The sequence below is a fragment of the Taudactylus pleione genome, unplaced genomic scaffold (genome assembly GCF_031769625.1).
Source record: "Taudactylus pleione unplaced genomic scaffold, aTauple2 ptg000217l, whole genome shotgun sequence".
Classification (NCBI taxonomy): Eukaryota; Metazoa; Chordata; class Amphibia; order Anura; family Myobatrachidae; genus Taudactylus; species Taudactylus pleione.
The window spans coordinates 5,467,995-5,604,395 of NW_028284619.1; the positions used below are offsets into that span (position 1 = coordinate 5,467,995).

Below are 136,401 nucleotides of genomic sequence, written 5' to 3' on the forward strand. Positions count from 1 at the left end.
ACCAGCAGGATGTAAACAGCATGATGTGATCACTGCTGGTGGAGGAGGAGCAATAACGTATGATCATCATGGTGGAGGAGGAGGAGCATATGGTCACCAGTGGTGAAGGAGGAACAGGAAAGTAATCACATGCTGGTGGAAGAATATCAGTGATCAGAGGGAGGTCAGGGGGCACAGCAAATGCATAGGAACTTAGAACTGTGCCTCCTATGGCAAGGCAGAATGTGACCCTCATTATTATTGCTCTTTCCCCAGGGAAGTCTTATTGCCACCTATTCCAAGCAGTCTTATTAATAACAAAAGGTGGGGTGTACTAATGATCCCCAGCTGGAACCCTAGCTGGTGCTGGCACCCTGGTCAAGAGCTCCACCTTCTCCACCCAAGCTTACATCCCTGGTCACTAGCATAGACTGTTTTGTACAGATCTCACTAGAACATTCTCAGGTGCCAGTACTCTATAGATAATTCCATAAAATATATCAAAACAATATTTTGAAGCTTTATTTCAAACGAAAGAGATCAATTTAGCACACTGTATAATTGCAAGTTAAACTGGTCGAAACTTCATTTCTGTTGTTTTATAGGAATAATACTTTCCCTTGCCACTTCCCCAATTAATTCCATCTGCGTAGCTGGCATGTTTCCCTCTCAGATACAATCCATTCAGATTGGAATCATGGCATTGTTCATACCACCAAGCTCCTTTAAAAGCAATTGCACAGTTGCTTCCGTACATATCATTGTCCCTGTCTTTCGTCGTGAAGGGTTGGTTGTTATGAATCCTAAGAGAGTCACCTGCATACAATAAAAAAAATCATCCGAATTTAACACATCTATTATATTTTTTATATTGCGTAAGCGTCTTTGCCCTGTTTTACAGCCAATAACGTGGCAAGCTGAGTCCCTGTCTCCAACACCACGTTTTAGGGGGCAACAAAATGTGGTGATTTTTATAAGTGTTTCTTTTATTATTCAGAGTCTGCATTAGTGGTTTCTACTTGTTGGCAGGTGATAATATCAGCATTTTATACTCCTGTGAGAATCTGACATGCGAAAGAAATGTCTTTTATCTATTAACATACAATGATCATACATTTGAACAGTATACAAAGATCGATATAAGGGGTATATTTACTAAAGTGAGAGTTTTTAGGTGGAGATGTTGCCCATTGCAAATTTTACTTAGCATTTAACTAGCACCTTCTAGAAGGGGTTGTGTATGGATTGTCGGTGGTTGGGGTGCCGCTGGTCAGAATACCAACAGCGTCATCACGACAATCAGAATCCCGACACCCATTAGAATATAAGGTAAGTCTAACCCCTACCCTAACCCTCACTCCCTGGTGCCTAATCCTAACCCTCCCTCCCCCTCCCCGGTGCCTAACCCTAACCCCGGTGCCTAACCCTCACCTTACCCCCGCTACTCACCTTCGGGATGCCGGCAGTCGGGATACTGGGGCCAGGATCCCAGCCTGTTGGGATTTCAGCGCCGGTATTTAGACTATTGGCATCCTGCATCCCACACGCCAGGATGCCGACTACATTCACCCAGAAGATAATAGCTAGAATCTGATGTTTTGCTAAAAGCAACATCTCCACTTCTAAAAACTCTCACTTTAGTAAGTTTACCCCTAAAAATCTCTGAAGTGGACATTTGCACAATGGGACTCTGCGCATGTTGGGTCTGATTCACAACCGTTCGCTAGATGCGTATGCTCGCTTCCAGCGTATGCAAATTCTGAACACACCCAGCAAGGCAGGCGATCGCACGGCAAGGCATAAGCATGCCCACCATGTCTTGGCGTGCGTTCACTTTGGGTATGCAGACGCCCCCCAGCCTGTCTTAAGATGCCCACTTGCACACGTCATCTCCAGGAAGTGTATGCAACCATCTGTACATCGGGTACCATCGTGAGCATTCGCAGCGCTTGCGTTGGACTATACCCTACCACAAGAACTGCGAGCATCTCAGTGTAAAAACCAGCCAGGTGATGTGTTCTTTGACGCTGCCAGTTAATTATGCACGCCTCTGAAACGCCTCTGAAACGGCGTGCATAATTAATATTTCGGTCAGGCACGCCTGCGTTCACATTTACACTCCCCCGTTTCTAGTGGCCTGCCCCTGTTACCACCCATAAATGGCTTGACCTGTCGCTCAATCAGCTGGGCAGTCTCTGCTGGATGATCAATTGCTTTTCCATCACTCGTACTAGTTTACGGAATCGGTATGAAATACCGCTGGCCGCATGGTTCGATTCCCGGCAGCGGCAGCCCGACATCAGCAGAGTTCCGAGCAGCGGAAGCCCGACAGCGCTGGAAATCCCGATCGTGGATAGGTAAGTATTGTCTAACCTTACCCCCCTAACCCTCCTTAGGGGTGCCTAACCCTAACCTCCCCCCCAAGTGCCTAACCCTAATCCCCCCTCTAAGTGCCTAAGCCTAACCACCCCCTTCCCCGCTGCCTAAACCTAAGTCCCCTGGGGGGGTGCCTAACCCTAAGTCCCTCCCCAGGGTGCCTAACCCTAACCCTCCCTCCCCCTAGCCTAACCCTAACCTACCCGGGGGGGGGCCTAGCCCTAAGTCCCCCCCCCCGGGAGCCCTAAACCTAACCCTCCCCCCCGCGGCTGTCCGCTCGCGGCGCCCGGCATCACTACGATCGGGATGCCGGGCGCCGGTCTCCTGGCGTCGGGGAAATGCCGGGCGTCTACATCTAGACGCCCGGCATTTCACCCTTGCCGGGATATGACAGTCGGGAAGCCGGCTGCTGGTATTTAGGCAGTCGGCTTCCTGATTGCATACCCTAGTTTACACATGCGCACTTTGCAAAGCCCCGAGCGATCGCTTACTAGCGAACAGGTCTGAATCAGGCCTGTTATTCCATCTTGACTGACGCATATTTTACACTTACAACCACTTAGCTAAAGGGGACAGGACTGAGGAAGGAGGAGGCGTGTAAAGTGTCTTGCTGAAAACAGTGCAGCTGCTTGGAGTCAGATACTTGTGGGTGCTCGACAACTGATGATGATGATGATGATGATGATGATGATGATGAATAGCGCTTCTTATTGTATGTGAGTCTTTCCCACTGTATAGTAGTTAGAGATGTTTGGGGTTATGAGTTGAACCAAGTCCAAGTTCGGAATCACTTCGGGGTATTGAGTCAAACAGAGTCCCAGTTCGGATCTTCCCTCGGATCAGAACTCGGATTTAAAAAACGTACTCTGGTTTTGGATTTCATGCTAATAGATCAAAATGATGCAATTTTAGCTGTTTTTTCTATTTTGCTTAAAAAATACGTGAGAGTGGTTTTGCAAACCCAAAAGCAAAACATGAAGGTGAATCCGAATCCAAAACCAAAACACGGGGGTCGGCGCACATCTCTAATAGTAATATGGCTGCTGTGATCTACTTGCATTATTATAGTATATGTATATATTATTAAAAAAAAAAACATTCAAAAGGTGTTCTGATCATCTTAATTATTTCCTTGTATATATAATTATACAAACCACTCTTATGCCTGTGCCTATACAGAGAAGTAAACCTAGCAGCTGCTCATTCAGAGTACCCTGTTAGTGGGACTGGATAATAGAAATGGGAACAGTGTATGGAACATAATAATAAAAAAAAAGGTAAGAATTGTGCTTATCTTTTAAAATGGTACCCAGTCCTCTTACGTAAGTGTCCAAAGAATAGAGAGCCTGGGCCATACACTGTCTCCCTTTACTGTTGTACCCAATAAAACCTGTGTTTGAATGTAATGACGAGGGATCATTTGCATCTAGCTCACGTATATTGATTACATATGTTCCAGAGAGGGACTGAAAAAGGGTACTAGGAGATATGTGGAATAAGACATACTACAGGCTATTAATTTAGCATTATCTGGTACGCAGCCTCTATTTATAATTATATTATCGATTTAAGAAAATACTACACTATATATATATCTTCTCCCTCATGAGCTCTTTATAAGGTGAACCAGCCGACGACATCCCATTTATTCCATCCAGTGTGGACCACTCACTTCTGGATTCCAGATAAGCTTAAAAGATTTTCCTTTTGGTACGCACATTCATTTTTGAGCACCGGTAACTAATTTACACAAAATATTACACTATCAGGCGCATGTCTTCTTCACCCTCTTTACAGAACCACCCCACCCGTTGGCCAAACGGACCCCAAGAAGACTACTGCTGCCTTTAAATCAAGGATCAGTGACTTTCTGACTATATTACACCCATGATCACTCATTGCACTAGATGCATTTTATTTATGTATTGACAATTCATTACCAATGTATTTAATTCAGATTGAGGGAATCACTATTTATTGTACACTGTCCCTATACACTCTCTCACACACACACACATATATATATATTAGGGATGTGCAGGCTCGGATAGGTTTGAGTTTGCACGTGGAGTTCGGATTTTTCCCTCCAAAAAAACGGAACTCAGAACGAGGCAAAACGTCATCTTACATGGACGAACATCATCATTCCTGGTCTTTTGTCCAGGAATGATGATGTTCGTCCATGTAAGATGACGTTTTGCCTCGTTCTGAGTTCCATTTTTTTGGAGGGAAAAATCCGAACTCCACGTGCAAACTCGAACCTATCCGAGCCTGCACATCCCTAATATATATACACATATATATATATATATATATATATATATATTGTGACACAGTTAGGTTAGGGGGTCCCTCTCCTGGGTAGAGGACTCCTTCCTTACACACACACACAGCAGCATGGAAGCAGCACACCAGTCTGGATGCAAGTACAAGCTGGTCGGCGCCAGTCTTTATTGTACAATGTCAGAAACACAAAGAAAACATAAACGTAAATCCTAGCCCTGTCGGGGCACTAACTTCACAGGTAGTTCCCTCACTACCAGAACCTGGCAGGGCCTAATGCCCTCGCCAGCAACAAAGCACAGTACAGTACTCACAGATAGGTTTTCCAAGTGTCTCTGAGCAAACTCCCTGTCTGCTCTCCCAGGTGAGACAATCAGCCCTCAACACACTAGGCTTATATTGGCCACTCTCAGGTGGAAACCTTAACAAGCCTGTTACCAGGCTAAGAGAACCAAAACCTGGAGTGGCCGTGGGTGGAGCCCTCCCTCTCCTCTCAGCCACAACCCACAGGTCCCAAACCGGATTTTCAAAAAGCCGAAACTCAAGCCTGCTACACTGCAGACTTTCTCCTGGGGATTTTAAACACATAGGACAGGAATCTGGGATAAATGTCCCTGCCACAGACCACTTTACCAGTGATCCTATCACAATATATATAATATGGAATAAAAAACACATTTACTGTACCTGCACTGCCTCCTGTAAAAGCTCCAATGTTCAGCTTATAATTGACTTCAACCCCTAACAAGGAGAAGGAAGCATAAGCTGCAAAACTATAGTTGTTTTCATAATCTGTCAGATCAACTCGAAGCTCATGGGTTCCTGAAGAGTTAAACACATACAAATGAAAACACGGTTGCTATATAGGACACTGGTGGATAATCATAATTTTAATATTACATTAGGCCAGAGGTAGGCAACCTAACAAGTTCTTGAAGGCATTGCCAACTGAAACTTGTAGCACCCATATACTGGCAATGCATGCTGAGACTTGTTTTTTGCACAGTAGCTTGTGAGCCATCAACACTATTCCATATGTACAAACCAATAAATACAGCAGTATGGTAATGAGTCAGTTACCTGAAGATGTCAGACTGTGAATGTTATCATTTCCTAGCCAGAACTCGCTCAGTTGGCTGCCAAAGCCTCGCTTGTAGTCATCCCAATCTCTGTAAAAATTTACAGTGCCGTCGTATCGTCTCTGGAAAACCTAAAGTTTAACGCAGTTTTACTGTAGGAGCCTTGGAAAATCCCAGAGAATAAAATAAGGCATACCCACCAGCTCTCCCAGAACTTGCATGAGGCACCCAATCTTTTGGGATTTCCCCAAGGCCAGGTTACCCTTCCACATCCTACCCATTTCCAAGCGTAGCACTGGGGGAAGGACTATGATGATGCATTTTGTCCCGTGCCTCATGCTGGCCACCTGCAATTCTCTCCTGCAGAAATTCCGGGGGGGAAGGCAGGGTGAAGTAAATTAAGTTTTAAATAAGGATGGTGGCATTTTCCAACTTCATTTCAGGGTAACTATGTTGTGTGATTTGAGGCTTTCTAGTCTGAAGATGAGAACAGACTAACTGGCACTTTGGTGAATGGACATGCACAGTACAATTTCTCTTCTTTCACATACTGGATGAATTTTCATTTCAGTTCTGGAGGCTTTAAATATGGAATACTGAACTCACTACTATAATCTGTATAGACCTTCTGTATGGAAGTCAGAGAGGAGTTTTGTGGCAATACAAGAGTGTGGTACAAAATGTCAATATTCCGTATATCGACATTCAGAATGTAGACACCAGAATGTTGGCATGGTCTAATTGTTGACATACACAACATATGTTAACATTGTGTATGTTGACAGTCGGCATGTCAACATAGCATTTTCAACTGATTGTAACGGTAAGCCTACTCTAGAGTAGAGATGAGCAGTCCGGATCACCTTGAATGAGGACCACTCTGAACTTTTTAATCCGAGTCCTGGCTCCAGGTTTCCCGCCACTCGCCAGGCTTGGATGTCATCTTCTAGGGCATCAGATTCCATGTAAGGAGCAACGGCCGGGACTGCACAATTTCACTCCAGTCCAGTCACGCTTCTGCATGCTGCACTCTTCTCTGCGGTGTCCAAGTGGGGCTGTGTCCATCTCTAAGAGGCTGTGCTGCTGGGGCTGTGTCCATCTCTAAGGGGCTGTGCTGCTGGTGCTGTGTCCATCTTTAAGGGACTGTGCTGCTGGGGCTGTGTCCATCTCTAAGGGGCTGTACTGCTGGGGCTGTGTCCATCTCAAAGTGGCTGTACTGCTGGGGCTGTGTCCATCTCTAAGGGCTGTGCTGCTGGGGCTGTGTCCATCTCTAAGGGGCTTTACTGCTGGGGCTGTGTCCATCTCTAAGAGGCTGTTCTGCTGGTGCTGTGTCCATCTCTAAGGGGCTGTGCTGCTGGGGCTGTGTCCATCTTTAAGGGACTGTGCTGCTGGGGCTGTGTCCATCTCTAAGGGGCTGTACTGCTGGGGCTGTGTCAATCTCTAAAGGGCGGTGCTGCTGGGGCTGTGTCCATCTCTAAGGGGCTGTACTGCTGGGGCTGTGTCAATCTCTAAAGGGCGGTGCTGCTGGGGCTGTGTCCATCTCTAAGGGGCTGTGCTGCTGGGGCTGTGTCCATCTCTAAGGGGCTGTGCTGCTGTGTGTCCATCTCTAAGGGGCTGTGCTGCTGGTGCTGTGTCCATCTTTAAGGGGCTGTGCTGCTGGAGCTGTGTCCCTCTCTAAGGGGCTGTGCTGTTGGAGCTGTGTCCATCTCTAAGGGGCTGTGCTGCTGGGGCTGTGTCCATCTCTAAGGGGCTGTGCTGCTGGGGCTGTGTCCATCTCTAAGGGGCTGTGCTGCTGGGGCTGTGTCAATCTCTAAGGGGCTGTGCTGCTGGAGCTGTGTCCATCTCTAAGGGGCTGTGCTGCTGGGGCTGTGTCCATCTCTAAGAGGCTATGCTGCTGGGGCTGTGTCCATTTCTAAGAGGCTGTGCTGCTGGGGCTGTGTCCATCTCTAAGAGGCTGTGCTGCTGGGGCTGTGTCCATCTCTAAGGGGCTGTACTGCTGGGGCTGTGTCCATCTCTAAGAGGCTGTGCTGCTGGGGCTGTGTCCATCTCTAAGGGGCTGTGCTGCTAGGGCTGTGTCCATCTCTAAGGGGCTGTGCTGCTGGGGCTGTGTCCATCTCTAAGGGGCTGTGCTGCTGGAGCTGTGTCCATCTTCTAGGGCATCAGATTCCATGTAAGGAGCAACGGCTGGGACTGCGCCATTTCACTCCAGTCCAGTCACGCTTCTGCATGCTGCACTTTTCTCTGCGGTGTTCAAGTGGGGCTGTGTCAATCTCTAAGGGGCTGTGCTGCTGGTGCTGTGTCCATCTTTAAGGGGCTGTGCTGCTGGGGCTGTGTCCATCTCTAAGGGGCTGTGCTGCTGGGGCTGTGTCCATCTCTAAGGGGCTGTGCTGCTGGTGCTGTGTCCATCTTTAAGGGGCTGTGCTGCTGGGGCTGTGTCAATCTCTAAGGGGCTGTGCTGCTGGTACTGTGTCCATCTCTAAGGGGCTGTGCTGCTGGGGCTGTGTCCATCTCTAAGGGGGCTGTGTCCATCTCTAAGGGCTGTACTGCTGTTGCTGTGTCCATCTCTAAGGGGCTGTGTTGTCACTGTGTCCATCTCTAAGGGGTTGTGGTGCTGTCACTGTGTCCATCTAAGTGGCTGTACTGTGTCCATCCACAAGCCGTATCCAGTCTCCTTAGTATAATTAGTCTAAATCTATCACAGAGGTGCTCCACTGATTCCGCAGTTCCCACCAACTGCGTTCACTGTGTGACTCCATATTTGTCAGCAAAAAAAGTTTAAAAAAAATAAAAATAAAATGTTGTATTTGTACTGTCCTGCGTACACCCCAGTACACTGTAGAACCCCAGACCATGTGCGTAAAAGCACTCACAACTGTGAGGTGGCCATAATGGAAATTATTGGAAATTAATGTTATTGGGGTTAATAATACTCTAGGACAGTGGTTCTCAAACTCGGTCCTCAGGACCCCAAACAGTGCATGTTTTCCAGGTCTCCTCACAGAATCACAAGTGAAATAATTACAGTACCTCCACCTATGGAACTTTTAAAATGTGTCAGTGAGTAATGAATATACCTGTGCACCTGCTGGGTGACCTGCAAAACGTGACCTGTGTGGAGTCCTGAGTACCGAGTTTGAGAACCTGTGCTCTAGGAACAAAATAAGGCCCAAATTATGTGATTTTAGCTTTTTTGTGTCACGGCGTTTGGCCAGGGCCGCCATCAGGGGGGGACTGCCGGGAATGTAGTGTCGGGCCCGGAGAGAGAGGGGGCCCGGGTGGCAGCCTTGCAGGGTGTGGGTTTGCTCTGGGCAGTGTGGGCACTTCACATGGGTATGGAAATCCTGTGCTGGCAGCATTTATAATATGGTGACGACCGCGAGCCAATAGAAGCTCTCTAAATGGAAGGCAATGAGGAGGGGCCTCGCAACTTGTCTTACCGCCCGGCTCCAAGGTAGTCACATGTATCCCGCTCCGCTGTAGGCAGGCATGACCACCTGCTCTGAGAGGGAGGCACAGAAGAAACATAAGGAGCAGCATGAGGCTATCCTGGCTATCCCACATGCTGCGGGACGATGACAAGTACTGTGCTGACTGCAAGGCTACGGGTAAGAGCGCTGCTTGTCACTACTACTGTAACCCACATCTTCTTGCTGTAATGTAACGTATGCTGCGATGTGTAGTGATCTGGCTCTCTGGTGCAGCTGCTATGGCAGTTCTGTGTATGCACCCTGGTCTGGCTGCATCCTGTCATTTTCACACATTTGGTTATTCGGCTTCTCCTGATGTCCCTGGCCTGTTATCCTCATATAATGCTTGGCCTCCCCTCTCTCTGTATATCCCTTGCAGTGACATGCTGCAGTGCTGGGGCTGGTTACTTGAAGGTTGGCAGTAGGTGATCTCTTGGTATCAGACCCACCCCACCTCCTCTCAAGAAGGGTTTTCTTTTATCCGGTAAACATTCTTAATGCTGCCTATTGTGCCCACATCCCCATTAATATTCAGCCATGTGCCCCCCATTAATGTCCATTCTTCTCAACCTGTACCCCCAGGTCCAGCCTTCCATGCCCGGTGCCCCCCATTAATGTCCAGCCTTCTCAGCCCTGTGCCCCCTCCCATTAAGGTCCAGCCTTCCCAGCCCTGTACCTCCCCAGGTCAAAGCCTTCCCAGCCCTGTACCTCCCCAATTCCAGCCTTCACAGATGTGTGCCTCCCCAGGTCCAGCCTTCCATGCCCTGTGCCCCTATTAATGTTCAGCCCTGTGGCCCCCCCGATTAAGGTCCAGCCTTCCCAGCCCTGTACCTCCCCATTGAGGTCCAGCCTTTCCTGCCCTATGCCACCCCCCACCACCATGTTTAGTCATCCCTGTGCCCCCAATAGGACCAGTCCTCCCCTCCCTGCCCTGTGCTGCCAAGGTCCAGCACTCCCTGCCCTGCATCCCCACTTGGTCCTCCCTGTGACCCTCCAGTTACAGCCCTTCTATCCAGACATCACTGGTCTCCCATATATTGCCCCCACCTCCCACCTTTCCTCTTGCCCTGCCCCTGATCCCACCACCCCCTTTTATCTTCCACTTCTCTCTTCTTTATCTTCTGACATCCTCCTCCTATGCTGAAGGCGATGGAGAACTGCTGTCCGACATTCAGAAACGACTGGTTTCCGCACCAATTGATGCTCCACCTCTGCTGTCGCTCCATTCACATTATCTACAGCTCCACACCACCTCCACCCCCATCCTCCCAAGGGGGGGTCCTGTCTATTTTGTCAGTACCGGGCCCCACAATTCTGATCGCAGCCCTGGGTTTGGTTATTCCAAATCCTAAACCGGACGACGAATCAGAGCCAAATCCAAATCCAGCAAAAATGCTCCAACGCTTATCTCTATTCCTAAAGTTATGTAGACATGAATATCATCATTTTGGCTGTCGACATTTTGTCCATGTTGATATTCTGGTGTCAACATTCTGAATGTAGACATGACCCCTTACACATATCTATAAGTATTCCTTATATTAAAACATAAAATGGTGATGCGTTAATCAAAAGGGTAATGTTCCCAATATGGCAGAAACAGAAATTCAGGACACCATCTGTTTAAATCAATACATTTTGTATTATAAAAACGTATACATCAATATCTAAAAGCTAAACACATCAAGTTTCTCATTAAAAGTATATATAACGCTGCTGACAGAATTTGGCAGAGTAAGAATATGATATGGACAGTGTTAGGAAAATTAAGGTATTTACAAGGATTAGTCCCGCAACAGCCTTGAGGGCTGAAACACTTGGCAAGCTGCGGCCATAAAACAGCCTTGAGGGCTGGTGAGGTGAAACACAATGTGGCCTTTGGGCCATTTAGCTGCCTTGAGGATTGATAACCCTTGGCAAGATGTGGCCTTTGGGTCATGAAGCAAGATGCGGCCTATGGCCGTGTAGCAGCCTTGAGGGCTGATAAATCTTGTCAGGATGTCACTGTCGTGTGACTTGTGCCGCCGGGTTGACACAAGCGCAGTGCACTGGATTGTATATGCTGGACGCTGGTCTGCGACTTGTGCCACCGGGTTGACACAAGTGGCAGTACACTTGATTGCGTACGTTGGACGCTGATGTGCGACTTGAGCCGCTGGGTTAGCACAAGCGTCAGTATGCTTGATTGCGTACACTGGATGCTGGAGTGCGGTCCGTGCCGCCTGGATGACACAAATGGCAGAAAGCTGGTATGCGGACTGTGCCGCCTAGATGACACAAACGGCAGGAGCAATACATAGCAGGAAGGGAAACTGGATAATGGACTGAAACAGGAGACTACTCCAGAACCAGAAACACGTGAAAACGCTATAACCAGCATCTGAGCAGCCAGAAGGAAATAGCCACAGGAGCCAATCCAGATCTGACCAAGGATGATGGACATCCAGTAGGAGGAGTTCAGCGAACGGTCGCCTGGCGTTCACATCGGTGGCTTGTGACAGCCTCAAACACGGAAAGAAAAATATTAATTGCAATCAGTAGCAGACTGTTTCAAAATAATATCAACATGTCAGTGATCTCACCACACAAAAAAACATATTACGGAGTCCCGATAATTATGTGCTGGATGGATGAATAAGTCCTCCTATTACGCACATCTTGGGTTTTTACTCCTAGTTATTTGGTAGAAGTATTTGAGCCTTCAGATAATTGGAACCTATATGCACGTTCCTGTTGGTGTATGGAGCGTCTGACATCTACAGCCCCTTAGGCTGGACGTCACTGATGATCCTCCGAGTCTCCACCTAGACCAAAAGTGGGACCAGCACTGATAAGTGATTATGGCTCCAATCTCCGAATGGCTTTATGATGTCACTCACCACTGGTAAAAGGTGCTCTTGGGGGTAAATTTACTAAAGTGAGAGTTTTTAGAAGTGAGTTTTAAAAGTGATGTTGCCCATAGCAACCAATCAGATTCTAGCTATTATCTTCTAGAAGGTGTTAGCTAAATGTTAAGTAGAATCTGATTGGTTGCTATGGGCAACATCACTTCTAAAACTCACTTCTAAAAACTCTCACTTTAGTAAATTACCCCTTGGTCTCTATAACAGCTGTAACAGGAGACCAATAGTGTCCTTTCAAGGCTCAATTCTCAGTATAATACAAACTTTACTGAACAGCGGCAACTGCTACAAGTTCCAGAAAACAAGGCAATGTCACTCTGCAGTTTGTCAGCACTGGCAGGTATATCTCAGACTAGTTTTGCTCCTTTAATGGGAGCTTTATCAGAGAGCTCTTTGATAATACTGAGAACTGAGCCTTGAAAAGGACACTATTGGTCTCCTGTTACAGCTGTTATAGAGACCAAGAGCTCCTTTTATCAGCAGTGAGTGACATCATAAAGCCATTCGGAGATTGGAGCCATAATCACTTATCAGTGCTGGTCCCGCTTTTGGTCTAGGCGGAGACTCGGAGGATCATCAGTGACATCCAGCCTGAGGGACTGTAGATGTCAGACGCTCCATACACCAACAGGAACGTGCATGGGCGCCGAGAGGGGGGGGGGGGCGGGTACAGTTTGCACGGCCTTGCTAGGGGGGACCGGCGTCGCCACCCCCCTCCCTCACAGCAGCCCAGCACACAGCTTGTACTGGGCTGCTGTGTGAGACTGCTCGCGGCTGCTGCAGCAGCCAGAGCAGTCTCCTATGGCTGTGGGGGGGAGCGATCACACTGATCGTGCCCCCCCCCTGCTTAGCGCCGGGCTGGGGGTCTTACAGAGCCCCTTTCCCCGGCGCGCAACTGATCGGTTTTTTTTCTGAGGGGGCGTGGCCACGCCTCCCACAATTAGGCCACGCCCCCTCCATTACCCGGGCCTGGCCAGTCTCTCAACGGCCCTGGGAACGTGCATGTAGGTTCCAATTATCTGAAGGCTAAAATACTTCCACCAAACAACTAGGAGTAAAACCCAAGATGTGAGTAACAGGAAGACTTATTCATCCATCCAGCACATAATTATCGGGACTCCGTAATATGTTATTTTGTGTGGTGAGATCACTGACAAATTGATATTATTTTGAAACAGTCTGTTACTGATTGTAATTAATATTTTTCTTTCTGTGTTTGAGGCTGTCCATATCATATTCTCACTCTGCAAAGTTCTGTCAGCAGCGTTATATACTTTTAATGAGAAACCTTGTGTTTCATTTTTAGATATTGATGTATACGTATTTATAACATAAAATGTATTGATTTAAACAGATGGTGTCCTGAATTCTTGTTTCTGCCATATTGAGAACATTACCCTTTTGATTAGCGCATCACCATTTTGTTGTTTTAATTTATTGTTGTAGATGTGAGCCCTCACAAGCTCTCTGGGTGTATTGCTGCTTTAATAATTTAATTATTATTAGTGCCAGGTATTGGGGGATAGTGGTTATTCCTTATATTACTCCGGTTTTCCTAATGTATGCTGAAGTAATGACTTCAATGAAATCACCGATTACAAAAGTGACTAGTGACACCCCTTTACATTACCTTTGCTTGAGGTTTTTCAAATCTCACATCAAAATTTAGATCTATTCTCACTTACAATCCATCCTCCGCCATCTGTGTCCATGTCACACAAGACTGTAAGAGGATTAACACCATCCGGATATATTTTGTACCATCCGCTGAGGACAGACCCCAGGTTCCGCAGATCCTTGCAGTTTCGAGCAGCTGGAAGAGAGCGTTCAGTAAATGGTTAGACAGACAAGACTAATGTTTGAGTTGAAAGACCAGACTGGATGATCGCATATAGTAAAGAGCAAGATTCCTTAATGCCACTTTTATATCTCCCCCATCGCCAGCATTGCCACAGAAAAAGGCTGTGGTTGCTATTGTAGACTGTGGCTTGGGCTTAATCAGAGTTCTGGCGAGTAAATCAAATCTGCAGGACTGTAATGCTAAACTAGACCTCAGACTTGGCGCAGTGGCATCCCTCGTGGATAGCTCAAATCAGTGACCTAAATTAGAAATTAAAAGCCCGGGTGCTGCGAGCAGATTTGGTGGCAGAGGTAAGCAGGAAGGACATGGATGATTATTATGCTAGATAATTCCCCTGATGAAGCTGTTTGGTACAGGGAAACGCATTAGGATAATGTTCCATTGGGCTTGGATATATATATATATATACTTATGAGGCTGTGACTACTCTTTTACTGCAGGATCACTGGAATATTGGTATATCCACAAATAACTTTTCTGGCTCCAATAAGGTCCTAATCACAAGTACTCCACTATTTGGCTGGGGATTTCTCAACATCCGCATGCAGTGGCACCAAAAGGAGGGGGGAGTGGTACGGATTACCCAGGCCCAGGCTTGGTGAAGGGCCCCGACGGGTGGCCGGGTCTGCGACTCCCCCCTCACCACCCTGTGGCAACGCCCAGCACACATTGCTGTGTGTGGAGCTGCAGTGAGTACAGGGAGGTTGCTCTCCTCTGCCTTCACCTGATAGAAGGAGGAAGAGAGATTGCAGTGATTGCGACCTGCCCCCCCTGGATCTGCTGGGCCGGATTAATGGGGGGCAATAGGGGTAGTCGTCTCTGGGCCCCCACACGTAAAGGGCCCCCACACCCATCGGGGTTAAAGTGGGCCAGAGGAGACGAAACCAATTGCGTCTCCTCCGGCCCACCTTAGCCCGGCACCACAGGGAGGCTTTATTTGCCGGGCACCCGGCTGCAGCCGGAGCGCACTCTTGAGCTCCGGCCTCCGGCTCCCGCAGTGCACTATGGGAGATACGACATGATGTCTCTCCCATAGTGCAGAAGAGCTGCCGAGCGGACCAGAGTTGGACGGCAGCAGAGGCGGGAGAGGGCTTAAGGTAAGTATTCAGGGTTTTTTTTGTGCAAGCGGCTTTACTACTGGGGGCAATACTCGAGGGACATCACCACTGGAAAATACTCAGGGGACATTACTACTGGGGCCAATACTTGGGGGGCAATACTCGGGGGACATTACTACTGGGGGCATTTATAAAGGAGCATTACTACTGGAGCATTACTATTGGGGGATTACTATTGGGGGCACTACAACAGGGGGCATAACTACTGTGGACTAGGGGTGTGCACCGGCCACTTTTTGTGTTTTGGTTTTGGATCTGGATCTTTCTTCGTGTTTTGGATCTGGATTGGTTTTGCCAAAACCACCCTTCTGTGTTTTGGGTTCTGGGTTTTGTGTTTTGGATCTGTATTTGTTTGGAAAAAAGCATAAAAACAGCTAAAATCACAGAATTTGGGGGTTTTTTTGTTCCTACGCTATTATTAACTTCAATAACCTTCATTTCCACTCATTCCCAGTCTATTCTGAACACCTCATACCTCACAATATTGTTTTTAGTTCAAAAGGTTGCACCGAGGTAGCTGGATGACTATGCTAAGCGACACAAGTGGGCGGCACAAACACGTGGCCCATCTAGGAGTGATACTGCAGTGGCAGACAGGATGGCAGTTTGAAAAACTAGACCCCAAAGAGAACATACTTGGCGCTGCTACTTTGCTGATGCACATGCGGCGAACGCGCACACAAACACAGAAAAAGAAACACTTTTTAAATGTTTTAATTTTGGGGGGCACTTTGGGGGTTACACCACCCTACAACAGACCAGCCGTCCCTTGACTTATGACACAGGCGCATGCTTGACGCCGCTACTTTGTTGATGCACGTGTGGCTAACGCGCACACAAACACGGGAAAAAAAATATTTTTTTTTTGCACTTACACCCCCTGGACAACACTACATTGTTGCTAAATCTTAACCTTGAATGCTCTGAATGCAGTTACAAAAGATAACCATCAAGACTGCAGAAAGAGATTTCTAATGCTAATATAGCAATAATTTTTAGAGACCCCCTGCAGATCAGGACATTGATGTGGATCAGTGTAGGAACTATGGCCCTCATTCAGACCCACTCGCAAGCGGGCGCACGTACGTTAGGCGTACGTACAAAAATATTTAAATTCAATGGCTCGCTCGTATTTTCGTTCGCATCTAAAATTCCTCCCAAAACTCTGACGACCCCTCCTCTAACTAACGAGCGTACGAAATAGCGAGCGTACATCCCCGAAATGGCTTGAAAGGAACGCACGCACAAGTATAAACAGGAAGTGGCCTTGTCAGATGTCGATTACCTGCTCCTTTATTCTGCTTACCTCCATCAATCGTATCATGCCAATCAATGTATCAATTAGCTTAATTGTTTGTTTTTTTCAACACAATGCAAGAAACTTTACTCTTGTCCGTGTTTGTGTTTACCCGCAGAATACGTACGGATGAAACATTCGCTTTTATTGTTCAAAAAACATGTGAACCACAATTAAACAATTGTACTATTGCTGTGGATCCCCGCATATTTCCCTGGGTTCATTTCTTTATTTAAATTTGCTTACGCATGTCACTGCATCAAGCCTATCCTAACTCTCCAGAGATTTCTGGCCCTGTCGAACACATGACTCATACACTAACCAATAAAATTGCTCCTGTTAATTTCCAAAATACATTAGCCAATCAGAAAATTTTTACACACTTTATCAAAAATGATTTTTAAGAAAAACACCATTGCCATCATGAGAGCCTCCGCATTCACCAGGCGCGAGCTGCTGGTGCTTACGGAGGTCATGGATCGCCGGATCACCAGCCAGCCTCAACCCATGACCAACCGGCAGAAGCGCTCCGCGTATGCGGAGGCACGGTCCCGCCTGCGGTCCTTCGGCTCACGCCGCAACATCGGGCAGCTGGAGCGCAGGTGGTCCGACCTGCAACGGCGAACGCCCCGCTTGCTGGCATGCTTTCGCATGCAGATCCTGGCAAGTAAGTGTTATGTATTGTGGTTTTAATGTTTGTGTTTGTGGGGCAAACTGCGTGTGCATGTTTTCCTGTCTGTTCAATTTATTATTTGTACTCATATCTGCGTGTGCATGTTTTCCTGTCTGTTCTATTTATTATTTGTACTCATATCTGCGTGTGCATGTTTTCCTGTCTGTTCTATTTATTATTTGTACTCATATCTGCGTGTGCATGTTTTCCTGTCTGTTCTATTTATTATTTGTACTCATATCTGCGTGTGCATGTTTTCCTGTCTGTTCTATTTATTATTTGTACTCATATCTGCGTGTGCATGTTTTCCTGTCTGTTCTATTTATTATTTGTACTCATATCTGCGTGTGCATGTTTTCCTGTCTGTTCTATTTATTATTTGTACTCATATCTGCGTGTGCATGTTTCCCCTCTATTTCTGATTTATTAATTCTACTGCTATTTGGCTTTTTTTTTTTTTTTTTTTTTTTTTTTTTAGTTTGGTTGCCCGGATTTGTCCATAAACTAAACGCAATTTCTTTGACATATTTTAGGGGGACAGCCAAGACTCCGCCGTCACCGTCCGTCCAGACGGCGTTCCCGGCCACTATCCCCAACCCCCAGCCAACACTCCACCCCAAATCTTTTCCCTATTCCCCACTCCTCCCCATCCTTCCCAGACCCTCTCCCGGAAATGTCGGGCCTCCTTCCCCTCCGTCCCACTTCCCCCTCTCCTCCACCCACCCCTCTTCCAATTACCCCCTCCCCGGAGTCCATCATAACTCCGCCCCATTCTTTGGGTAATGACGGATCCTCCGAGGAGATCATGAAGGTTTGCCCGGAGCTCCCGTTTTGTCTCCCGGTATGTTTTTTTTTTTTTTTTTTTTAAAGCACAAACTGTTTGTATGTAATCATGTGTCGTGCCTTTCTTCGTGTTTTTGTGGCTTGACTTTTGGTGATTGTGAAGGTTTGCCTTTACCTCTTCCTGGTGATTTAAACATACACATATCATACCTGTGGGAATTTGTACCTAGGCCTTGTATTTTTGCCAGCCCCCCCTTTTTTTTTTTGGGTTTGGGTTTAGGAGTGATTTGGTTGTGTTTTTTTTTTTTTATGTGGATTCCCTATTGTTGTATTAACCCACACACTTTTCTCACCCACAGAGGAACAGAGGCGTCGGCAAGAGGTGGCGGATGTTGTGGGGCAGATGCGCCAACATGTCATCGGCATTCTGGTGGCCCTCGACCGGCTGTCTGGCCTCCTTCGGCAGTAGTTTTTTTATTTTTGTTATATTTTCCAATTAAATTTATTAAGACAAATATACGTTGTGGCTCATTTTTAAAAACCCAAACCAAGATAGTTTAGCATGACATAAGTAGACTGTTCCTGCAAGGATTTCCCTTTTTTAAAAGTTAGATTGTGTTTTGTCTTTGTATGTCAAACAGACACAAGAAACACATAACAGTAACAATGTCATTTCCCTTTTTGGGTGTAGTGTCAATTACATATTTCTACATTTTCCAGGTTCCTACTTGGTGCGCAAGCTGCTTAGGCCAATCTTACAAATCCCAAGGTTGGGCCAGGCTTCCTTTTGGTGTGGATTGGGAAGCTGAAAACATATTTCAGTTTAGCTCAACTGGCGTCAGTACTGGTTTACCCCTTAGTCAAATGTAACTTGTGTTAACCTGGTTACACTTGCTGTTAACGTCCCAAAAAAGGAAGACCATTTCACTCTCCAAACATTTATTCACAACATAACAGAGAAAACAAAGTGGTCACTCCCAAAAAAAAAACACAGTGATAAATTCAAATACAACACATACCAAGAAATAATTAAATAAAAACACAAAATCAAGAACTGGTTGACGAAGGACCATGCCAACATGATTCCACAAACATGGCGTTGCGATATGGGTTCCAGAATATATGCCCAAAAGGACCAGATCCAGGTTTGGTAAGGGTAGCAGGAAGTAGTGAGCGTTGGAGTGCCAAAGATTATGTGAACAAACAGAAGATGGTGAGAAAAATAAAAATAAATTAGATGTTCGCAAACAAACACAAACACATTAGGTATAAACACTGGAGTTTTGTTCAAACTTACCTAAAAAATCTGGCCACCACATCATTGCGTATGGCCCCCCCACATACTGACCTTCGACCAACCTCGGGGGGGCCATCCTCAGGTAAGGCATCCTCTGGCTGCATTGGGACACCACTCCTTATGGCAATGTTGTGAAATATCCCACACAGGACCACAATTTTAGACACCATATCCGGCACATACATGAGCTCGCCACCAGAGCGGTGGAGGCATCTGAATCGGCCTTTTAAAAGGCCGATACAGCGCTCCACCACTTGCCTGGTGGCTGTAAGTGCGGAATTATACGCACTTTGTGGCCCTGGTGTGGGAGCCAAATAAGGAGTGAGCAGCCAGGACATGCAAGGGTATCCACTGTCTCCTGTGAACAAAAATAGACCACATCAGGAACACTGTGTATCAAGCTTAACATTGTTATGTACTAAAGGTCTCCACTTACCCAGAAGCCACGCATCACCAGCTTGTAGGTTGGTTAATTTCTGCCATATCCCTGATTGCCGGATGACGAAGGAGTCATGAGCACTTCCGGGTAATTTAGCATTCAGGGACAGGATCTGGAGGGAGGCATCACATACCACCATTACATTCAGGGAGTGATAGTGTTTCCTGTTTCTAAATATTGCCTCCAGCCGTGCTGGAGGCTGAAGTGATATGTGAGTACCATCCACAACCCCTATGATGTGTGGGAAGCCAGCTATTTGGTAAAAATTGGCCTTGGCCACACTAAGGGCACCCATATCCAAAGGCATTTTAATAAAATGATGGAGGTGCTTGAAAAGTGCCTCCATCACTGCCCTCAGGATCCTGGAAAAGGAGGATTGGGAGATGCCCGCCACTATTCCCACCGTTGTTTGAAACGATCCTGAGGCACAGAAATGTAACACCGCCATAAATTGCGTCAGTGGTGGTATTGCTGTTGGACTGTCAATTTGCCGCTCAAGATCACTTTCTATTAATGAGAGAGTGTCTATGATGATTTTGGGAGGTAGACGGTAGCGTCTTAAAACCTCATCATCGGGCATTCCAAAAAGGGTGACACGTGTTCGAAATATCTGGGGCCTTGCATGCCTACGATGCCTACGCCTGGGACGAGTTTGAGGTTGGTCGTCTTCCGGGAGCAGGGCCAGAACAATTCGCCCTAGATCTACCTGAAATTCAAAGTTTACAATGTAAGGCTTTTGAGCCACCCCAAAAGTAAGAAAAAACAACTTAGCTTTCTGATACCATCCATAGCTGCTTACATGCCGGGGTATTGTCATGATACGTATAAACTGTAAAAAAGCCAAAAATGAGACTTCAAAAATTTAGAGGGTGAATTTTTTTTTTTCAAATTGTTGCAAGCCAACACAGAAAATAGCCGAAACACACATTTGGCCATCGATGAAAACGACATTGCACACCGTACGTCAAATAGGGTTCAAATGGACCCCAAAAATGGAAAAGGGAAAAGCAAAACTGGTTTACATGATGAATAAGCCGCCAAAAATGCGTTAATTAGTTCGCAAATGCAAGTCACTACACCAACAGTCAAAAATGCGGTAATTAATTCGCAAATGCAAGTCACTACACCAACAGTCAAAAATGCGGTAATTAATTCGCAAATGCAAGTCACTACACCAACAGTCAAAAATGCGTTAATTAATTCGCAAATGCAAGTCACTACACCAACTGTCAAAAATGCGGTAATTAGTTCGCAAATGCAAGACAAAAAATGGACTTACCCAACTCGAATATATAAGATTTCCAAAAAAAAGGTCTTTGGGTCCGAAAGCCAAAAAAAACTAAAAAAGATGAAATTAGTGTTAAAAAAATTAGCTAACCAAAAAACAGAAGTAGACACCAATTGGCCACAAATTTGACTGCACAAAACTTACCAAATCAGGAAAGGATGTGGAAAAAAGGAAAAAAATGCGAACGGAAAAACAAAAGAACTGTAGCAAAAACAAACAAAAAACCAACTCTGCCAAATCCTCCAACCGCAAACAACCAAATCCAAACAACTTAACCGCCAACAATCCAACAACCCCACCTCGACTCCACACACACCAAGCCATAAATAGTGTTTATTTTCCCGCACAAATTAAGGATGAATCATAGGGACGCACAATCAATGATGCGGCCGCAAACAAAGGACGCATGTATAAATACGTCACGAAATCACATTGAATTTCTGGTTGATTTCATTCTGGAAGCAGAAACATGGCTTCAGACCAGGGAAACAATGGCCAAAAATCCGGCGGTAAGGCCTTCATGCATTTTGTCTCCATGATTATTTTAAAACAAATATATTGGTCAAGTTGTGAAGTGGCTAAATCTGCATATTTACCCAAATAGGTGAGGAGGATGACATGGAAGAGACTGCTGGCCCCAGTCAACCCGCCAAAGCTGCCAAAAAAAAAAGGCAGCCACATTTCACAAGCAAGGAGATGGAGGTTTTGATCCAGAAGTGCGTTGACATCCTGCCCCAGGCAGCCAGGAATATGAGCCAAAGCCAGAAGTGGAGAATGTGGGAGGAGGTCGCCGTTGCTGTCAATAGGGTGGGTGATTATGTCCGTCTAGCCCGGGATGTCAAACGGCGGTAAGTAAACACTTTCCCATCCTATAAACAAACCCCATTGTAAAAAAAAGGATAATGGTTCCAATTTCATTCCACAGATGGGCAGACTTCAAATATCGTCTCAAGCAAAAACTTGCCGACAGGGCTAGGCATGCAAGGGGGACAGGTGGGGGTCCCACCCCTGTGTCATTGGAGTTGACAGACTTAGAAGAGATGGTACAGGGGTGTGTGCAGGCTGTGGAGGTGTTTGGCGTGTCCAACATGGATACGGACATGCCAGACTTTGCGGCTCCTCATGTTGGCCAAGGTAAGTCTTGTGATGTCACCAACTCTGAAATGCTATTGTGCCAATATGTAGATTCTAATGTGAGTCTTTTCGCAAATTTCCTAACAGAGACAGAGGCGGATGAGTCTGCTCCAGAGGGGAGCCTTGGCCGCAGAATTTCTGCTGGCTCTGCAGGGGAGGAACCAGTACATCCGGCTGAGGACCCTGCAGAAGCCAGTCCAGGGCGTGCCCCCTCGCAGGCAGTGGGCCTCCTCACAGAACTCAATTTTAAATCGGATTGCCATACGGAGATTCTGCAGAGGATGGACGCCAGTCTGATACGGGTGGCTGAGGCCCTGGAGCAAAATGCTGCGGCCAACGTGACCATTGGTCAGGGCCTGGCGGAAAATACCAGGGCCAACATCCGCATCGCCGATGCCCTGGAGCAGCTCGTTCGCCAGCACATGGTGGAGCCGACCTCCCTTCCTGCCGGAACATCCGGATCCTCCACCTCTGGCACAACATCAGCCAATCCTCCAAATGTGCCTAGCCCTGTGCCTAGTCCAGAGGCCACAACATCTGCCTCTGGACAGGCCAGCCCGATGGCATCCCGGACCCGGTCTGGCGCCCACCCTCACCCAGCCAAACGGGCGAGAAAACGGTGACAGCAATGGCGACTTTTCCCACACTCCTTCTGTGCTTGGCTCATATTCCTTTCTGGTCAAAACTTCCCTCTCCTTTCTTGTGAAATGTTTTTAAATTTTGTATTTACGCTTATGTTAGCAGTTATGGTTTTTTTTTTTTTTTTGAACAAATATCTTTGCCACAAAAAAAGGCAACAAAATATTAGGCCAATTTGTTTGTGTTTAAACAATAAATTAAAAACAAAAAAATGAGATTGTATTGTGACATTATTGTACAAATGGGTTACATTTAATCCTGGCCCTAAAGGCAAAAACTGACCCTCTTAAAACAAAAAAAAGGCCTCTTTAAGGAACGTTTCAAAAATCACATAGCGATGCAAATTCCACAGTAAACCAAAAAAAAGGGGAGCTAATTAAAAGATGATGACATTATTGTTACAATAGGCCATAACCAACAAATTGTGGCCAAAATAAAACCCCAAAAATGTACGCTAATTGATTGTGTAATCATGACATTAGCAGCTCTGATTTCCACCTGCGTACGCTTTTGTGCTATCCCAATAAACTGCTTTCCAAACACATACCAAGCCGGATTTCAATCCAACACTAATTACTTTACTGACCAGCCGCGATTAATCGCAGCACCATCGTGGAGTCCCGGGACGGAGGAGAAGGCCATCGCCAATGTGGTCGAGTAATCCTGACCCTAAGCTGTGCGAGCATTTTGAAGGGAAAGCGGATGTTTCAGTGACGTATGAGACGGTCCGAACACATTTGACGTTCGCATCTGCTAATGTATGTACGCCTCAAAAACGCCTCGCCACGCCTGCGTTTTTTCATCTCCACCCCCGTCAACACCCAAAAACGCCCTGTTCTGTCAATCACATTTGACATGTCACTTCCTGTACGCTATTTTAGGAACGAGAGAAAAAAAAAACGCACATGCGCAGTGTAACACCGACGCATGCGCGGTTAGTCAACATCGGAGCGCAACGAGCGTACTGTTGTTAACGTGCGGCTCTGAATGAGGGCCAATGTGCGCTCCTCACAAAGCCCTAATTTAACATACAGGAATAACATCCATAGAGGTTAAAGTGAGAGATTCCACGATACTAATTAAGAACAGTGAATTAGATATTTTCACAGACTGTGACTCAGACATTAATAAAGATCAGAATATTAACCAAGGGGGTGATTAAAGTCAGAAGTTTGCCACTAAGCAGTAGCAGAAGGAATTTTCTTATATTTTTTATTGCAGCTAAATATCATTGTAACAAGAGATGATGAATAATTAGCACCATTAAGGAAAAGAGTATCATAGGATCATATTATTAATAACAGAGACTTTATTTAACAGTGAATGGAGAATGTCCTAAATTTAATAGTTGGACAAATCCACATATCATTAGGGAAATACTACTACCTTCATAGAACATCCGGGACAAGTCATTAATAGTTTTCTCTTCTGATAGTTTACAAAATCACTCATATATCTGCCTTTCCCTCCTTGTGGTGACTGCAAGCACAGTATTAATATTTGAAATATACTCAATGACGAATCAGTAAATAAATACACACAGCTGGGATTCTCTAGATTTTAATTGATTTTATTACACATTTTCCAACTTATTTTCTCTATCATTATCTATAATCTTTCAGCAATATTTTGCTGGCTATTGTCCCTTACAGGGATTTTTTAATGTATATTTAATAAACGTTAAGTTTTTCCATATTAAAATTAATGTGCGCCTTCAAACTGGCATAACCTTTTGCCTCTTGTACTATTGTTCAGCAGCAGACTTTGCATCGGTACCATCGATGCAAAATGTGCATCGATGGTACCGATATTGACCCAGGTATTCATCGTCACACACAGGTTCAAAGGCAGCAGCGGGTGTCTTTATTCTCAAGTGATCTTTGCAAACATTAGCATATTTACGCAGCTGCGTTGCATACGCAAACGCAGCAGCGATCCCTTTTAGCGTCCATCTCTGAATTAGACCCACAATCTTTTAACAACATATTTTTATTAGTATTTCTATTAATTGTAATTTATATATCTATTTATCAAAACATTTTATTTTTTATTTTAAATATAATATATATATATTATATATATATATATATATATATAAAACTTATTATTCTTTTCACCTTAATGACTCTTTTGACAGCACCTGCGACACCCCTTCCTTCCTATTAGGACTGGGGTAGACTGAGAGAGATCACACTTGCCTACTTTTCTGTCCCTTCCTCCAGAAGGGGGCAGCAAGGACAGCCTAGAGGGGGCATAGGAGGGGCATAGGTGGGCTGTGTGGGGAGCATGGCAACGCAATAGTGTCATCAAAGCCCCATCCCCCGCTGTTCAGTGTCGAGTTCACAGGCACTGTATAGCAGAGCGTGGGCTATGATGACGTGATATAGCGCAAATTGCCCCAGACCTCCCACTTGTGCACTGTAAGTGGGCGGCTGCAGGGGATTGTGAGCATCTGGTGGGGAGGGGGTGCAGGTGGTTAGAGGGGGATGTGGGAGACTTACTTTCTTTTCTGGAAAGCCGGGAACGCCACACGATTTTCGTGAGCCTCCCGGCCATTCTGGGATAGTAGGCATGTATGACAGAGGTGATTGGGAGTAAGGAGAGTGAGAGAGGGGTTTTCACAACATGGTAGATCTGATCCTTTACCTTTTGCACTTTGCTGTAGTGATATGAGGATGTTCCAAATGCATTGTTCCCTTAAGACTTCCACTTACCATAAATTGACTCTGCGGTGCCTCCTTTCTCTCCTAAAAGGGAAACATATTAATGAGTATGACAGGCACAGTGTTCTCAGTAAATGCTATTGGATTTTATTAACTTCCTGGCAATATACAAAACTGCATACAATTATATTTAATTAAACTGTTTGCAAATAATGGATAGTAATGAAAATGTACATATATGCAGCAGAATGTGGAGCAGTGCATGTTTTCTGTTTTCTTCTCTTAGGCAATGTGATACTCAACTGTAGGCTAGTAAGTCTAGATAGTGGACACTTCTGAAGAGTAACATTTTTGATAGGAGGACCTGTGTGCGATCTGTCCTCACCAATGCAATTGGTATTGCTCCCAAATATAAATAACCTCCAAAGGGTGGCTAAAAACTGCAAATGGGACATGTATACAGTACAGTATGTATGATACACAAAAAGGGCAAGTTGCTTAAATCAATTTATTGGTGCACTACAGGTCATACTTGCCTACTTTTCATTCTTTTCCGGGAGCAGCCCGGTCATCTCGGCTTTGGGGGGCGGGGCCAGGCTTCAGCTGTCATTAGGCCCCACCCCTTTGCTGGAAAGCCAGCGATTTGCGGGCTAAATGACGCGATTCACACCATTTAGCTCCGCCCCCTGCATACGGACCCACAAATGTGTCCTAAAATCTCCCCATCCTGCCGACTTAACTAGGAAGTGGGCGGGATGCGGGATATATGCCTACTCTTTTGGGGGTGTGGGGGGTTACCCGAAAAATCGTGAGCCTCCCACGACTCCCTGGGAGAGTAGGCATGTATGCTACAGGTGCTTGCAAAATTCCTCCAGCACACTATAATGGACCAGTAAATGAGATTTACAAATATGGTCATAGTAATGCAGAGATCTCCATTACATATATTTGCAAACATATGACAAAGGGATCTATTTACTAAGCCTTGAATGGAGATAAGGCGAACGGAGATAAAGTACCAGCCAATCAGTTCCTAACTGTCATTTTTCAATCACAGCCTGTAACATGGCAGTTAGGAGCTGATTGGCTGGTACTTTATCTACATCCAAGGCTTAGTAAATAGAACCCTTTATCTCTATCCACTTTATCTCCATCCAAGTCTTAGTACTGTAAATAGACTCTTAAGCCACCAGCAACTTCAAGGTGTCTCTGATATGGTGGTTCTAACTAGAGATGTGTGGTTCAGTTTTCCTGAAATACAAACACACCCGAATTTAGGGCTTCCGAGTTGAATCGAGTCCCAGTTCGGAATCATTTGTGGAACCGAGTTCCAGCTCCGGTCTTCTCACATTTCGGATTTAGAAACCTTATCTCGTGTGTTTTGGATTGAATTTAAGTCCTGCACCTGTAACTGGAAATGACTGAAAATCAATGTTCTTGATGTTAATAATACTAAAGGAAAAAAAAGTCCAAATTAAAAGATATTAGCTGTTTTTATACATTTTTAAAGTAAGCCAAAACCAAATCCGAACCAAAACACTTGAGGGTGGTTTTGCCAAAACCAAAACACGATGCTGTATTACAACTAGAGATGTGCGCCGACCCTCGTGTTTTGGTTTTGGATCTGGATTGGTTTTGCCAAAACCTCACCTCCATGTTTTGTTTTTTTGTGTTTTGGTTTTGGATCTGGATTTTTTCTTAAAAACTCATAAAAACAGCTAAAATCACATAAAATGGGCCTGTTTTTGTTCCTACAGTATAATTAACCTCAATAACATTTATTTCCAGTAATTTCCAATCAATTTTGACCACCTCACAATATTATTTGCCTCATATAGTTAAGGCCAAAAGGTTGCATCCAGCTAGCTGGCTGACTAAGCTAAGTGACACAGTGGGAAAAACTAACATGTGGCAGTTCAGTTTCTAATTTCCAACACGGATACAGTGTGTTATACAATGTGGGTTGGATACACCAATAGTGCACTTACTGTGACAGCAGTGTCAGCAGAGCGGGGTTGCTGACGGTGTCCTCAGTACATGGTGTGGCAGTGCTGTGGTGCTGGCAGTGTCCTCAGTGAAGAGTAGAGGTGATGTCTGCAGTGCGGGGGTGTCATAGTGCAGGTTTGCTGGCTGTATTGGCAGTGCGGGGGTGCCAGCGCTGTCTTTAGTGTAGGTGTGCTGGCTGTGTTGGCAGTGCGGGGGTGTCAGTGGTGTCTTTAGTGCAGGTTTGCTGGCTGTGTTGGCAGTGCGGGGGTTGCTGGTGGTGTCCTCAGTACATGGAAGGCAGTGCTGCGGTGCTGGCAGTGTTCTCAGTGAAGGGTACCGGCGGTGTTGGCAGAGTGGGGGTGCCAGCGGTGTCCTCATTGTAGGTTTGCAGACTGTGTCGGCAGTGCAGGGGTATTCTCAATGCAGGCTCCAGCGATGTCCTCAGTGCATGTGTGCTGACAGTGTTGGCAGTGCAGGGGTCCTGGTGGTGTCCTCAGTGTGGGAGTGTCGGCAGTGTGGACATGTCGGCAGTGTGGGGGTCGCTGACGGTGTCCTCAGTACGTTGGGCAGCAGTGCAGGAGTGTCGGCAGTGGTGGTGTCAGCAGCGGGGGATGCTGCCAGTGGGGGTGCCGGCGGTGTCAGGCGGTGGGGGATGGCGGGCGCCATCTTCTTTTTCTCCTTTGTGCTGTTTTCAATGGGCTTAGCGCTGACTGGCTGAGAGCAATGACAGATGGCTCTCTCAGCCAATCAGTGTTAAGCCCGCTCAAAACAAAACCTCGCGACTCGACAGCGGGGTCGCAAGGTTTTGCCTTGGGTGAGGGATCCGGGGCAGGCAGGGAGATCCAAGCTTTGCTCGGATCGCCCCGGATCCCTGAAATTCGGGTGGGTTCGGATCTCTGAGATCCGAACCCGCTCATCTCCAACTATAACTAAACCCAAAACATGCGGACTGCGCACACCTCTAATTCTAACACTACATGATAATAGCACCCACTTTGGGTCATATACTTGCATATTTTCTTATGCTACATGATAATAGCACATACATTTATATATTTCTAAATTGAGGGCTAACTCACCTGCAGGCAGCCCAATATTCTCCAAATGGCACTACAAGGACCATCTTACCCTCCAACCACTGATTCCATACATTCTTCTCAGAACAGTAAAACACAAAACTGGCAAGTTGCTCAATCACTTTTATATAGGATGCAAATCTCATTTACCCGGTCCATTATAGTGTGCTGGAAGAAGTCTGTGTTGTTGTTCTCTTGACATGTATACGTGTGTCGCATATAAGGCCTACGCAAGCAGTGTTCTAGGTGAGAAAAAGGTGGAGCTGTAGAAGACAGGACTTTTTTACCTGTATGCACAAAAGCCTGTATGTAACCACGTAAAGCACTGACTCATTTGTCCTGAAGCTGATGAAGTCTATACACTGTGAAGATGTTACAGAAGATTATACAGTATATAACAATAACTGAACAATCAACTCACTTTTTTGTCCTTGTAAACCAGGTGAACCTGCTGTTCCTGTTCATAACCAAACAAATACAATTATGAAATAATATTAATAATTATAAATAAATAATTACATGAAACAAGATCCAAGTGGGCCATGGGGGGGGGGTTACTGTGCACGTTATTTTCCTTTTGTTGCTGGAGGGGGCGTGGTCACGCCTCCTGGGTTTGGCCACGCCCCCTCCTTTAATGTGAACTTTAATGTGAACATCTTCTGTACCTTTAGTACCCGGACCCCGTGACTGTCTCTCAGCCCTGATCATTTGTAAGGGAGCACTGATTGAGCTTATTATTTGGCTTTTTTAAATGTGCGCTGTAACTAATCATTGAATTTGCCTGCCAAGTATTACACGGGCCTCACAAGGGCACATTAGACGGCAGTATTCTGTGACTCTTGACGGATATGCAGTAGTTCTCAGGCCACACATTAGTGCCTCATGTGGCATCCTCACAGTTACAGCGCACATCCTAGTCACTGGTGGTGTTACTGCAAGGTGTATCCAGATCCGGCCCTAGGCATAGCACACTAAGCAAATGCCTGAGGATATCCAAGCCCACCTAGGGCTGTCGGTCGGTGGAGGTTTGGGATACAGAGGCACGGGGCACCTTCTGCTGGTTGGGGCAGCTGCTACTGTTTTCAGCTCCTATTGGGCAATAGCTGGCTACCGCTGCAGGAGCAAGCAGTCCATGGAGGGTGGAGCAGAGTAGCAGACTCTGCACAGTGGGGGCAGTGGGCAATGGGCATCAACAAAAATGGCTGCTGGTCTCTGGAGGAGGGCTGCTGTGCATGCCCAGCCACAACAGCTCCCCCTCCCATGGACCTTTGCTGGGTGAGGAAAGATTGGTGATGGGTGTTGGGTATGGCTGTGATCTGTGCTGCTGGGTGAAGGATGCCCTGCTGGTAGGGGGCAGATGGGTTCTGTTCGAGGGGTGCTGGATGAGGATTGCTGTGTGGAAGAGGGGTGATGAGTGCTGTGCTGTGAAAAAGGGCAAGGAGTGCTGGGTCAGAGGCGGAACTACCGGCAGTGCAGATGGTACATTGCACCGTCCTGAACTAGCCGCAATAAAGGGGCCCACAGCAGGCAGCAGTATAATGAATCTGACTGACTTATTTTACTTTGTTCACCTCTGTGCCCTAGGCAGTTACAAAGGAGGATGCCTGGATAGTTGTATACTTTGTGCATTTAGCATGTGTGTCTTTATCAATACAAAATAAGCCATAAACCAATGTGTTATTTTTGGTGTCAGTTTATAAACACTAAGCTTAGTGGGTGGGATTATCTGCTAGGGGGTACCAACAAAGATCTTGCTTAGGGCATCAAATTGCTTAGGGCCGGCACTGGGTGTATCTGTAAAGAAGATTGCATTTGTCCTTACATTGGCCCTTACTAAACACAATTGTTTACTCTTAGTGGAGAACAAACTACATTTATGAGCAAAATGCATAGGATTCTTCAAACAGGATCTCCATAAATACATATGGCTTTACAAATCCCATTATTCTGCACTGTTCCAGAGCTGTTCACTGTTCTATTTATACATCTGTGTTAGAAGAAACAAAAGGTGGGCAGAATCCATATGGGGATTTGGCAGAATCCTATTGTATGAATACTCTGCTATGGCACATGCAAAGACTTCCTATTGTGCTTGGGTTGGCACCTGTCCATTTGGATGCCAAAACCTACAAGACAGACCACTTAGATGGACAGCCAATCCAACATCTGAGGAGCTCAAGTAAGGCTGAAGTCTTATGGATGCCCACCATTCTACTCAGGGGCGTATCTACCCATTGGCCAGGATGGCACTTGCCAGGGACGCCGACCAAAGGGGGGACGCTGTCCGGCAGTGCCACCAGCAGCCAAGGGGTCCCCCGGCCCCACAAGTGTAGGGCAGACCGCAGTGAGAGCAGTCTGCCCTACACAGTTTACAAGCACACAGCCGCCAGCGGCAGCTGTGTGTTTGTAATAGCAGCTAGCCAATGAGAGTCAGACAGACTCTCATTTGCTGCTGCGTCGTCCGCGGAAGGAGCCGGCTGGAGCTCACTCATGAGCTCTGTGTTCCGGCTCCCCCCACAGTATGTGATTGGAGAGACATCATACGTCATGACGTCTCTCCCATGCAGGAGAAGAGCGGGCCGGGACTTAGAACGGACAGCGGCGGTCGCATCAGGAGTGGAGATCAGGTGAGTTGATTTTTTTTTTGTTCTTTGTGTGTGTGTGTAAGCCTGGCACTACAGGGGGGGTCATTGAAATAGGGGGTGGCCGCTACTGGGGGCACTTTATGGGGGGTGCCCGCTACTGGGGGCACTGTATAGGGGTGGCCACTACTGGGGGCAATTTATGGGGGGTGGCTACTACTGGGAGCACTGTATAGGGGTGGCCTCTACTGGTGGCAATTTAGAGGGGTAGCCACTACTGGGGGCACTGTATAGGGGGGACTACTACTGGGTTCACTGTATAGGGGGGACTACTACTGGGGGCATTGTATAGGGGGGACTGCTACTGGAGGCATTGTATATGGGGGACTACTACTGGGGTCTACTACTGGGGGCACTGTATAGGGAGGCTACTACTGGGGGGCAATGCAGCATAGGGGGGATTACTACTGGGGGATTACTACTGGGGGCACTGCATAGGGGTGGGGTAGGGGGGCGCCAGTCCATTACATTGCCAGTGGCACTTGGATCCCTAGATACACCCCTGATTCTACTTCCTGGGTGGAGACAAATGCAGGTTGAATACATTTAGGTAGGCATCTGTTTTTGTATCCCTAATTTATGAGTAAAGTGGTTGTCCATTAATTGCATGGACCCCAACTCCAGTTATCAAGTAATCCCAACAGGTCAGGTCTTGTGGACTTTTGTAATTATGCACAAGTTCAACTATTTGCTTTAAAACATAACCTGTTAGGGTACTTAAGGTTTAAGGTATAGACCACAGGTTCTCAAACTCGGTCCTCAGGACCCCAAACAGTGCATGTTTTGCAGGTCTCCTCACATAATTACTAGTGAAATAGTTAGCTGCACCTGTAGATCTTTTAAAATGTGTCAGTGAGTAATGAATACACCTGTGCACCTGCTGGGTGAGCTGCAAAAAGTGAACCGTGTGGGGTCCTGAGGACCGAGTTTGAGAACCACTGGTATAGACCAATGAAGACTATTTCTGGGTGATAGAAGGACACAAGGTGTATATTTTATAAATAGCTGAAAACAACCAACCTGTCTGCCCTGTAGGTCCAGCTATCCCAGGTTCTCCTTTAGATCCTGAAAGGAAAACAAATGCTAATGATCTGGTTTAATATTTAATATTTGCATATTCCCAGCATCTACCAGGACATTTTACAAGATTACAATTATTTGCCTTTAGTGTCTTAGCCCAGTCAATTGAGCGATTTCCATTGTACAATTAGAATGTGCAATCTCAGCGTTTTCCGGAGTATAGATAGAAAGTAAAAAGGTTCACAATGTCTAGATAGACACCAGGGGCCAAATGGAATAGGTAGTCTGTTTTAGTAACAGTACAAACTCGCACTTTCTCGCACTTTTAAAAAGTGCGAGTTTGTACTGAAACTCGCAAATTCAATAGCCTGCAAACTTTTCAGCTCGAGGCTACAGCATTTGCGAGTTTAGGCGAGTTTAGGACTATGTAAACTGACACCTTTTAATGCGAGTAGCATTAAAAGGTACGAGTTTTAGAGAAGCCATCACAGATCAGTGAGATCCGTGATGGCCTTCTGTGTGTGTTTTAAAAAAAAAAACGTGCACCCCCTCCCCAAAAGCATAACCAGCCCCGGGCTTTATAAAGCCTGTTCTGGTTCTAAAAATACAGGGGCCAAAATGCGTAGGGGGCCCCTGTATATTAAGAACCAGCACAGGGCTTTGTTGAGCTGGTCCTGGTTCTGGAAAATCAGGGGACAAAACGAGTAGGGGTCCCCTGAAAATTCCTGAACCAGCACCGAACTCTTTCTAGCGGGAGGATAATGCCACAGCCAGGGAAAACCTTTCACCGGTTTCCCCGGCCAAAGCATTATCCTTGACCGCTAGTCAGTCCAGGCCAGGGATCCCTGGGGAGTTGGGTACCCCCCCAATAAAGGGGTACCCCTCTCCAGGGCACCCCAGGCCTAGACTGATAGCCTGGGGCCGTGGGTGCCGGGTTGATAATGTAAAGTGTAAAAATAAATGTTCCATATTGTCTTTAGTTGTAGAACCACAAGTACCAGCAAGCCTTCCCTGCATGCTGGTATTTGGAGAACCACAAATACCAGCATGCAGGGCATTACGGGCACGCTGGCACTTGTAGTTCCACAACTAAAGAAATACGTAATTAAACAAACATACACCGTGAATGTAAAATTTTATTAAAACATACATGCACACTCACACATACTCACCTAGTATCCGAAGTAATCCATAGGGGTGTACCTGAAAAAAAAATCCATACTCACCTCTCCTATGCGTAGATCACGTCCACTTGTCCAAGTAGGCAATCCAGGGGTTAAAATAAAAAAACGCCAAAAAATCGATCCATGCCAGACTGAGCAAAGGTATATGTGTACACACACCTTTGCTCTGCGTAAATGACCGGGGCACACGTGTGCCCGTCAGTGAAGGGGCCGCCAGCCAATCAGGGAGCATCTCCGTCGGAGCAGCTCCCAGATTAGCTGAATGCGGCCAGCCTGTGTGTCCCATAGACTTTTATGGTGAGAAATCCCCATTGAAGTTTATGGTGGGAACCACTACATCGTAGCCGCAAGATTAATTGAGGTTAATCTTGTGGTTACATCAATGATACAATGTCGCTGGCGGCCCCTTCACTGACGGGGCACACGTGTGCCCCGGTCATTTATGCGGAGCAAAGGTATGTGTACACACATACCTTTGCTCAGTCCGGCATGGATCGTTTTTTTGGCGTTTTTTTATTTTAACCTCTGGATTGCCTACTTGGACAAGTGGACGTGATCTACGCATAGGAGAGGTGAGTATGGATTTTTTTTTTTTCAGGTACACCCCTATGGATTACTTTGGATACTAGGTGAGTATGTGTGAGTGTGAGTGTGAATGTATTTTTAATAAAATTTTACATTCACGGTGTATGTTTGTTTATTTACGTATTTCTTTAGTTGTGGAACTACAAGTACCAGCAGGCCCATAATGCCCCGCATGCTGGTATTTGTGGTTCTCCAAATACCAGCTTGCAGGGGAGGCTTGCTGGTACTTGTGGTTATACAAATAAAGACAATATGGAAACTTAATTTTAAAACTTTACACTAACACTATCAACCCGGCACCCATGGGCATAGGGTGCCGGGGATAGCCCCAGGCTATCAGTCTAGGCCTGGGGTGCCCTGGAGATGGGTACCCCTTTATTGGGGGGGTACCCAACTTCCCAGGGATCCCCGGCCTGGACTGACTAGCGGTCAAGGATAATGTTTTGGCCGGGGAAACCGGTGAAAGGTTTTCCCTGGCTGTGGCATTATCCCCCCGCTAGAAAGAGTTCGGTGCTGGTTCAGGAATTTTCAGGGGACCCCTGCTCGTTTTGTCCCCTGATTTTCCAGAACCAGGACCAGCTCAACAAAGCCCTGTGCTGGTTCTTAATATACAGAGGCCCCTTACGCATTTTGGCCCCTGTATTTTTAGAACCAGAACAGGCTTTATAAAGCCGGGGCTGGTTATGCTTTTGGGGAGGGGGTGCACGTCATTTTTTTATTATTTAAAAACATTTAACACAGAAATATGTACATATCTCATGGATATGTGTATGTTTCTGTGTTAATCTGACCTGCTCAGGATGTACTCGCTAGCCTGAAGCAGGTCTATTATTTGGGGACTTTTGGTAATCTTTTTTTGGCGAGTCTGAAACAGACACTCTATTACATTGGGCGAGTTGATTGTTTTCAATGTGAAAACATCTGGATGCGAGTTTGAGAATGGAGAGTTTTAGTAACTCTGAAAATGCGAGCTTTAGTGAACAGACACCCTATTTCATTGGAGAGTTGTGAAAAATTGCGAGTTTAGCACCAAACTCGCAATTTACCAAAACAGACACCCTATTACATTTGGCCCCAGATGTTAGACAGTCAATAGGTTGACTGGGACAGAAGGTCGATACACTAAATGTCAACATGTAAAATGTCGACAGGTACAAATGGTCGGCAGGTACTAAAGGCCAACATGAAAATGGTCGCCACAAAAAAATTTTGACACTTTTTTTTTTAGGGTTGCTCACTTATTGGAGGGTTAGGTTAAGGCTAACTACTGCACCCAATGCAACCCATAACAACAGTTTTTGCAATCAAAGCCATATTTTTCAAAAACAGCAGTAAAATAAAAATACTATGCTTTAACAGTGATCCTATTAGTTGCATTGTGCATGAAAGCATACTGATTAATAATAACGTATATACCCTAGAGATGTGCGGATTCAGTTTACTGAAACACGAACACACCCGAACTTAGGAGATCCAAGTGGAATAGAGTCCTAGTTCCTAAATCGCTTTGAGTTTCCAAATGTAACCAAGTCATGATTCGGGTCTTCTCGCAATTCGAAACTCAGATCTAACAAACATAACTTGCATGTATTGCCTATTGAGGTTGTCAAAATTTACCGAAAATGACTGTAAATGAACATTATTTATGTTAATAATACCAAAGGAATGAACAAATGTCCAAATTAAATGATTTGAGCTGTTTTTATACATTTTTAAAGAATTCCAAAACCAAATCCAAACCATTTGAGGGTTGTTTTGCCAAAACCAAAACATGACGATATTTAGAAGTAGAATCAAGATCAAAACATGGGGGTCCGTGCTCATCTCTAATTACACAAATAAGTGCTAATCATACACACCACAAATACTTAATTAGTCCTCACTTCCATTACCTCTGGTGGACCTGTTATACCAGTTCAGCATATAAATATTGCAGAAAACGTATTATTGTCTATTAAGTGCAAGAAGTGTTATGCAGCTCATAAAAGACAGTTAAATGCTCACTCACCTTTCTCTCCAGACGAACCAGTTTCTCCTGATTGGCCAGGAGCTCCAGGCAGTCCAGGGCATCCTCGAATTATAGTCAACTTATCGGAGTTTCCAATCCCCACAAGCTTTACATCTGCAACTCAAGATGATAGAGGAGAGGTGTGAGATAGACAGGGAGTCAGATAACAATGACAGGCATTGCTGACAAATCACCTCTATGAAAATGATCTCAAAAGCAATTATAAATCTGTCTACATATTTACTGGTACCTGCTGGGTGATCATCCATGAAGCTCTTCTGGACCCTAGTTAGTCTGATGCAATATGGAGGATATGCATAACTGGATTGATGTGTATTATTTCAGAGGAGAATTTATGGTATTAATGATACCAGGTCACTTTAATCAATAAATAAATATAAAACTTAACTTTAAAACCTGTCAACGTACCTGGTTAGAATGCTTTTTGGAGGACACACCCCTGATAAATCTACACCATGCTATAAAAACTTTGGGCAAGACTATGCCCCTTTTTCAGACATGTTACATTCTGCTAGGTGGGCAAAAATTGGGGCAGTCTTGGGGGAAAAACAAGATTAAAGCTGTATAAAATACTTTAAAGCCAGAAAAATATAATTTTTTTAAAATGGAGCTCAAATCTTTTGGGCATATATTTTATTAGTTTTGTACTCCACTTTTGTGTGAAATCACCAATGAATGTGTAGTTTCTAGACTACCTTGAAAAAGACTGTAACGTCGAAACGCGTCAGTGTGGTGCTGTGGGGACTTGTTAACCAGATCCAGACTATCATTACATGACCAAACGGTGAGAAAACCTCGGCTTCATTTTCTAAGTTATGGTTTATGATTTAACTGAATTTCACCGGTCTGGCATAGATGCAAGCCCCACTATAGACTCTTTACTTTATGTTTTTTATGTTTTGTCTGCCAACATATGTTCAATAAATTGGAACTTTGTTGACAACTACTCTGTGTTTCCTGGATTCCTGAGGACAAAGTTGTGCTTTGGGAAATTCCCCTACTGACAAAGCATGATATGAATTTATATCACTGATAGCATCTTGATGAAAATTAGAAACAGAGAGACTACATTATTGTCTACGTCAATGATACCTTTATTTGCTTCCTATCATGATTTATATATAAGCTTAAAAGTGAGCTTTTTTTGTAACTAGAGAACAGAAATATACCCTTATATGAATATCCAAAGCTCCCTGATTGTAAGTTTGATGTGAGCTGAGCATCACTTATTTCTATAGAGCAATATAAACCTAAGTTGTATACTTACTATTGTGGATAAAGTGTAGATTGTATGTAGAGCCACTTACGAAAGATACCTTTATGAGACTGCACGTCACATTTAGATGTAAGCTTTAATGTGAACATTTTCTGTTGAGTTTAGAACACGCTATGTTCATATAACTTCATAACAGTATTACCCACTGACCTATACCTTTATTATAGGAGTGCTATAACACTATCTGCTCTAAATACTCGTAATCTCATACAGTTTATTCTTTGTCTGTCCCAGGAGCATCTTAACAGAGGAGGGGGTCCGTGTGCACTCCCTGTGCGGGGCCCCCTCCTCTCTCCCCGATGGCCGGCAGCCGACTGACACGGCTGGCCAGCCACCGGAACATTAATAGACTCTGGGCATTAGAGTGTTCTCACAGTCTATTGCGCATGCGCAGAACACCGGAAAAATGGTTGCGGCGGGCATTTTCCGGTGTTCTGAGCAGCACTGACACCCAACGCAGGACCACGGACAGATAAGTGTAAACTAATATTGGTGCAGGGTGTGCGGTTCGGGGCCCCACACACACTGCACCCATTATAGATACGCCACTGGTCTGTCCCCATATATGTATGAGATCACATGGAGAAGAAAAGACACTTTTATGAAGTCTCTTCAGTATTAAGACTACATTCAATGAAACTTTTTCCCTAGACCTTCAGTGGAGCGCATACAAACATTTGGACTTTTATTGACATTTACCCTCACAAGGAATGATAACCCCTGGTGTTATTACTAGCTGCTCCTTTCCTGCGCAGGGAAACCATTTTCCTATTTCTAGTGTAGCCAAGTCATGTCAGGCTATTGTGTAACTCAATCAGGCTACTGTGTACTCAACCACTAGTCCCGCCGGACTGATAATTACAAGCGGCCGTGTATATATGCTAGCCACCTCACATAGCGGGGTCTATCCAGAAGTGACACCGTACAAGGGCTGAAAAATGCCTGGTCTGTAAACAGGTAACTCCTGATTATTGAACTGCAGCACTACGGGCTAACATATACCTGTGCTGGGACGCCAGCCCAGGCTTTTCCCTCAATACAGAGAGGCAACTTACTATAACGGCTGATATTTTTATTTCCATTTAACACTTTTACACTGGGGATATGCATACTGTATAAGTGATAAGTCGCTGATTACAAGGACTTATGCTTCATTGTCTCCATGAGAGTCATTTTTATTCAGTTACATTGTATCAGCAGAACGTTATAATTGAAACACGCTGTCATTATTACTGTGTCACTTTTTCATTTTTACACCATGTCTATTTATGCTGAGTAAACTGTTTATTCGTATATTTGAGCCTCATAGTGCACATTGTCTACTGTAGCAATTTTAGGTATTCACAAAGCACAGTGTATTTCTTTGTGTCGATAGCAATCATTTTATAGTCAAGACCAGCTCAGTTTTGCCTTTAAAATTATTGCAGCTTTAAAAATACTCGCAGGAGTTACTGCAGAGGCTGCAGCTCACGACCAATTACATAAGCCCAGTGGGCTCACATTTGAATAAAAAAAATCTGAAAGTGATGAACTATGTTTCCCAATTCATCCGAGCTTTACCAGGCCATGACCGTGTCAGTGTTTGGTCATATGTATGTATGTATGTATGTATGTATGTATGTATGAGTTATGCTCAGGATGGTAAAGAATATACAGAAGTTCATGGCTGGTGCACTTCATGGAGGAATTACAGGTATAATAAGTTGGTCATTTCAAAGAGCTAAAATGATGTCAGTTTGCATAGGATCATTTTTTTTATCCTAAGTCTGAATGCGTTTAAATTTTGGATACATCTATCCACATGGACTGTCTGCAGCTGGTCTGGGGCTATGTAATGTGAAAGGCTTTGTGTCATTTTTTATATTATCACCGTATGCATTTGTACATCTGTATAAATATATAAGTGTAAAAGGGTTTTTTGTTGGGAGGTGGCAGTTACTGTACAGTTTACACACTGAAAGCTCATATTTGACAGAGCAGGAGCAGTCTGGCTGGTAAAGCTGTGAGGCAGTTTGCCCCTATGTTTACGTAATACATTATATTATTCCAGCTCTGACTCTTGTTTGCTTTTAACAGTGCCTACATAACCAATTATATATATATCAGCCTAATTCTATAAATACACTGGCATGCGAGGCATTTAGCACCAACCTAAAAAATAATTGATCTGTATTAGTCACTATGTGCCGTTGCTTCTCTGCCCCTAAAGTTAGCTTGCAGGCAAAACTGAGCTGGAAAACTGCTGCACGTATCTGGAAAACGAATATGCATTATCTAGAAAGAAAGAACACATTTTGTAAAGTTGTGCAAACCAGCTCGGACATGTTCAATTCAAAAATTATACGGTTTAACTCCTTTCATAAGTTATAATTTTGCGACATTTAAACTGTTTTAATTAAAAAGTAAAACAAAATAAAAAATTGTTTTAATTATTGTTCATCTGCAGAACAAGCTCTTTGTGTGTTGTTTTTTGTCACCCGTGATCACAGATATTAGTACGTGTTATGTGATCTCCAATGACTAATGTTACTAGTCTGTATTCTACTATTATAAATAAAGAGAATGAAAAAAAAAAAGTTTTTATTATTTAAAAATATTAAATTCATTAACAATAGTTTAACATTCTAATTTGAATGCAAGTGGAGAACCTCAAATGCTACAGTGAGTGTGGAAAACAGCCTGCAGCAAAGCTCAAACAGGAGCAACAATCGTAGAATGGTAGCAACACAAAGTTCATTATCTAATTGCTGCCTATTGAAGAATGCAGTTTGGACATGTCCATGACCATTCAACATCTGAAGTTTGAGTGAATTTAAATCAGTTTGAAATTTTCAAGCATCTCTTAAGCTGGCCACACATCTAAAGATTTTCTGTCCAACCATCCAACTAGTTGATTGGTTGGAATGAAAATCTGGTAAGGTATGAAAACAAATGACAATCAGCAATTTGCTCCCAAATACCGGAAAATGGACAAAAACTGTTGTTTGAACAAATTGTTTAGACCAAACATTTAACAAACCTGTCTGACGACCATTTTCATCTGTTTTCTGGCATTTAGGAGCAAATTGCTGATCAGTTACTCCCATACGTTACCAGATTTTCATTCCAACCAATCAACTAGTTGGATGGTTAGATAGAAAATCTTTACGTGTGTATGCAGCTTAATGGTCACAACATAGCAGCAGCAAAATTGGGTTGCTTGCATGAGATTGCTCAGTCAGTTCCCCTAGGCATTACTGTTAGGTACATGCAGAGCTAGATCTAATAATAACTGTCTGCACAATTACTAATATATCCAGTTTGCATTGGGTCTATAAGTAATGCAAATAAGGGGAACCTATGTAAGCCTCTCATGACTCTTAAATGTCTCCACTGGATAAAAATAAAACAAAAATACAGTTAAAAAAAAAAAACTCAATACATTACAGTTTCTGCCACTATAAAGTGTGGGTTTTTAGAAATGGAGATATTGCCCATAGCAACCAATCAGATTCTACGTATTTATTTAGTACATTCTAGAAGATAATCTCTAGAATCTGATTGGTTGCTATGGGCAATATGTCCACCTCTATAAACCCACACTTTAGTAAATATACCACTAAGACTTTGGTTGAAAGTTTACACATTTGGTAATACAAGATTAATACATTTCAGGATAATAGTTACAGATTGCTCTGAACTAGTAAAAGTAACTATGGAAAATAATGTATGTGTATGTTTTCAAAAGTAACCACTAGATGTACTGAGAAACCAATATATAACATTTGATTGGGTAGAATAAGTAAAGGAAATGTAATTTCAGGTGAAAACCATGAATATGGGTCCCGTTGAAGAGGTAGAAACAACCCCAGTCTTGAAACGTGAATCAATAAAGAATAAACTTGTAAATATCAATATCATAAACTTTTCAATGAATCAAATGGAATACATATATACATGCAGTGTCTGTAGGATGTGACTTACCTGGACAGGTGTCTTCAGCGTGATTGAAAGCAGTCACCAGGCAGAATACAGAGGCCACCAAGGTCCACATAGTGACTGATAGATTGTTATACTTCTGTCCTACAGTGCCTGCTAGAAGGTGGTGGTTTCATCCGTGATTCTAATGTACTGAATAAGACATCCTGTAATTCCTCCCTATGTAAACAGTTGTTGCACAGTTCATCCAGACACCAAACTTTGTTCCTTATATGGTCTTAGACATGTCTCATAGTTACAACAGTAGCTAATCATCAAGGATCTGTATAATATCTGTCTCAATCCTGCTCTGTCTTCTTCCATTGACCCTGAATTACTGTAGAGTTGGCGTAAACACACTATACATCAAGGGTTACCACTGGCAATAACACTACTGACCTCGGCTGTAGCCCTGACAAGATTTTACCAGCAATAACTTCAAGACATAGGGGTAAATGTAATAGGTTGCAAATTTATTAAAAATGCAAGTTTAGTGCTAAACTCACATTTTTTACTCATTCGCAAATATAATAGTAAAACTCACATTTTTTGGGCTTTACTATAACTCGCAAAAAACATCTCTCATCCAGATGTTTCCCCATTCTCTAGATAGAACTCAGACAATGTAATAGAGTGCAAGGGCTTCTCTCGCACATATTACTGCCTGAGAACTCGCAAAAACAATAGACCAGCTTCAGGATAGTGTGTTTATCCTGAATAGGTCAGAGTAACACAGAAACATGCACTTATCCATGAGATACGTACATGTGTCTGTGTGTACATATGAAAATACTTTTTTATTCTTAAAAAAATTACGTGCAACCCCTCCCCAGAAACATAACCAGCCCCGGGCTCTGTACAGCCTGTGCTGGTTCTCAAAATACAGGGGACAAAATGCATAGGGGGGCCCTGTATTTTAAGTACCAACACAGGGCTTTTCTGATCCAGTCCTATCCCTGAAGCCATCATGTCTCCTTCTCCAGTAGGAATCCATATGGTACCTGTAATCATGAAAACAAACTCACCTCTCCTATGCGATGACCCTGTCCTCTGGGGAAGGGGACATGATGGATTCAGGGATACTAGGTTAGTATGTGTGTCAGTTAGTGTGAGTGTGAGTGTGCATGTGTGTTTAAATAAATTGTACTTTCACTGTGTGTCTTGTCTTTATTAAATATTTATTTTGCAGTGGAACTACAGGTACTAGTGTAGTACCTGTAATGCCCGCATGCTGGTACTTGTGGTTCTCCAAGTACCAGCATGCGGGGAAGTCTTGCTGGGACCTGTAGTTCCACAGCAATAGACAATATTAACAGTTCTATTTTTCACAACACATTTACATTATCAACCTGGCACCCAACGGCCAGGGGTGCTGGGGATAGCCCTGGGCTATCAGCCGAGGCTTGGGGTGCCCTGAAGAGGGGGTCCCCTATTTTGGGGGGGTCCCCACCTCCCCAGGGATCCCCGCCTAGGCTGGCTAGCGGTCAGGGGTAATGCTTTGGCTGGGGAACCCGGTGAAAGTGTTTCCCTGACTGTGGCATTACTACCCCACTAGAAAGAGTCCGGTACTGGTTATGGAAATTACAGGTGACCTCTGCTCGTTTTGTCCCCTGTTTTTCCACAACCAGGACCAGTTCAGAAAAGCCCTGTGCTGGTACTTAAAATACAGTGGCATTTGGCCACTGTATATTAAAATCCAGCACAGGCTGTACAGAGCCCAGGGCTAGTTATGCTTCTGGGGAGGGGGTGCACGTCTCTTTTTAAACACACAGACAGAAGCCTTCACGGATCACACTGATCTGTGAAGGCTTCTGTATGACTCGCACCTGTTAATGCTAGTCGCATTAAAAGTTGTGAGTTTACATAGGGAAATACTCGCCCAGATTTGCATAGTGTAGTAGCCTAGAGCTCAAAAGTTCGCAGGTTATTACATTTGCGAGTCCCGGAACCAACTCGCACCTTCAAAAGATGCGAGAAAGTGCGAGTTGGATTTGTACTAAAACTCGAACTCTATTACATTTACCCCATGGTCTTTGCAATGTCATTCTCAATAATGGAGGGAACACGTAACATGGTTTGCATACAGTCAGGCCAGGAGATGATCCAAGGCCCATATATGTTTGTGCATTTTCAGCATTCAGTGACTGCTTGTAGAAAATTGCAAATAAAATAAGATCTTTTAGGCCAGCCATTGAAGACAGAGGTAGTAATCAAGCAGAATTTCACAATTTATATGCTCCAGCATCCAGAGGATCAGCAACAAACCAGAAAAAAATAAATTATATATATATATATATATATATATATATAGGTGCATGTTGATATCAGACTCCCGAGTTTAGGTTTTGTATCTGGATCCATATTTGTGTTTTGGTTCTGCATTTAAAAAATAGAAAAAAAACAGGTAAAATCATGTAATTTGGACATGTTTACATACTACCAGTGTTCAAATAAAAACAATTTTTTGTGTGTGCGTGTTAGCTTGATACAGACTACCAGTGTTCAAATAAAAACAATTTTTCGTGTGTGTGCGTGTTAGCCTGCCACACCACCAGTGTTCAAATAAAAACTATTTTTTTTGTGTGTGGTTGGTTGTGTGCATTAGCTGCAACTTACCGGTAGCTACACTTGCTTGGTGACAATGCTGTAAGACCGCAGTGAGTATGGAGGACAGTCACATGACAGGAGAGCAGGATCCACATACCAGTCTTGTAGCTGCCGGCAGCAGTCATGATGATTTTGCAAGGCCGTCAATGTCTTCTATGAAGGCCGATGTACCAGGGCTTAAGTCAGGCCAGAAAGTCAGGGTAAAAAAAAAACTTTTACCCTGTTAAAGAAATTTTTTTTAAAGCTGTCAGCTTTAGAGAAACAAATAATTGGCAATATGCAATTCACTACACAAAGTGGCAAGGAAAGGATAATTATTATTTATGACTGGTGGTTCTAGTGATGATTTAAGCCCCTCTGCTTGTAGGAGAGGTACAAAAAATGTTTCAATTGTTAAGACAAGTATGGGGCATATCCAATTAGCCGCGGGATTTCACCCGCGACTATTTGTCAGGCAAAAGTCCCGCGAGGCGGGGATTAGCTATTCAATTAAATAGCTATTTCCCCACGTCATTAGAACGGGACTCCTGTGCGAGAACACACTGATTCCTCAAGAACTGCGGAATCAGTGTGTTTTACCCGCTCGCGCGAGCCCGAACATGGCGGCCTCACGCAGATTTCACCTCGCACCTACATGAGGTGCGAGGTAAAGTCTGACAGCGGGGACGCCCACGCGTGGAATCCCCGCTAATTGAATCTCCACCAGTGTGACAATTAGCCGTGTGGTGAACCCTGCGGCTAATTGGATATGCCTCTAAGACACCGGAACCAACTGTGTGCTCTGAAAAATCACAAATCCCTGAGGAGAGTCTAAGTGTGTCCGCAGTTGCCATGTGTGAGCTGGACCTTTTGGGTCCTCCTTCCACCATTTGTGTGCCCTCTGCAAATGTGGAGATGAGCATCACAAGTCTACATGCTTACGTAAAAATCGAGGATGCTTCTGTGGAAGTGCACGAGAAGGATGAGGAGGATATTTATGTATTTGGCAATAATAACAAGGATGATGATGATGATGATGAGGATGATGATGGCGAGGATGTTTGTGTAAAAACTGTAAATCAGGCAACAGTTGTTGCCCATGGTGGGAAAAATCCCATTGTTGCCATGCCTGGGCAAAGGACCAAATAATCCACATCTCGTGTGGAATAATTTCCTCCCAAATCCTAACAACCTTTGCCAAGCCATTTGTAACCTTTGCCATGTAACAGTAGAGGTAAGGACCTTAACCATCTTGGAACCTCCTCCTTGTTACGTCACTTGCAGTGCATTCATCAAATTGGAAAGGGTATAGAAACTTTGTGGACAAAAAAGCGAACAACAATCAGTTCAGTGTCACCTAGCTGCTCCCTTCTATCTGGATCCAAGCTCCTGCAATCTCCACCACCAATACCTGCATCATCATCAACATCCTCATTTGTGATCGGAAGTAGTCCTGCATCCAATATCATAATCATGACTGACTCCTCTCCTATCCATGATAACTAAGAATGATCCTTGAGTGCTACGCCTGTTGCTGTTGCTGCTTTTGTGAGTGGATCTTCATCCCAGAAGGGGACCAGGAAGAAGACTACTACTAGTAGTAATTTAAAACAATTGACTATTAAATATTCCTTTGATAGAGGAAGTAAGTATAACAGCTGTCACCGTTTCACAGCGGATCACTGACGCCATGACGGCTGTACTAGTATTAGATGGTGAATTAATAGAAAATTAGGATGATAGTGTGGAGGAAGTGCAAAAGGAGGATGAGGGGGAAATTTGTGTCCTATCTGACGTTAATGAGGATGTTGATGACGAGCATGTTGTTTGCGTAAATCAGCCACCAGTGGCAGCAGTTCTTGCTCATGATTAAAAGAAAGCCACGTCTTGGGTGTTGAAACATTTTATTCTAAATTTTGACAACAGTTGTGAAGGCATCTGTTCCATTTGTAAAGCCAAAGTTAGCAGTTTGGACCAGCACATGCAATCTCCACCACCAACACCCTCATTATCAACCTCCTCAAAAATTGAAGATAGTCCTTCCAAAAAATGTTTTGTGGGGGCCCATAAAAACCAAGGGGTTCAGCCACAAAAGTGTCAGTCCTAGTGGCTAAAGTGCTTGGTTTGTTATACTGTGCATGTCCTTTTTAATATCCCACATAAGAGTGGGTGAGAGGGACAATTCCATCTTGCACCTGTTTTCTTTACATTTTGCACAATTTGGGGCATTGCCGAATGACATTGTTATAGTTTATTAAACTGCCGTCCTGTCTGCCACTGCTGTGTGGCAATGTTTCATAGATGTCCTATATTTTTTTAAACTGCCGGGCGTTTGTGCCGCTGCTCTGTCGCTTACTTTAGCCAGCCAGCTCGCTGCAGCCTTTAGCCTATATTATTGAAAAATAGTGAAATCAATATTGTGAGCTGTGAGGTGGTTAAAAATGCATGGAAATGCCTGAAAATGATTGTGATTAAGGTTAATAATACTGTAGGAACAAAAACAGGCTCAAATTATGTGATTTTAGCTGTTTATATATTTTTTTAGAAAAAATACAGATCCAAAACCAAAACCTAAAAACAAAACACCAAGGAAAAAGATCCAACACCAGATTCAGATCCAAAACCAGTAGAGATCCAGATCCAAAACCAACACCAAAACCAAAACACTCTAGTTTACATGCAATGCAAAACCTGAGTTCAGTTTTCAAATCCAAGTTCCGAACTGACTGCAGAAGCATACTGGGACTTGGTTCTACTCAGAACCCTAAAAGTGATTCCGAACTCGGGACTCTGTTCGACATGAAACCCCTAAATTTGGTTGTGGTTGGTTCTCTGGGAACCGGGCCCGCACATCTCTAGTTGATATGTGTGTGCTATTTGGCGGTGGTATGCAGAGTTAAATAGCTAATACACTAGCTAATTGCAGATACACCAACCACTCCAGGCGCTTAACCAGATGTCAGGTTTATTTGAAGCGTGGTTTGACCTATACTTCTGTTACATTTGGAATGCTGCAAACTTTGTACCTGCGTGTGACTAGTTGCAAGATGTATGTCAGGCCTACAGTGAACAGTGAGCTAAGATGGCTGACTAATTTCCCACCTTTCCACAGCTGGCAAAAGTTGGCAGCCTGGGTGGATCATCAGCAACACCTATGTTTAATGTACAGCTAAGTGAGCAGTCACCCGACCATATGAGTGGCAGCTAGGGCTGTTGCAGTACGTAGTGAAGATGATGTGGCTTAGTAAGAGTGGTATCAAATGGGCGGATATTAGGGCACAATTGCTGGAAATGGCGTGAATCTCAAATCAGCCTGATGTGAGAGTGTCAAACCTTAGAGGAAATAACCTAGGGAAGGTGAAGTCCCTGAACCTTGTTGGGCGCATCCAAGAGAACATAGCATGGATCAAGGGACTTTGGGTCTCCGTTTTCCTAGTACAATTAAAGATCCTTACTAAGTTGTCAAGACTAGGGGCAAAAAGTAGATTTGGTATCAACAGTGCAAGAATAAAAATAGTAAAAGCCGAAATTAGCAGGCTCATCATGTAGTGTGGTGCCAGCACAATATGGCAAAAGGACATTGGGGTTTTGCCATACTGTGAGCGGGTCTGTACAGGAGTGCTGGAGTGCGCCCTTCAAATATTGTTTTAGACCAATTGAATAATCTACTGCAGGAAACTCTGAAGGAAACTTGGTGCAGATTGGTCACAGTGGGTGTGGCTTCACTCCTCATGAACTCAATTGCCAAAAAGTTACATTGATTATTTTGCAAGTGGAGATGCAGATGGGATGTGTATGACTCTTATTCGCCCAGTGGTCTGCTCAAAATTGTGTATGCTAGAAACAGATGCATGTGTAGTGCAGAACGATCCGCTCACAAAACAAACTTGCCTTCAACTCTGAATCAGGCCCAGAATCTGTATTAGTCATTAAAACATCTGAGATGATTCTACCATCAGAAACACCTGGATTAATGAATGTATTTTAGGCCCCATTAAATTATAAACCCAGAGGAGTGGCAATATTACTAGGGAAGGATATACAGTATGATGGTATAGAATACACACTAGACCATTTTTGTGAACTATATGACTGATCCCGACGCATCAGCTAAACATATTGTTCAAAATCGTCTAGGGCGGGATGCATGATGCATCGTACTCACGATGCAATGCATTCCGCCGGTCATCGCATGCATGGCGGCATTGGTAATGCCAGTATGCATGGCGATCCCTGCAAAGAACTGCTCTGTCAGTAAGAGCAGCCCTTTGCAGTGGATAGGCTTCTGGGTCAGGCCAACCTGACGATGCGGTTGATAACCCCATGCCGCGGGATGCCAACATATCATGCAGTCAGGCACCGGATCGTCTATTGTGTACCGGCCTTCTAATATGTCGGCCCTTCAGCGGGTACACACATTGTTTAGTGTGTACCCAGCTTGAGGTTGAGATGTACCAAGCATTGGAGAGTTTCTCAAAGCAACCAATCAGTGTCTAACTGTCATTTCCTAGTCTGTGGTGGATAAATGACAGTTAGAAGCTGATTGCTTTGGGCAACCTTTACATTTGATATCTCTCCTTGGCCTGATACATTTCCCCAGTACTGGTCTTTTTTCTTTCTCCACAATAAAAAAATCTTCTGAGGCTGCAATTTACCAATAAAAGTTTGCTGTAGCCCTAAGTGATTATTGTGATTGCTGGGAGTACCACACAATACGTATCTCTATTCTTTTTGTATGTACTTGTGACATTGTACAGATGAAGAATAACAGAGAAATCTGCAATAATATTTAAGATATATTTTCTTTTTTTTGTTAAAACTTATTTTTATTCAGAAAGGAGCAAATAAAAATAATACAGAAGTCATACAATAACCAATATAATGTAATGTATATGAGGAATACAATAGTTGACAAATACACAGGATCATAAAATATATAATGAAGAAAATAAAGTACCTGGCACTTTAAACAAAAACCAGCAATGTCTGCATTTGAAATGTTAAACAGCTTTACGTAAATTATATCAAACTCAACAGGCGGACCTTGGCAAATTAATTGGGGTAACTTCTAGCAAAAGTCTAGTTTCGTACCACTGAGTGGAGTGAAAGCATTTCTGTAATTGAGGGCCTGATTCAGAGCTGCTTGTAAGCGGCTGCTCGTTCGTTCCGAGCGATGTTCGCACATCTGCGCATGCGTATGGGCTTTAGTACGCATGCGCGAACCAGTCAGTGCAGTCGAATTTCGTGTGCTTGCAAAATAGCGAATGCCTGCTAATTTGAGTGACAGAGTGAGGCGTTTGTGGGTGGTAACAGGGAAAGGTGCTTAAAAACGGGGAGTGGAGATCCGAACGCAGGCTTGCCAAACAGTCAAAACGGGCATTTTAAGGGTGTGCATAATTAACAAAGCAGCGTCATTGACCACGTCAGTTGGGTGTCTTTTAGCCAGAACTGCTCGCATGATGGCGGTAGGAAATCGCAACTACAAGAATAGCGAGCAGTTCATATGCTATTCGATGTACTCGATTAATCTAATAAATAGCGGAGATGACGTATGATGCGAGCGGCCAGGGGGCGTTTTTTACAAAATAACGTCCACATGTTTTGTTCGCTCGTTGTTCGCTCGTTCAGACATAGAGGCGTCAACAGACCGCAAAGAGTGAACGGTCAATTTAAATAGCCAACCCCTTTTTCTGGACGAGCGAGAGCGCAAATAGCATCCAGCTCTGAATCAGACCCTGAGTCCTTATATCTTCTGACAAGGAATCAATGAATCCCTCCCAGATATGAAAAAATGTTTCAGTACGTCCCTCTGTATGTAATGAAGCCTCCTACCAGTCCATATGAAACACATGAAATAGTTTGGATTTAAATAAATGTATAGAGGAAGGTTCTTTATGAATCCATTTGTGTAGAATACATTTACGAACAACAGCAGAAATGATAAGAATCAATTTTTTGCTTCCCTGCAACATTTGTATTGTAGAAGGTACAAACCCCAAAACTGCCCATTCTGCAGTCAGGGTTAAATAGTTAAGGAGTTAATTCGAACCTCCTAAACTGTCTCCAAAAAAAGGTTATTAGGGGGCAGTCACACATGCAATGCATGAACGTAGCATTTTAACTATTACATTTAGGGAATGCGTCGGAGTCAGAAATCCCTATCAGGAATCTGCGATGTGGAGAATGATACCCCTTATGGAATATATTATAGAACATTTCCTTATACATGGACGCAGTTAATGTTTGCATGGAATATGTGGAAAATTTTGTGTCCAGGAAAATATACCAGTCTTTAATTTTGTCAAGTTTAAGGGGTCATGTATTAATTGGTAAAATAGTGATATAGTTTTTCTACCAGATGAAGACCTTGCTAGTGTAACATCTAGGGGGTTGAACCAATCTTGTGTGGACAGATGTTTACCAACTGAACTAGTGTAGTGTTGAGCTTGTTATAAAGCTAGAGTATGAGAACGAGGTATCTCATATTTATCCACGAGTACCTGCACTTGGTGAGGAGATTTAGCAATAGTATCCACCAATGCCCTGACATGGGAAATGCCCTTGGATTGCCAAGAGAGAAAAGGGTGTAGTGCCTGCCCATGTTGATATTCCGGATTAGCTATCAGGGGAAGAAATAATGAGTGATGGTTATTGAGACCCTACTTATGTCTGGTAAAATGCCAAACAGTCCAAGAGGACATTAAGAGTGGATTTCCAAATATTGAAGGGGGCTTTTCTTGCTGATGATTGTGTAGGAATGAGAGTAAATGCTGATGCGGTAAAAAGGATTGGCCAAACCATTGTAAATTTCAGGCCCTCTAAATGCTGCTGTAACGTGGTGCTGAAGGAGCATGACCACACCATCACAGGGGCATCGCTGTACCTTCCTGGCAGGCCCAGGCACTTTGTACACCAAGTCCCGCTTGGCACCCCTTATCAATCTATACAAATACAATGTCCCTCATATCCAAACTCCAAAGGAACAATATGAAAAAGAAGTACAACGGCAATTAAATGATGGAGCCTGTTATAGATCTTTAATTGTTAATCCAACAGAAAATTATTTGATAAGTTATAAAAAGGAAATAAAAAAAGCATTGGAAAGGAATGTTACTACTAAAAAAGAATATGAATTCTTGGAAATAGAAAATCCCAAGATTGCCACACTATATATGCTACCAAAAGTGCATAAGCATAAAACTAATCCCCCAGGTAGACTGATAGTCTCCAGCATAGGATGTCTAACTGAACAGGCAAGTACATTTGTAGATAACTGCCTACGTAAACATGTCCAAGGATTGCCATCATACATTAGAGACACCTTCGACATTTTAACAAAACTACAAGAGATTAATGTGAATACAGATACATGGCTTTGTACCTGCGATGTAGAGTCGCTATACACTAGCATAAGCCATGAAAAAGGCTTAAAAGCAGTGGAATATTTCTTGAATATGGAATTAGCTGATGATTTTAACAACTTCATATTACAACTATTGAAGTTTGTTTTAACAAAAAATTATTTCGTCTTTAACGATAAATTGTATCTCCAAACCCGAGGTACAGCGATGGGGACCACTTGTGCCCCCACATATGCGATCCTGTACCTCGGGTGGTGGGAGAAGGAGTTCGTCTTTGCTGATATAAACGTCAAGTACACGAAACATATCAACTCGTGGTATCGTTATATAGATGATATTTTTATTATATGGGAGGGGCCGAAAGAGCTTTTGATTGAATTCATTGAGGTCCTAAATAATAATGAACTAAACCTAAAACTAACATCAGAGATAAACAAAACTCAAGTTACCTTCCTAGATCTTCTAATATCATCAAATAAAGGATATATAACAACAGACATGTATAGGAAGAAAACAGCTACAAATAGCCTCTTGCATGCAGCAAGTGCACATTTCCCACAAACCCTGAGAGGTGTACCAAAGGGGGAGATGTTGAGAACTCAGAGAAATTGTTCAGATGAAATAGTATTTGAACAAAGAGCAACTGAATTAAAAATAAGGCTAGAAGCAAGAGGTTATAGTAAGAAATCAATTAAAAGAGTATATAAAGCAGCTAAATATAATGATCGGAATAATCTGATAAATCCATATAAAAGAATACAAGAAAAATCAAATGATAAAACTAGGTTCATCACAACCTTCAACTCTCAATGGAAAGAAATAAATGAGATAATCCAAGAACATAGTCATGTACTAACATCAGATGACGATATTAAGAAATTTATAGGACATAAAATTGAAGTGAGTTGGAGAAGATCTCGGAACCTGAAGGATCATTTGGTACAAAGCCATTATAAACAAATTGTATCACAGTCCAACTGTGCAAAAATAGAGGGATGTTATATTTGTGGCACTTGTAAGGCATGCCAATATATTTAACCAAGAAAGACTTTTGTAAATCGATATCAACAAGAAATAAAGATCATAAATTACATCAATTGTAATACAACAGGTATTATTTACTGTCTATCCTGTAGTTGTAATAAAATTTATATTGGAATGACAAGTAGGAAGTTTAAGCAGAGACTATTGGAACATGTAGGAAATATAAAAAATGCCTACAATGACATACAAAAATTTAAACCTTTAACAAGTGTGGCACGACATTTTTTGAAAGAACATAAAGGAGATCCTAGATATTTAAGAGCTTTTGGAATGGAAAAATTTACCCTAGGAATAAGAGGAGGGGACATTATGAAAAAGTTGCGAAAGAGAGAGACAAGGATGATCTTTCAAATGAATAGTATAACCCTTTATGGTTTAAATGAAAATAATGATTACACAGTATTTTTATAAAATTTAGTTTATAATGTTCAATAACATCTAAGGTAATGATCATGAGACCATCAACTGACAAGTATAAATATACAAAACTCTGGGATTATTGGAGATATGTGGATAATGAAGTCAAAATAGTAGATATAACTTCTTCAACGTATATCACTGTTCCAATAAACACTATATTATTTAATTTTAGTATTGAATATAAAATATAATTCATGTATTTAGCAGTTTTAACTGTATAGAGGATTTATTAATTACTAAATTTTATATTATTTAATTTAGTTATATAGTTTAGACAATGGTTATAGATGACATGATGCTCATATCAAAAGTTGGAACTATATAGTATATCACATTTTATGAATATTAGTATTGCACTATATATTATATTTTTTATGAATATATGGATAATTTTCATTAATATAATTATTATGATTAATAATATTCACAGTTTTTGTTTTTGAATGTAAAAAATGTTTCATTATCACATTAATTATTTGAGTTACATAGATATATTATTAAATTTTAGTAATAGTATTATTCACAAGTAGTAGAATTATAAATTATTACACACAACAATAATTAATTTTACACTAAATAGTCACTTAAAATAAAATATATATAATGTAATATACACAATTACACAGATTATCACAATACACACATATTAGTTTCATGGAACATCATGTATCTAATTCATTATGATTTATTAATATAATTATTTAACCTAATTATATTTAAAGGTTATTTATTAGTTTTAAGAAAATTCATCATCTACATATTTTGATATAAATTTATTTAAAATTATTAGTATCAGTGTTATAGTCCTGGTCCAATAAAATTCATTTTAAAATAAGAGTCTATATTCAATTAAAATATTTAAGTTTAGCATATCATTAGTTTATGATCTTCTGAATTGATGAATATCCTATATGAGAATGACTCAAAACTACAGTATGTGTCATGAATTTCATGAAGAATATGTTTCCCTGAAGGGGTTAATTTAACAGAGGGGAACTCCATGTATACGCGTGTAAATTTTTGATTGGATGAAGAAGGTTTAAAAGTTCCGTTTTTTCTGGCAATCTATTTGCCTTGAAAAAGCAGCTTAGCGAAACGTACGTCGGCATGTGTGCCCTCCGTACTTCAGCTTAATAATATCAATATGTTTGTGAAAGGGATGGTTAAAATAGCGGCAGTCATCTGCAAACTTATAGCAGGCACAATTGAATCATTAGTCAAATGCTTTTAAGGATATAACATAGCAGCAGGAGCCTAATTAGTTGGCCGGTTGAGTCACATAATAATTAATGTGAAAGATGTATTATAACAGACCGGCGGCAGACAACTTTGTCCGACTATACAATAGTAGAGAATACAGCGGACATAGCTGATTTAACTACTATATTATTGTTTGTGAAGGAAGTATTGCAGTGCATCAGTGACCTGCAATTTTATCTGCCTGCACATTAGCAGAGAATATAGCGGACATAACATACAGCAAGGTTCACTGATGTAATTGGTAGTGAGTATCTTAACAGTCCGTCTGTACAATACTAGAAAACATAGCGGACATAATATAAAATAGAGTTCACTGACATAATTTAGTAGTAAATACAATGAGTATTCCAATGGTTAATCCGGCTGCTATTTTAATTATATGAGAGTCGCAGTGTCAAACAGCATCGGCTATCAGCCTACTTGTATGTACAACAATAGGGAATAACAGTGGATGGAGTAGAAGAGCGGTCTTATTTAGGAGTCAGCATAAAGCCACTATAGGAATTATTTGTGGGTATTAACCCACAGCCTAACGACCGACATGGAGGCGACCGTTCAATATGCAAGCGTCCGACTGCCTCTGAATGAGGCCCTCTGTGCCATTTCACTGTCAGGCATACTATTGTATGCTACCTTGTATTCTGCTGTATAGACTGTGCTGTGTCCAGACTCAAAAGTGACTGTGCTGCTCTGTATAGTCAATGCTGTATGCTGCACTGTACTCAGCTATACGGCTGCGCTGTGTCCAAACTCACAAACTGTGCTCTGTATAGTCAATGTGTATACAGGTACGCTGCTGTATGCTGCATTGCACTCTGCTGTATAGCCTGTGCTGTGTCGAGACTCACACGCTGCGCTCTGTATAGTCAGTGTGTATAGGGTTATGCTGCTATTTGCTGCGCTGTACTCTGCTGTAAATTGGCTGTGTTGTATCCACCTAAAGTGGCTGTTCACAAGCATCACTATATTGTGTACTGTCACTGTCAGTTGCGAAAAAAGTAAAAAAAAAATTAAAAGTTAAAAAATTATTATTTTAACTTTGTTTGCACAAACTGTGTGCACTGTACCCCTGTGCGTTATTATTCACATACATAATAAAATAAAACCCCTTTGAATTGCCGCAGTGAGAGTTGAGCTACGAAGTCCAAAATAAATATATTTTTACTTCTATTGTTTGTACTGTATGGTGCACTTTACCCTAGTGCACTTTATTCATGTGCATATATAAGCAGGGGCGTCGTAAGAGAGGAGGGGGTCAGTGTGCTCTCCCCGTGCAGGGCCCCCTCCTCTCTCTCCGGTGGCCGGCAGCCGACTAATGGCTAGCCATCCACCGTACCTTAGTAGGCTCCAGGCACTAGAGTGTGCCCGGAGTCTATTGCGCATGTGCAGAACGCTGTACAATGGCCATGTCGGCCATTTTCCCGGCGTTCTGTGCATGCGCAGTAGACTCCGCAGCGGCCATTTTCCGATGTTCTGAGCAGCGCAGACTTTCGATGTGGGACCATGGACAGGTAAGTCTAAAATAATATGGGTGCAGTGTGTGCGGTGCGGGGCCCCCCTGGACCCGGGGGCCCGTGTGCCCCGCACACACTGCACCCATTATAGATATGCCACTGTATATAAGCCCTGTGGCTCCACGCAGTGTGAGCCATGTGCCATGTTTGAAGTTGAACTGCCACATGTTTGTGCTGCCCACTGCTGTCGCTTAGCTTAATCAGCCTGCTAGCTCTGTGCAACTTTTTGGCCTAAACTGGATGAAAACAATATTGTGAGCTGTGGGGTGGTCAACATTTACTGGAAATAAGTGGAAATTAATGTGATTGAGGTTAATAATACTCTAGGAACAAAAAAAACGCTCAGATTATGTGATTTAATCTTTTTTTTTGCCAATTTTTTTAATAAACTCCACAACTAGTCACGGCGGTTTGGCAAAACCAAAACTTGCCGACAAATTAGGACCAAATCCAGCAAAAATGACCGGCACACATCTCTATTCAATATAAATAAAAAATATCACATAAGCTTAGTTGGTTGAATCAGAGGCGGATTTACCGCTAGGCAATGCAGGCACGCGCTTAGGGCCTGGCCGCTGACGAGGATGTATAATAGAGCAGGGCAGAAGGCATTTTGCTTGCTGCCACTGCCGGGAGCCAGCAAGCACCAGCAGCACACCACTCTGCTAGTCAGCGTCTCCTCCTCCCCTGCACGTGACACGCATGGAGAGGGGGAGAGAGGAGCCGACAACACAGGAGGAAGACAGTGAGCCGAGGTGGTGCTCATCTGCTGAATCAAAGGTGAGGTGTCAGTGCCTTTAGTTTAGGATCTGAAGCAAGAGAGCTCACCGCGGGGGGCGGGGGTGTAATTATTATTATTTATAATCCTGCAGTTTTTAACAAATTCCTGTGGGGGGGGTAGGGAAGGAGGGAGAGAGCTGCCTTCATACTAGGGGTGTGCACCGGCCACTTTTCGTGTTTTGTGTTTTGGTTTTGGATCTGGATCTTTCTTCGTGTTTTGGATCTGGATTGGTTTTGCCAAAACCACCCTTCCGTGTTTTGGGTTCTGGGTTTTGTGTTTTGGATCTGTATTTTTTTGAAAAAAAGCATAAAAACAGCTAAAATCACAGAATTTGTAGGTTTTTCTGCTCCTATGCTATTATTAACCTCAATAACCTTAATTTCCACTCATTTCCAGTCTATTCTGAACACCTCACACCTCACAATAGTGTTTTTATGTCCAAAAGGTTGCACCGAGGTAGCTGGATGACTATGCTAAGCGACACGAGTGGGCGGCACAAACACGTGACCCATCTAGGAGTGACACTGCAGTGGCAGACAGGATGGCAGTTAGAAAAACTAGGCCCCAAACTGTACATAATGCAAAGAAAAAAAGAGGTGCAAGATGGAATTGTCCTTGGGCCCTCCCACCCACCCTTATGTTGTATAAACAGGACATGCACACTTTAACAAATCAATCATTTCAGCGCCAGGGTCTGCCACACAACTGTGGCTGAAATGATTGGTTCGTTTGGGCCCCCACAAAACAAGCTGGCAATTAATGTGTCCCTGCACAAACTGGCTCTACGGAGGCAAGATGTCATCCTCATCCTCCTCATCCACCGATTCCTCACCCTCTTCAGTGTGTACATCCTCATCCTCACAAAGTATTAACTCGTCCCCACTTGAATCCACCACCACAGGTCCCTCTGTACGTTCTGGAGGCTGGTCTCCCTGGAAGAGCTGATAATTCATTTTGATGAACATCATCTTCTCCACATTCTGTGGAAGCAACCTCCTACGCCTTTCGCTGACAAGGTTCCCGGCTGCACTAAACACTCTTTCGGAGTACACACTGGAGGGGGGGCAACTCAGGTAAAATAGAGCCAGTTTGTACAGGGGCCTCCAAATTGCCTCTTTTTCCTGCCAGTACAGGTATGGACTGTCTGACATGCCTACTTGGATGCTGTCACCGATGTAATCCTCCACCATTCTGTCAATGGTGACAGTATCATATGCAGTGACAGTAGACATGTCAGAAATTGTTGCCAGGTCCTTCAGTCCGGACCAGATGTCCAAACTTGGTCCTGCCTGCCCTGCATCACCGCCAGCGGGTTGCTTAGGATACCTAAGTTTTTTCCTGGCAGCCCCAGTTGCGGGAGAAAATGAAGAAGGAGCCGTTGACGTGTCACGTTCCGCTTCAGCTGACAGTGTGTTCACCAGCAGGTCTTTGCACCTCTGCAGGCTTGTGTCGGCCGGAAAGAGAGACACCACATAGGCTTTAAACCTAGGATCGAGCACGGTGGCCAAAATGTAGTGGTCTGATTTCAACAGATTGACCACCCTGGAATCCTGGCAAAGCGAATGAAGGGCTTCATCCACAAGTCCCACATGCCGAGCGGAATCGCTCCGTCTTAGCTCCTCCTTCACTTTCTCCAGCTGCTTCTGCAAAAGCCTGATGAGGGGAATGACCTGACTCAAGCTGGCAGTGTCTGAACTGACTTCACGTGTGGCAAGTTCGAAGGGCTGAAGAACCTTGCACAACACGGAAATCATTCTCCACTGCGCTTGAGTCAGGTGCATACCCCCTCCTTTGCCTATGTCATAGGTGGATGTATAGGCTTGTATGGCCTTTTGCTGCTCCTCCATCCTCTGAAGCATATAGAGGGTTGAGTTCCACCGCGTCACAACCTCTTGCTTCAGGTGATGGCGGGGCAGGTTCAAGAGTGTTTGCTGGCGCTCCAGTCTTCGGCACGCAGTCGCTGAATGGCGAAAGTGGCCAGAAATTTTTCGGGCCACCCAAAGCGTCTCCTGCACGCCCCTGTCGCTTTTCAGAAAATTCTGCACCACCAAGTTTATTGTGTGAGCAAAACATGGGACGTGCTGGAATTTGCCCAGATGTAATGCCCGCACAATATTGGTGGCGTTGTCAGATATCACAAATCCCCAGGAGAGTCTAAGTGGGGTAAGCCACTGGGCGATGATTTCCCTCAGTTTCTCTAAGAGGTTGTCGGCGGTGTGCCTCTTACTGAAACCGGTGATACACAGCGTAGCCTGCCTTGTAACGAGCTGGCGTTTCTGAGATGCTGCTACTGGTGACGCTGCTGCTGTTGCTGCGTAAGGTGATACATCTACCCAGTGGGCTGTCACAGTCATATAGTCCTTAGTCTGCCCTGTTCCACTTGTCCACATGTCCGTGGTTAAGTGGACATTGTGTACAACGGCATTTTTCAGGACACTGAGGACACTTTTTCTGACGTTTCTGTACAGTCTCGGTATCGCCTGCCTAGTGAAGTGGAATCTAGACGGGATTTGGAACCGGGGACACACTACCTCCATCAATTGTCTAAATCCCACTGCACTAATGGCGGATACCGGACGCACGTCTAACACCAACATAGCAGTCAAGGCCTCAGTTATACGTTTTGCTTCAGGATGACTGCTGTCGTACTTCATCCTCCTCGCTAAGGACTGTTGGAGGGTCAATTGTTTAGTAAAAGTAGTGGTGTTCCTACTTCCTCTCTGGGATGATGAACGACTCCCAGCAGCAGCAGCAACAGCAGCAGCGGCAGCAGTAGGCGTAGCAATGCAGGATCCTCCGGAGGAATCCCGGATAGGAGAGTCAGTCATGCCAGTGATATGGCCTGCAGGACTACTTCCGATCCTGACTAAGGAGGAAATTGACGAGGAGGGAGTTGACGGTGTGGTTTGCAGGCGCTTGGATACAACAGGACAACGGGATTTAGGTGTCCCTGGACTGCTTACGGTCTGAGCCAAAGTTTCTGAACTTGACAGTAACTTTTTATGAACGCGCTGCAGGTGCCGTATAAGGGAGGATGTTCCTAGGTGGTTGACGTCCCTACCCCTACTTATTTCACCTTTACATATGGTACATATGGCAAGACAGTTGTTGTCCGGATTTGGATAGAAATATTGCCAGACCAAAGAGGTGGAATGTTTGGTCTTCTGCCCAGGCATGACCGTGATGGGCTTTTTCATCCCACGGACAACAACTGTCTCCCCCGGAGCCTGATTTAAACAAACCACATCACCATCAGAATCCTCCTCGCCAACTTCCTCCTCAGCGCCAGCTACACCAGTATCCTCATCCTGTTGTACTTCAACAGTGACATCTTCAATTTGCATATCAGCAAGTGGACTGTGGGTGCTCCTTTCAGCACTTGCAGGGGGCGTGCAAATGGTGGAAAGAGCCACCTCTTCCCGTCCAGTGCTGGGAAGGTCAGGCATCGCAACCACCACCACACTTGGACTCTCCTTGGGGATTTGTGATATCTTCTTAGAAAGCACAGTTCTTCGCTGTGCTTTTGCCAGCTTAACTCTTTTGATTTTTTTAGTGGGAGGAGTGCTTCCATCGTCATGTGAAGCTGAACCACTAGTCATGAACATACTAGGGATCGACCTTAGCCGTTCCTTGCCACTCCGTGTCGTAAATGGCATATTGGCAAGTTTACGTTTCTCTTCAGCTGATTTAAATGTCTTTTTCAAGGTCATTTTCCTGAACTTTGCCATTTGGGATTGTATGTGCCCTCTACTATGACATTGGGCATCGGCCTTGGCAGACGACGTTGATGGCATGTTATCGTCTATGTCATGACTAGTGGCAGCAGCTTCAGCACTAGGAGGAAGTGGTTCTTGATCTTTCTCTATTTTATTTTTATCGGAGAAAGTTTGGTCCTCCATTTATGTTATATCGATTTGATATATACGTGCGGCTAAACACAGAAAATAATTTTTTTTTTGGTTTGGACTGGAGTGTACTTTGTGGGTTACAGCACCCTTTAACGGTCAAGCCAGCCGGCCCTTTACTTATGACACAGGCGCACGCTTGGCACTACTTTGTTGATGCACGTGCGGCTACTGCGCACACAATTCACAAACACAGAAAATAATTTTTTTTTGGTTTGGACTGGAGTGTACTTTGGGGGTTACAGCACCCTTTAACGGTCAAGCCAGCCGGCCCTTTACTTATGACACAGGCGCACGCTTGGCACTACTTTGTTGATGCACGTGCGGCTACTGCGCACACAATTCACAAACACAGAAAATAATTTTTTTTTGGTTTGGACTGGAGTGTACTTTGGGGGTTACAGCACCCTTTAACGGTCAAGCCAGCCGGCCCTTTACTTATGACACAGGCGCACGCTTGGCACTACTTTGTTGATGCACGTGCGGCTACTGCGCACACAATTCACAAACACAGAAAATAATTTTTTTTTGGTTTGGACTGGAGTGTACTTTCGGGGGTTACAGCACCCTTTAACGGTCAAGCCAGCCGGCCCTTTACTTATGACACAGGCGCACGCTTGGCACTACTTTGTTGATGCACGTGCGGCTACTGCGCACACAATTCACAAACACAGAAAATAATTTTTTTTTGGTTTGGACTGGAGTGTACTTTCGGGGGTTACAGCACCCTTTAACGGTCAAGCCAGCCGGCCCTTTACTTATGACACAGGCGCACTCTTGGCACTACTTTGTTGATGCACGTGCGGCTACTGCGCACACAATTCACAAACACAGAAAATAATTTTTTTTTAGGTTTGGACTGGAGTGTACTTTCGGGGGTTACAGCACCCTTAACGGTCAAGCCAGCCGGCCCTTTACTTATGACACAGGCGCACGCTTGGCACTACTTTGTTGATGCACGTGCGGCTACTGCGCACACAATTCACAAACACAGAAAATAATTTTTTTTTGGTTTGGACTGGAGTGTACTTTCGGAGGTTACAGCACCCTTTAACGGTCAAGCCAGCCGGCCCTTTACTTATGACACAGGCGCACGCTTGGCACTACTTTGTTGATGCACGTGCGGCTACTGCGCACACAATTCACAAACACAGAAAATAATTTTTTTTTAGGTTTGGACTGGAGTGTACTTTCGGGGGTTACAGCACCCTTAACGGTCAAGCCAGCCGGCCCTTTACTTATGACACAGGCGCACGCTTGGCACTACTTTGTTGATGCACGTGCGGCTACTGCGCACACAATTCACAAACACAGAAAATAATTTTTTTTTTGGTTTGGACTGGAGTGTACTTTCGGGGGTTACAGCACCCTTAACGGTCAAGCCAGCCGGCCCTTTACTTATGACACAGGCGCACGCTTGGCACTACTTTGTTGATGCACGTGCGGCTACTGCGCACACAATTCACAAACACAGAAAATAATTTTTTTTTTGGTTTGGACTGGAGTGTACTTTCGGGGGTTACAGCACCCTTAACGGTCAAGCCAGCCGGCCCTTTACTTATGACACAGGCGCACGTTTGGCACTACTTTGTTGATGCACGTGCGGCTACTGCGCACACAATTCACAAACACAGAAAATAATTTTTTTTTTGGTTTGGACTGGAGTGTACTTTCGGGGGTTACAGCACCCTTAACGGTCAAGCCAGCCGGCCCTTTACTTATGACACAGGCGCACGTTTGGCACTACTTTGTTGATGCACGTGCGGCTACTGCGCACACAATTCACAAACACAGAAAATAATTTTTTTTTTGGTTTGGACTGGAGTGTACTTTCGGGGGTTACAGCACCCTTAACGGTCAAGCCAGCCGGCCCTTTACTTATGACACAGGCGCACGCTTGGCACTACTTTGTTGATGCACGTGCGGCTACTGCGCACACAATTCACAAACACAGAAAATAATTTTTTTTTTGGTTTGGACTGGAGTGTACTTTCGGGGGTTACAGCACCCTTAACGGTCAAGCCAGCCGGCCCTTTACTTATGACACAGGCGCACGCTTGGCACTACTTTGTTGATGCACGTGCGGCTACTGCGCACACAATTCACAAACACAGAAAATAATTTTTTTTTTGGTTTGGACTGGAGTGTACTTTCGGGGGTTACAGCACCCTTAACGGTCAAGCCAGCCGGCCCTTTACTTATGACACAGGCGCACGCTTGGCACTACTTTGTTGATGCACGTGCGGCTACTGCGCACACAATTCACAAACACAGAAAATAATTTTTTTTTGGTTTGGACTGGAGTGTACTTTCGGGGGTTACAGCACCCTTTAACGGTCAAGCCAGCCGGCCCTTTACTTATGACACAGGCGCACGCTTGGCACTACTTTGTTGATGCACGTGCGGCTACTGCGCACACAATTCACAAACACAGAAAATATATTATTTTTTTAGCACTTGGGGGGAGCACCCCTGATGGACAGAGCACCCCCTGGACAACACTACAGCACCCCTTTAGGACTGGGACACTGCACAGGACTTTGGAGTTGACACAGCCCCTATGGAGAACTGACTGCACAACACAGTCCAGCCAGCCCCTATGGACTTTGAAGTAGTGGACACAGCCCCTATTAACAACAGCAGCACAGCACAACACAGCCAGCCCCTATGGACTTTGAAGTAGTGGACAACAGCAGCACTACACTACACTACACTACACAGCACTAACTCCCACCCTCCCTCTTCACTGTCCACAGCCGAGTGAGAAAATGGCGCCGACGCGGGTACCTTATATAGGATCCAAAACCCGCAAGACTCGGAAGGCGGGATGATGACGTTTTGCCTCGATGTCAGATCCGAGTCAGGCGGGAAAAGTCGAGCCTGACTCGGATCGGACTCGGATCGGGGGGGCTCGGGGGGGTTCGGATTTCAGAAATCCGAACCCGCTCACCCCTACTTCATACCCATTTAGAGCAGGGGGGCATGGCGTGCTCCCTATAGTGCATTCATGACCCCCTGCACGGTGGGAGCCAGACAGTGTCCTGGATACTCCCCTTCCTTTGCACAGCAAGCATGTCCCTCTCCTTCCTCCACGCTGCCTTACTGCACTGTGTGACTGAACTACACAACTTGCCTTTTCCTGTGCTCACTGGGATTAGGGCTTTGCTGTGTAAATCTGAGTATGCTTGATGTACTTGATGTACTGTCATAGTAAAAGAGAGGAGGGTGGATTTATTGCTCTGCCGCCATGTACAAAAGGAGTACCTTTAGCATATGCCTGCTTCCCCACACGTATATGTAGCTGTATAGGAGTGTGTAGCTAGCTATGTCGCTGCTCTGTTATATTTATATCTCTGTTGCAGGGTAAGCTGCACAAAGGCATTTATCTCTGTGAAAGGTAGTGATAAGCTGCTGTCTGTGTATATATGAGGGTAAGACTTGCCCTCTCACCTCCTTCATCACACCCCTTCTACTTTCCATCCTCTTCTCTTCCCCTGCTTTTATTGACTGATGACTACCTCCATTATACTAACAAAAGGGATTTACCTTTTAGTGTGAAGCCAGGACATGTAATAAGGGCTCAATTTAACAACAATCCATATTAAACCAGTGGGATATCTTGTTTAGTATCACAGTGATACTAGCGAATATGCCATTGGTATTTAATATTACTTACCCCTATATCTTTACATTATCATTAGAATGTGTCAATTGTCTATGCCTCTGCTGTGCCTTTTATGAATATACAGTGGTTCTATTCAGGCAGCAATATAGTGTCACATCGGGGCCCTATTATCATTGTATATTTGTGGCTTAACCCCCGAAAACACCAGTTTTCGGGTGTTAACCGCAAATATTAAGTTCCCCCCAGATGTATCACAGAGGGGCCGAGGCAGATATCTCCGATACCTGCTGCAATCCCTCCATTCCCGCTGGCAGCCGCATCCCCCATAGGTTTCTATGGGGGGATGTTTAATGCTCATCTCCAATTATTAAAGCACTGCACATGCGCAGTCCTCCATTTGTGTCCAATGGTTGTGATGGTGGCGCCAGTTTGTGACCTTGGTCGCAGAGCTGGGATCACAGATGCAGCAGGAGTTGCCTGTTTCCTACAGACGCCTCCTGCTGTATTTGCATCTGAGATGGACGGAATTGTACAGCTGCTTGTGTGTGTCTCTGCCATTCTGTCCATATATGAATCAAGCCCTCTCTCCCTTCAGCCAGCATTCAGATTTTAACTATCGGGCAGTGCCCATATTTTTTTTTTGAATCACGGCACCCTAGAGTATCAGCATTTTTTTACGGCACCCCTAAGGATGCCCACACATACAGATGTGCACACGATCCGCCGATGTGTACGATTTATGTACGATTTGCCTTGAAACTCTCCCTGCCAGCTCTGCACACGATCTGCACACGATATGCACACAATTTGGTGTCCAATCTTCAAACGATCTCTCCTGCTTGCAGGCTTTTCACTGTGTATTGTATCCTAGATTGTCAGATCTGACGATGCGATGTGCGACCTGCGGGGACGCGCATCGCATCGTGATCGTGAGTGGGGACTCACGATTTCCTCACGACTTTCGCATATTTTACACGATCTGTCGTTCCAATGCATCGGAATCGGCCAGAACGGGTAAAATATCGCTATGTGTGTGGGCACCTTAATGTTTAATGTTTTAAAAAGTTGAATATAAGAAAGAAAAATTACAAATAATGTAAGGGGAATAAATAGGGAATGTAAATATGGTGTTCAGGATTGTTTAAGGAAGGGGGGCCCCAAATCGATGTCTTCCTTAGGGCCCCATGAGGTCTAAGTCCGCCTCTGGGTTGAATATATTAAACATATCATGTGAATGCTGTCCCAGGGGGTAAATTTACTAAAAGTCTATTTTAATCGATTATAAATCGATCCAAATCAATCAACATCGATGTCGTGTTTCAGGTGCTCAATAGCATATTAAAAGTGTGATTTAACCTTTGAAACACAATATCAATGTTGATCAATATAGATTGATGTTTAGTAAATTTACCCCCAGATGTCTGATCATTTGGAAAAATATTTGTATCTACAAACAACACAACACAATCTTTGTACAATTATATTCTCTGTTTATTAAGTAAAAATCACTAAACTGTTTATTAGGTTTCAAAGTTACACATATTAAAGAAGCTGTATAATGTGAATAGATAGCACTTGTTTTCTCTTGAGATGGAATCGGTATGAGATGCCGGCGCTCGGGATCCCAGCTGTGGCAATCCCGAAACTGGCATCTCAAAAGGGCTAGCATACCGACACGTGTTGGTCAGTATGCTAACCCTCCCCCTCTCCCTACCCTAACCCTCCCTTTTTGGTGCCTAACCCTAACCCTCCCCCTAGTGCCTGACCCTAACCCCAAACTCTAACCCCCCGATATTTACCTTCGGTATCCCAACAATCAGGATGCCGGCACCGGGCTTCTGACTGGAGTCAGGATTTCGGTGCCGGTAATAGGAGAGCTGGTATCCAGACCTCATAGCCTATTGATATATGTACTACTTTTATTGGCTTCGGTATTGCATACCTCCCAACAAATTACCTTTTGAAATTAGGACCCCCGAAAAGGGGTGTGGCTTAGGAGTAGGGGCATACCCAGTCTCTTTTCCCCACACCAATTAGGTGATCCAGTGCTTTCCCAACCTATCCCCCGCCCATGGGGCACTGTAGCCTGTGGGGTGAGACAGCAGGAATGTGTCCAAAAAGCGGGACTGTCCCATTGAAATCTGGATGGTCGGGAGGTATGGTATGGTAAATTGAAAATATGTACCTCAATATGAATATACAGTATACAGCATGTGTGAATTACATCAATTAAAGGAAAATTTTTAAAGAAAATGTCATTTCTTTGACCACATATAACCATAACCACATCAGGGTCACCAGGTTTGGACAATGCCTATTTTTCCATTGCAAAGCACTGTTACTGTAGAATAGCCTGAGTCACTTACTTGTGTTTGCTCACAGGCTCAATGTTCCTCCTCTGAGTATTCTATGCAAAATAACAATATTGTTTAGATCAAATTAAAAAGGATGCACACAGTGTAATAATTATAGGTTATTATAATGGCCTGAACTTCATTTCCGTAATTTTATAGGAGTAATGATCTCCCTTCCCAGTTTTCCAAATAATTCCATCTGCGTAGCTGGCATGTGCCCCTCTCAGATACAGTCCATTCAGGTTGGAATTATGACAGCTTCCATACCACCAAGCTCCTTTAAACATGACCGCACAGTTGCTTGTATGTATATCATTTTTCCTGTCTTTCGTCGTGAAGGGACGGTTGTTATGATAGCTGAGAGAGTCACCTGCATGTAATAAAAGCAAGAAATATCAACACTTGTTATAGCTATACATTATAATAAGGACGTTGTGTATGTCTGTTTGTTCCAAGTTGGCACAAAGACTACAGAACCTACAGTATATTCATGGAAGCTGCATAATTTGTAGTAGAAACTCCTAGAAATTCAAAAAACCTGCACTTTGTTTAATCTCGGTCTATGAAGTTAAAGCTGAGCAATAACAAAAACAAAATATATTGACCTGATCAATGCAAGAGATAGGTGTGGTCCCATGCACGCGGCAGGTAAGGGGTGGGGGGAGAGGTGCTTTAGGCCCATGGTCACTTGAATAGGATAGGCTACATAGCAGTCTGTGCACAGGGCACACAGTGACATTGGTGTGAGTGGTGGGTGAATAGGATAGGCTACATTGCAGTCTGTGCACAGGGCACACAGTGACATTGATGTGAATGGTGGGTGAATAAGATAAGCTACATAGCAGTCTGTGCACAGGACACACAGTGACATTGATGTGAGTGGTGGGTGAATAGGATAGGCTACATAGCAGTCTGTGCATAGGGCACACAGTGACATTGGTGTGAGTGGTGGGTGAATAGGATAGGTTACATAGCAGTCTGTGCACAGGGCACACAGTGACATTAGTGTGAGTGGTGGGTGAATAGGATAGGCTACATAGCAGTCTGTGCACAGGGCACACAGTGACATTGATGTGAGTGGTGGGTGAATAGGATAGGTTACATAGCAGTCTGTGCACAGGGCACACAGTGACATTGGTGTGAGTGGTGGGTGAATAGGATAGGCTACATAGCAGTCTGTGCACAGGGCACACAGTGACATTGATGTGAGTGATTGATGAATAGGATAGGCTACATAGCAGTCTGTGCACAGGGCACACAGTGACATTGGTGTGAGTGCTGCGTGAATAGGATAGGTTACATAGCAGTCTGGGGACAGGGCACACAGTGACATTGGTGTGAGTGGTGGGTGAATAGGATAGGCTACATTGCAGTCTGTGCACAGGGCACACAGTGACATTGATGTGAATGGTGGGTGAATAAGATAGGCTACATAGCAGTCTGTGCACAGGACACACAGTGACATTGATGTGAGTGGTGGGTGAATAGGATAGGCTACATAGCAGTCTGTGCATAGGGCACACAGTGACATTGGTGTGAGTGGTGGGTGAATAGGATAGGTTACATAGCAGTCTGTGCACAGGGCACACAGTGACATTAGTGTGAGTGGTGGGTGAATAGGATAGGCTACATAGCAGTCTGTGCACAGGGCACACAGTGACATTGATGTGAGTGGTGGGTGAATAGGATAGGTTACATAGCAGTCTGTGCACAGGGCACACAGTGACATTGGTGTGAGTGGTGGGTGAATAGGATAGGCTACATAGCAGTCTGTGCACAGGGCACACAGTGACATTGATGTGAGTGATTGATGAATAGGATAGGCTACATAGCAGTCTGTGCACAGGGCACACAGTGACATTGGTGTGAGTGCTGCGTGAATAGGATAGGTTACATAGCAGTCTGGGGACAGGGCACACAGTGACATTGGTGTGAGTGGTGGGTGAATAGGAGGCTACATAGCAGTCTGTGCACAGGGCACACAGTGACATTGATGTGAGAGGTGGGTGAATAGGATAGGCTACATAGCAGTCTGTGCACAGGGCACACAGTGACATTGGTGTGAGTGGTGGGTGAATAGGATAGGCTACATAGCAGTCTGTGCACAGGGCAAACAGTGACATTGGTGTGAGTGCTGGGTGAATAGGAGAGGTTACATAGCAGTCTGTGAACAGGGCACACAGTGACATTGGTGTGAGTGGTGGGTGAATAGAATAGGCTACATAGCAGTCTGTGCACAGGGCACACAGTGACATTGATGTGAGTGCTGGGTGAATAGAATAGGCTACATAGCACTCTGTGCACAGGGCACACAGTGACACTGGTGTGAGTGGTGGGTGAATAGAATAGGCTACATAGCAGTCTGTGCACAGGGTACACAGTGACATTGGTGTGAGTGATGGGTGAATAGGATAGGCTACATAGAAGTCTGTGCACAGGGCACACAGTGACATTGATGTGAGTGCTGGGTGAATAGGATAGGCTACATAGCAGTCTGTGCACAGGGCACACAGTGACATTAGTGTGAGTGGTGGGTGAATAGGATAGGATACATAGCAGTCTGTGCACAGGCCACACAGTGACATTGGTGTGAGTGGTGGATGAATAGGATAGGTCACGCATGCCCACCAAGAGCCCCGACCGGCTTGCGAGAAGGGATCCTTTCGGATCCCTCCACCCATGTCCAGCTCCTTCCGGACGTCGGGGCTCTTGTGCGCATGCATGACCAGTAGGTCACGCATGTGCACCACCGTCACTGCTCCGACAGGAGCAGTGAACAGAGTCACTGCTCCGAAAAGGAGCAGTGAAGCCGCTCGCAGGGGGCAGCTGATTTCACATCAGCTGCCACCGCGCCGGAGCAATGATGAATTGCTCCGGTGGCCGCCTGTGAATTAGGGTGTTAATTATCGGGGATAATTAACATCATGAATAGGCCCCTTAATGTTTACAAAAGTAGGAGAAAATGTTCATTTTTCACCCACTTCTGTAGAAATTAAGGGATGATGTATAGACCCCTCATTCAGGGAGTGGACTCTACTATACACCTTGGGGCTGATTCTAAATTGGGAGCAAAACAAAATGAGCATGTAATTTTGCACATGGAACAAACCATGTAGTAATGCAAGGGGTGCAAACACATTTCTTGTTTTTGCATGCAGGGTAAATGCTGCTATTACATGTAGCCAGAGGAGTAGCGTGTAGCCAGGGTGCCCGGAGCCGTGCTGCTATGGTGTCACCCCCCCATCAAGTGTTCCAGGGAGGAGGTGGGTCCACATGGGATTAAAGTAGGGGTGAGCGGGTTCGGATTTCTGAAATCCGAACCCCCCCGAGCCCCCACAATCCGAGGCAGATCCGAGTCAGGCTCGACTTTTCCCGCCTGACTCGGATCTGAAATCGAGACAAAACGTCATCATCCCGCCTTCCGGGTCTCGCGGGTTTTGGATCCTGTATAAGGTACCCGCGTCGGCGCCATTTTCTCACTCGGCTGTGGACAGTGAAGAGGGAGGGTGGGAGTTAGGGCTGGCTGGGCTGTGTAGTGTAGTGTAGTGCAGTGTAGTGTTGTGCTGTGCTGCGCTGTGCTGCTGTTGTCCATAAGGACTGTGTCCACTCCTCCAAAGTCCATAGGGGCTGGCTGTGTTGTGCTGTGCTGATGTTGTCCATAGGGGCTGTGTCCACTCCTCCAAAGTCCATAGGGGCTGGCTGTGTTGTGCTGTGCTGCTGTTGTCCATAGGTGCTGTGTCCACTCCTCCAAAGTCCATAGGGGCTGGCTGGACTGTGTTGTGCAGTGAGTTGTCCATAGGGGCTGTGTCCACTCCAAAGTCCTGTGCAGAGTCCCAGTCCTAAAGGGGTGCTGTAGTGTTGTCCAGGGGTTGCTCTGTCCATCAGGGGTGCTCCCCCCAAGTGGAAAAAAAAATAAAATATTTTCTGTGTTTGTGAATTGTGTGTGCAGTAGCCGCACGTGCATCAACAAAGTAGTGCCAAGCGTGCGCCTGTGTCATAAGTAAAGGGCCGGCTGGCTTGTCCGTTAAAGGATGCTGTAACCCCCAAAGTACACTCCAAACAAAATAAAAAAATATTTTCTGTGTTTGTGAATTGTGTGCGCAGTAGCCGCACGTGCATCAACAAAGTAGTGCCAAGCGTGCACCTGTGTCCCATAAATAAAGGGCCGGCTGGATTGACCACTAAAGGGTGCTGTAACCCCCAAAGGGCACTCCAAACAAAATAAAAAAATTTTTTCTGTGTTTGTGAATTGTGTGCACTGTGGCTGCACGTTCATCAACGAAGGAGCAGCGCCAAGCGTGCGCCTGTGTCCCATAAGTAAAAGGCAGACAGGCTTGTCTGTTAAATGGTGCTGTAACCCCCAAAGGGCACTCCAAACAAAATAAAAAAATATATATTTTTGTGTTTGTGAATTGTGTGCGCAGTAGCCGCAAGTGCATCAACAAAGTAGTGCCAAGCATGCACCTGTGTCCCATAAATAAAGGGCCAGCTGGATTGACCGCTAAAGGGTGCTGTAATCCCCAAAGGGCACTCCAAACAAAATAAAAAAATTTTTTCTGTGTTTGTGAATTGTGTGCACTGTGGCTGCACGTTCATCAACGAAGGAGCAGCGCCAAGCGTGCGCCTGTGTCCCATAAGTAAAAGGCAGACTGGCTTGTCTGTTAAAGGGTGCTGTAACCCCCAAAGGGCACTCCAAACAAAATAAAAAAATATATTTTTTTGTGTTTGTAAATTGTGTGCGCAGTAGCCGCAAGTGCATCAACAAAGTAGTGCCAAGCGTGCGCCTGTGTCCCATAAATAAAGGGCCGGCTGGATTGACCGCTAAAGGGTGCTGTAACCCCCAAAGGGCACTCCTAACAAAATAAAACATTTTTTTCTCTGTTTGTGAATTGTGTGCACTGTGGGTGCACGTGCATCAACAAAGGAGCAGCGCCAAGCGTGCGCCTGTGTCCCATAAGTAAAGGGCCGGTTGGCTCATTTCTTAAAGGGTGGTGTAACGCACAAAGTGCACTAGTTTCCAACAAAAATAAAAAATTATTTTCTGTGTTTGTGTGCGCCTTAGCCGCACGTATATATCAATATAACATAAATGGAGGACCAAACTTTCTCCGATAAAAAAAAAATAGGGAAAGATCAAGAACCACTTCCTCCTAGTGCTGAAGCTGCTGCCACTAGTCATGACATAGACGATAACATGCCATCAACATCGTCTGCCAAGGCCGATGCCCAATGTCATAGTAGAGGGCACATACAATCCCAAATGACAAAGTTCAGGAAAATGACCTTGAAAAAAACATTTAAATCATCTGAAGAGAAACGTAAACTTGCCAATATGCCATTTACGACACGGAGTGGCAAGGAATGGCTAAGGTCTTTCCCTATGTTCATGACTAGTGGTTCAGCTTCACATGACGATGGAAGCCCTCCTCCCACTAAAAAAATCAAACGAGTTAAGCTGGCAAAAGCACAGCGAAGAACTGTGCGTTCTAAGAAGATATCACAAATCCCCAAGGAGAGTCCAAGTGTGGTGGTGGTTGCGATGCCTGACCTTCCCAGCACTGGACGGGAAGAGGTGGCTCTTTCCACCATTTGCACGCCCCCTGCAAGTGCTGAAAGGAGCACCCACAGTCCACTTGCTGATATGCAAATTGAAGATGTCACTGTTGAAGTACAACAGGATGAGGATACTGGTGTAGCTGGCGCTGAGGAGGAAGTTGGCGAGGAGGATTCTGATGGTGATGTGGTTTGTTTAAATCAGGCTCCGGGGGAGACAGTTGTTGTCTGTGGGATGAAAAAGCCCATCATGGTCATGCCTGGGCAGAAGACCAAACATTCCACCTCTTTGATCTGGCAATATTTCTATCCAAATCCAGACAACAACTTGCCATATGTACCATATGTAAAGGTGGAATAAGTAGGGGTAGGAACGTTAACCACCTAGGAACATCCTCCCTTATACGGCACCTGCAGCGCGTTCATAAAAAGTTACTGTTAAGTTCAGAAACTTTGGCTAAGACCGTAAGAAGTCCAGGGACACCTAAATCCTGTTGTCCTGTTGTATCCAAGCGCCTGCAAACCACACCGTCAACTCCCTCCTCGTCAATTTCCTCCTTAGTCAGGATCGGAAGTAGTCCTGCAGGCCATGTCACTTGCATGACTGACTCTCCTATCCGGGATTCCTCCGGAGGATCCTGCATTGCTACGCCTCCTGCTGCCGCTGCTGCTTTTGCTGCTACTGGGAGTCGTTCATCATCCCAGAGAGGAAGTAGGAACACCACTACTTTTACTAAACAATTGACCCTCCAACAGTCCTTAGCGAGGAGGATGAAGTACGACAGCAGTCATCCTGAAGCAAAACGTATAACTGAGGCCTTGACTGCTATGTTGGTGTTAGACGTGCGTCCGGTATCCTCCATTAGTGCAGTGGGATTTAGACAATTGATGGAGGTAGTGTGTCCCCGGTTCCAAATCCCGTCTAGATTCCACTTCACTAGGCAGGCAATACCGAGACTGTACAGAAACGTCAGAAAAAGTGTCCTCAGTGTCCTGAAAAATGCGGTTGTACCCAATGTCCACTTAACCACGGACATGTGGACAAGTGGAACAGGGCAGACTAAGGAATATATGACTGTGACAGCCCACTGGGTAGATGTATCACCTTACGCAGCAACAGCAGCAGCGTCACCAGTAGCAGCATCTCAGAAACGCCAGCTCGTTCCAAGGCAGGCTATGCTGTGTATCACCGGGTTCAATAAGAGGCACACCGCCGACAACCTCTTAGAGAAACTGAGGGAAATCATCGCCCATTGGCTTACCCCACTTAGACTCTCCTGGGGATTTGTGATATCTGACAACGCCACCAATATTGTGCGGGCATTACATCTGGGCAAATTCCAGCATGTCCCATGTTTTGCTCACACAATAAACTTGGTGGTGCAGAATTTTCTGAAAAGCGACAGGGGCGTGCAGGAGACGCTTTGGGTGGCCCGAAAAATTTCTGGCCACTTTTGCCATTCAGCGACTGCGTGCCGAAGACTGGAGCACCAGCAAACACTCTTGAACCTGCCCCGCCATCACCTGAAGCAAGAGGTTGTGACGCGGTGGAACTCAACCCTCTATATGCTTCAGAGGATGGAGGAGCAGCAAAAGGCCATTCAAGCCTATACATCCACCTATGACATAGGCAAAGGAGGGGGTATGCACCTGACTCAAGCGCAGTGGAGAATGATTTCCGTGTTGTGCAAGGTTCTCCAGCCCTTCGAACTTGCCACACATGAAGTCAGTTCAGACACTGCCAGCTTGAGTCAGGTCATTCCCCTCATCAGGCTTTTGCAGAAGCAGCTGGAGAAAGTGAAGGAGTAGCTAAGACGGAGCGATTCCGCTCGGCATGTGGGACTTGTGGATGAAGCCCTTCATTTGCTTTGCCAGGATTCCAGGGTGGTCAATCTGTTGAAATCAGACCACTACATTTTGGCCACCGTGCTCTATCCTAGGTTTAAAGCCTATGTGGTGTCTCTCTTTCCGGCCGGCACAAGCCTGCAGAGGTGCAAAGACCTGCTGGTGAAAACACTGTCAGCTGAAGCAGAACGTGACACGTCAACAGCTCCTTCTTCATTTTCTCCCGCAACTGGGGCTGCCAGAAAAAACTTAGGTATCCTAAGCAACCCGCTGGCGGTGATGCAGGGCAGGCAGGACCAAGTTTGGACATCTGGTCCGGACTGAAGGACCTGGCAACAATTTCTGACATGTCTACTGTCACTACATATGATACTGTCACCATTGACAGAATGGTGGAGGATTACATCGGTGACAGCATCCAAGTAGGCATGTCAGCCAGTCCGTACATGTACTGGCAGGAAAAAGAGGCAATTTGAAGGCCCCTGTACAAACTGGCTCTATTTTACCTGAGTTGCCCCCCCTCCAGTGTGTACTCCGAAAGAGTGTTTAGTGCAGCCGGGAACCTTGTCAGCGAAAGGCGTAGGAGGTTGCTTCCACAAAATGTGGAGAAGATGTTGTTCATAAAAATGAATTATCAACTCTTCCAGGGAGACCAGCCTCCAGAACGTACAGAGGGACCTGTGGTGGTGGATTCCAGTGGGAACGAGTTAATACTCTGTGAGGACAACACTGAAGAGGGTGAGGAATCGGTGGATGAGGAGGATGAGGACGACATCTTGCCTCCGTAGAGCCAGTTTGTGCAGGGACAGATTAATTGCCTGCTTGTTTTGTGGGGGCCCAAACGAACCAATCATTTCAGCCACAGTTGTGTGGCAGACCCTGGCGCTGAAATGATTGCTTTGTTAAAGTGTGCATGTCCTGTTTATACAACATAAGGGTGGGTGGGAGGGCCCAAGGACAATTCCATCTTGCACCTCTTTTTTTTCTTTTTATTATGTACTGTTTGGGGCCTAGTTTTTCAAACTGCCATCCTGTCTGCCACTGCAGTATCACTCCTAGATGGGTCACGTGTTTGTGCCGCCCACTCGTGTCGCTTAGCATAGTCATCCAGCTACCTTGGTGCAACCTTTTGGACATAAAAACACTATTGTGAGGTGTGAGGTGTTCAGAATAGACTGGAAATGAGTGGAAATTCAGGTTATTGAGGTTAATAATAGCATAGGAGCAGAAAAACCAACACATTCTGTGATTTTAGCTGTTTTTATGCTTTTTTTAAAAAAAATACAGATCCAAAACACAAAACCCAGAACCCAAAACACGGAAGGGTGGTTTTGGCAAAACCAATCCAAATCCAAAACACGAAGAAAGATCCAGATCCAAAACCAAACACAAAACACGAAAAGTGACCGGTGCACACCCCTAGATTAAAGTAAAGAGAAGTAAAAATAGAGATTAGGGGCAGCATCAAAGTTGGGCATGGAGGGCTAAATATATTCCAACTTCTTCCACCTGTCTCTCCATCCTCCTGCCCCAGCTTTCCAGCCTCCTTCCATATCACTCCTGTAGTAGTACCCCTTTTGCAGGGTCCTCTGTAGTAATGCCCATATGCATTGCCCCCTGTAGTTGTGCACATATGCAATGCCCCTGTAGCAGTGCCCATATGCAGTGCCTCCTGTAGTGGTGCCCATATGCAGTGCCCCAGTAGTTGTGCCCCTGTAGTTGTGCCCCTTAAAGTAGTGCCCCTGTAGTTCTGCCCCTCAAAGTAGTGCCCTGTAGTTCTGCCCCTCAAAGTTCTGCCCCTTAAAGTAGTGCCCCTTTAGTACTGCCCCTTAAAATAGTGCCCCTGTAGTTGTGCCCCTTAAGTAGTGTCCCTGTAGTTGGGCCCCATACAGTAGTGCCCTGTAGTTGTGCCCCTTAAAGTATTGCCCCCCTGTAGTTCTGTCCCATAAAGTAGTGCCCCCCCCATAGTTCTATCCCTTACAGTAGTGCCCCCCCATAGTTCTGTCCCTTAAAGTAGTGCCCCCCCGTAGTTCTATCCCTTAAAGTAGTGCTCCCCATAGTTCTGTCCCTTAAAGTAGTGCCCCCTCCCGTAGTTCTGTCCCTGAATGTAGTGCACCCCCCTTCCCCTGTACTTACCTGATCCATCGCGGCCATCATCCGGGCTGTCATTCCAGCTGCCATGCTGACTGGATCTAACTAGAACCAGCAGGCGCAGGTGCACAGGTTCCTGAGCGTGCGGGTGATGTCATGACATCACCCGCGCACTGCATCACTGGGAACGTTGGCCTCTGAAGTGATCGGAGGATTCCTTAGAATCCGATCACTTCAGAGGCCAGCGTGCTCAGTCATACAGTAGTGGTGAAGCAACGGCCCCCGGCGGCTGTTAGCTTAGACAACTGCCGGGTAGAAGCCAGTAGGTACATTGTGTGGCGCCTCCGGACACCTTCGGCGCCTGGAGCTTGCGCTCCACTGCAACCGCCCTCCCTACGCCCCTGCATGTAGCCCACAAATGCTGGACAACTTAATTTTTATACTGCAATATAGATTTGAGTTTGGTCACACCCCTCACAAATCTATATCTCTCTGCACATTATACACCTGCCCCACCTGCAGTGCAGCATGGTGTTACCAAGTTTGCACAGTTACTTGTTCTTTTTTACTTTCCTCCCAACCCTGGATCAGGCCTCATTGTATCACCCTGTAACGTGAGTACTGGCATCTTTTCACAGAAAAAAAGCACTGGTGATATCACTCACGATTATATTTTGACCCTGGAGGCTTGTCTCCTTTGGTAGTTAGGTGAATATCCTATTTAATGCACCCATGCTTTTATGCTGGGTACATACTTGTCGATATATCACTCATTCTATCGACTAACGATATATCACGAGTGCATCGGAGGGTGTGTACACTCGATATGTCTGTGAACAACGTTGCAGCACAGCCGAAGACTATATATCTGAAATATATAGGGGTGAATCTGTATGTGTGTATAGGCGACCCTTACACTTGCTGCAGGGACCGCCGACACTGACATCACAACAGGGTGGGGCAAATTTAAATGCCCGCCCAGTTGTGATGTCAGGCCTGACATCTGAAGTGGACGATTGGTAAGAGTATATAGCTTACCAGTCGACTGATCTGATGGCGGATCGATTTGCTGACCACTGCTTTACAAAACCATAACTACAGTTTTTGGTGCCCTGTACCAGAGAGAGCAATGGCAACCCCCCCCCCATATTTTAAATAGAGACATAAGACGCACATGATAAAGGGCCATAGCTTCATGGGGAAGGGTCAGGGAAGAGATAGGGAAGGCCAGGAGATGCTGGGGATAAAAGAAGAGAAAGCTACAAGAATGATAATAAACAGGAAAATTGTCAGGGCCAAACAGTGCCCCCTGCCCTGCGGTGCCCTGTGCCATGGCCAGGGCCGGACTGGGACTAAAACTAGACCCTGGCATTTAAAGAGCACACAGGCCCACCTCGCGTCAGCATCTGTCTCTTACAAATGTAATTAATATTAGAACAACAGGCAAGTACACATCATTCTCTATTAAAATACATACAACAGAGCACATCCTGCACGGGAGTCAAACATTTGGTATTGTGTTGGTTCTGTTAAGTTGTGCAGACACCTATAGATATATCTGTCCAATTCATGTGGTGGGACAGAAAATCTGGGCATGTATGGGAGCAAATAACAATAGAAATTTGATGCTGGAAAATGGACCAGATTTTCTTTCCCACCAGACAGATTGGACAGATATCTATAGGTAAAGCTGGCACTTCACTTGTGTAGGTCATACACAAAGAAAGGGGAAGGCATTTTCCCAAGCGATAGTTTAGCAGTTGTAGAAGATTAGGACTTTTTTAGGGCAGGGGTGCTGAATGCAGAGGACACTTCTGTGCACACCAAAGCAGAGCCACAACTACACATTTTAACAAAAGAGCGTTTGTGCCGCCAACCATAGGGGAAGCAGGGAGAGCGCGTGCCAGGCGTTAGGAGCAGTGTTAGGAGACAGAGTGAAAAGTGATGTCTGTGAAAAGGTGCCAGCCAATCAGCTCCCAACTGTCATTTTTCAAACACAGCCTGTGAGATGACAGTTGGGAGCTGATTGGCTGGCACTTATCACAGACTTATCATTTTCCACTCGGTCTCCTAACACTGCTTAGTAACTAGACCCCTCTGTCATCTCCAAACACTACTGTGCCCACCAATCACATCCTTTTAGGCATGAACCAGGTCTTATTAGGGTTACGAGCACCAGACTAGTAAATTTTGTACTGGAGCCTGTAGTGAGGCATAACTTGAAAAGCTGAGGCGCAGGCAAATAGAATGGGTTTTCATTTATATGGGATATAAACAGGGCCGGTGCTAGACGTCTAGGCACCCTATGCAAAACTTCTGCATGAGGCCTTCCCTTCCCCTTTTTCTGAGCGAGCGTCCGCAAATAGCGTCCGGCTCTGAATCAGGCCCTGTGTGCACTGGAACTGAGGGCCTGATTCAGAGCCGGACGCTATTTGCGCTCGCTCGTTCAGAAAAAGGGGCTGGCTAGTTAAATTGAGCGCTCGCTCTTTGCGGTCTGTTGACGCCTCTATGTCTGAGCGAGCGAACGAAACATGAGCTCGCTATTTTGTAAAGACTCCCCTTGGCCGCTCGCATCATACGTCATCTCTGCTATTTATTAGATTAATCGAGTACATCGAAAGGCGTATGAACTGCTCGCTATTCTTGTGGTAGCATTTTCCTACCGCAATCATGTGAGCAGTTCAGACTAAAAGACAACCAAGTGACGTGGTCGATGACGCTGCTTTGTTAATTATGCACACCCTTAAAACGCCGGTTTTGACCGTTTGGCACGCCTGTGTTCGGATCTCCACTCCCCGTTTTCAAGCACCTTCCCCTGTTACCACCCACAAGCACCTCATTCTGTCACTCAAATTAGCAGGCATTCGCTATTTTGCGAGCACACGATTTCCGACCGCACTGACTGGTTGGTGCATGCGCATTACAACCCATACGCATGCGCAGATGTGCGAACATCGCTCGGAGCAAACGAGCGGCCGCTTACGAGCGGCTCTGAATCAGGCCCAGAGCCTACACAAATGCACAATACATAGTCATAGGAAAGTCTTTTTCCGCTTGCGGCTGAAGGGGTGTAACTGGGGGTAACTAAGCATTTGCAAGTAAGCAAGATTTAGTGAAGACGTGTGGACGAAGTAGCAGGCTATGCTGAGCTGGGCGTATGTATTTTCAGATGCATCTTTTAAAACCAGGGTTAGGGCTGTTGCATGTGCACCAACAATGATGGCGTCTATGAAGCCAATTGTCTGTAAAAGGTAGTGCGATCACCTACATGCGTACAACTCATCATACCGGTGATTATTTGCATTTAGCTCCAATGCATACAGCATACAGTACTTACCTACTCTCCCAGAAGTTGCGGGAGAATCTCCAATTTTTGGTTAGCCCCCTTCACCTCTAAAAGAGTGAAGTGGGCAGGATGGGGAGATAATTGCCAGGAATCGCGGCTCCCTTTATGGAGGGGGCGGTGCTAAACCATACTTGCCTACTTTTGAAAAAGCATTTCAGGGAGATTGTGAAGCAGCACCTTTGAGCGCGGCGGTAAAGTGGGCGTGTACTGCTACATCTGAGAGACGTGTCATAAAATTGATTTACAGCCACATGTAAGTGAGCCCCAAAGCAGTTAGTAAGATCTACTTGTTGATGAAGACACACTGATACTTCTCAGAAAATACATGTAACCATAGGGATCATTGTGCCTTATAACCAATGCAGGGAAATTATACTAATGATCCCATTTGAATGTATATATCTCTGTTTTTTCTTTTATATAACAATGTCATAATTGGGGTAAGGTGAAATGAGGGAGATTGCTAGACTCTTCAGGGACACAGGGAGATTGCTGCTATTTCAGGGAGTCTCCCTGACAATGAGGGAGAGTTGGCAAGTATGTGCTAAACGATGAGTAAACGCATAATTTGACCCTGCTTTTCCTCTCCGTCCCGCGATTTGCGGCAGTTTGCTGTGACAGGGTGGGGCCTAATGACATAGTGGCTTCTCCCAGAGAGGAGACTTAAAAAGTCAGCAAGTATGACATACAATGTGGGTGCAATTACATCTGCTCATGGGACCTGTGATCATATACATCTGTATGGGGGAAAGTACTTTTTTCTTCCTGCCTTTAGGAATCTTCTGGGTATTAGGTCTCAGGAAAAAATACATCCCAAATCTTTACATATAAATTGAGTAAAGACACTTACCTGCACTGCCTCCACTAAAAGCTCCAATGCTCAGCTTATAATTGTCTTCTTCTCCTAACAAGGCGAAGGAAGCATAAGCTGCAAAACTATAGTTGTCTTCATAATCGGTCAGGTCAATTCGAAGCTCATGGGTTCCTGAAGGGTTAAACACATACAAATGAAAACATGGCTGCTATATAGGACACTGGAGGATAATTAAGATGACACTCTCCCTTTAGACAATTAAACAACCTAGCTGTTGTGGAATTACATGTTCTGTCATGCAGTGTCAACAGAAAGCTGTAACACCCAGAATTTAGTGCTGTTTTTCTATGAAAAAGGGCCGCTATTCACCTAAAGCAGGGATGGAGAACCTCTTTTCTGCCGAGAGCCATTTTAATATATATATATATATATATATATATATATATTAGGGGTGTGCACCGGCCACTTTTCGTGTTTTGTGTTTTGGTTTTGGATCTGGATCTTTCTTCGTGTTTTGGATCTGGATTGGTTTTGCCAAAACCACCCTTCCGTGTTTTGGGTTCTGGGTTTTGTGTTTTGGATCTGTATTTTTTTGAAAAAAAGCATAAAAACAGCTAAAATCACAGAATTTGTAGGTTTTTCTGCTCCTATGCTATTATTAACCTCAATAACCTTAATTTCCACTCATTTCCAGTCTATTCTGAACACCTCACACCTCACAATAGTGTTTTTATGTCCAAAAGGTTGCACCGAGGTAGCTGGATGACTATGCTAAGCGACACGAGTGGGCGGCACAAACACGTGACCCATCTAGGAGTGACACTGCAGTGGCAGGCAGGATGGCAGTTAGAAAAACTAGGCCCCAAACTGTACATAATGCAAAGAAAAAAAGAGGTGCAAGATGGAATTGTCCTTGGGCCCTCCCACCCACCCTTATGTTGTATAAACAGGACATGCACACTTTAACAAATCAATCATTTCAGCGCCAGGGTCTGCCACACAACTGTGGCTGAAATGATTGGTTCGTTTGGGCCCCCACAAAACAAGCTGGCAATTAATGTGTCCCTGCACAAACTGGCTCTACGGAGGCAAGATGTCATCCTCATCCTCCTCATCCACCGATTCCTCACCCTCTTCAGTGTGTACATCCTCATCCTCACAAAGTATTAACTCGTCCCCACTTGAATCCACCACCACAGGTCCCTCTGTACCTTCTGGAGGCTGGTCTCCCTGGAAGAGCTGATAATTCATTTTGATGAACATCATCTTCTCCACATTCTGTGGAAGCAACCTCCTACGCCTTTCGCTGACAAGGTTCCCGGCTGCACTAAACACTCTTTCGGAGTACACACTGGAGGGGGGGCAACTCAGGTAAAATAGAGCCAGTTTGTACAGGGGCCTCCAAATTGCCTCTTTTTCCTGCCAGTACAGGTATGGACTGTCTGACATGCCTACTTGGATGCTGTCACCGATGTAATCCTCCACCATTCTGTCAATGGTGACAGTATCATATGCAGTGACAGTAGACATGTCAGAAATTGTTGCCAGGTCCTTCAGTCCGGACCAGATGTCCAAACTTGGTCCTGCCTGCCCTGCATCACCGCCAGCGGGTTGCTTAGGATACCTAAGTTTTTTCCTGGCAGCCCCAGTTGCGGGAGAAAATGAAGAAGGAGCCGTTGACGTGTCACGTTCCGCTTCAGCTGACAGTGTGTTCACCAGCAGGTCTTTGCACCTCTGCAGGCTTGTGTCGGCCGGAAAGAGAGACACCACATAGGCTTTAAACCTAGGATCGAGCACGGTGGCCAAAATGTAGTGGTCTGATTTCAACAGATTGACCACCCTGGAATCCTGGCAAAGCGAATGAAGGGCTTCATCCACAAGTCCCACATGCCGAGCGGAATCGCTCCGTCTTAGCTCCTCCTTCACTTTCTCCAGCTGCTTCTGCAAAAGCCTGATGAGGGGAATGACCTGACTCAAGCTGGCAGTGTCTGAACTGACTTCACGTGTGGCAAGTTCGAAGGGCTGAAGAACCTTGCACAACACGGAAATCATTCTCCACTGCGCTTGAGTCAGGTGCATACCCCCTCCTTTGCCTATGTCATAGGTGGATGTATAGGCTTGTATGGCCTTTTGCTGCTCCTCCATCCTCTGAAGCATATAGAGGGTTGAGTTCCACCGCGTCACAACCTCTTGCTTCAGGTGATGGCGGGGCAGGTTCAAGAGTGTTTGCTGGCGCTCCAGTCTTCGGCACGCAGTCGCTGAATGGCGAAAGTGGCCAGAAATTTTTCGGGCCACCCAAAGCGTCTCCTGCACGCCCCTGTCGCTTTTCAGAAAATTCTGCACCACCAAGTTTATTGTGTGAGCAAAACATGGGACGTGCTGGAATTTGCCCAGATGTAATGCCCGCACAATATTGGTGGCGTTGTCAGATATCACAAATCCCCAGGAGAGTCTAAGTGGGGTAAGCCACTGGGCGATGATTTCCCTCAGTTTCTCTAAGAGGTTGTCGGCGGTGTGCCTCTTACTGAAACCGGTGATACACAGCGTAGCCTGCCTTGTAACGAGCTGGCGTTTCTGAGATGCTGCTACTGGTGACGCTGCTGCTGTTGCTGCGTAAGGTGATACATCTACCCAGTGGGCTGTCACAGTCATATAGTCCTTAGTCTGCCCTGTTCCACTTGTCCACATGTCCGTGGTTAAGTGGACATTGTGTACAACGGCATTTTTCAGGACACTGAGGACACTTTTTCTGACGTTTCTGTACAGTCTCGGTATCGCCTGCCTAGTGAAGTGGAATCTAGACGGGATTTGGAACCGGGGACACACTACCTCCATCAATTGTCTAAATCCCACTGCACTAATGGCGGATACCGGACGCACGTCTAACACCAACATAGCAGTCAAGGCCTCAGTTATACGTTTTGCTTCAGGATGACTGCTGTCGTACTTCATCCTCCTCGCTAAGGACTGTTGGAGGGTCAATTGTTTAGTAAAAGTAGTGGTGTTCCTACTTCCTCTCTGGGATGATGAACGACTCCCAGCAGCAGCAGCAACAGCAGCAGCGGCAGCAGTAGGCGTAGCAATGCAGGATCCTCCGGAGGAATCCCGGATAGGAGAGTCAGTCATGCCAGTGATATGGCCTGCAGGACTACTTCCGATCCTGACTAAGGAGGAAATTGACGAGGAGGGAGTTGACGGTGTGGTTTGCAGGCGCTTGGATACAACAGGACAACGGGATTTAGGTGTCCCTGGACTGCTTACGGTCTGAGCCAAAGTTTCTGAACTTGACAGTAACTTTTTATGAACGCGCTGCAGGTGCCGTATAAGGGAGGATGTTCCTAGGTGGTTGACGTCCCTACCCCTACTTATTTCACCTTTACATATGGTACATATGGCAAGACAGTTGTTGTCCGGATTTGGATAGAAATATTGCCAGACCAAAGAGGTGGAATGTTTGGTCTTCTGCCCAGGCATGACCGTGATGGGCTTTTTCATCCCACGGACAACAACTGTCTCCCCCGGAGCCTGATTTAAACAAACCACATCACCATCAGAATCCTCCTCGCCAACTTCCTCCTCAGCGCCAGCTACACCAGTATCCTCATCCTGTTGTACTTCAACAGTGACATCTTCAATTTGCATATCAGCAAGTGGACTGTGGGTGCTCCTTTCAGCACTTGCAGGGGGCGTGCAAATGGTGGAAAGAGCCACCTCTTCCCGTCCAGTGCTGGGAAGGTCAGGCATCGCAACCACCACCACACTTGGACTCTCTTTGGGGATTTGTGATATCTTCTTAGAAAGCACAGTTCTTCGCTGTGCTTTTGCCAGCTTAACTCTTTTGATTTTTTTAGTGGGAGGAGTGCTTCCATCGTCATGTGAAGCTGAACCACTAGTCATGAACATACTAGGGATCGACCTTAGCCGTTCCTTGCCACTCCGTGTCGTAAATGGCATATTGGCAAGTTTACGTTTCTCTTCAGCTGATTTAAATGTCTTTTTCAAGGTCATTTTCCTGAACTTTGACATTTGGGATTGTATGTGCCCTCTACTATGACATTGGGCATCGGCCTTGGCAGACGACGTTGATGGCATGTTATCGTCTATGTCATGACTAGTGGCAGCAGCTTCAGCACTAGGAGGAAGTGGTTCTTGATCTTTCTCTATTTTATTTTTATCGGAGAAAGTTTGGTCCTCCATTTATGTTATATCGATTTGATATATACGTGCGGCTAAACACAGAAAATAAATTTTTTTTTGGTTCGGACTGGAGTGTACTTTGTGGGTTACAGCACCCTTTAACGGTCAAGCCAGCCGGCCCTTTACTTATGACACAGGCGCACTCTTGGCACTACTTTGTTGATGCACGTGCGGCTACTGCGCACACAATTCACAAACACAGAAAATAATTTTTTTTTGGTTTGGACTGGAGTGTACTTTCGGGGGTTACAGCACCCTTTAACGGTCAAGCCAGCCGGCCCTTTACTTATGACACAGGCGCACGCTTGGCACTACTTTGTTGATGCACGTGCGGCTACTGCGCACACAATTCACAAACACAGAAAATAATTTTTTTTTAGGTTTGGACTGGAGTGTACTTTCGGGGGTTACAGCACCCTTAACGGTCAAGCCAGCCGGCCCTTTACTTATGACACAGGCGCACGCTTGGCACTACTTTGTTGATGCACGTGCGGCTACTGCGCACACAATTCACAAACACAGAAAATAATTTTTTTTTTGGTTTGGACTGGAGTGTACTTTCGGGGGTTACAGCACCCTTAACGGTCAAGCCAGCCGGCCCTTTACTTATGACACAGGCGCACGCTTGGCACTACTTTGTCGATGCACGTGCGGCTACTGCGCACACAATTCACAAACACAGAAAATAATTTTTTTTTTGGTTTGGACTGGAGTGTACTTTCGGGGGTTACAGCACCCTTAACGGTCAAGCCAGCCGGCCCTTTACTTATGACACAGGCGAACGCTTGACACTACTTTGTTGATGCACGTGCGGCTACTGCGCACACAATTCACAAACACAGAAAATAATTTTTTTTTGGTTTGGACTGGAGTGTACTTTCAGGGGTTACAGCACCCTTTAACGGTCAAGCCAGCCGGCCCTTTACTTATGACACAGGGGCACTCTTGGCACTACTTTGTTGATGCACGTGCGGCTACTGCGCACACAATTCACAAACACAGAAAATAATTTTTTTTTAGGTTTGGACTGGAGTGTACTTTCGGGGGTTACAGCACCCTTAACGGTCAAGCCAGCCGGCCCTTTACTTATGACACAGGCGCACGCTTGGCACTACTTTGTTGATGCACGTGCGGCTACTGCGCACACAATTAACAAACACAGAAAATAATTTTTTTTTGGTTTGGACTGGAGTGTACTTTCGGGGGTTACAGCACCCTTTAACGGTCAAGCCAGCCGGCCCTTTACTTATGACACAGGCGCACGCTTGGCACTACTTTGTTGATGCACGTGCGGCTACTGCGCACACAATTCACAAACACAGAAAATAATTTTTTTTTAGGTTTGGACTGGAGTGTACTTTCGGGGGTTACAGCACCCTTAACGGTCAAGCCAGCCGGCCCTTTACTTATGACACAGGCGCACGCTTGGCACTACTTTGTTGATGCACGTGCGGCTACTGCGCACACAATTCACAAACACAGAAAATAATTTTTTTTTTGGTTTAGACTGGAGTGTACTTTCGGGGGTTACAGCACCCTTAACGGTCAAGCCAGCCGGCCCTTTACTTATGACACAGGCGCACGCTTGGCATTACTTTGTTGATGCACGTGCGGCTACTGCGCACACAATTCACAAACACAGAAAATATATTATTTTTTTAGCACTTGGGGGGAGCACCCCTGATGGACAGAGCACCCCCTGGACAACACTACAGCACCCCTTTAGGACTGGGACACTGCACAGGACTTTGGAACTGACTGCACAACACAGTCCAGCCAGCCCCTATGGACTTTGAAGTAGTGGACACAGCCCCTATTAACAACAGCAGCACAGCACAACACAGCCAGCCCCTATGGACTTTGAAGTAGTGGACAACAGCAGCACTACACTACACTACACTACACAGCACTAACTCCCACCCTCCCTCTTCACTGTCCACAGCCGAGTGAGAAAATGGCGCCGACGCGGGTACCTTATATAGGATCCAAAACCCGCGAGACTCGGAAGGCGGGATGATGACGTTTTGCCTCGATGTCAGATCCGAGTCAGGCGGGAAAAGTCGAGCCTGACTCGGATCGGACTCGGATCGGGGGGGCTCGGGGGGGTTCGGATTTCAGAAATCCGAACCCGCTCACCCCTAATATATATATATACTGTGTATATATATTAGGGGTGTGCACGGCCACTTTTCGTGTTTTGTGTTTTGGTTTTGGATCTCAGTGGCAAACGCAGGATTTTTAGAGGGGGGTTTCCAAATGCTTGATTTTAGAGTGAGTGTGGCCAGTCCATGAATAATTAGCACTTAACCTGCTTTAATATGTGTCATACAAAGTGTAATGTGCGTCATAATTCCAGCATATCAAAGACCAGCAATCACAGTAAGCCATTAAATGTGGCAATAGGGCCAACCTGCCTGAGCTAAATGTTTTTATTTCAGATGTGTACTCCATTCCCAAATATTTGAGCAAGTCAGGGAGTCGGGGGGTGCAGCAGAAGAACCTAGCACTGCCCTGGGCATATATGTACATATTGGTCTTCTAATGCACTGAATAGTGTATTATACTGTATTAATAATTTACCCTATTGCTGGTCTATAGCATTGAAGCCATAACAGTGCATGTTTTTCAGATTTCCTAGTTGGTGCACAGGTGTATTTAATACTGGCTGACACATATTAAAAGATCAACAGGGGGTGCTATTTATTTCATTTGTGATTCTGAGAAGAAAATGCAGTAAAATTATTTTATTTTACAATTTCTACTGTGGTTATGGGCTGGGGAGGGGGGTTTCCAGGCAACCGGAAACCCCCCCTGCGTTTGCCTATGGATCTGGATCTTTTTTCGTGTTTTAGATCTGGATTGGTTTTGCCAAAACCACCCTTCCGTGTTTTGGGTTCTGGGTTTTGTGTTTTGGATCTGTATTTTTTTTTAAAAAAAGCATAAAAACAGCTAAAATCACATAATTTGTGGGTTTTTCTGCTCCTATGCTATTATTAACCTCAATAACCTTAATTTCCACTCATTTGCAGTCTATTCTGAACACCTCACACCTCACAATAGTGTTTTTATGTACAAAAGGTGCACCGAGGTAGATGGATGACTATGCTAAGCGACACGAATGGGCGGCACAAACACGTGGCCCATCTAGGAGTGACACTGCAGTGGCAGACAGGATGGCAGTTTGAAAAACTAGGCCCCAAACAGTACATAATGCAAAGAAAAAAAAGAGGTGAAAGATGGAATTGTCCTTGGGCCCTCCCACCCACCCTTATGTTGTATAAACAGGACATGCACACTTTAACAAACCAATCATTTCAGCGCCAGGGTCTGCCACACAACTGTGGCTGAAATGATTGGTTTGTTTGGGCTCCCACAAAACAAGCTGGCAGTTTATCTGGCCCTGCACAAACTGGCTCTACGGAGGCAAGATGTCGTCCTCATCCTCCTCATTCACCGATTCCTCACCCTCTTCAGTGTTGTGTACATCCTCATCCTCACAGAGTATTAATTCGTCCCCGCTGGAATCCACCACCACAGGTCCCTCTGTACGGTCTGGAGGCTGGTCTCCCTGGAAAAGTTGATAATTCATTTTTATGTACATCATCTTCTCCACATTTTGAGGAAGCAAACTCCTATGCCTTTTGCTGACAAGGTTCCCGGCTGCACTAAACACTCTTATGGAGTGCACACTGGAGGGGGGGCAACTCAAGTAAAATAGAGCCAGTTTGTACAGGGGCCTCCAAATTGCCTCTTTTTCCTGCCAGTACATGTACGGACTGTCTGACATGCCTACTTGGATACTGTCACCGATGTAACCCTTTAACAGACAGACGCATGCTTGTCGCTGCTGCTTTAAGGATGCAGGTGCGGCTACAGCCCACACATTTCACAAAGACAGAAAAAAAAGAAGAATTTTTTTATTGTTTGTGGAGCACACTTTGAGGGTTACACCACCCTTTAACAGACAGACACACGCTTGTCGCTGCTGCTTTAAGGATGCAGGTGCGGCTACAGCCCACACATTTCACAAAGACAGAAAAAAAAAGAAGAATTTTTTTATTGTTTGTGGAGCACACTTTGAGGGTTACACTACCCTTTAAAAGACAGACGCATGCTTATCGCTGCTGCTTTAAGGATGCAGGTGCGGCTACATCCCACACATTTCACAAAGACAGGAAAAAAAAGAATTTTTTTATTGATTGTGGAGCACACTTTGAGGGTGTTACCACCCTTTAACAGACAGACGCACGCTTGTCGCTGCTGCTTTAAGGATGCAGGTGCGGCTACAGCCCACACATTTCACAAAGACAGAAAAAAAAAGAAGAATTTTTTTATTGTTTGTGGAGCGCACTTTGAGGGTTACACCACCCTTTAACAGACAGACGCACGCTTGTCGCTGCTGCTTTGAGGACAGTATCATATGCAGTGACAGTAGACTTTTCAGAAATTGTTGGCACGTCCTTCAGTCCGGACCAGATGTCCAAACCGGCCCTTGACTTATGACACAGGCACACGCTTGGCGCTGCTACTGTGTTGGTGCACGTGCGGCTACATCGCACACAAGTCACAAACACATAAAAAAAATAGTTTTTTATTTTTTGGAGCACTTTGAGGGTTACACCACACTTTAACAGACAGACGCACGCTTGTCGCTGCTGCTTTGAGGAAGCAAGTGCGGCTACAGCCCACACATTTCACAAAGAGAAAAAAAAAGAAGAATTATTTTATTGTTTGTGGAGCGCACTTTGAGGGTTACATCACCCTTTAACAGACAGACGCACGCTTGTCGCTGCTGCTTTGAGGATGCAGGTGGAATCTAGACGGGATTTGGAACCAGGGACACACTACCTCCATCAATTGTCTAAATCCCACTGCACTAATGGCGGATACCGGACGCACGTCTAACACCAACATAGCTGTCAAGGCCTCACTTATACGTTTTGCTTCAGGATGACTGCTGTCGTACTTCAGCCTCCTCGCTAAGGACTGTTGGAGGGTCAATTGTTTAGTAAAAGTAGTGGTGTTCCTACTTCCTCTCTGGGATGATGAACAACTCCCAGCAGCAGCAACAGCACTAGGAGGAAGTGGTTCTTGATCTTTCCCTATTTTATTTTTATCGGAGAAAGTTTGGTCCCCCATTTATGTTATATTGATATATACGTGCGGCTAAGGTGCACACAAACACAGAAAATATTTTTTTATTTTTGCTGGAGAGTAGTGCACTTTGTGGGTTACACCACCCTTTAAGAAATGAGCCAGCCGGCTCTTTACTTATGGGACACAGGCGCACGCTTGGCGCTGCTCCTTTGTTGATGCTCGTGCGGCTACAGTGTACACCATTCACAAACACAGAAAATATTTTCTTATTTTGTTTGGAGTGCCCTTTGGGGGTTACAGCACCCTTTAGCGGTCAATCCAGCTGGCCCTTTATTTATGGGACACAGGCGCACGCTTGGCACAACTTTGTTGATGCACGTGCGGCTACTGCGCACACAATTCACAAACACACACAAAATTTTTTTTTTATTTTGTTTGGAGTGCCCTTTGGGGGTTACAGCACCCTTTAACGGTCAAGCCAGCCGGCCCTTTATTTATGGGACACAGGCGCACGCTTGGCACTGCTCCTTTGTTGATTCACGTGCAGCCACAGTGCACATAATTCACAAACACAGAAAAAATATTTTTTGTTTAGCACTTGGGGGGGGCACCCCTGATGGGCAGAGCACTCCCTGGACAACACTACAGCAGCCCTTTAGGACTGGGACACTGCACAGGACTTTGGAGTGGACACAGCCCCTATGGACAACTGACTGCACAACACAGTCCAGCCAGCCCCTATGGACTTTGAAGTAGTGGACACAGCCCCTATGGACAACAGCAGCACAGCGCAGCACAGCACAGCACAACACTGCACTGCACTACACTACACTACACTACAACACTACACTACACAGCCCAGCCAGCCCTAACTCCCACCCTCCCTCTTCACTGTCCATAGCCGAGTGAGAAAATGGCGCCGACGCGGGTTCCTTATATAGGATCCAAAACCCGCGAGACCCGGAAGGCGGGATGATGACGTTTTGCCTCGATTTCAGATCCGAGTCAGGCGGGAAAAGTCGAGCCTGACTCGGATCGGCCTCGGATCGGGGGGGCTCGGGGGGGTTCGGATTTCAGAAATCCGAACCCGCTCACCCCTACTATATATATATATATATATATATATATAATATATATATATTTAAAAATAATTTGTGTGCCCGGTGCAGGCCACGCCCCCTCCATGTGATGTCACACGGGGGCAGGGCCACAGTCACAGGTGATTACAGCAATGCCCGGAGCATCGGGGAGCTGTAAGGGCAGAGGTGTGACCGTCTGAAGTGTCCTAAGCACACTCCAGGCAGCATTGCTGCATAGATTCTGGCTGCAGGGTGCCATTCTAGGCACCCTGCTAGCCAGATGAGGCTAGCAGAAAATAGCTCTGATGGCCAGACCAAATGATTCCAAGGGCCTTGTATGGACTCCATGCCTGAGGTTCCCCATCCCTGACCTAAAGTTACAAGTTGATATAAGATTTATAGTCACTTCCATGCCGAGGATAAGTGTGCAAATACTTATTTTTTTCATTTCTGAATTGATTTTGTAGATTTCAGGAACAAAAACTCGAGTTCGGGAAAACCCGAGGCCACTGTATCACAGCACTACGTACACAGGTTCAGACTCATTCACAGACAGATGTACAAATGTCGCACATCAAATTGATCAGTCCATGCTAGCAAAGTAGTTTTGTTGCTTGTAGTTGTTTTATTTATATGAATAAGATGCACATTTTAAGCGAGAAAGACGCACAGCATGTCTAAATCGCCCAGGACCTGGCACCGAGAGGGGCTATTTGCCACCATTGAGCAGCAGTGCATGAGGACATATCTGTATTTACATAATAGGTTCTAAACATGTTAATGGCTTCTCTGTCCTTGCTTTTTCACAGCTAATTTTCTCCAGTTAAGTTGATAACTTGTAGTCTGAAGGCAAAGACATGTTTCAGAATTTCATACCTCCCAACTTTCATGTTTGAAAATACGGGACATATAACATGCCGTAGGCGCACGTGGCTGACAAGGGGGTAGGCCTCGAAAAAAGGGGGTGAAACCTTGGAAAACCTGGTGCAGAGCCTCACAATATCCCGTTCACGTCTCTGTGGTGGCACGCCCAGCAATCTCCGAGATGCCCCCAGGCTCCCCTTACATTGTGAATAGATGCTATATGCATGCGCTCCCCACCACTGTGGGACACCATGGCTCGCGGGTGGAACAGCGGGGCAGTCCCGTAAAAATGGAGGAGTGGAATTTTGTACATCAATTTGACTGTGAGCAGGACTATATGTGGCTGGGTTCACTCACTTGAGGCCCAGACTTTGTTAGGTATGTAGGTCATGCTTGGATACTCCTAGGTTTGGAGATGGTCTACCACTCCAAAAAGGTCTCCATTGTATGGGGAAAAGGTGGGGCAGGAGGTGAGAAGCAGTACAGTATGCATATTTGGAAAGGGACTGACCTCATGGTTGCCACTCAAAACATTGAGTGTTACCTGTGGCACTAATGCCAAGGGTCGCCTGCACAAGGCATTTTGTACTCACCAATAAATGAATAAATATAGGGATATGGTAATGAGTCAGTTACCTGAAGATGTCAGACTGTGAATGTTATCATTTCCTAGCCAGAACTCGCTCAGTTGGCTGCCAAAGCCTCGCTTGTAGTCATCCCAATCTCTGTAAAAAATGACAGTGCCATCGTATCGTCTCTGGAAAACCTAAAGGATTACAGCCGATTTAGGAGTCTTGGAAAATCCCAGACAGTAACATAAGCCATGTTGCAAATATACAACTTCAGGACTACTTATTTTCTCCAAAAAATACTACTTACTGCCATTCTTCACCACTTTTACAAGGACGCTAATAGCAAGCAATTTTCAAAACTTAAGTACCCTAAATAGCTTTATTAGGGCTATAAGTACTCATCTTTATTGATCCCCAATGTTAGTGCATCTTTTTTGGGGGGTGTCAAGCTGGTTTCCCCAATTCTGACAGCACTCTCCGCCTGTTTCACATTCACCGGGTCACGTCTTCCCGTACTTTGGACTTGAATACTGCGAATAGCGGGGGCGCGCACGATAAGTTTCCACGTCCAAAACATGCAATGTCGGCGAAAAGTCCGGCATGCAAAACTTTTCCACAGGTGCAAAACTAATTGAATACACCCCAAAGGGTGATATACATTAATAATCGTATTTATAATGCAATCATTAACATATATCTTCAAGATGGTGTATGGTCTTCTTTAGACTTGAAAGCTGGACTCCACTTGAACATTGGGAACCACACAGGGCTTCAAACATAGTATCACCCTTTTTTCCGTTATGGTTGATTTTGAGGGTTACCTTATTGTATATTGGGGTTGGGTACAGGATCCCGATGGTAGGGATGTGGCGGTCAAAATACCAACAGCAGCATTCCGACACTCAGATTCCTGATGCATACAGGTAAGTACCCTAACTCTATTCCCCGCAATCTAACCCTAACCTTACCCCTAGTGCCTCCCCCTAACCCTCCCCCTACCCCTATCAAGTTGTCAGCGGTCAGGATTCTGGCACCGAGATTCTGACCGCCGGGAGTGATGTCAACTACATCCCGTATATTGTATTCAAGCTGCATATGTGCGCAATATTGTACCCTTTTTATATACAGTATATTAGTTTACACAAACGTCCCAATGTGTTTAGTTGAGAGTAAATTGGATAGTGACAGCAGGTGACTGTAACACCTATGCACTAAGTATACTGTCTGTATTAAATTAATATACTGTTTTGTATATACAGTAAGTAGAGGTATTCGAGGGGACTCTGTAAAGTTCTCACTTCAAAAGCATCATAGATCTGTTCTCACTTACAATCCATCCTCCGCCATCTGTGTCCATGTCACACAAGACTGTAAGAGGTTTAACACCATCTGGATATATTTTGTACCATCCGCTGAGGACAGACCCCAGGTTCCGCAGCTCCTTGCAATTTCGAGCAGCTGGAAGAGAGCGTTCAGTAAATGGACAGTCAGACACCAGGCAGGATGATCGCACATACGGCCTGATTCAGAGATGGACGCATCGCCGATATTTATGCAGTTGAGCGATGTTTTGCTACTGCACATGCACAAAAAGTCTAGAATACCTTTAATATGCACTTGCAAGAACCAATATGAGCAATGCTGTTCACAATTTTGTACAGTTAGTGGCGGTTTGAGGGGTGGGCAAGCAAGGCTATCGCCCGTGGCACTGCGACCTGAGGGTGTGGCCGCAGTTATCCCGATTCGGGAGTCCAAGTCTCCCAACAACCCTTCCTGAATGCCGTGTGTGTTACATCATTGCACATTTCATTCTGGGAGAGGCCGTGAAAGATTGAAGATGGAGACCGAGGAGATGCAAAAGAAAGAGGGACTTGCCGCCTAGTAAGACCGGCTCCCGTTCCCCCCTCTAGCAGACGATGCCCCATCCCACGGCAAATGGTGTCCCCCCTATTTTTATATGGTTACACCCCCACCTGGAGTTCAGGGCGCTGAAGGAAGCTCTCCCTCAGCTCCACTACTGCTAGAACCAGCCCTGCGTACAGCACCGCTATCAATTGAGAAGGGGTCTGCAATCTTTTGGTGTTTCAGGCTGGAGACTGGGACGTGACCTAAAGTGATCACAAAAAGGAGCCGTTTGATGGGCGTGTTATGAGCGTGTCTGGGAAGGCTGCTGTGTTCCCAAAACACAAATCCAATGCCTCAGAGGCCATGTATAGTCGGATTTGAAGAAAGTAGCTAGAGTAGACCCTAGGCTACCGCAAATGTCGATGGCGCAACAGATGTGTTTACAATCTCAGATGTACAGAGCATACAGCCTGAAAGGGGACATCTCACCCCTCAAACACTCCATTGCACAGTCCCACAATACAGGCAGGCTGAGATTAGCATTTACATATTCCCGTAACCTCTACTGCGAGAGAAACTGTGACCGCGGCTGCATTACCAGCCATCTCTGAATCAGGCTAATAGTGCAATAGATGATCAGTATTCTCTTGGGCAATCAAATTAGCCAATGACTGCACTGTGCGGGCCCAGGTGTAACTTTTGGCTGCCCTGTGCCACTTTTACTTTACTTTAACCTTTGAACTTTGCTTTAGTAATACGATTAAGTCCTAGCTTAGTGTTACTTTAAGACTCTCACTTACCATAAATTGGGTCTGTGGTGCCTGTGTCCCCTTTTTCTCCTAAGGGGGAAAGACATTAATGAGTCGGGCAGACACAGTGCTGGCAGTAAGTGCTATGTACTAACTTTTTAGCAATATACAGGTCATTACAGTGTTTGAAGTGACTGGTCACTGACTTGTTCATGTTGTTGAAATTAAGATTTACTTACAATAAAAGGCAGTAAGGATCACTGACAAATACGCAGCAGTACAAATGTTTTCTTCTCTAACTTCAATGGCATGCTCTGTTTCTGTGCAGCTGCGCTCAGTTGTACGATTAAACACCAGGATTGGTGAGTTTAGAGGGTGGTGACGTCTGCAGAGCCAACTCTTACAGCTGCCCTTAGTAATGCATTTTTGTGCTTCTCCCAAATATAAAAAAAACATACTTTAAAGGATTGACGGGCTGATTCAGCATGGATCGCTAATCTGCTTATACACACACAGCGCAGTTGCTAATATCAGCGGTGATATGTAAATGTTTGCATTCGCATTGCGATCGCAGCCTAACACAAGGACGCCCGCTTTCCCTTACATCCCTATACTTTGGCAACATGGCGGAATAATCGGTAACATAGGACCCATATGCACAGTTAAGGCAGGTCAGACCTCACTCAGGAATTGCTTACTTCAGCGCACGCTATGAGGCCTCAGGCTGCGTCTGGTATCGCGGTGGCTAATTTATGCACGCCCATGCATCGCCATTGAAACGCACTGGTACGCCTGCGTTCGGACGACCACCTCCCCGTCACCACCCACAAACGGCACTTCCTATCAATCACTCTGCGATGGGTCTGCGTCGCCATTGCGATCACAGTTCCGATCGCAGTGTCTGGTTCACACTAGGGGTGTGCACCGGCCACTTTTCGTGTTTTGTGTTTTGGTTTTGGATCTGGATCTTTCTTCGTGTTTTGGATCTGGATTGGTTTTGCCAAAACCACCCTTCCGTGTTTTGGGTTCTGGGTTTTGTGTTTTGGATCTGTATTTTTTTTTAAAAAAGCATAAAAACAGCTAAAATCACAGAATTTGTAGGTTTTTCTGCTCCTATGCTATTATTAACCTCAATAACCTTAATTTCCACTCATTTCCAGTCTATTCTGAACACCTCACACCTCACAATAGTGTTTTTATGTCCAAAACGTTGCACCGAGGTAGCTGGATGACTATGCTAAGCGACACGAGTGGGCGGCACAAACACGTGACCCATCTAGGCGTGAAACTGCAGTGGCAGACAGGATGGCAGTTTGAAAAACTAGGCCCCAAACTGTACATAATGCAAAGAAAAAAAAGAGGTGCAAGATGGAATTGTCCTTGGGCCCTCCCACCCACCCTTATGTTGTATAAACAGGACACTTTAACAAACCAATCATTTCAGCGCCAGGGTCTGCCACACAACTGTGGCTGAAATGATTGGTTCGTTTGGGCCCCCACAAAACAAGCTGGCAATTAATGTGTCCCTGCACAAACTGGCTCTATGGAGGCAAGATGTCATCCTCATCCTCCTCATCCACCGATTCCTCACCCTCTTCAGTGTGTACATCCTCATCCTCACAAAGTATTAACTCGTCCCCACTTGAATCCACCACCACAGGTCCCTCTGTACCTTCTGGAGGCTGGTATCCCTGGAAGAGCTGATAATTCATTTTGATGAACATCATCTTCTCCACATTCTGTGGAAGCAACCTCCTACGCCTTTCGCTGACAAGGTTCCCGGCTGCACTAAACACTCTTTCGGAGTACACACTGGAGGGGGGGCAACTCAGGTAAAATAGAGCCAGTTTGTACAGGGGCCTCCAAATTGCCTCTTTTTCCTGCCAGTACAGGTATGGACTGTCTGCCATGCCTACTTGGATGCTGTCACCGATGTAATCCTCCACCATTCTGTCAATGGTGACAGTATCATATGCAGTGACAGTAGACATGTCAGAAATTGTTGCCAGGTCCTTCAGTCCGGACCAGCTGTCCAAACTTGGTCCTGCCTGCCCTGCATCACCGCCAGCGGGTTGCTTAGGATACCTAAGTTTTTTCCTGGCAGCCCCAGTTGCAGGAGAAAATGAAGAAGGAGCCGTTGACGTGTCACGTTCCGCTTCAGCTGACAGTGTGTTCACCAGCAGGTCTTTGCACCTCTGCAGGCTTGTGTCGGCCGGAAAGAGAGACACCACATAGGCTTTAAACCTAGGATCGAGCACGGTGGCCAAAACGTAGTGGTCTGATTTCAACAGATTGACCACCCTGGAATCCTGGCAAAGCGAATGAAGGGCTTCATCCACAAGTCCCACATGCCGAGCGGAATCGCTCCGTCTTAGCTCCTCCTTCACTTTCTCCAGCTGCTTCTGCAAAAGCCTGATGAGGGGAATGACCTGACTCAAGCTGGCAGTGTCTGAACTGACTTTACGTGTGGCAAGTTCGAAGGGCTGGAGAACCTTGCACAACACGGAAATCATTCTCCACTGCGCTTGAGTCAGGTGCATACCCCCTCCTTTGCCTATGTCATAGGTGGATGTATAGGCTTGTATGGCCTTTTGCTGCTCCTCCATCCTCTGAAGCATATAGAGGGTTGAGTTCCACCGCGTCACAACCTCTTGCTTCAGGTGATGGCGGGGCAGGTTCAAGAGTGTTTGCTGGCGCTCCAGTCTTCGGCACGCAGTCGCTGAATGGCGAAAGTGGCCAGAAATTTTTCGGGCCACCCAAAGCGTCTCCTGCACGCCCCTGTCGCTTTTCAGAAAATTCTGCACCACCAAGTTTATTGTGTGAGCAAAACATGGGACGTGCTGGAATTTGCCCAGATGTAATGCCCGCACAATATTGGTGGCGTTGTCAGATATCACAAATCCCCAGGAGAGTCTAAGTGGGGTAAGCCACTGGGCGATGATTTCCCTCAGTTTCTCTAAGAGGTTGTCGGCGGTGTGCCTCTTACTGAAACCGGTGATACACAGCGTAGCCTGCCTTGTAACGAGCTGGCATTTCTGAGATGCTGCTACTGGTGACGCTGCTGCTGTTGCTGCGTAAGGTGATACATCTACCCAGTGGGCTGTCACAGTCATATAGTCCTTAGTCTGCCCTGTTCCACTTGTCCACATGTCCGTGGTTAAGTGGACATTGTGTACAACGGCATTTTTCAGGACACTGAGGACACTTTTTCTGACGTTTCTGTACAGTCTCGGTATCGCCTGCCTAGTGAAGTGGAATCTAGACGGGATTTGGAACCGGGGACACACTACCTCCATCAATTGTCTAAATCCCACTGCACTAATGGCGGATACCGGACGCACGTCTAACACCAACATAGCAGTCAAGGCCTCAGTTATACGTTTTGCTTCAGGATGACTGCTGTCGTACTTCATCCTCCTAGCTAAGGACTGTTGGAGGGTCAATTGTTTAGTAAAAGTAGTGGTGTTCCTACTTCCTCTCTGGGATGATGAACGACTCCCAGCAGCAGCAACAGCAGCAGCGGCAGCAGTAGGCGTAGCAATGCAGGATCCTCCAGAGGAATCCCGGATAGGAGAGTCAGTCATGCCAGTGACATGGCCTGCAGGACTACTTCCGATCCTAACTAAGGAGGAAATTGACGAGGAGGGAGTTGACGGTGTGGTTTGCAGGCGCTTGGATACAACAGGACAACGGGATTTAGGTGTCCCTGGACTGCTTACGGTCTTAGCCAAAGTTTCTGAACTTGACAGTAACTTTTTATGAACGCGCTGCAGGTGCCGTATAAGGGAGGATGTTCCTAGGTGGTTGACGTCCCTACCCCTACTTATTTCACCTTTACATATGGTACATATGGCAAGACAGTTGTTGTCCGGATTTGGATAGAAATATTGCCAGACCAAAGAGGTGGAATGTTTGGTCTTCTGCCCAGGCATGACCGTGATGGGCTTTTTCATCCCACGGACAACAACTGTCTCCCCCGGAGCCTGATTTAAACAAACCACATCACCATCAGAATCCTCCTCGCCAACTTCCTCCTCAGCGCCAGCTACACCAGTATCCTCATCCTGTTGTACTTCAACAGTGACATCTTCAATTTGCATATCAGCAAGTGGACTGTGGGTGCTCCTTTCAGCACTTGCAGGGGGCGTGCAAATGGTGGAAAGAGCCACCTCTTCCCGTCCAGTGCTGGGAAGGTCAGGCATCGCAACCACCACCACACTTGGACTCTCCTTGGGGATTTGTGATATCTTCTTAGAAAGCACAGTTCTTCGCTGTGCTTTTGCCAGCTTAACTCTTTTGATTTTTTTAGTGGGAGGAGGGCTTCCATCGTCATGTGAAGCTGAACCACTAGTCATGAACATACTAGGGATCGACCTTAGCCGTTCCTTGCCACTCCGTGTCGTAAATGGCATATTGGCAAGTTTACGTTTCTCTTCAGCTGATTTAAATGTCTTTTTCAAGGTCATTTTCCTGAACTTTGCCATTTGGGATTGTATGTGCCCTCTACTATGACATTGGGCATCGGCCTTGGCAGACGACGTTGATGGCATGTTATCGTCTATGTCATGACTAGTGGCAGCAGCTTCAGCACTAGGAGGAAGTGGTTCTTGATCTTTCTCTATTTTATTTTTATCGGAGAAAGTTTGGTCCTCCATTTATGTTATATCGATTTGATATATACGTGCGGCTAAACACAGAAAATAATTTTTTTTTGGGTTTGGACTGGAGTGTACTTTGTGGGTTACAGCACCCTTTAACGGTCAAGCCAGCCGGCCCTTTACTTATGACACAGGCGCACGCTTGGCACTACTTTGTTGATGCACGTGCGGCTACTGCGCACACAATTCACAAACACAGAAAATAATTTTTTTTTTGGTTTGGACTGGAGTGTACTTTCGGGGGTTACAGCACCCTTAACGGTCAAGCCAGCCGGCCCTTTACTTATGACACAGGCGCACGCTTGGCACTACTTTGTTGATGCACGTGCGGCTACTGCGCACACAATTCACAAACACAGAAAATAATTTTTTTTTGGTTTGGACTGGAGTGTACTTTCGGGGGTTACAGCACCCTTTAACGGTCAAGCCAGCTGGCCCTTTACTTATGACACAGGCGCACGCTTGGCACTACTTTGTTGATGCACGTGCGGCTACTGCGCACACAATTCACAAACACAGAAAATAATTTTTTTTTTGGTTTGGACTGGAGTGTACTTTCGGGGGTTACAGCACCCTTAACGGTCAAGCCAGCCGGCCCTTTACTTATGACACAGGCGCACGCTTGGCACTACTTTGTTGATGCACGTGCGGCTACTGCGCACACAATTCACAAACACAGAAAATAATTTTTTTTTGGTTTGGACTGGAGTGTACTTTCGGGGGTTACAGCACCCTTTAACGGTCAAGCCAGCCGGCCCTTTACTTATGACACAGGCGCACGCTTGGCATACTTTGTTGATGCACGTGCGGCTACTGCGCACACAATTCACAAACACAGAAAATAATTTTTTTTTTGGTTTGGACTGGAGTGTACTTTGGGGGTTACAGCACCCTTTAACGGTCAAGCCAGCCGGCCCTTTACTTATGACACAGGCGCACGCTTGGCACTACTTTGTTGATGCACGTGCGGCTACTGCGCACACAATTCACAAACACAGAAAATAATTTTTTTTTTGGTTTAGACTGGAGTGTACTTTCGGGGGTTACAGCACCCTTAACGGTCAAGCCAGCCGGCCCTTTACTTATGACACAGGTGCACGCTTGGCACTACTTTGTTGATGCACGTGCGGCTACTGCGCACACAATTCACAAACACAGAAAATAATTTTTTTTTTGGTTTGGACTGGAGTGTACTTTCGGGGGTTACAGCACCCTTAACGGTCAAGCCAGCCGGCCCTTTACTTATGACACAGGCGCACGCTTGGCACTACTTTGTTGATGCACGTGCGGCTACTGCGCACACAATTCACAAACACAGAAAATAATTTTTTTTTGGTTTGGACTGGAGTGTACTTTCGGGGGTTACAGCACCCTTAACGGTCAAGCCAGCCGGCCCTTTACTTATGACACAGGCGCACGCTTGGCACTACTTTGTTGATGCACGTGCGGCTACTGCGCACACAATTCACAAACACAGAAAATAATTTTTTTTTTGGTTTGGACTGGAGTGTATTTTCGGGGGTTACAGCACCCTTAACGGTCAAGCCAGCCGGCCCTTTACTTATGACACAGGCGCACGCTTGGCACTACTTTGTTGATGCACGTGCGGCTACTGCGCACACAATTCACAAACACAGAAAATAATTTTTATTTGGTTTGGACTGGAGTGTACTTTCGGGGGTTACAGCACCCTTTAACGGTCAAGCCAGCCGGCCCTTTACTTATGACACAGGCGCACGCTTGGCACTACTTTGTTGATGCACGTGCGGCTACTGCGCACACAATTCACAAACACAGAAAATAATTTTTTTTTTGGTTTGGACTGGAGTGTACTTTCGGGGGTTACAGCACCCTTAACGGTCAAGCCAGCCGGCCCTTTACTTATGACACAGGCGCACGCTTGGCACTACTGTGTTGATGCACGTGCGGCTACTGCGCACACAATTCACAAACACAGAAAATAATTTTTTTTTTGGTTTGGACTGGAGTGTACTTTCGGGGGTTACAGCACCCTTAACGGTCAAGCCAGCCGGCCCTTTACTTATGACACAGGCGCACGCTTGGCACTACTTTGTTGATGCACGTGCGGCTACTGCGCACACAATTCACAAACACAGAAAATAATTTTTTTTTTGGTTTGGACTGGAGTGTACTTTCGGGGGTTACAGCACCCTTAACGGTCAAGCCAGCCGGCCCTTTACTTATGACACAGGCGCACGCTTGGCACTACTTTGTTGATGCACGTGCGGCTACTGCGCACACAATTCACAAACACAGAAAATAATTTTTTTTTGGTTTGGACTGGAGTGTACTTTCGGGGGTTACAGCACCCTTTAACGGTCAAGCCAGCCGGCCCTTTACTTATGACACAGGCGCACGCTTGGCACTACTTTGTTGATGCACGTGCGGCTACTGCGCACACAATTCACAAACACAGAAAATATATTATATTTTTAGCACTTGGGGGGAGCACCCCTGATGGACAGAGCACCCCCTGGACAACACTACAGCACCTCTTTAGGACTGGGACACTGCACAGGACTTTGGAGTGGACACAGCCCCTATGGAGAACTGACTGCACAACACAGTCCAGCCAGCCCCTATGGACTTTGAAGTAGTGGACACAGCCCCTATTAACAACAGCAGCACAGCACAACACAGCCAGCCCCTATGGACTTTGAAGTAGTGGACAACAGCAGCACTACACTACACTACACTACACAGCCCTAACTCCCACCCTCCCTCTTCACTGTCCACAGCCGAGTGAGAAAATGGCGCCGACGTGGGTACCTTATATAGGATCCAAAACCCGCGAGACTCGGAAGGCGGGAAGATGACGTTTTGCCTCGATTTCAGAATCCGAGTCAGGCGGGAAAAGTCGAGCCTGACTCGGATCGGACTCGGATCGGGGGGGCTCGGGGGGGTTCGGATTTCAGAAATCCGAACCCGCTCACCCCTAGTTCACACACATATGCCCAGTGCTAAAAAATATCATCCAATTACGTGCGTATAAGCAACTGAGATCCTTGCTGAATTAGGCCCTGAGACAACTAATTTTAGGGGTGTTTCCTACAGAGGGACAAAAAACATCTTTAGCCCTCCTTTATGGCATTTACATGTCATCATAGGTACTGGTGGTCAGGTGTTGGTCATTATATTAAAGGCAACACACTCTAGAAGGGTAAGCACAATTATATGTGCATAAAATTCGCTTCTAATTGCTTTTTTCAAAAATGTGGCATATATATATAGAGAGAGAGAGATGTTTCTGTTTAAAAAGTAAAGTTCTAATTGATTAAGATGGTGGTGATAGAAGATAGAACTGTATGACATTTGGGCTGCTTGCACCGTGCTACGACAGATGTTGATCTTGCAATTGGGCGCACAATCCATCTGCACAAGGCACCTTGGGCTTCCAAGATGGCTATGTTCTCTCTGGAGAATTAAATTAAAAAAAAATACTATGCCCGGCGCTGCAGCACTGCATAGTCTGTTTACCCAGACTCCCACCTGGCCACTCCAACAATCCTAACTGCCCCCCTCTCAGCGCCCCTGAATGCTCCTTCAAAAAGTAGAATGGTTGTGTGTACCTGTGCATGTGTGTAAATGAAGCTTTGCAGGTCATATTGTTTTCACTTGTAAATTACCCTTTTAGTTTTTTTTACTTTTATAGCCTGTAGGTGTCAATGATGTTATTTCTATCCAAGAAGATAAATGTGGCTAAAAGTTAACACAGCAACATAAAAGAGGGATAAAAAAAAAAATCAGAACAAACATTGGTTATCATCAAAACTAAGTAGTAAGTGTTTCTAATGAGATGATTTTCCATGATGAATTATATTTCATTTATATGTTGACGGCTGTGTAATTAATAATTGCATTCTTGATTCACTGACTAAGAACTTCGGGATAGTTTATTTTTTTTCCGAGGCAGCAGAAATTTATTGACCATGAAGAGGTTACAGAAGATGATACAGGATAAAACGGTAACGGAACTAGCAACTCACCTTTTTGTCCTTTTAATCCAGGAGAACCAGCTGCTCCTGTTCATAACCAAATACATGCAATGAAATAATAATACATAGGAAAATAAATTATACAATAACAAACTTTATGGAATAAGGAAGCGTCCATTGAGCTTTACATTTTTTTATTTATTTTTATTTTGTTCTGTTACTAATCCTTTGTAGGCCAAGTATTACACTTGGCAGCTACTATTACACGGGCAGCATTCTGTAGGGATGTTGTCATTACTGTATGTCTGTGATACCCCCAAGTTTTGGTGGTCTTCCCATTCACATATAGGGCTTCCGTTCCCTCCCCCCATATATATATAGATGTTCTAAGGCATAAAGAATAGAGGAGGTGTACCTTGTTCCCTGCTTAGTGGTAGGTAACTCCAGCATTTAACTCCAAGTACAGCAGTGCAATAGGCAGCTCTACTGTATCTTATCACTAGCTGCTGTGAACTTTTATTGACCCCCAAACTCCCCGGAGGCTACTGAGCATGTGCAACCCCAGGGGAGATAGTCTCAATCCCTGGGGACCCATTGGTAGAGAGGGTCGCAAGGCAGAAGTGCCTGGAGGTGGGCTGTTGCTGATGCCTTTTAACCTGTTAGAGGAGCAAGAGTCTGGAGTGTGAGGCAGGCCTACAGCGGAGCCTGTGGAGAAAAGTAGCAGCCAGGGAGTGAGAGGGGAGTTCACAGATGGGAATGTAACTGTGGAGCTGGTCCATCATGTAGCACCCCAGAGATCAGTGTGCCAGCTAAGAGTATGCCAAGCATTCAGGGGAAGGCAGTCTTTATTAAAGGTCTGAGGAGTCAACGGCGGTGGCACAGTAATCTGCCACAGTGAAGAGAATCCCAGCTGCATGTAGTAGGCACTGGATGCCTGTCAGGCTATTTAGTGTTGTCTGATCACTGGAGGGAGCGCTGCGGTCAGGCTGCTTTTGTTTACCCCTGGTTAATGTTCAGTTGCTGGATGCACAGGAGGCTCCTACATCGTCTGCCTGCCCCAGACAGCGTGCTGCTGCTGATGGCTGTGTCTGCTATTATTGATGGCTGCCAGTGAGTGTATCAAGTGACAGTAGCTGGAGAGGGCCTGGGTATGGCGGATGTTGTGCGCTGCCCATGGGAGAAGAAACCCAGCGGTTCCTTGCTGAGGGCTGTGGAAAGGAATCCGGCCAGCAGGTCCTCCGTGAAGGAGCTGAAAGCCTGCCTCCTGTTTGGTACGGACGACGACGCCGGTAGCACCACTGCTGCCAGCCCAGAGGAGACAGACACCAGGAAAACAGCGCAATGGTGATGGAGCCTGGAACTGAAGATGACAGCAGGATGGCGCAGAAGACCGGTGGAGCAGTGATCCGCAGGACCAGGGATCTATATCCAGCACAACCCAGCAGACACAGAGATTCCAGTCACAGCTGTGAAGAGGCCCTATAGGGAGTGCGCAGCCCGGTGCTGTGCTCAGCATCCTGGGTGGTACTAGAGTCTATTGGAAGACAACAGTGATTCGGGGGTGGCAGAAGAGCCTCTCCAAGGGGTGAGACTTACAGAACATTCCCCTTGGCAACGCTTACTATTGCCCTGCCTTGCCCTAAGCTAGTGTCTTGGGAGGTGGGGGTATAATGCCCATAGCTGTTAATGTTGTCAAAAAGGGGAGGAGAAACATTGAGAGGTGGTAGGGTTGGTCACCCTTGTTCACTACAGGAAAAGGTATGTTGGACTTTGCTTAATGGTAAAAGTCGCTGAACTTTTTACATTTCCTAAATGTTCACTTTAAATGTTATTACTGTTACTTTATTTATTACTGTTATTAATGTTCACTTTAAATGTTATTACTGTTACTGTTATGGATCAACTTTTTCAGTGAAAATAAAATAGTGTTGTATCCTTCTGATATTGTGTGGTTATTGTGTCCGTTTAGAGGAAACTAAATAAACCGGCCTGCCTCTCTGATTACCTCTCGAGCCTGGGTATTACATTTCAACATTTACAACAGCAACAATGTTATCTTGTCGACATGTGAAATAATGACAGAATGCAGACAATTATACCCCTTTTCCACTGCTTTGCCGGGTCGCACCCCAGATGATGTTCATGCGCCCATCCTGGGTGTGACCCAGCTGAGACCTCTGTCAGACAGGCGGCCCGACCCTATGATGATCTCATCTCCAAGCGCTGGCTCTCCCAATGCAGAGAACGGGACCCAGGTCGCATCAACCCAGGTTACCCGATCACACTGTTGAACCGGCGTTCCACGCTGCTCATGACCAGGGTTGAAATGCCGGGTCACTCGACCCAGCTTATTTCAACCCAGCCCTTTCACACTGAGCAATAACCTAGGTTGCTGCACGCTCACATGCAATAATCTGAGTTATTTCTGCCTGTGGAAAAGGGGTATTAGTGTTAGGCTGCAGGACTGGAGGGCACATCCTAGTCACTGGTGGTGTTACTGCACTATGCTCTCATACACCCAGGTGATGTCAGCATAAATCTGTACAGAAGATTGCATTTGTCTTTACGCACAATTGTTTACTATCCGCGGAGAACAAACTATCTTTGTGAGTAAAATGCATAAAAATGATAGATATGGGTCTTACAAAACCCTATATTCTGCACTGTTCCAGAGCTGCTCTTCTCCTATATAAACATCTGTGTCATGAGAAATAACAAGTGGGCAGAACTGACAGTATCCTATTGGATGGTTTTTCTGCTATGGCACATGTCAAGACTCCCTATTGTGCTTGGCTTGAAACCTGTCCATTTGGATGACAAAAACTTCAAGACAGACCACTTAACTGCCATGTCACAGGCTGCGTTTGAAAAATGACAGTTAAGGAGTGTAAACACTAGACGATTAAAATGAGCGATGTCGTAATCGTTCAATCGCTCAATAGTCATTCAGTAATCGTGCAGTATAATGTCGAAAATGACCAACCATGCGCACTCCCGCTGGTCGTTTTCAACAACAATCATCACCTGAACATGTGGGACAACCTGCCAATAACAACAGGTTGGACATGTTCAGTGTAGGCACATTATCCCACTGGACAGGAAGATGAACGATTGTACGATTACAATGTCGTAATTGTACAGTCGTTGCTCTATCGTCTAGTGTGAACGCACCTTTAGGAGCTGATTGGTTGTTGGGACGTATCTTTGTTCACTTTGTCTTCATCCAAGGCTTAGTAAATAGACCTCTTAGATGGACAGACATTCCAAGATTGAAGGAGCTCAATCTTGGAGAAGGTTGGAGTCTTAGAAATTCCCATTTTCTGGGTGGAGGAAAGTGAATGCAGAACATATTTATGTGGGCATCAGTCCTAGTATCAATACATCCTGAGTCTTGCATAGATAAAACCAGTGAATGTTTTTTAATATGTTAGGTGGGCTCAGTGTGGATATTCCTGAATCCTGACCTGACATCGCCAATGAATAATTTTAAACAACCAACCTGTCTGCCCTGTAGGTCCATATTTCCCAGGTTCTCCTTTAGGTCCTGAAAGGAATACAAATGCTAATGAGCTAGTTTAATGTTTAATATTTGCATTTGCCCAGCACCTACAAGGACAGGGGAGCAACTATAACAATTCCTTGCCATTAGTGGTTCAGTCCCATCAATTGAACAATAGTTTGTGAGCTACATACAGTATTGCACTAGGTTTTCATCTTTTTTCTTTTCATGGCAATTGTGGGGAAATTTCCTTCATGAATGGAAAAGAGGACAATACAGACATGCTGATATCAGACCCTCCAACATGACCCGTTCAACCAGGTACACAATGCTATGCTCCTGGACTTCCCACCTAATTTATGATTGCAGCCACCTATGGTGAAACACCCTTCTCATCAATTAATTAGTTCAACACAGGTGACTACAATCATAAATTAGGTGAAAAGTCCAGTGTGGAAAGCCGGGCTGGGATCAAGTGACTGATCACAGAACCGGCACAGCTGCAACTGCAGGTGATGTGTCCCCAGCAAGACACATCGGCGGCTGGTGCTGGGACGCTGTTTCTGCTCCCAGCACTGGATGAGCAGAAGTGGCGGGCGATGCTTAGCCCTGGGTGAGAGCTTACTGTAGCTTGCCGCCCCGCCCGGTAGCCTTGAAGAAGCGGCGGGTGTTTGGCAATCATGCCTCATGGTCCAGCAGCCAATAACAGGCAGCTGCGATGAGCCTATCACGGCTCGCCGCGTCATAGCCCTGCCCTCTCGCGGCATCTTATATTAAACACCGAAGAGCTGGAGATGTCAGCCCGGCAGCGGAGAGGGAGGAGACCTCCCGAACAGAAGAAGAGCAGTGACACGGCAAAAGCTCCGGCAGCTGTGGAAGAGCCTGGAAGACTCCACGATCAAGAAACAAGATCACCGGACCAGGTAGAAGAAGAAAGGAAGAGGCAGCGCCACTGGCCAGGAATGTCCAGCAGCAGAAGAATGCGGCTGAGGACTGGAGAAGACTGCGGGGGTGTTATGTAATAGAGCTAACAAAGCTCCCACCCCCCGCAGCCTCTTCCACAATACAGATTGGCCCTCTGTGAGGGCTACCATTAACCCCTTCCCTAGACCACCAGGTGTTGGGTACTAGGACTGTGGGGTAAAGTCAGGCCTCCGCGCTGTGCCATCGTTAGGCAAGCATTAGGGCCGTGCCCAAGATATAGTGTTATGGGCATTAGGCCCAGGACACTGTTTGTGCCACTGATAGGTGAGCATTAGGCCCAGGTTTTGAAGAGGGCATTAGGCCCAACAGAAGGTATTTGCCCCTAATTAAGTGTCAGTGACCTGGGAATTAGGCCCAGGTCACTATTTGAGAAAGTAGGCAAGCAGTCTTGCACGTGACCACCCTGAATGTATAAAGTGGCCCTGGGCATTAGGCCTAGGCCACTAGGTCAGTCCTACAGTTAGGCAGGCATAATGGCCTGAGCCATTGTGAGTGGGTCTGGGCATTAAGCCCAGCCCACTGGTAAAAATAATATAAGTTATGGTAGACTCACCTTTGTTAACTCTTTTTCTTCGAGGTCCATAGGGTCCACAGGGATACCATGGGGATAATGTGGCTGGAGTGAACCAGGCACCAAACAGTTAAGCTTTCAGCTCCCACGATGCCTCAGGTCCTCCTCCACATATAGCCCACCCCTGGCCACAGGCATTCAGTTCTGTAAACAAGCCCAAGGCAGAAGGAAATAGGAGAAGGAAGAACAATCGTACACCAGAAACACTCTCACACAACATGAGGAAATCCGTGACTGAAAGAAAAATTACCCAATGCAACTAGGTGTGTCAGGGTGGGTGCCCTGTGGACCCTATGGACCTCTAAGAAAAAAAGTTAACAAAGGTAAGCGTACCATAACTCTTATTTTCATCTTCAGGGTCCATAGGGATCCACAGGGATACCATGGGGATGTCCTAAAGCAGTTACCCTAAGGCTGGGGATGCTCCTGAGCAGAAAGGAACGTCCCACGATGGCCCTAACTGTGTGGAGTTTGTATATTCTCCCTGTGTTTGCGTGGGCTTCCTTCGGGTGCTCCGGTTTCCTCCCACACTTTAAAAATATACAGGTAGGCTAATTGGCTCCCAACAAAATTAACCCGTGTGGTAGGGAATATAGATTGTAAGCTCAACTGGGGCAGGGACTGATGTGAATGGCCAAATATTCTCTGTAAAGTGCTGCGGAAAATGTGTGCGCTATATAAATAACTGGTAATAAATAAAAAATAAAAAAGGAGAACTCGTCGCCCAAAGGAAGCATCCTGAGAAGCAAAAGTATCAAAGGTATAGAACCTAAGAAAGTATGGACAGAAGACCACGTGGCTGCCTTACACAATTGTTTAGCAGAACCACCATGACGAAACACCCACGATGGTCCCACAGACCGGGTACAATGGTCTGTCACCGTATTTGCGACAGGGAGATCAGCCTGTGTGTAAACCTTAGAGATATTCATATGTAATCATCAAGCCAGAGTTTGTTTGTTAGCTGGCCAACCTCGTTTGTGAAAACCATATACAGTAGCACAAAACAAGCGTCTGATTTTCTAACAGAGTTTGTATGCTCCATAAAGATATGGAGAGCACGAACCACATCCAGGGATGCTTCACCTACAGAAAGGTCTGAAGACTGAAAATCTGGAAACACAATCTCTTAATTCACATGAAAACGGGACACCCGTGTACAGAGGACAGCTCTATCCTGGTGAAAAATCAAAAATGGGGAGCAACAAGAGAGTGCTGCCAAATCAAAGACTCTGCGTGCAGAAGAGATAGCAAGGAGAAAAAGTGTCTTCGCTGTCAACCACTTCAAATCTACCAGAGGTTCAAATGGGGGAGCTTGTAGCCCCTTGAGAACCAACGACAAATCCCACGGAGCTACCGGTGGGACAAAAGGTGGCTGAACTCGGAGAACCCCCTGAAAAAAATTCTAACTTCAGGAAAAGAAGCAATCTTTCTTTAGAACCAGACTGACCATGCAGAAACCTGCACTTTCATGGATGTTAGGTGGAGACCAAGGTCTAACCCAGCCTGAAGAAAAGCAAGTATACGGGAAACCAACAAAACCTTAGGGTCATACTTTCTGTGGGAACACCATTGACCAAAATAATGCCAAACTCTGTAATAGATGTGGGCAGAGAAAGGCTTTTGTGCCCTAAGCATCATTTGAATCACAGATCTGGAGAAACATTTGAGTCTTAAGTTGGAAGACTCACCATCAAGACAGACAAGGTAAGTCTGGATGTAGGCAGGGCCCTGCTCTAACAGATCCGGCCATAGGGGGAGAGGAAACAGACTGTCTATGGATAGATTCCGTATATCGGTGAACAAATGATGTCTGGGCCAAGCAGGAGCCACTAGAATGTTCCACCTTCCTGCTTGAATTTCCTGAGGACCCTTGGGAGGAGGGAAATTGGAGGAAAGTGATATGCTAGCTTGAAGTCCCATCTTACTGCCAGTACATCCACGAAGGTGGCTGAGGGGTCTCTAGTCCTTGAACCATACATGGGGACCTTGTGGTTGTGACATGATGCCATTAGGTCTATGTCTGGTAGGCCCCATTTGTTCACCAGGAGTTGAAAAAAACCCCGGGTAGAGAGCCTACTCTCCGGCATGTATGTCCTGACGACTTAGAAAGTCCGCTTTCCAATTGAGGACTCCTGGGATAAATGTTGCAGAGATAGCTGGAAGATGACATTCTGCCCAATTCAGAATGTTTGTCACTTCCCTCATGGCTGCATGACTTCGCGTGCCTCCCTGATGATTGAGATAGGCTACTGTGATCACGTTGCCGGAATGGATCTGGACCAGCCTGCCCTGGAGCAGGTACTGTGATAAGTGCTTTGTATACTGCTCAAAGCTCCAGAATGTTTATGGGCAGATGACTTTCCTGTCCATCTTCCCTGAAAGGTGTGATTCCCTGTCACCGCCCCCCATCCGAGAATCAATTGCTGCAAAGGCCTGGAGTGGAACTGAGTATATTCCACCATGTCGAAGGTGGATACCTTTGACCCCAAGACCTGCATCGGTGATAGAATGGATACCCTTAGATTCCGGAGCAATTTGCGTACTCGCAATGATAGGGCAACAATCTTGTCCTCTGGCAGAAACATCCTTTGTGCCTGAGAATCCAGAAGCATCTCCAGATGTACCATCCGCTGTATTGGAGACAGAGAAGATTTCTTCTAATTGATTATCCAGCCATGCTTCTGTAGGCAGGCAATGGTCAGTTGGAGATGGTGTTGTAGAACAGCTGGAGACTGTGCCAATATCAGAATATTGTCCAGGTATGGCAGTGTTCTGATTCCCTGATGCCTGAGATAGACTGTCATCATCACCATTATTTTGGTGAAGACCCACGGGGCCATTTATAGCTCAAAGGGCAGTGCCTGAAATTGGTAATGTTGTTGCAGGACAACAAATCATAGAAATTGTTGGTGGGATGGAGTAATAGGTACATGCAGGTATGCATCCTGAATGTCATAAAATCCCATAGCCATAAGCCATAGCCATAAGCCATAAAATCCCCAGGTTCCACTGCCAAAATAATTAATCAAAGAGCTTCCATACAGAACTTGGGAACACAGATACACTTGTTGAGGGTTTTCAGATTTAGAATAGAGCAATGAGACCCATTTGGTTTCTGAACCAAAAATAAATTGGAATACTATCCATTTCCTTGTTGAACCACAGGAACCGGGATTATCACCACTGCCTGCATTAGGGAGTGAATGGTCTCCTGTAGGGCCAAGGCCTTGATAGACTCTGATGGGGGAGTAGTGCAAAAAACTTCTGGGGAGGATGTCTCCAGAAAGTAAGAGCATACCCCTGAGAGACCACTTCTCGGACCCAAGCGTCTGTTGTTGTTTGATGCCAGTAGTCCACAAATTGAAAAAGTCAGCCTCCCACCCTGGGATCCCCCAGGAGGAGGCCCGCCCCATCAGGCAGAGGGTTCGTCGTCCGGCTTAGAAGCTGGACGTCTGGCCGACAAGAAGCCTCTTAGTTTGCTTGGTGATCCTGTGAGAACTAGACGGCCTGGAGGAAGACTGTCCTTTTGCTCGTTCCTGAGGACGAAAGGACAGAAAAGAAGACTGCCTAGACTTTAATGTAGCTGTTGATGGCAGACCTGCAGATTTTGAAGCTGCCAGAGTAGTCACTATCTTATCTAATTCTGCTCCAAAAAGTATATTTCCAAATAAAAGTAAGGATTCCAGAGCCTTCTTTGAACACATATCTACTTTCCAGGACCTTAAAAGGACTCTACGAGCGATAACTGAGACTGCCGATGCTTTAGAAGATAGGAGCCCAGCATCTATTGCAGCTTCTCCCAAATAGGAGGCTGTTTCCCATATGTGGAAGATTATCTATCAGCTGTTCTCGGGTAGCATTTGGTAGAGTATCTTCGAATGCCCCCATCCATTCTTCAACAGCCTTGGAATGGATACCCAAGCCCAAGCCATTGCTGGTCAAGTTACAGCTCCAGACGATGAAAATACTGCTTTAAGACATCTTTAAAAATTTCTATCTATTGGATCTTTAAGAGAGATGCTGATGGAATAGGCAACATATCATTCTTGACTAAATATGTCACATGAGCATCTACAGTAGGAGGGATTTCCCACTTAGAATATTCAGAAGCTGGGAAAGGATACAAAGAAGCTAATCTTTTCGTAACATGGAACCGTTTATCCGGGTTACTCCATGACTCTTCCATAACTTCAGTGAGCTGCTCAGATTTAGCAAACTCAGCTTTTACCATCTTCTGGTGTTTAAACACTGGAGCCTTCTTTCTAGGAACCGGCTCATCATCCTGTATATTTAGGACTGATTTGACCGCCCTCACCAAAGAAGATACATGGACTGTAGAAGGATGGTCCTCCTCTCCCAAGCTAGACCCTGGACAAGAACCCAGCGCATCATCTGATTCCTCCGATGATGTGTCTGAATCTATATGCTGAGCAGACTGATAAAAAGATAAGTTCCCCTTAGACGCCTTAGTGACTACCGGTCTATTTTCAATAGCCGATTGAGCCATACCCTGACTTGAGTGGACGTAAACATCGATCCAGGAAGGATGTATAGGAGGGGCAAACATAGCATGCTATGGGTATCCCATTAAAGGAGGCAGCGCGGGAGTAGCCAAATGATCCATTAGCTGTGTCCTCACCTGATACGAGGATTACACTCAAGATGGCTCCTGTACAGGAACTGGTAGACTGGACTGGTGAGGTGGTTCTTTATAACAGACAGCACACAAACCATCCTGTATAAAGTCCTGAGGGGACAAGCCCGCCAAACAGGATTTACATGAAACCAGCACAGGGGCCTCAACCTCCTGTTTCCTTTACCTTTTGAAAATAATAAAGGTAACAATACAATGCAATGTGACAGCATTCACAAAATAACTAGTACATGTGAAGTACACAGGAAAACTCCCACCCACCTGTACCAGAGGGATGAGGAGAAAAAACAGTGATAGTTATAACTGACAGAAATAAAAGACAGTATCAACTCAGCAGCTAGCAAACAGTCACATACAATGCATATGTAATTTAATAGACCCTGAATCAACTTCTCAAACACTAGGCTTGGTAGAATATAGATCACTATGGGGGTCATTCAGACCCGGTCGTTAGCGCCGATGCGCTCGGACTGGGTCGATGGCCCCCCACAGCGCATGTGCACAACGGCGCCGATGCCGTCGTGCACATGCGTGAGACCCGCTACGACCGACAGCGCCGGTCGTAGCGGGTCTCGATCCAAAGGGGGCGAGCTGTCGATGTTAATTGACAGCTCGCCCCATTTTTAAGGCGGGCCGGGGGGGTGGCATGGGAACGCCTACCATTTGGGGGCGGCCCCACTGACATCACTAGTGATGTTAGTGGAGAGCTTCCGGCTCTGACAGAGCCAGAAGCTCTCCGGGGCTTACGACAAGGGAGACCCTACCCTAGGGTTTTGTCGTAAGCCCCGATGGTCGCGATGGTCTCTGACCATCGCGACCATCACTGGAGCGGTCGTTAGAGCTGTGAGTGTTAACCCACAGCCTAACGACCGCAACAGAGGTGGGCGGTCAGGATGCAGATGGCCACCCTGTTTCTGAGCGACCGCTTGCATCCTCCGACCGCCTCTGAATGAGGCCCTATATACCTTACCCAGGGGAGAAGTATACAGGGAGACTGACTCAAAACCTCCTGAGACCAAACAGTTTCAGCAGAGCACTGATAGCAGACTGTAAGCATCTCCTTTGCATGAGAAGGGTAGAAGGAGCAACCCAGGCCCGGGAAAACCTTTGATGGATCTGAGTCTGGGTCGGGGTCGGAGCTGCCGGGGGAGAGCCTACCTCCCCTAAGCTGCGTCAACTGACCGGGTACGCTGGACTCATGGCAGCAGAAGAGTCTGCTATTGATCCCCGGGGTCAGACAATAAGGCCCCGGTGGTCTAATGGGGGAGCGGACGGCCCCGGGCCCTCACTACAGTGGCTTCTGGTGCATCTCCAGCGCTGGAAGAATGGACTGCGTGATTCCCCGCGAGCAAACTCCTTACCTGATATCTCCATGTATACGGTTGCAGCCCTGGCCTTAGCAATGCTGCTAGCAAGCTCTGCCATGACCCGCCGAAATCACCAGAGACGTTACTGGTGTTGCGGCCCGGCGGAGGTAGAGTTGCAGTGCATGCGTCTTAATTCAGATGCTCAGCACTGCTAACTCAAAAACATAGAAATAAAACATAAAATGAAAGCTTGGGACTGCCTGAGCAATCCCATTACAAAGTTACGCCTGAATCCTGCCGCACCAAATGAACAACTGATTGCCTGTGGCCAGGGGTGGGGTATATATGAAGGAGGACCTGAGGAATCCTGGGAGCTGAAAGCTTAACTGTTTGGTGCCTGGATCACTCCAACCACATTATCCCCATGGTATCCTTGTGGCTCCCTATGGACCTTGAAGAAGAAAGGCAGGCTACTAGCCTCCTGTAAGACTCTGGGCACTAGGCCCAGGGCACTGAGCCTTTAAGAGTGACTGGGCAGCAGGCCCAGGTCACTAAAATGATCAGATAGGTGGGCCCCTGCATAAATATATACATATCAGAGGTGTGTCGTCAGCTCCACCCTTTGGTTGTATACCTTGTCTGGAGGAGGGGCTCAGCTCCCCGCACCCATAGAAAACTGATACCCTGTGGGGAGTTGTTAGGCTCCCACCAAAACAATGGTTTTGTTCAGCTAGAAGAGGAGCTGGTCAGCTCTAGTTAGGCAGGTAGCAAACATTTAAAGAGACAGTACTGTGATTTACTCTTATGATTATCGATGTTATTCCGTGCAGGGCAAACGTGTTAGAACAGTTAGATGTTGTGCCACACTTCACACACAGTTGGTTGAGGTTGATGTTATTGTAGTTAGTGTAGCGTTGTGACATGCTTAAATTACGTTTAGGCCCTGCACAGCTGTGGTGTTTGGTTATCTCCTTAAAGGGACCTGTAGGCGAGTGAGCAGACGAAGAACAAGAGTGGACACAGTGAGAAACATCTGTGCGTGTACTATCTCTCACTGTCTGTTTGTCTCTTCCTGTCTTTCTTCCTTCAGGGTGTACAGTGGGCCTTGCACTCCAGTGCAACGTCGAGTTTTCACCTAGTACACGAGTACAAGGGGCTTATCCAGGGGGGGCCCACACCGCACACATACATTCTAATACTTACCTCTTCGAAGTCCCGCGTCGGGTGTCACAGCCCTGCACAAAACACCTGGAAAATGGCAGCTGCAGCCATTTTCCCGGCATTTTGCCCATGCGCAGTTGGGAAATCACCGGGAAAAAAAGGCGGATGCGCCATTTTCCCTTTGACCTGCTCATGCGCGTTAGGCTCTGGGCACAGACTAGTGCCCAGCGTCTGCGGCTGTGGTGAGTCAACTGTCGGCTGCCGGGGAGATAGAAGGGGGCCCCAGATGAGCAATGCACACATGCCCCCTCCCGTCTTAATATGCCTCTGTCGAGTACCTATAGGTGAAACTCGGGATCTGAGGCCAAAAGTGCCAGTGATGACCTTCACATTAACCCGAATCCCTGTTTCAAGCGGTTCTTGATCTGGCAGGGCGTGTTGGTCTGTGTTGGCTCTCACATCATCTCCTTTCTCCTAGGTCATCGTGTCCGTGTCCAGTTTGGTATACTAGGACCGTCTGTTCACCATACGGCCTGAAGATGAGAGAGTGTGATGCCAGGTAAGCCATGAGAGTACACCTGCACAGCAGCAGGCACCGCACCGCACAACTCTTACACCAGGAGCAGAGCATTTTGTACCTAGTGGAACGGGTCATGCTGGAGGGTAGGTGATATGCTTAAAAGTTTAAACTTCAAGTAAGGGTATTTAATTTTTATCTGAAAAAGTGTGGAATGTTTTCATCCGTGGATCCTAACTATACATATCTGGAATAATGAGCTATGTACTGTACTATATTATTGATGCTACTAAGTTGTGACACACATATGTCATTCATACAACCACACATTCTCCAATGGTCTGCACATTTTTCTACTCTAGTGGGTTGGTTATCCCAGTCCAGCATATTATATATTACATGTTCATCATTGCCTATTAAGTGCAGGAAGGGTTATGTAGCAAATCAAAGACAGTCATGGGACCACTCACCTTTTTCTCCTGGGGGACCAGTTTCTCCTTTTTGACCAGGAGTTCCAGGCAGCCCAGGGCATCCTCGAAGAATGGCCAACTTATCAGAGTCTCCAACCCCCACAAGCTTTACATCTGCAAGCCAAGATAATAGAGGAGAGGTGTAACATACATAGGAAGTCAGATTACAAGGACAGGCATTGCTGACAAATCACTAGTGGTAACAAAAACGTTGCAACTATTTTGTTGGCATGTTACAACCTGCATGTGCGATCCTGTACTTAGTTGTTAAGACTATGGCGTCTTGGTTGCATTGGCCATTCTGTGCAACCATAGGGTTACTCAGAAGTCTAATGATCGGCCGCGTGCATCCGATTGGTGGATTTGTGAAACCACAGGTGAGCATCTCATTACAAATCCTGGACCCTGCAACATTTGCATATTTTTGCACAGCCGATGCATACAACGATGCAATTGCGTTATCTTTGAATCAGGCTCTGATTTTCTTTTAAACCAAAAGTGTTTTGATGATGTGAAAACAGGATATTGGTGCTAAGTGGGAGACACCGTTTACTCTTGATAAACATTCATGAAGTCGACCTGTGTGGAAACAGCCAGACCTACAAAGGCCGAGAAACGCGTTAGCTTCAACTTTCTGGTTCATTAATTCAGGAGATTCATAGCGCTTATGCACATCGGATGCTCCAGATCTGGATTTTAGCCAAGCGCCACCTTTTCAGAGAGTTCACCGCACAGGGGGATCATGGCATAATTGCTGACCGACTCCTAAACACATCATTGCCCAGAGTGTAGTGCTCAGAAGCCAGAGCCCCACTCACATAACACGAGACATGGATCTAAAGAAGCGGCCAGCTCACACTGTCGGAGCGGCAATCCGGACACTGCCCTCCATCCTTAACACCCAGCTGGGACAACTCCGATCAAAGGTACCTTCAACTTACCTGATAAACAGGATAACAGTTACCCATGTTTGCTTCACTGTGGTGCTACACACATATGGATACATAGACTCTATTAACAACAGAATTACTTTATGTATCAATTTTTACGACCATGAATGAAACTTTTTTCCTAAAACATTCAGCTATTCACCACGTGTCTATTATACCCAGAACCAAAGGAGGTTCATCAAGGGTTTATTTATATGATTATATTAGTGACTTTACTTTTTGTTTTTCGTCCTATATATTTTTTATCCATTTATGGTCATGATATATTTTTAAGGAATGTATTGGGTAATTAACATGTTGCCGGTTTAAACAAGATCATACAATTTTATACCTATGTAACCCCCCTTTTTACCACTAAAGGGTCACCAGGTTACTAACTCCTTTGTTACTCCTAATATACCCACCCTTACCCTCTATTGGTGGTGTACGTCCCCATTGTCAGTGCCTCCACCCGGGTTAATTATTTTGAATGTCAAAAGGGCTCACCTGGGAAAACCCAGTGATAGAATATATAGTGTGGTGTATAGATAATGTGTAATCACATACAATACTGTATCATTTCACTTCACATTTACCACCTATGTCTTCTCCTTCCACAGATTCCGCAGTAATGGATCTCCCACTGTAATCACTCCAGGTAAGTAAACACACAGTAGTTAAAAAACATTAAAGTTACTTTTATAAGGAATATAAGTAAAGGATCTTCACTTGTACTTAACTGCTGTTAATATACAGAGGATAAACACAACTCCATGTATTACATCAATACATTGGTTAATATACAAAACACTTAAACTTAAACAATGTTATAACATTAGTTAGGAGATTATGGGCCTGATTCAGAGCCACTCGTAAGCGGCAGCTCGTTCGCTCTGAGCGATGTTTGCCCAACTGCGCATGTGTACGGATCGTTATACGCATGCGCGAACCAGTCAGTGCGGCCGAAATTCATGTGCTCGCAAAATAGCGAATGCCTGCTATTTTGAGTGACAGAAAGAGGCGTATGTGGGTGGTAACAGGGGAAGGTGCTTGAAAACGGGGAGTGGAGATCCGATCGCAGGCGTGCTTAAAGGTCAAAACGGGCGTTTTATGGGTGTGCATATTTAAAACAGCAGCGTCATTGACCACGTCACTGGGTTATTTTATAGCCAGAACTGCTCGCAAAATTGTGGTAGCAAAAACCAACCACAAGAATAGCGAGCAGCTCATACCCTGGTCGATGTACTCGATTAATCTAATAAATAGCGGACATGACGTAGGATGCGAGCGGCCAGGGGGCGTAGTTTCCCAAAAAACGACCGCAAGTTTTGTACGCTCGTTCAGACCTAGAGGCGTGAACAGACCGCAAAGAGCGAACGGTTGATTTGAATAGCCACCCCTATTTTCTGGACGAGCGAGCGCTAATTGCGTCCGGCTCTGAATCAGGCCCTATATTTATAAATAGTTCCAATCCAGAGTTTATAGTCCCGGTTCAGTTTCTGAAGTGTAGATATTGTCTTTGTTAATTATCCTTATGGGGCTTTTCCTCTAGCAAGCCTTCACTTTTCCTCGGTCATATTATAGACTTTGTCATGCCATAGATTAGTATAACTGGACTCCCCTCCACACTACATCTAAGTCCATATAATGTGCTTATGCTGGTACCTTGGTAAGTATATAAGCCTTGCAAAATCAACAAATATAGTCCTGTGGGGTTATTCCATCACAGTCACAATGAACATAACTATTCATTTCATACTATAAATTAATTATATTTATACAGCAGTCCTGCCTATGCAACAACCAGAGTTTGGTGCTGTGTGCTGTGGATTATAAGTGTAACTGGCACTATTTTAGATAGTACAGTAGATGCATACACCAACTCCCCCTGACTTATATCTGTCTCAGGCTGCAAATTCTTCCTGTATTCCCTGAGGGAATATCTTTTTTTCCTAAGTCCCAGTTTCTTATAGATATTGAGTTATCTCTCCCTTTTGGTCCCTCCTCTTTGCTGCCTCAGCTTGCTAGTAAGTGGGTTATATGATTAGGCAGAAATTAAGCCTTTATGAGTAATGTATGAAGGGTAGCTGGTGATTATTGTGAGTGTGGTGCTTGTATTTGTACTCACACCCCTGCGGTACAAAGATACAGCCGCCGGGCTGTCCTTTGTAGTGGGAGCTGCTGCTTGCTTCAGCCTCTGCAGTCAGCCTGAATTCAGGCTGAATTGCCTGCCCAGGACCCGCCTCTCAGACTTCCATCACAGGGGGACTCCCGACAGCCACCTCCTGGCCAACTGTAGCCGGCGCCTGCTTCATGACGCCGGCAGTCCCACTGCGACCATTGGCCTGCTGTCTGAGCGAGCCGCCTCCTCTCACCAGGGATCACCCAGATCGGTGCGGTTCCACCTCCCGCGACGCCGCCTCTCTGGCATCATCGGCAAGACAGGGTGGGTGCCACTGTCCCACCTTCTTCCCCAGCTCCGGCTGGGCTCCCTCTCCGGCTCTGCCCCCCTGCGCCCGGCAGCTCATAGCTGCTCACTGGCTGCCAGGGTCACAGGAGGGCAGGCACTGGAGGGAGGGATCAGGAGACTGCCTCTCAGCTGCTACTAACAGCTGTTATATGTCCTCCCTCTCACTGGATCCTATTTTCCTGACAGGAACCGATTCACTCCCATCTATATTACTCCGCCCCCTTCTGCAACTATCACCAATGTCTGTGAAATGTATATCTGCAGCATGAAGCACCAAAGTCCACTGACATCATAGATATCTAACATGCACAGGGTACATACATTTCCACATATTTACTTATATTTACATCACATCACATCTATCCCTACAGTATATTTAACATTTACCTCATAAATGGCATTTTGCTGTAAATAGATGAATGAAAATATATACCTGTTTCAATTGTATATATGAATTATCTCCGTAACCCTAACCAGGATTACACCTAGTTCAGAGGAACAATATAAAGCAAAATTTATATTAATAAATATGCTTTTTATTTGAATCACTTTGTGCTCCCAATATTTGTTTTATTCATGAAGTCGACACTTGGAAAATGTTGTCAAGGACAGAATGTCGACATATGTGAAAATGTCGGCATGATGCTAGTGTTATAGTTAGGCTTAAGTTTACGGTTAGGAAGTTTTTAGGCAATAAGGTTAGGAATAGACTTACCTGAAAAACACATTGTTTACATTCTGACCATGTCAACATCTTATCAGTCGTCATGCTGTATGTCGACATGGTGAATGACTACATTATGAACATGTTGACATGTGTAGAGGTTTTAGTTTTGGCAGTGGCGAAATGTATAATCATACTTGCCTAATTTTGTATTTGTCTCTCCGAGAGGAGCCCGGAGAGGAGGTGTAGGTGGGCGGCGATGGGGGCGGGGACATACTATTTGCATAATTAGTCCCCGTCCCCTCACTGTAAAATGCCTCGAATCCCACATATTTAAAAAGGGCCGGGAATTCTCATAGAATATCTATAAGCCCCTACCCTAGTCGCCGACTGCTGATCCCCGGGAAAATTCTTTGCAGTCTGCCCACTTCATTAGGAAGTGGGCGGGATGCAGGAGAAGTGCCTACTCTTCCATGGGTGCAGGGGTTACCCTAAAATTTGCGCCTCCCACAGGTTCTGGGAGAGTACATGTATAATGTATAACATGTGGGTGATTTATTTTTGTAGACAATGGTGGATTAGAGAGTGATGTGTGGAGTTTAAAGATGTGCTTAAGGGTGTGACTGTGATTGATTCCCAGGGCTGGACAAACACTGGTAGCTATATGGTAGGGGTATTTAACATGCATCCCTCCAGCTGCTATGGGTCTACACATCCCAGCATGCCCTACCATAATTTTGCTATTAGGGTATGCTAAAACTGTGGTAGGGCAGGCTGAGATGTGTACTTCCACAGCAGCTGGACGGCCGCAAGTTGAAAGGCCAAGCTATATGGTGACATGGATCCATTTGTTCTGATCTCCATAAAATGCACATAAAATACGCTCCAGCATGTTCTTGACCTCTGTGTTCAATGTGTGAGTGGACATGACTGAATAAGTGGTAAAGGGGACACGGGCTGGTCAAGAATATGCTGGAGCGTATTTTATGTGCGTTTTATGGAGAGATTATGGGCATAATATTGAATAATGATCATCTCACTCAACACAGACCCATTGCTTGTTTGCATTTTCTAATTCCCAACACATTGAATTGTAGGACACGTTTGTCCGTAGTAAAAATAAGTCCAGGTTTTTTTTAAATAAATGAAGATGTAATATAAAAATTTACATAGTTCAAAACGCTTCCAAAACAAAAACACTAAGGGGAATATTTACTGAAGATTGATTTTATTCGATTTTGATTTAAAAAAAAATCAATAAAAATTGTTTAACATCGATGTTGTGTTTTCTGTGGCTAACTTACACATTTACCTATACTTAAAAAAAATAAAAAATAAAAATTGTGTTAGTAAATGTGTGATTTAGCCCCAGAAACACATCATCGAATTTTATCATATTTTATTTAAATCAATCAAAATCTATTAAAATAGACCTTTAGTAAATATACCCCTAAATGTACGGAAAACCCAATATACAGAAACAGTTGCTTGGGTAGAATAAGAAATGAAAATGTAATTCCTGGTAAAAGCCATGAAAATGGGTCCAGTTGTAGAAGCAGAAACCACCCCCAGTCTTGAAAAAGTGAATCAACAAAGAATGAAATATCAATATTGTAAACTTTTCAATTAATCTAATGGAAAACTCAGATATATGTATTATATCACTGTAGAATATGACTTACCTGGACAGGTGTCTTCAGCGTGATTGAGAGCAGTCACCAGGCAGAATACAGAGGCCACCAAGGTCCACATAGTGACTGATGGATTGTTACCTTCTGTTACTCGCTGCTTGCTAGAATGTGGTTTCATCAATGTTTCTACGTAATAAGAGACCATGTTACCCCTCCCCATGTAAACACTTCTTCCTCTTGGCATATGTAAGTCTTCCGCAATTGAAATGATAATTTTTGTTCCTTATTTGGTCTTGTGATTACAACAGTAACCCATAAACACAGATGTGAGGAATATCTGTCTCATTCCTGCTCTGTTGTATTCCACTCACCCTGCAGTAATATGCTCAGTGACACACTTGCAAGTTAACTAGTGCAAATGTCTAGATTTAGGGGTATATTTATTAAAGGGCAAAAAAAAGAGCAGGAAGCTCACTACTGACATCTCTCGTGATGTCAGTAGTGAGCTTCCTGCTCTATTAGAGCAGGAAGCTCACTGGGGCTTGCGGAAGATGAGACCCTACCACAAGGGTCTCGTCATAAGCCCGATGGACGCGACCATCACCTGGCCGCTCGCAAAAGCTGTGGGTGGTCACCCACAGTTTAGCGAGCAGCCAGGAGGCCAGCTTAAAAAAAAACGGCCGCCCTCATTCAGAGCGAGCGCTCGCTTTTTGCAAGTGGCTCTGAATGAGGTCCATGGTTCCAACCCAGATCAAACCCCGTTTACACTGCACCTTTGATCTGGGTCATTCAAAGGTCAGCCCCATTCATACTGAACCTGGGTCTGCCCTGCTAAACTTGTGAGATCATAAAAAGTGCTAGGTGACTGCTCCACAACCACCAATCAACTCATTTTAGGCATGACCAGGGTCGGATAACCCAGGTTGCGCCGTTTACACTGCACCATTACCAGGTCCATCCTGGGTCCAACCCTGGTAGCTACCTCGGTTGGATTACTGGGTCAATTGACCCGGGTTATTTTTCAGGGACCCATTTCCACTGAGCCGCGACCCGGGTAGACCCAGCAATAACCCGGGTAATTGCAGCAGTGGAAAAGGGGTATAACTAATGTAACAAATTTAAAAAATGTAATATGTAAAAGAATTAATATATTAAAAACACGTACATATAACACCTGGGAGTAATCAAATCACTATAATATAATGTCTAAATATGTTAAAGTGAGAAATACCAAACAAACAGTCCTGGATATAATTGATCTATATCATGTAGCTATAGATTGCTGATTACAAGTTGGTAAAATGACATATGTCCCATAAATGCAAAATATTCAATCAGTCGGGTATGCTCACCACTCTTGAATGCAAAAGTTAAGGAATGTGGGAAAACCAAAGGTCCAGTGAAGAATCACAGAAAGCTGAGTGAGGAAGAGTGTCCCGGTTTAAAATACCTCCATCTGTATAGGTCTGGATCCCAGATGACAGACATCAGTGCCTGCACGCTGACTTCAGCGGATCTCACCGTATATATAATCTATTTTTAAAAATTTTGCTAGTTAAACCGAAAGCTCTAGTGTGGAACTTCAGTGCTACAGAAAACAATGAGTGTCTTGCCAGGCCATGCATGTGCATAGCTACTGACACTGCCCTGGTGAAACTGAATGTTAACTCTTACCACCCTTGCCCAGTATCGTCGAGTCAGCTGAGTATCACTCAGAGTCAGTTAGCTGACTCAGCAAAATGCAATCGCATTGATAACAGATTTTTATCACTGCATTAAAAAAATAACTGTTATTGCCACTTATCATTAAACAAACTGCCATGTGGGTGTATAACTGTCATGTGGTATATTCTGATTATGGAAATAATTTGTATTTCTTTATTTGGACAGACATCACAGTAACTCTATACAATACCATATTGGACATCGTTTTTTTTTCTTCTTTAGATTATGCGCCTGAATCACTATTCACTACCGATCGCAATAGCGATTACGCACGCAGACTCACTGTGATCACATTCTAATCCATTGTGATCGCAGCACAACATAAGGACGCCCACTTTGCCTTACACACATCCGTAATGTTTAGCAAGGCTGTGAAACCATCTGCACAATAGAGTACCATCGCAGCCTCACGCACACTTGCACAAGGTCTGACCTTACTCAGAAATTGCTAACCTCATCGTACACTATGAGACCTCAGACTGCCTAAGGCATCACAGTGGCTAATTTATGCACGCCCGTGAAACAGCGTTCAAACGCCTTGGCACGCCTGCGACCCCCCCCATCACCTCCCACAAACGGAAACTTCCTGTCAATCACTCAGCGATGGGTCTGTGCGGTCCCGATCATAGTGGCCAGTTCGGGCACGCGCACTGCGATGTATGCGCAGAACGCAACACTCATCCGATTGTGTGTGTAATCGCAGTTGCGATTGGTAATGAATCAGGCCTTATGCTTGTAAAACAGGCAAAAACATCGATCACGGTGACAGAGGCTTCCAGTCATGAGAATATACTGAAACTGGTTTTGTTTATGTAACCCTCACTTATTTGAGGTTATAATAACTACTCTTATGTAAATAAATGTTGGCTGTAACTAAAAGTATGTAATGCTATGTATGTTGGATGTAACTAAAAGTATGTAATGCTATGTGTTCATACACATAATTGACCACCTTTTATTTCTTCGTTCCAGATCTCTCCATCCTCCGATGGTTATGAATCTTTCGATTCCTATTGAGGTAATTATTACACACCACTTGGTAATAGCTTTCCACTTTATATCATGCATAAAGTAAATTAAATAATTTCATGACATTACAAACATAACGTAACTTGGTTTCAATATGCAAATGGAATAGTAAATGGCAATATATACATATACTTAACCCAAATTATGAAGCTAAACTCTCTATATTCGCCTTCAAGTCTACGATATTATCTGGTAATAAGTCTCTACTTGTCCAGAACCTTGTAGCACAAATTCCCTTATTGCACTTAGCTGGGTAAATAAAGAAGTTCATATATGCACCCCAGTTCAATGCACTGTCCTTTAAGTGCTGGGGTGAATAAACACAGTTTACCAACAACGACAAATATAATAACAATTACATGTGAGTCTATGGAGTGAAGCCAGTGCCATATATGTACAGCTATAATATGCTGCTATCCAGTATCCCTGAGCTAAGCTGATGCTGAGCTGTATAGTCTATAGTTTAAGCTATATGTATCCTTTTCCTTCTTTGTATAACTCTCCCAATTAGAGATTACAAAGTCTTAATGAAAACTTCCTGAATTCCAATTATCCTCCTCACTAACGCTCCTTCGCTTGCCTTTATTGCTTGATGTAGCTGACTGTTAAAGTTAGTTATCAGCTTATATATTTCCCTTCAGGGCTGTCTCTGCTCCTCTGTCCTTTCTATAATAAGAGCTGAAACCTGCTATCTTTAATCTGAGTGACAGTATCACTATTATTTATCCTATATTCCTGAGTGCAGGGAATACTGCTGTCAGTTAATCTTTACTTGCAGTCCAGTATCTTACTCAATCGCTCCCTAACGGCTCCTCCGCACCTCCATCACAATGGACAGGGACTCTGCTGCCTGGCCTCTGCTGCCTGTTGCTGGACTTAGTCACTGCCCCAGGGGGCCAGATGACGGCCATGCCCCCTGGTTTATTCTGCAGCTACTGTGGCCAATCTCCGCTATAGTCCTCGTTGGTGTAGACAGCCCAGCCTCCGCTCCGCCTCTACCGTCGTCAGGGCAGACACCGCCCTTCCTCTGACATACTCCTGCTGCCCGGCTACCCGCTTCCGCTGGAGCACAGTTAGCACAGCCGCCTGGAGCGTAGCGAGTACTGGTGCCCTTCTCCCAGCAAGGTAAGCCCTACTGGCTCCAGTGATAGGGGCTCCTAAATGCCGCTACTAGCAAACGCCCTATGTCCAAGCAGCACCGGAGGCACCCTGACCTGAGCGCTTGAGGGGGATCAGCCAAATGACTTAACTGCCACCCCAGCTCCTATATCTCCCCACTCTACAGCCATGTGACCAGTCCCTAACTGCCAGCAGCACAAACCCTTCTCTCCTGTCCCTGCATTACTAATAGACTACCTAGCTGCTCATGCCATTTCTAGCACTTTCCTAGGTAGTCTCATGCCACTGCTACTGGCTTCCACTCATAAACCCACATGTTTACAGTGAATAATACACATACAATTCATGCCCTATCTACCTTACTAGTATAATACACATAAATCCTATACCTCCTGTATCTAACTAATTTGACCTCCTATATACATTGCTCAAGTTACTGTATGTGGGTACCTATGTATTATAACAAGAATAAAGTGTGTGGTATTCTGACTTAAACTTAGCCATACGCCTTGACACGCCTGCATTTCTCCGACCCCCCCATCACCTCCCACAAACGGAAACTTCCTGTCAATCACTCAGCGATGGGTCTGTGCGGTCCCGATCATAGTGGCCAGTTCGGGCACGAGCACTGCGATGTATGCGCAGAACGCAACACTCATCCGATTGTGTTTCACTGGCGTGCATAAATTAGCCACTGTGATGCCTTAGGCAGTCTGAGGTCTCATAGCTTACGATGAAGTTAGCAATTTCTGGGTAAGGTCAGACCTTGTGCAAGTGTGCGTGAGGCTGAGATGGTACTCTATTGTGCAGATGGTTTCACAGTCTTGCTAAACATTACGGATGTGTGTAAGGTACATTACGGATGTGTGTAAGGCAATGTGGGCGTCCTTCTGTTGTGCTGCGATCGCAATGGATTAGAATATAATCGCAATGAGTCTGCGTGCGTAATCGCTATGGCGATCAGTAGTGAATAGAGAATCAGGCCCATATCGTGTATCTATAGATTGCTGGTTACAAGTTGGTAAAATGACATATGTCCCATAAATGCAAAAAATTCGATCAGTCTGATACTCACCACTCTTGAATGCAAAAGTTAAGGAATGTGGGAAAAGCAAAGGTCCAGTGAAGGATCACAGAAAGCTGAGTGAGGAAGAGTGTTCCAGCTTAACATACCTCCATCTGTATTAGGGGTGTGCACCGGCCACTTTTCGTGTTTTGTGTTTTGGATCTGGATCTTTCTTCGTGTTTTGGATCTGGATTGGTTTTGCCAAAACCACCCTTCCGTGTTTTGGGTTCTGGGTTTTGTGTTTTGGATCTGTATTTTTTTTTTTAAAAAGCATAAAAACAGCTAAAATCACAGAATGTGTTGATTTTTCTGCTCCTATGCTATTATTAACCTCAATAACCTTAATTTCCACTCATTTCCAGTTTATTCTGAACACCTCACACCTCACAATAGTGTTTTTATGTCCAAAAGGTTGCACCGAGGTAGATGGATGACTATGCTAAGCGACACGAGTGGGCGGCACAAACACGTGGCCCATCTAGGAGTCACACTGCAGTGGCAGACAGGATGGCAGTTTGAAAAACTAGGCCCCAAACAGTACATAATGCAAAGAAAAAAAAGAGGTGCAAGATGGAATTGTCCTTGGGCCCTCCCACCCACCCTTATGTTGTATAAACAGGACATGCACACTTTAACAAACCAATCATTTCAGCGCCAGGGTCTGCCACACGACTGTGGCTGAAATGATTGGTTCGTTTGGGCCCCCACAAAACAAGCTGACAATTAATCTGGCCCTGCACAAACTGGCTCTACGGAGGCAAGATGTCGTCCTCATCCTCCTCATTCACCGATTCCTCACCCTCTTCAGTGTTGTGTACATCCTCATCCTCATCCTCACAGAGTATTAATTCGTCCCCGCTGGAATCCACCACCACAGGTCCCTCTGTACGTTCTGGAGGCTGGTCTCCCTGGAAAAGTTGATAATTCATTTTTATGAACATCATCTTCTCCACATTTTGTGGAAGCAACCTCCTACGCCTTTTACACTAAACACTCTTTCGGAGTGCACACTGGAGGGGGGGCAACTCAGGTAAAATAGAGCCAGTTTGTACAGGGGCCTCCAAATTGCCTCTTTTTCCTGCCAGTACATGTACGGACTGTCTGACATGCCTACTTGGATGCTGTCACTGATGTAATCCTTTAACAGACAGACTCACGCTTGTCGCTGTTGCTTTGAGGATGTAGGTGCGGCTACAGCCCACACAATTCACAAAGACAGGAAAAAAAATAAGAATTTTTTTATTGTTTGTGGAGCGCACTTTGAGGGTTACACCACCCTTTAACAGACAGACGCACGCTTGTCGCTGCTGCTTTAAGGATGCAGGTGGAATCTAGACGGGATTTGGAACCGGGGACACACTACCTCCATCAATTGTCTAAATCCCACTGCACTAATGGCGGATACCAGACGCACGTCTAACACCAACATAGCAGTCAAGGCCTCAGTTATACGTTTTGCTTCAGGATGACTGCTGTCGTACTTCATCCTCATCGCTAGGGACTGTTGGAGGGTCAATTGTTTAGTAAAAGTAGTGGTGTTCCTACTTCCTCTCTGGGATGATGAACAACTCCCAGCAGCAGCAACAGCATTTTTTTATTGTTTGTGGAGCGCACTTTGAGGGTTACACCACCCTTTAACAGACAGACGCACGCTTGTCGCTGCTGCTTTAAGGATGCAGGTGCGGCTACAGCCCACACATTTCACAAAGACAGAAAAAAAAAGAAGAATTTTTTTATTGTTTGTGGAGCACACTTTGAGGGTGTCACCACCCTTTAACAGACAGACGCACGCTTGTCACTGCTGCTTTAAGGATGCAGGTGCGGCTACAGCCCACACATTTTACAAAGACAGAAAAAAAAAGAAGAATTTTTTTATTGTTTGTGGAGCGCACTTTGAGGGTTACACCACCCTTTAACAGACAGACGCACACTTGTCGCTGCTGCTTTGAGGACAGTATCATATGCAGTGATAGTAGACTTGTCAGAAATTGTTGGCACGTCCTTCAGTCCGGACCAGATGTCCAAACCGGCCCTTGACTTATGACACAGGCGCACCCTTGGCGCTGCTACTGTGTTGATGCACGTGCGGCTACATCGCACATCGCACACAAGTCACAAACACATAAAAAAATAGTTTTTTATTTTTTGGAGCACTTTGAGGGTTACACCACCCTTTAACAGACAGACGCACGCTTGTCGCTGCTGTTTGAGGATGCAAGTGCGGCTACAGCCCACACAATTCACAAAGAGAAAAAAAAATAAGAATTTTTTTATTGTTTGTGGAGCGCACTTTGAGGGTTACACCACCCTTTAAAAGACAGACGCACGCTTGTCGCTGCTGCTTTGAGGATGCAGGTGGAATCTAGACGGGATTTGGAACCGGGGACACACTACCTCCATCAATTGTCTAAATCCCACTGCACTAATGGCGGATACCAGACGCACGTCTAACACCAACATCGCAGTCAAGGCCTCAGTTATACGTTTTGCTTCAAGATGACTGCTGTCGTACTTCATCCTCATCGCTAGGGACTGTTGGAGGGTCAATTGTTTAGTAAAAGTAGTGGTGTTCCTACTTCCTCTCTGGGATGATGAACAACTCCCAGCAGCAGCAACAGCACTAGGAGGAAGTGGTTCTTGATCTTTCCCTATTTTATTTTTATCGGAGAAAGTTTGGTCCTCCATTTATGTTATATTGATATATACGTGCGGCTAAGGCGCACACAAACACAGAAAATATTTTTTTATTTTTGCTGGAGAGTAGTGCACTTTGTGGGTTACAGCACCCTTTAAGAAATGAGCCAGCCGGCTCTTTACTTATGGGACACAGGCGCACGCTTGGTGCTGCTCCTTTGTTGATGCACGCGCAGCCACAGTGCACACAATTCACAAACACAGAAAATATTTTTTTATTTTGTTTGGAGTGTACTTTGGGGGTTACAGCACCCTTTAACAGTCAAGCCAGCCGGCCCTTTGCTTATGACACAGGCGCACGCTTGGCACTACTTTGTTGATGCACGTGCGGCTACTGCGCACACAATTCACAAACACAGAAAATATTTTTTTATTTGGTTTGGAGTGTACTTTGGGGGTTACAGCACCCTTTAACGGTCAAGCCAGCCGGCCCTTTACTTATGACACAGGCGCACGCTTGGCACTACTTTGTTGATGCACGTGCGGCTACTGCGCACACAATTCACAAACACAGAAAATATATAATTTTTTTGTTTGGAGTGTACTTTGGGGGTTACAGCACCCTTTAACGGACAAGCCAGCTGGCCCTTTACTAATGGGACACAGGCGCACGCTTGGCGCTGCTCCTTTGTTGATGCACGTGCAGCCACAGTGCACACGATTCACAAACACAGAAAAAATATATTTTTTTTTAGCACTTGGGGGGAGCACCCCTGACGGACAGAGCACCCCCTGGACAACACTACAGCACCCCTTTAGGACTAGGACACTGCACAGGACTTTGGAGTGGACACAGCCCCTATGGACAACTGACTGCACAACACAGTCCAGCCAGCCCCTATGGACTTTGAAGTAGTGGACACAGCCCCTATGGACAACAGCAGCACAGCACAGCACAGCACAGCACAGCACAACACTACTCTGCACTACACTACACAGCCCAGCCAGCCCTAACTCCCACCCTCCCTCTTCACTGTCCACAGCCGAGTGAGAAAATGGCACCGATGCGGGTACCTTATATAGGATCCAAAACCCGCGAGACCCGGAAGGCGGGATGATGACATTTTGCCTCGATTTCAGATCCGAGTCAGGCGGGAAAAGTCGAGCCTGACTCGGATCGGACTCGGATCGGGGGGGGCTCGGGGGGGTTCGGATTTCAGAAATCCGAACCCGCTCACCCCTAATCTGTATAGGTCTGGTTCCCAGATGACAGACATCAGTGCCTGCACGCTGACTTCAGAGAGTCTTACTGTATATACATTACAATCTATTTTTTTTTTTATTTTGTTAGATGAACTGAAAGCTGTAGTGTGGAACTTCAGTGCTACAGAAAACAATGAGTGTCTTGCCAGGCCATGCATGTGCATAGCTACTGGCACTGCCCTGGTGAGACTGAATGTTAACTCTTACCACCCCTGCCCAGTATCGTCGAGTCAGCTGAGTATCACTCAGAGTCAGTAAGCTGCCTCAGCAAAATGCAATCGCATTGATAACAGATTTTTATCACTGCATTAAAAAAAAAAAAAATTTTATTGCCACTTATCATTAAACAAACTGTCATGTGGGTGTATAACTGTCATGTGGGTGTATAACTTTCAGGTGGGTGTATAACTGTCATGTGGTACATTCTGATTATGGAAATAATTTGTATTTCTTTATTTGAACAGACATCACAGTAACTCTATACAATACCATATTGGACATCGTTTTTTTTTCTTCTGTACATTATGGGCCTGATTCTCTATTCACTACTGATCGCCATAGCGATTACGCACGCAGACTCACTGCGATCATATTCTAATCCATTGCAATCGCAGCACAACAGAAGGACGCCCACTTTGCCTTACACACATCCGTAATGTTTAGCAAGACTGTGAAACCATTTGCACAATCGAGTACCATCACAGCCTCACGCACACTTGCACAAGGTCTGACCTTACCCAGAAATTGCTAACCTCATCGTAAGCTATGAGACCTCAGACTGCCTAAGGCATCACAGTGGCTAATTTATGCACGCCCGTGAAACAGCGTTCAAACGCCTTGGCACGCCTGCATTTCTCCGACCCCCCCCCCCATCACCTCCCACAAACGGAAACTTCCTGTCAATCACTCAGCGATGGGTCTGTGCGGTCCCGATCATAGTGGCCAGTTCGGGCACGCGCACTGCGATGTATGCGCAGAACGCAACACTCATCTGATTGTGTGTGTAATCGCAGTTGCGATTGGTAATGAATCAGGCCCTATGCTTGTAAAACAGGCAAAAACATCAATCACGGTGACAGAGGCTTCCAGTCATGAGAATATACTGAAACTGGTTTTGTTTAGATAAAAATACAACATTGAAATTTGGTACCTTTTTCTCTCTTTATTCAAGTTAAAAACATGGATTCCTCAAGGTCATGAGGCATGAGGTGTTTTGCAATCATGGATAATTGTTATACAAGTGACTGAATTACCTGTTACATTTAAAGTGCACTGTATATATATTTTTTGTTTGGACCAACGTATAGGTTACTGTGTATATATATTGACCCCATGATCTCCTATCAATGATGAGACGGATAGGAAGTGATATTGTGATAATGAAAATTAGTCAATCATCTTGTGTCAATGGTGATACAAGCTTGTGCTAGAAGGTGGCGGTTACATTCTATGTTTATCTGCAATCATAAGCAATTATTTATTAAGCTGGTTAAATCGCATGCGCCATGCTAGTTTGTGCGTATTGTTCTAATATATCATTTGCTAAATATGTATCATATTGAAAGAATTATTTGAATATAAAGTCGCCTGGAAGAACATGTTCTATTGTTGCACCAGGGCATCAAAAATATATATAGGAGAACATTTTCCTATATTGTTTTTATTTGAGTGTTTGGGAATAATTCCTATTTGTGTATACACTCTGGGCCTGATTCAGACCCGGTCGCAAGCGCTGAGCGCTCGCAACTGGGTCGATGGTGGCCCACAGCGCATGCGCACGATGGGGCTGGCTCCGTCGTGCGCATGCGCGAGACCCGGCTAGTGATGGGCAATCCGTCGCTCCGGGTTTTGAACCAAACGGGGCGAGCTGTCGATGTTGAGTGACAGCTCGCCCCCTTTGGTGGGCGGGCCAGTGGTGTGGCTGCCCAACCGGAGGCATTCCCATGAGAACACCTGCTGTTTGGGGGCGGCCCCACTGACATCACGAGTGATGTCAGTGGGAGAGATTCCGGCTCTGTTAGAGATGAAATCTCTCTGGGGCTTGTGGCCACGAGACCCTACCACAAGGGTCTCGTCGCAAGCCCGATGGTCGCGATGGTCTTGACCATCGTGACCATCATCATGGCCACTCACAATAGCTGTGGGTGGTCACCCACAGCTATGCGAGCGGCCAAGAGACCGATCCCAAAAAAAAAGCCCAGCCCTGATTCAGAGCGAGCGGCTCTGAATCAGGCCATGTATGTCCAATCTTATTTTAAGTACATTATGAAAAGTTAATTTTTAATATTATAACAAAACAAACAAGTAGTGCCCCCCCAAAAAGAGTCTTCTTTTCTCTTTTTGACCTGTTTAATTCTTGTCTGACTCTGGGGAGCACCACCAATGCACATGATTTTCCCAATCTTGGCTGTAATATATTTAATAAGTTGGTTTAGAACATATATGTGTCTGCGCTTACCTCATTTTGCCCTGAGAGGCTTAAGGAGGTAATTACAATCAGTCCTGTGCGACTCTCACTGTTCTAGTTTCTACATCATCATCCCGGCATCAGATCTCACAGGTTTTGGATTTGATGTAAGGGCCTGATTCAGAGCCACTCGCTGCTGGCGAGCGCTCGCTCTGAATCAGGGCGTTTTTTTTTTTTTTTTTTCCGCCTCCAGGCCTCTCGCAAAGCTGTGGGTGACCACCCACAGCTTGTGCGAGCAGCCTGGCGATAGTCGCGGTTTCACGCGGGTCTCGGTGGCAGGGTCTCGGCTTGCGCAAGCCTGAGTGGACTTCCTGCTCTAATAGAGCAGGAAGTCCACTACTGACATCAAGGGAATGCCTGCGTTTGTGCAGCCACCCCCCCTCCCCGCCTACAAAACAGGGCAAGCTGTCAATCAACATCGACAGCCACCCCGTCTTGTAGCGAACCCTGGAGCGACTGAAGTTCAGTCACTTGCTGGGGCTCACGTATGCGCATGCAGGACGCGGCGCATGTGCAGGGGCAAACATCGACCCGCTTGCGAGTGGATCTGAATCAGGCCCCAAGTCCTTCCAGTGGTGATCCAGAGCCATTTCACATAGGAGGACGCGGGGGAGAGCACACTAGAGAAACTGACAATTTGTCATTGATAATCTAATCATTTTATTTACTGGTTGTCGAAGCTAGATAATTGGCTGAGACTGAATCTGTTTAAAATTAAATCTGCACTAAGCCATTTTGCGGATGGCGACAAGACGCCATTTTGCGACTGGCCGCCCAGCACCATAGGATTGGTGCATCCCCACATCTTTCCCATGATCTCCCAAGATCCACGGTGTGCGTATAAGGGTAGTTTTATGTCCCTCCCAGAGACACATTATTGATGGCTTAAGAATCACCTTGTGCCATCCCATAATATAACATTAAATAATATGCCATAATGTAAGCCTAAATTAAATTAATTGTAAAACCAGAGTATGATAGCATGTTGTTTGCTATTAAAGGGTGGACTGTCAAAGCTGGATAATTGGCTGAGACCGAATCTGTTTAAAATTAAATCTGCTAGACTCCATTTTGCAGATGGCAACAAGATGCCATTTTGTGACTGGCCACCCAGCACCATTTTAGCGAATCTCACACATAAGTACATACGGCGATGCTATTAGTTAGCGTCATGCGATTCCCACGCAATAGAAAGATGTTAAAAGTCCTCATTATATAAATACAGACAGTTACTGAAACATATAATATGATTAACCCTGCAAAATATGTACCACGGTGTACTTCATAAACATTTAGTCGCATAACGCTAACTAGCGTCTTTTCTCAGTACCTCAATACTTACACACTGCACACTTACATAAAAAGGTTCCCTAGCATTAAGGTTAATATTTAAGGTTTTATCTATTATCAGTAATGTTGTGAAATACATGTTATTTGATATCTAAGGTTTAGTACATGATAAGCAGACCGTGTTTGGTGTCATTCTAAACCACTGTGTCTTTGCAGATTTACGGTTTCATCGGTGAGGAGATCGCAACATGTGTCTGCAAATTATGGATCATAGAGAGTTAGCCATTAAAATGTACTCTGTAATGTAGTCAGGTTAGATTTGTTATGCAGTGGGAAAATGGACACAAAGCTGTTGGAGGCTGGACTGTGACCATACAAATTGACCTATGAACTGTACTGTAACAGAAGAACCAGGAAGAAGAACCAATGGAATCATGCCAATCTGTTCTATTGTATTGCCTATCTCTGTAAGAGTATATATGTGGACTCTCTGAAACTAGATGCCAGTCTTCCTGCTTTGCTGTTGACGGAGGTTTCATCTTTGATGCCGGGATCTGGATCCAGAGCGCGTGCATATGTAACGACTGTACCTTGTGTTGTATAATTTGTTTGCACTAATTGTATTTAGATGACAGCATGTAACCATCTGTTTTTATGTTGAATAATAACTTTTTGTGCTTTGGAACCACAATCAAAGTCTGAAAGCAATTATTTCTATTGTGCGACTCATAACTCTAAATAGTGACAATTTTAGAGTGTATAGATAGGTAGGAATCAATATGGTGCACACAGCCCAGAGCTCCTACAGGGTGGCGTTTTATTAACCAATCACCAGATATTAACCCTTATTTGATGCACAACACTGGTGCTGAACATGTAACGGCCCTTAGTGCCCAGAGCTCCTAATATAAGGGCAGCATTAACCCTTGGTGCACACTGGTGCTTTTTTCTGTCACTGCCTGCCTAGTGTCTGCATTGCAGCCCAGAGCTCCTAATATAGGGGCAGCATTAACCCGTTGGGCACATACTGTTTTTTTATGTTACTGCATGTCTAGTATACATTTCAGCCCAGAGCTCCTCCTAATACAGGGCAGCATTTTTTGGTGCACAGTGAACGCTGGTGCCCGCAAAAGTTGTCATTTTGTCATGTGTGCTGTAGGTGCTGTGCTGCACTGTGTTAATAAATATAAGCACTGTGACTCCAGTTGTCAATCATTTGTGAAAAACAATAGAAACTATTGTTGTTTTTTCTGCAACTTGTGTGTGTTGTAGGTGCCGTGCCATGCTGCGTTCATAAATATAAGCACTGTGTGACTCCGCAGTGTGAACTGTCATTATTAAAATAATAAAAAATAAAGTTGTTGTATTTTTGTACAACTTGTGTTGTTTATCGATATCGATCACAACAATCAGTCAAGAGAAGAGCAGGAGCAGCAAGCAATTACTAGTGCTGCAGCTGCTGCCACCGGTCATGATGATACTAGTCCTTGAATGTCATCTACTAAAAGCCAGTGCTCAAGGGCATAAAGGGTTTAAGTCAGGGCATCTGAAATCAAAACAATATTTAACAATGCTAAAGAAACATAAACATCTCCAATAAAGGGAAAGTTGACTGCAGAAAAACATAATATTGCCAACATTCCATTCACCACATGCAGTGACAAAAAAAGCCTCAGGCCTTGGTCTTAATTTGTGAGTGGTGGTTCTGCAACTGCTGTCAGTCAGGCATCTTCTGTCTCACATGACAATGCAAGAACCTCTCACTCTAAAAACCTCTCACTGCTAAAAGAAGTGTAAAAAATTGAAAACTAGAAAATCAGTGCTGAAAATAAAACCCTAAGGCACAAGAGCAAACTATGGGCCTGATTCAGTATGGAACAAAATTGAGTTTGCAGCTGCAATTTTTAATTGAATGCAGCGGTGAAAATATGTTAATGTTTTCCAAAGCTCATCCGCAATAAAGATGCCCACTACTGCTTTTTCACATCTGTCCAATGTAGCTCTTCTGTGTAAACATCAGCACTATAGATGCACATTGCACAAAAATGCAGCATTTACATCAAGTATGACCAGCCGCAGAAACTGCAAGTCTCCTCACATGCAGGGGGCTCTCAAGCTGTGTATGCAATTGCTGTGGCTAATTTATGCTCTCCCAAGCAACAGCATTTAAATAGAGAGGCACGCTGCGTTTTTCCGACCACTCCCCCATCACCATCCCCAAACACTCCGCTCTGCGTATGTAATCGCAGTGTGATTGCAGAGCATGCGCAGTGTGGCTTATACGCTAGGCCACACTGCGTACAGTGTGGCTTACACACTAAGCCAACAATCGTTAATTCTGCATACATAGCTATATTTGCAACCGTGGCCCTATGTGTTCTTCTGAAACATCACGAAT

At 45.3% G+C, this 136,401-nt stretch overlaps 2 protein-coding genes across 5 annotated transcripts; both read right to left on the reverse strand.

The window, feature by feature from the left end:
• Positions 1-547: 547 nt before the first annotated feature.
• LOC148517433 (ficolin-2-like) lies at positions 548-41,122 on the reverse strand. 4 transcript variants are annotated; one of them, XM_088478705.1, is made up of 10 exons: positions 41,041-41,122; positions 35,781-35,894; positions 32,004-32,048; positions 28,763-28,798; positions 25,331-25,363; positions 13,773-13,900; positions 5,719-5,848; positions 5,321-5,460; position 4,142; positions 548-795 (listed from the first exon to the last, which is right to left on the reverse strand). In XM_088478705.1, the coding sequence occupies exons 1-10, from the start codon at positions 41,108-41,110 to the stop codon at positions 548-550; spliced, it is 945 nt and encodes a 314-aa protein (XP_088334831.1). In that variant the 5' UTR covers positions 41,111-41,122. The 4 variants fall into 4 exon arrangements, with proteins under 4 accessions (XP_088334831.1, XP_088334829.1, XP_088334830.1 ...); XM_088478703.1 differs by lacking the exons at position 4,142; positions 25,331-25,363 and adding exons at positions 20,001-20,026; positions 22,664-22,672 and having other exon boundaries at positions 5,326-5,460; positions 28,759-28,798; positions 41,041-41,118; XM_088478704.1 differs by lacking the exon at positions 28,763-28,798 and having other exon boundaries at positions 41,041-41,118.
• A 24,125-nt stretch (positions 41,123-65,247) lies between these two features.
• On the reverse strand, positions 65,248-121,588 carry LOC148517434 (ficolin-2-like). The gene is made up of 9 exons (XM_088478706.1): positions 121,462-121,588; positions 115,717-115,830; positions 106,050-106,094; positions 102,602-102,637; positions 93,988-94,026; positions 92,673-92,800; positions 91,407-91,536; positions 79,570-79,704; positions 65,248-66,254 (listed from the first exon to the last, which is right to left on the reverse strand). Exons 1-9 carry the CDS (start codon positions 121,586-121,588, stop codon positions 66,007-66,009), a joined length of 1,002 nt encoding a protein of 333 aa, XP_088334832.1. The 3' UTR covers positions 65,248-66,006.
• Between the last annotated feature and the right edge of the window lie 14,813 nt (positions 121,589-136,401).

Excerpts from the sequence above, each read along its gene's own strand:
- LOC148517433 (XM_088478705.1), bottom strand. The coding sequence starts at position 41,110 with ATGTGGACCTTGGTGGCCTCTGTATTCTGCCTGGTGACTGCTTTCAAT. Across the intron at positions 13,901-25,330 it reads CACCGCAGAGTCAATTTATG|CTGCTCGAAACTGCAAGGAT; the intron begins GTAAGTGGAAGT and ends GCTCTCTTCCAG. Across the intron at positions 5,849-13,772 it reads CAGATGGCGGAGGATGGATT|GTTTTCCAGAGACGATACGA; the intron begins GTAAGTGAGAAT and ends GTTAAACTTTAG.
- LOC148517434 (XM_088478706.1), bottom strand. The coding sequence starts at position 121,588 with ATGAAACCACATTCTAGCAAGCAGCGAGTAACAGAAGGTAACAATCCA. Across the intron at positions 106,095-115,716 it reads TGGTCCCCCAGGAGAAAAAG|GACCTAAAGGAGAACCTGGG; the intron begins GTGAGTGGTCCC and ends TATTCCTTTCAG. Across the intron at positions 66,255-79,569 it reads TTTTAGTGGAGGCAGTGCAG|GTGACTCTCTCAGCTATCAT; the intron begins GTAAGTGTCTTT and ends TATTACATGCAG.